Source organism: Sander lucioperca, chromosome 22, assembly GCF_008315115.2.
Source record: "Sander lucioperca isolate FBNREF2018 chromosome 22, SLUC_FBN_1.2, whole genome shotgun sequence".
In the NCBI taxonomy this organism is placed as follows: Eukaryota; Metazoa; Chordata; class Actinopteri; order Perciformes; family Percidae; genus Sander; species Sander lucioperca.
This window is the reverse complement of record NC_050194.1, coordinates 4,453,061-4,597,239: the sequence shown is the minus strand read 5'-3', so window position 1 is coordinate 4,597,239 and position 144,179 is coordinate 4,453,061. Positions and strand designations below refer to the sequence as shown.

General features: G+C 40.2%; 2 protein-coding genes and 1 long non-coding RNA gene across 6 annotated transcripts in view; 2 read left to right on the top strand and 1 right to left on the bottom strand.

Annotated features, from left to right (window-relative positions):
- Window positions 1-1,521: 1,521 nt before the first annotated feature.
- LOC118494299 lies at window positions 1,522-17,817 on the bottom strand. The gene is made up of 3 exons (XR_004896420.1): window positions 17,805-17,817; window positions 14,112-14,116; window positions 1,522-1,880 (listed from the first exon to the last, which is right to left on the bottom strand). It is a non-coding gene; the product is annotated as an uncharacterized LOC118494299 (long non-coding RNA).
- Window positions 17,818-55,499: 37,682 nt separating this feature from the next.
- On the top strand, window positions 55,500-132,781 carry LOC116065057. Its single transcript, XM_031320509.2, has 16 exons — window positions 55,500-55,896; window positions 58,386-58,576; window positions 61,394-61,489; window positions 62,533-62,668; window positions 70,751-70,867; window positions 117,701-117,843; window positions 118,621-118,656; window positions 119,036-119,114; window positions 125,543-125,628; window positions 125,963-126,060; window positions 126,421-126,572; window positions 128,120-128,201; window positions 128,443-128,545; window positions 129,509-129,598; window positions 129,702-129,820; window positions 131,190-132,781. Exons 2-16 carry the CDS (start codon window positions 58,400-58,402, stop codon window positions 131,344-131,346), a joined length of 1,671 nt encoding a protein of 556 aa, XP_031176369.1. The 5' UTR covers window positions 55,500-55,896; window positions 58,386-58,399; the 3' UTR covers window positions 131,347-132,781.
- Window positions 132,782-139,992: 7,211 nt separating this feature from the next.
- jakmip3 (Janus kinase and microtubule interacting protein 3) overlaps window positions 139,993-144,179 on the top strand; it is a 28,092-nt gene continuing 23,905 nt past the window's right edge. For all 4 annotated transcript variants that reach the window (XM_031320508.2, XM_031320507.2, XM_031320506.2 and 1 more), the window contains exons 1-2: window positions 139,993-140,381; window positions 141,597-141,800. In XM_031320508.2, coding sequence (XP_031176368.1) covers window positions 141,666-141,800 — 135 coding nt within the window. In that variant the 5' untranslated portion in view covers window positions 139,993-140,381; window positions 141,597-141,665. The remainder of the gene's footprint in view (window positions 140,382-141,596; window positions 141,801-144,179) is intronic.

The following is a 144,179-nucleotide window of genomic DNA, read 5'->3' as shown; positions in this document are numbered from 1 at the left end:
TTTAACAAAATTGGACAATGAGCACTTTCAAAGTAACTACAAAATAGGCTGGACCAAATCCAACCTCAGTAAATTTGAAAATGAGGCACTCCGTCAGTTGAGTGAAAATAGCAACATTGTGATCAAACCTGCAGACAAGGGGAGCGCTGTGGTCCTAATGGACAGGAAGGATTATCTGTGGGAAGGTCACAGACAGCTCAGTGACCAGAATTACTATACCAAGCTAGATAGACCTATTTATAAAGATACCATACCACTAGTAAATAAAATACTTTTATCATTATATAATAAAAATTTATTAACCATAAGCAAATGTCATACCTCCAGGGAAACAAAGAGCCCAGAATGCGTAGATTTTATCTCCTACCTAAGATCCACAAAAAAAGAGAGTCTTGGAGCCTCCCCTACTGTATCCCCCCAGGGCGCCCAATTGTCTCCGACTGTGAGAGCGAGACCTACCGTACAGCGGAATATATTGATTATTATTTAAATCCTCTATCGATTTTGCACCCGAGCTATCTTAAAGATACTTTTGATTTTGTGGAAAAGGTTAAAAATCTGGATGTACCACCGTCAGCCTTTCTCTTCTCCCTGGACGTCACGGCTCTGTACACCAACATACAGACACCCGAGGGCCTCCTGGCAGTCAAAAATGCCTTACAAAAATATCCCAACAGTAAGAGACCCGACAAAGAAATTCTCCAATTACTCGAAATTAATTTGACAAAGAATGATTTTGAATTCGATGACCAGTATTTTTTACAGACCAGGGGCACAGCGATGGGTAAGAAATTTGCCCCCGCGTATGCTAACCTTTTTATGGCAGACTGGGAAGAAAAGGCTCTAGCAGCATGTCATAAAAACCACTGCATTATTTCCGCTTTTTAGACGATATCTGGGGCGTATGGGAGCACTCGATAGAGGATTTTGACCAGTTCATGGTTACCTTAAATGAACAGAGGGACTCCATTAAACTTACCTCATCCATTAATCAGGACTCCATAGACTTTCTGGACACGACCACTTTCAAGGCCGCAGACTGCCCCGCCACACGCAGACTGCATGTGAAAGTTTTTTTCAAAAAAACAGACACGCATGCGCTGTTGTTTAGGTCCAGCCATCACCCACGGCATACTTTTGCGGGCCTAGTTAAATCCCAATTATTAAGATTCAAGAGAATATGCACCAGAATAGAGGATTTTAAAAGTGCAACAAAAATTCTATTTTCATCATTGGCCACAAGAGGGTACTCTCGCACCATGCTACGCCAAGCCTTGAGGACATTCACCCAGCCTAAACCAATTAATCTGGACCCCCTTCTACCAATTATTGTCACATATTCCACAGAAAATGTTAAATTTGTCAAACAATTAAAAAAGAATTTTATTTCCTCTGGAGGTAATGATATTTTCTTAAAGGACCACAGGCTGATTGCAGCTTTTAGGAAAAACAAGAACTTGAGGGATATTCTGGTCAAAGCCAAACTCAGGCCCCTAAAAACCCAGAGATCCACAGCACAGGGAGATTTTTATAGAAATTATAGGATGGTACAGAATCAGACATCAAAAGAAGTTTTTTTGACCCAAAGGAACACAACTGTACATCAGAAAAACATCATTTATTTAATCAGATGCATACAATGTACCAAACAATATGTGGGAGAGTCAGGAAACTCCCTATTAGTTAGATTCACCCAACACAGGTACAATATAAATAGGCAAAAGAACCTGCACATCCCTCTGGTCCAGCACTTTGTGGACCATGGCTGGACCAACCTCAGGGCCACCATCCTGGAGTCAAATCCAGCCTGGTCTGTCCAACAGCGCAGGAGAGTTGAGAGGTCCTGGATCCAAAAACTGGGCACACATTTGCCCAATGGCCTGAATGAGAAGTAGGATAGGGGGGAATTAGACTGAGGCCCATGGTGAGTGCTTCAATCCTGCTGCCTTCGGCAGCAGGATTTCATTTATTTCATTCCTAACCCTAACCCTAACCCTAACCCTAACCCTAACCCTAACCCTAACCCTAACCCTAACCCTAACCCTAACCCTAACCCTAATCCTAATCAGTGATAGTATACCTTACCAAGTTTTCTGATTCCTAAACCCAACCTCTTATTCTTTTGGCTTTAGCTCATAACAGAGGACAGCAAATGCACCACCAATAAAAACACGACAAAGTTTCCAGTTACTTTGCAAGGTAAGATGTTTGCACACAAAAGACATGCCTTTAGACACTATGATGTATTATAAATTAATTGACAGAACTGTTTTGACTGTTTCAAGTTTCTAAAATATGAAGATTTTTCTGTCTACATTGAATACTTTAAATACTTTAAGTACATTTTCGTGATGATACACACTTTTGCTCAAGTACAAGTAAAACATACTATTGTTACAGAGTGGTATTCATACTTTTACTTAAGTAAAGGATCTGAATACCTCTTCCACCACTGATGTTTGTATATATTTTTCTCTGGTTATTATTCTTTTCAATTGGCTGATGTATACCTATTTTCTTTCATTCAGATCAGATTGGACGCCTTGGTGCTGCTTCTTATTCACTGTTCTTGTGTCACTTTGCACGGAAAGTAACAGCAGAGTAAATAAGCACACACACATACATACACACACACACACACACACACACACACATACAAACATACAGACACAACTTGCAACAAACTGCACCTTTGTAAACCATAAAAAAATGTTTTTTTAAAGCAAGACAATTTGCCAATTGTGGGGTTGCAGTCCATACTTTGATTTAATTATAAACCATGAATATCAATACGAAGCTGGTTTCAATGTATTTTTATTGTTGCATTTCTGCTGATAATTTTACAGGATAAAAACTAATTCATGCGTTCATCTCCACTGCAAGAAATGAATACAGCCATTGTATCTATCTATCTATCTATCTATCTATCACCCCCATGCTGCAAGGTCTTAAGGGTGATTTTGTATTGTCGACCGCAACACATTGTTGTCTGTCATTAAGGTATGATTGAATCCATGCTATTGTGTTTATGTCAAGAGAAAAATCAGATAGCTTGCTGATGAGAAGCTGGTGACTAACTGTGTCGAAGGCATTTCTCAAGTCAAGAAAGACCGCCCCTACCACACCTCCACCATCAAGACTGGATTTGATGTCTTCTAGTAGGTAGCAGCACGCAGACTCTGTGGAGTGTCTTTTCCTGAACCCAAACTGGCAAGGATGTAATGCTTCAATGTGGTCAAGATGCTCCACTAGCTGCTCCACTAGCTGCTCTGCTACCACCTTCTCAAAGATCTTGGAGATGGCTGGTAGAATGCTAATAGGTCGATAGTTTGACACACAGAGCTTGTCTCCTGACTTAAAAATCGGCTTGTCTACTGCTTTTTTCAACGCCAAAGGTAAATTGTTTTCGTTTATAGATTGATTCACAGCTATTGTTAATGCTGGAGTTAGAATAATTTTGTGTTCTTTTAAAAGTGATGTATCAAGTCCAAAGACATCCTTTGCTTTACTATTTTTTAAATTTGCTATTACTTTGGAAATTTTGTTTTCATCTATATTCTGCAACCTACAATAAGACGCTTTACCATCTCCATGATCATCTCGGCAGCAGTTCACTTCAGGAAAAGTCTCAAATTATACTCAATTGTTTTACGGCACACAGGACAAAGCCAACAGCTACTGTTTCCAGACCTACCTGCCGAGCCTGATGACCTCCCGTGATTGTTGCATCTGTGAAAAGGTAATTATATTACTTTGCTTCTTACTTTAAACCATCATGAATGCACTGAATGTTGTTGTGACCAAAATGTTCTCACAGCCACGCTCAAGTCCCAGCTTCCGGCCCATTCTCCTTACTCAGCTGTGTCAAATTGTGACAGTCACAGGGTACAGACCAACATCCCTGCTGCTGTAGCAATGGAGACGGAGGATCCCTGCCCTGCTGTTACTTTCAGGTAATCCAGATACATTTTTTCTTTTTTTTTTTCCATTTGTGAATATTGAAGACATACAGAGACAGGATGAGTTAACAGCTGAAGGGAGGAGATGAAAAGAGGAGAAAATAGAGGGGAAGAGGTTATCTTAAAGATAGAGACCGACACATCAAACCCCCCCACCCGTCCTCCCGTCAAGAGGATTATAGACATTAAGCAGGATGGCTCTGTCTCTCCTGTCTTATTCTGTCTCTCTCTGTCTGTCTCCCTTTCTCTTTCTTTATCTCTCTGTCCGTCTGTCAGTTTTCACAGTTTAATTACAGATGACAAGTCTCACTTAGTCTTCATTAACTCCTGCTAATTAATGTCTATTGTAATTTGAGTTTAAAGGTGATTGGCTGCTTTGTGACAGCTCGTTATTGTGACTAATGAACCCCTTTGCATGTATGTGTTTAAATTCCCACCGGGCACAGATATAAATGTCAAATCACCACAAATTTAATACAATTTAATTTACAAAGTCAGATCATTACAGAAGTTAGAGGGATGGGGCAGTCAGCTGATGTAGAAAGGATGGAAAGCCAGATGGTTCAAAATTCATTAAGTAGTTTATTTCACATATCAAATTAACAATATCAATGAAGTCAAAGATAAAGTTGAGTGTGGTTAACAGAAGATGAGCAGGCAGAGGATCTAGAGCAATGGAAAACAGGTTAAATCAATCATGTTTCCCAGTCCCAACCAATGATTTGGGACGAGACAAATCGGAGTTAGAATCATGTCAAAACCTCACACACACAAAACGTGTTTTACTCACGCCCAACGATTCACAAACAAACTCAGTGTGGTTTGCAAATACAAAACATTCACAAACATTAGTTTGTGAATGATACAATGGTGCATTTTGTTCTGTAAATAAGAAACCTATCAAACAAATACAGTATGTTTTACAAATACAAAGAAACGTTTTTCTTCAGTGACAAAAAATATCCCTCAAGTACAACAAAAAATCCTTCATGTACAAAAAAAAATTCTACAAGTACGAAAAACTGTCACGTGACTTTTGGCAGTAATTTTCCACCTTGCTGATCCACACACTGCCTTCAGATCTACACACAAATGCCTTCAGATACACACACAAATGCCTTCAGATCCACACACAAATGCCAGTAAACTTTCTAACAAATTTCCTGTAATTTGCACTCCACAACAGCAGGTGGCACTGTTAAGTCAATTTAAGCCTGCCAGGACCATAGATATATACACACGGATTTTTTAGAATGTTATTACGGTGCATAACTTACTGGAACAAAGAGCAATGTGTTGTTGCTGGTGACAAAACCACTGATTATTTATTTATTTATATATATATATATATATATATATATATATATATATATATATATATATATATATATAATATATATATATATATATATATATATATACATTGAAGCGATACTGGCGTTAAAGACCCGCTGATCGTTGCCTGATTCTCTGAAATGAATGCCGGCATTGCATTGTGGGAAATCGGCTGTGCATGCGCTCAGCTCTGATCATATCGTGCCAGCTTCCCTGGCTGGAATAGACCGAAATAATAACATTAAAAGAAATACAATTAAACCATAAGATCTGGTGAATAAATGTTGATTAAAACAGCGGTTATTGGGCTAAAAATACCTATAATAGCAAAGCTGTATACAGCTTCCCTGTACAGAAAGAAACGTGCTGTGATCAGGGAATCTGTGTGTAGACCACGGATGATGCCTGTCCTTGACTTACATAGGCATCGCATCCGTGGGCCCGTCACGGAATTTTCGGCGAATCTGTGAAACTGGCATAGATTTTGGGTTAAGGGGCCGTGTTGATTTCATGGAATTCTGCGAGACCGGCAGCCTGTACTACGAATCAAGATCAACATGTCCTGGATTTCTTTGTTACCCGGCTTCACCTAACCTAACAACCGTGGTCCCGCATAACCTGCGTCACCACGGTGGTTATCAACTAGTTCAATCAACCCAGGGTTTCCCAATCCAGCGACGCACGCATTCACATAAAAGAGGCGGTGTTTGCACAGCACTACCAATCGCAAACATCTACCAGAGCTGCATATTTTACATAAGAGCAAACTATAATTCTACATAAACACAGACACGGTTTTACAGGCAAAATGCAGTACAGTCGCTGTCAAGTCCTACTCTTGTTCACCTTCCAAAGGACACAGGAACAACTCAAATTTCCAACTCAATCACTTTCATTTTTAGTTCTTTGTCAGTTGATTGGTCTGTTCTGTAAATTAGGTTGTAAACCTGTAAAGACAGAGAACAAACAGTTACCATTTTAATTAAACATTTTCAATAACTTAAATTAGTTTAAACATTCTAAATAACTTAAATGAGTTAATCACATTAAAGAAACATGGATTAAAGAAAAAGCTAATTTCAAGAATTTCCAAATGTGTTAGTAAAGTTTTAACATTTACCAGAATTTTAACTTTATATCATACTTTTGTATCTTATACGTTTACTTTCTCACACTGAAACATTTCAGCACAAACCCATTTACCACAAAACCAATTAAGTCAATGCTGCAATGTGTTCCTTACCTACACACAGTTAAACGTAACATGAACATATTAAGCAGCATTTCAAACACCATGAAATAAAATAAAACATTTCACTGACCGTTGGCGTCTTTGGACTGAACATATGAGTGAACTTGGTGTGTCTTCTCTCTGAAGTTTGTTTCTCTGAATGAATGAGCACCGCCATGCCTTCACAGGTGCTCCAAATCAGTCAATTACTGATCAGGTGACAAGCAGTCAGCTTGCTGCTGCTGGTGCACTCTAGGAAGTGTAGTTCTTTGAGACTTTCTTTGAGAATTCCTGAGATTCAGCTCAACAGTCGCTGCTTCCTAAAACAGGAAGGAAAGCTGGCAAACAAAATAGCGGACGCTGTAGATGCGTAGGCTAAATCACAACGCTTATCAATATCACTTCCCCATCAGTCAGGCACAAGATCTGAGCATAATTACACTTGTGCTTTCCATAAACTGTAGAGAATAAACTTTAGCCTATTATTTCAGTTGCAACCCTGACAGTGGAAGCGATCGTGAGAGCAAATAAAATATATAAAACCATAATTCAAACCGATGTGCGCATTGGCAACACACGGCTCAAGATGCCGAGAAATAGCCTATATGTAATTCCCTCCCATTACAATCTATATATTTCATAAAAATACCCATCAGGGAAAGTTAACGGGGTTGTCGGTCTCTAAATGTTTTAACTTTTATGAGCGCACCTCTCTCTCTCTCTCTGCGCACTGAGGTCTGCCTGATCTTCTTTGTGATCTTCCCTGATCACAGCACGTTTCTTTCTGTACAGAGAAGCTGTATACAGCTTTGCTATTATAAGTATTTTTAGCCCAATAACCGCTGTTTTAATCAACATTTATTCACCAGATATTGTCATGGTTTAATGGTATTTCTTTTAATGTTATTATTTGGGTCTATTTCGCCCAGGGAAGCTGGCACGATATGATCAGAGCTGAGCGCATGCAAAGCCGATTTCCCACAATGCAATGGCATTCATTTCAGAGAATTTATTTATTTAATTAGTTTATTTGTCAGGGACAATGTACAAAATACATTAATCTTACGAAAAGATGTTTTGTACCAGAGTTAGCTAATGCTAGTTTCCATCTGCATCCAATCAGGCAACGATCAGCGGGTCTTTAACGCCAGTATCGCTTCAATGTACATATATATATAATCAGTGGTTTTGTCACCAGGAACACATTGCTCTGCTTTGTTCCAGTAAGTTATGCACCGTAATAACGTTTAAAAAAATCCGCGTGTATATATCTATGGCCCTGGCAGGCTTAAATTGACTTAACAGCACCACCTGCTGTTGTGGAGTGCGAATTACAGGACATTTGTTAGAAAATTTACTGCCATTTGTGTGTGGATCTGAAGGCATTTGCGTGTGGATCAGCAAGGCGGAAAATTACTGCCAAAAGTCACGTGACAGTTTTTCGTACTTGTAGAATTTTTTTTTGTACTTGAAGGATTTTAGTTTGTACTTGGAGGATATTTTTTGTCACTGAAGAAATACGTTTCTTTGTATTTGTAAAACATACTGTATTTGTTTGATAGGTATTTTTCTTATTTGCAGAACAAAATGCATTAGTTTGTGAATGATGTTTTGTATTTGCAAACCACACCGAGTTTGTTTTTGAATCGTTGGGTGTGAGTAAAACACGTTTTGTGTGTGTGTGAGGTTTTGGCATGATTCTAACTCCATACAAATCCTTTTTAGAACATTGCAGAGAAAGTTTCAGCGGTCTGAAACGGCCCGTCTCAGCTTGACTCAAACAGCTGATGGTGTCGCTGCGACTCAGCTGGTTGCGTCTTCAGAGGCTGGTTTTGGATTGTAAGGGACGTCACCTGTTTCAACAGCCAATAGAGAAGTCAAGTCAGCTACAAACTGTAGAAGTAAAATTATCCATAATTTTATTTCTGATACAAACTGTTAACGGAGGCTCAACATGCACCCGTGAGCACATACGGTGGAGTAAACAAGAGAGTGACTGAAGAGAGGAAGGGCCTAGGACAAAGCTGTAGATCAGAGAAATAAAACATGTTTTTACCGATTCATTACTAGAAATCTAACTGTAGCAAACATCTCACTATCACTAACGTTATCCACATTCATATTTAGACCCAACAAATTATATATCAGCTACAAAAAGCCTGCAAGTCGGAAGTTAGAACTGAAGTACAAAGAGTCGTTGCTATGGAGATGATACACCGTCTCCTCTCGTGTTATTGTTGTGAACTAGAAGGTTTCAGAATGCTGCAGACCGACGCGTTGCAAGTAAATGCAAGTTTCAACTCGTCTCTTCGTGACTCTTTGGTCTGAACTGGGCTGAAGAGAGCTGAAGCAACGGTCTGTTTGATAAACTGCAGCATTGATTAGTGTGATGTGTTGCAGGAGTGCAGCTCGGAGCAGGTGAAACACTTTAACAGCAATCCGGAGACTCAGACATGCACGCACGCACACACACACACTGGTCTGTTCTGACCTGGTTTAAATGTATATAAATTGTATATTATGTATAACCCTATAGAGGGTATAGTGGGTAAGTGAATGAGGTCTGTGGTCTGTTCTGAGCTGTTTAACATCCGTCCTCAGTGATCCAATCACAGGTAGACAGCTCTGAGAACGTGTTCACACCTGGCAGCAGAATGCATCTGCAGGGGGCACTTCCCTAAGATGTCTTCTCTAAATATGTATACCACATGTGTTTGCATTTACAAAAATACATATTTAAATAAAAAATGTTATTGAAAAACAGGATGGGCGTTACTGTCAGGTAATAATAAAGCCAGAGGCAGGCAGACAGAATGTTTTGTATGTATGTTTGTTTACAATTGAAGCTGCCAAATGGATGAAACATATCAAGCTTCACATTTTCTCTCTCTCTGTCTGTTTTCGAGTGATAAGGTAGCGCTGATGTCACTTCCTCCTCTGAGACAAAGCACCAGTGATTGGCTGCAGGGATCCAACAGAAACACACACACACACACACACACACACACACACACACACACACACACACATATATTGGGCTCTCACTCAGATTTCTGTTTTGTGTCGTGGTAGATGCTATATAACCATAACGACGAGGACTTGCCTTCATGATTTTCTGCATCTTTCTCTGTTTTTTAGAATATTACATCACAAAACCCTACCCATAACATTTATTTGAACTAAAATATGATTGGACAGTGGGTCAAAGTAGACACCTGTGAGCAGGATAACCTGAAGACAGAATCATCTAAAACAAGACAACATCGTTGTGGCAGCTGGATTTTAAAATTCACTACCACACTTTTTACCAGTTTTTATTCCCTCATAGGAAGGAAATGCACAAGCATTGTTATTGAACTTGTTAAGAATACACATGTTAGTGCTGTCAGTTATTAACCAAATCAATATAAATAACGATTCTTGGAGTTGTATCTTTTAATCTCCGGAAGAGCAGGCTTTTCCAGTTACTTATCTTGTGTAGCTGCTTTTTGATGACTCGCTGTCCTTAATTGCTTCTAATTTTCAGTTTTTAGTTCTGAATACAAAAGATTAACTTCTCGATTAACATCGACATCACCAACATCAACTGTCCACATGGTATTAAAACATCTTTTACTTTCCTTTGACTCCTGATCTCTTTGTTGCTTGCTTGTTTTAGTAATGTGCTGACACATTTTGTGGCTCAAATCCAAGAATAAATGGAAACAACAGTGGCAAAAAAACAACTAATGAATCACTCACTTCTCATTGGCTACCCGCCAATGTGGCAGCTGGACTGACAGTTTCAAAATTAATCCACATTAGTCGCGTGGTTGGCTGTTAATTTCAGGCCCAGTCTGCTAATGTCGATGTCTCCAGGGCGCATTTTGCAACGCGGACACAAACAGAGGCTCACAAGGTGAAAACTGGCTGCTAATTAACTTGTATCGTCCGAGTCTGAAGTTGAGTTTCTGTTCTGTTGTAGACTCAACTGCACCTCTGTGTAACACCTGAGGCCTGTACTATGAATCAAGAGCAACATGCCCTGGATTTATTTCTGCTTCACTAACCCTAACAACCACGGTCCCGCATAAGCTGTGTCACGACGGTGGTTAACAACTAGTTCAATCAACCCAGGGTTTCCCAATCCGCGCGTTCACATAAAAGAGGCGGTGTTTGCACAGCACGACCAATCGCAAACATCTACCAGAGCTACATATTTTACATAAGAAGAGCAAACTATAATTCTACATAAATATGAAGAACACAGACACGGTTTTACAGGCAAAACGCAATACAGTCGCTGCTTCCTAAAACAGGAAGGAAAGCTGGCAAAATATAGCCGACGCTGTAAATGTGTATCACAACGCTTATTAATATCACCTCCCCATCAGGACCAAGATCTGACCATAATTACACTTGTGTTTCCATAAACTGTCGTTGCTTTAGCCTATTATTTCAGTTGCAACCATGGCAGTGGTAAGCCATCCTGAGAACAAATAAAAAATATAAAAACATAATTCAAACCGATGTGTGGCATTGGCAACCAGTGTTGGGGAAGTTACTTTTAAAAAGCAGTGTTTGCTCGTTACTCGTTACTTCTTAAAAAAGTAATCTGTTATCTTACTTAGTTACCCCCTATGGAAAGTAACTTTTTACGTTACTTTTAAAAGCAGGGGTCTCTGGCAGAGACTGAAGTTAATTATACAAAAACTATCTTTGACCATAAAGCCGATCTCTGGTGTATCAGTGAAGTGTCTGATCTCCACTGCAGACTGGATTCTCTCCTCACAGAGGGACGGCTGATTCATTATGAACGAGTCCAGCGCGGGTTGAATGCACATCAGCAGGTCATCGGCGTTACACAGTGTTAGTGTATACTATGTAATGTCTGTCTCGACTTGTACCGGTCGCGCAGCCACGATGGTCCGTGCATTGTTGTAGACACATGCAGCCTCTTTTCTGGAAATCCTTGCGTGTCCATGCAACCGACACAAGTCCACAGTGGTCCGCTGCGTGTACGTATGAGCCCATCTCCACGGCATCCATCTGTGAGGTTGTCAGCTTTGTGTCTGCCTGGCTCAGAGCGCCGTCCAGCAAAAAGCCACGAAGCTTAAAACGCTCTCAAAAGTTAGCTTTGGCTGCTTCTCGCTTGCCATGATTACTCTGCTACCAGCCTCTGTCACGTCCCGTGTTGAGCTTGTGAGCGCGCAGCTGAGAAGGCAGTGTCGCTGTCAAATCTGTCCCTGGGAAAAGTAACGTTGCGCCGAATTGAAAAAGGAACTACATTTTCAGTAGTAGCGCGTTACACTACTTTTTACCCGAAAAAGTAGTTACGTTACTGTAATGCATTACTTTCTACTTTGTAACACGTTACACCCAACACTGTTGGCAACACACGGCTCAACAAGCCGACAAATAGCCTTTATGTAATTCCCTCCACTGAAAATCTATATCTTTCATAAAGATACCCATCAGGGAAAAGGGGTTGTCGGTCTCTAAATGTTTTAACTTTTCTGAGTGCACCTCTCTCTCTCTCTCTCTCTCTCTCTCTCTCTCTGCGCACCGAGCTCCAGCTGATCTTCTAAGAACGGTGACACCGTTATCAATCAAGTGTTGATTGGTCAGTAGGCGGTGCTTTTACACCGGTTGATCTCTAATCTCCAACATAACCTGCTCCCGACCAGGTTAAGCGTTCAGCATGCGTTACCACGGGGATTGAACCCGGTAACAAGTGATCCACCTTTGTGATACAGAAAACCCTGGGTTACCTCGGTAATGCCAAATCTTGCTTCGTAGTACAGGCCTCTGGAAGGTTCAGTCTGAACCCCCTGACCAATCAGCAACAAGAGCAGATCCCTCCCTGTCTTCCCATCGTGAACACAGTTTATCAAACAGCGAGTGAAACTTGTCAATCAACTTATGTTCAGATGTTTAATTATTTCATCACAGAAAAGTCTGAGGCATGTTCGTGTTTCTGAGAACGTGCATCGTTGCCTAAAATACCGTGATGTCGTCTGTGTGTGAGTGTTGTGATAAGTGTGTCTCAGTTTATTATATTACGGTGATGGATGCATTAGTGTGTGTGTGTGTGTGTGTGTGTGTGTGTGTGTTGCCTGAAAACATGAAATAATAGACAGATTGCAGAGTGTTCCTCATTATAACAGAGCCTGTGGTTACTTCCTGTCTGTCAGAATCATGCTGCAGAACTACTCTGATGTATAAATATGACAGAAGTACGCTATATAAATATGCAAAAATAGGCACTTGGTAGTGTTTTAAAATGGGGAGCACACTTATATGGGTCCTCCCCCGAACAATATTGTAGTTTTACAGTTTTTCTTAATTGCTAAAACACTAAAACCCATTGGCTGAACAAAGTTCATCTCATTTAGCTAATTGTTCAGTCTGTTGACAATACCTTAAACCATTTCACATGGTAAAACACAATTTGCAGATCTCACTTAGACTTCAGCAAAACTCAACACATTCTCATTCTCAAAACACATTCTGCACTCTAATGCACATGTCATAAATACTGGTAAACACAAGTGGCAACAATCAAATACACATAGAGAACACATGGCATTGATTGAACACAACCACTCAAAATTGATTTCACTTGTTTCAAATGATGTGACACAACTAATATAAGCCAGTTCAGAGAGCAAACAGGTCGTTGAAGGTGGGAAGGAGAAAGTCTGAGAATGGATAGATGAAACGATGTCAGAGGACGAGGACGAGTGCGTATGAGAGGTGTCAGGGCTGGATACGGCACACAAGAGGCTTCTTCCCCCGTTGCCTCAGGAGGGACAATATTGCTTGTGATGTCGACGAAGTGCTCTGGCCTGACCCAGCCCAAAGACAAGAGGAAGCACATTGATCACATGTTTACTCCTTTGATTTGTGTCCCTTTTATTATTGTATACTGTAGTACAGTGCATTGTAGGCTGTACACTGTACAATGAACACATTGTATGGCCCTGAACATTGTGCTTTCCATTTTTTACTGTAACAGTACTGACTGCTCAATAGATTTTGACTGGTTGCAGGTTCATATCAACAAAGAACAAGAATGACAGTATCACAGAGACAAAGGACAAGTTTGTGGCAGGGCACGGTACTGTAAAAATAGGGGTACAAGTAGGAGGAAGAACAAAAAAAATTGCAAAGAGCAAAGCAGAGTAGTAATTTCTGATCAATGTTGAGCTACTATGATAGAAGATGTTTTCGTTCATCTAAAGACAGTGACAGAAAAGTATGAAATTTGTTTTGAGATTACAGTAAAAATGTTCTTCTCCCTGAGAACTATATGTTTTGAACAATGTGTTTTGTATTTTGTGGTGTATTCTTTACTGACTTCTTGATAGTGTATATCATTTTGATCATTTTGTTTATGATTTGAGAGCAGTGTTTGATTATGAACACATGTAAAACTGTTTTGAGGTGAAAGTTTCATTTTGCAAGAGGAGTCAGAGGTTTTGTAAATAGTGCTTGAAGATAATGTTTTGTGTTTAATGTTTTCAGAAAATGGAGCAAGGTTTCAGAAATTGTGTTTTAGCAATTGAGAAAAACTGTAAAATAAATGCTATACATTTCTACACCACCTAGCCTCTTGGATTAAGTCAAGAAACAGCGAGCTGCACGAGTTGAGACCAGTTAGATTGAGGGTGCTTAATCAACAGGGCTAATGCGAAATAGTAAACACCTGAATCATAGTGTTAGGGTTAGGGTTAGGGTTAGGGTTAGAGCTGACCCTTTGATTCGGCTACTTCCCAAATGTTCAATCTCCACGGACAAATCCTGTCTGATTAGCGAGCTAACGTTAAATGGACTGGTGAAGTCAACTCACATTGATTTGCAAATCATTTCAAAATTTCGGCAAAAGTACAAGTCTACTTTGAGCATTGTTGTTAAAGGAGCAGTAGGTAAGACTTAAAAACTAACTTTCTGTCATATTTGCTGAAACTGACCCGATGTTTGAGTAGAACTACATGAAGCCAGACTGATTTCATGAATTGCCGTATGTATGACATGTCAATTCGTATGCCATTATTGGCGTGTTATAAAGACGCATACTCACTTTGTAGCGTGTTTATCAACGCCGTTTGGCCTCCATTGTGATTGCGTGTGAATTTACGCTGTAGCGAGTAGTATGAAATGGCGAAAATCCACGTAGGGAGGATGGGTCCAACACAGGACTTTCACCCAGGAGAGCCGGGATCGCGTCCTGCATGTGGCGTTTCCTCGCTCTCTTGTTTGTGCAAAGCCAACCCCGTTGTTCTTTTCCTAAACCCAACCTCATTCTTCGTTTCCTGAACTCAATTGACGCTTTCTTCTTTTACTAAAGCCAACCCCGTTTTTCTTTTCCTAAATCCAACCGGTTCTTCTTTTCCTAAACTCAACCATAGCTTTCTTCTCGCGATAACATTTTCTCGCGATAACATGGCAAGACGGCGATAACATGCCACGTGGCATGTATGTTTACATCCGCTGTACAGTGGGTATAGAAAAGAATCACCCCATTTAAAATAATCACATTTTGTTGCTTTGCAGCCTGAAATGAAAACAGACAAAAACATTTTTTGTTTTATGCAGCTGTATTTACAACTTATAACATCCAAGTGAAAGATATAATACCAACTTGTCAGCAAAAAAAATTACAAATTAAAAAACAGAATCACTGAGTTGGAAAAAGAATCACCCCCCTCCTAAAAATGACTTGTAAACCCAACCAGGTGTAGTTAATCAACTTATCAATAGCACACAAAGCCAATTGACTTTCAACTGTGATCAGCTGTGGTCATTTTGATTAGCTCAGCATGAAACAAGGTTTTCCTGAAGCATTTCAGTCCTTGGTAGTGCAACTGAAGAAAACAATCAACTATGGGTGGCAAGGCATTGTCAAAAGATCTCCGGGATAAAGTTGTGGACAGGCACAAGTCAGGAGATGAATACAAAAAAATTTCAAAGGCTTTATCAGTGCCTAGAAGCACAGTGAAGTCTATTATTAAGAACTGGAAGGTATTCGGTACAACAGAGACCCTCCCTGGGTCAGGACGTCGCTCCAAACTGGATGAAAGAGCCAGGAGGAAACTGGTCAGAGAGGCTACCAAGAGGCCTACAGCAACTCTGAAGCAGTTGCAGGTATTCATGACAAAGAGTGGTCATTGTGTGCATGTGACAACAATATCACAAATTCTCCACAAATGTGGCTTGTATGGGGTTGCAAGAAAAAAGCCACTCCTCAAGAAAGGCCACATGCAGTCATGACTGAGCTTTGCCAAAACGCACCTTGAAGATTCTAAGGCCACGTGGAAAAAGGTGTTATGGTCAGATGAGACTAAAATTGAATTATTTGTCCTGGTCTGGCGAAAATCCAATACAGCTCACCATCCAAATAGCATCATTCCTACAGTAAAGCATGGAGGTGGTAATATCATGTTATGGGGTTGTTTCTCTGCAGCAGGTACTGGAGCACTTGTCAGGATAGAAGGAAAAATGGATGGGGCAAAGTACTGTCAAATTCTTGAGGAAAATCTGCTGTTCTCTGCCAGAAAGTTGTCAATGGGAAGAAGATTTCCCTTCCAACATGACAATGACCCAAAGCACACAGCAAAACTGACCACACAGTGGTTGAAGGAGAAAAAGGTGAATGTCCTTGCATGGCCTAGTCAGAGCCCAGACTTAAACCCCATTGAAAATCTGTGGAATGACTTGAAGACAGCAGTCCACAAACGGTCACCATCAACTTTAACTGAACTTGAGCAGTTCTGCAAAGACAAGTGGTCAAATATTGCAACATCTAGATGTGCAAAGTTAGTAGAGACATATCCCAACAGACTAAAGGCTGTAATTAAAGCAAAAGGTGGTTCAACAAAATACTGAAACAAGGGGGTGATCCTTTTTCCAACTCAGTGATTATGTTTTTTTTTATTTTTTTCTTGGTGTTAAATCTTTCACGTGGATGTTATAAGTTGTACTGAGTAAATACAGCTGAATGAAACAAAAACTGTGTCCTTCATTTCAGGCTGCAAAGCAACATAATGTGATTCTTTTAAAGGGGGGTGATTCTTTTCTATACCCACTGTATACAGCGTAGACATACACGACTACGATTCTCGCCTTATTGCCATGCAGGGTGATTTGACATGATTTCATTCAACGCAATGCAATTCACTGTGATACGATGTAATTTGATGCAATGCAAGAGGATACTGTATGTTGCTATGAAGATCAATATGGTAGACATAGTTTTTTTATTACATTGGTTCTTCTTAAGCAAACTAATTATGTTGGTGAGCAGCCTGAATTGGGCTTTCACACTTTGGCAGAAATACGTTAACTTTCATTAAAGACATAGTAAAAGCATATTTAGTAGAAGAACAAATTAGATTATGATATATTAACAGAAGGATATATACAGCTTTTGTTCTCTGGCTGTCGGGGTTTGAATTATGATTTCATCTTTATGGGGGTCTCTTTTAAAAAAAAAAGTAGTCTATGAGCAGCAAATTTTGAGCATTAAACATTTCATTCCCTGCATTCTGGGGAATTTTTATGCACCTATTTACCTTTTTCTGAATCAATGTACTGCTTTCATGGGAGCTCATCCTCTCTCTATGGGAGCTCAGCTCCCACTGGCTCCACGTAATTCGAATCCTGCTTGCTGTTTATATTGAGTTGGGCAGTAACCTGGTCCCTCCTGAAATCCACCAGCGTTTCTTTGGTTTTTCTGCAATTATGGTCGAGATGGAGTTGTTCTCTTATCGTTTAAGAAAACGCATGCAACATTAAAGGAACAGTTCACTCTAACAGCAGTCTAAAAAGAAATGTGTTCACCACAAACAGAAACTGTCTCTTTCATTCTAAAACAACACAAAGTATCTGCTCTAAGAATCATTATTTCACCTCAGTGGCTGATTTCTTTCTGGTTGGATGGTAAATTATTCTGGAGGGCTGAATTAGTTGATGTTTTTGTGTTCACAGCCAAGAACGTTGTATTGAAGAGTCTAATTCCAGTAGAGTACTCTGCGGCTGTTTGGTTAACGAAGCATCAAGCTCATTAATAACTGAGACTCTGAATCTAAGAACAATCTCTATTTTTACAGAGTCAGAGAGAGCGAGAGAGAGAAGTTTATTCATACTTATTGATCTAAAAGAGAAAGCAGCTACAAAAATGAAAGAACCAACATAAAAACAGTCAGCAACACCTGTTAATAAGACCTGACCTTTTCCTTGTACTGGACCCTCGTTATGATTTTGACTCACAGTTTTGGTCCTTGGACGATACCAAAAACCTGAAGGTTTCCCCGGCAGGCACACTGATGGTCATCACCACAGTTATGCTCCAGGTTGTTCTCACCACACCAGAGGTAACGCTGTTCAACCTCCGGTCTGTATGCAGACTCATCACCATCACAAAGGACACAAATTTTCAGATTTAGCTAACGCTAGTTAGCTGAAACCAACTAATCAATGATAAAAATATATTTCCAACTATTTTTTAATTTTATTTAATCAATTAGTTTCAGCATTATTGCTGAATAATAGCATACACGGTCACTCTCTTCTTACCATTCATCCGTTCCACAGCAGAGAAACGGCTGAATGAATAAGATGAATTCCAGGTCAAACCAAAGAAAAGAAAGAAAAACTTTTTTCACTTAAAAACATAACAAGAAACAAATATCTCAAAAGTTGTCTAAAGTTTTCAGGTGAGTTACTATAAGTCATGAACCTTAAAACCTTTTTTGTAGTTGCTTCACTTCCTGTGGAGTCAATAAGCGGTTAAACGGACAGCACTACTTTGTGGTTCAAGGGGGTATTAGTCTGTCAACAGGATTCAAGCATTCTGCTGTCACCTACTGTCTACAGATTTCAGTGCAGCCCATAGCCCCAAAAAACATTCATTTACATAATTAAACAGTAAAGTGTTTGTGAACCGAGTCGAGAGCTTTTGTTACAGTGATGATGAGAAACATGAATCTGCTGAGGCCGACAGATCAAACACTCAGCGTTTGTTCTCTGACATCATACAAACAAACGTGAGCAGAGAATATCCAAGGCACTCGTCTTTAGTAAAAAGGTAAATGCTTTTACTACACCTGGCTCATTCTCACTAGAAAAAGATTAAAAATATCACTTCAACGCATTTCAGCATCCACCCTTCTTCAGGAAGTCTCAGAAAAGGTGTGAGCTGAAACAATGTAATGTACCAGGTGTGAGCCAACCCAGTCTCACGGCAGTGATTGTTGTCTTTATTGTTGTCCTCAAATAAAACGTTAGACAAAAACATCAATATTACGTATTATGTATTTGTATCTTTCCTATCCACCGAGAGATAATTACTACATCACTTCAGGAGTATTCCGCTGATTTTTTTAAACGTTATTACGGTGCATAACTTACTGGAACAAAGCTGAGCAACGTGTTGTTGCTGGTGACAAAACCACTGATTAAATATGTACATTGAAGCGATACTGTCGTTAAAGACCCGCTGATCGCTGTCAGATTCTCTGATATGAATGGCCCGCTTTGCATTGTGGGTTATGGGCTTAGAATGCGCCCCGCTCAGCCCTTGTTCTGTCTTACAGCATACTGTAATATTTCACCGGTAATAAGACCGAAATAATATTATTAAAATAAAGAAATGGGTACCATGATAACATCTAAATAAATGTTGATAGATGTAGAGTTATAGTTTTAAAAATACCAATAATAGCAAAGCTGTACAGCTTCTCTGCTGCAGCCCGACGATCCAGAGTCTGTTTCCTCTGATCCAGAGTCTGTTTCCTCTGATCCAGAGTCTGTTCCCTCTGATCCAGAGTCTGTTTCCTCTGATCCAGAGTCTCTGATCCAGAGTCTGTTTCCTCTGATCCAGAGTCTTGGTGTGTCTCAAATCGCGCACTTCTGTACTTATACTAGCTATTTGAGTACACTCAAAGTGTCACTCGTCGAAGTGTGGTAAATGCAGTGCACTACGAGTACCCGGATGGTGCACTTAAAACGGTGAAAAAGTGTGTGGATCGATGGACACTTTCCACACTCAACGGTCGCCATCTTGGCTACGTAGCGGAAGGGGCAGAGCTAACAAAAGTTGAAAAAATTTTGATAATGGCGGCCGAGGACGCGATGGCGAGACCCCCGGAGCATTAGAAATGTAAGTTGAACATTAGTCTTTTTGCTATACTTGTATAACATATAAGCCACCTGTTTATGTATATTTGGGTTATTTTGCAGTCGGTGATGATTTTTGTACCGCAAATTATAACGTTTATTTGTACCGTAATTTGACGTGCTATCAAGCTAGCTTTAGCTAACCTTAGCTAGCTAGCAGCGGCACAGTTAAAAGAGTATATTAAGTTACTTCTATACTCTTTGGTTTAACCACTGGCAAATAAGTTATAACCTAGCTAGCTAACGTTACATGTGTTGTGGTATACTGTTGTTTACTGTGTTAAACTATCATCCTCACTGTAGAAGATTTTAGCGTTAGATGTGTGATCTTGTAAGCTGCGAGCGTTAGCAGTAAAGTTACAGTACGTTAATGCATGTAATGTTATAACGTATTAACAGTGCTGTTTCTGTCCTGATCTGACTTATATAATTATTAGGGACAGACGAGGACACAAGGTCCCTCATTCTGTGGAGGACGGTGAATGCCTCCAGCTTTACGGGCAAGCGAAATGCTGCCCTGAATGAATATGAGTAAATAAATCATATCTTCCTATCGTTATATATTGTACTGTGGACCTATATTTTACATTGCTAGCCTCATACAAATTGTATTTTCATTAGGGCGAAAATTAAAAGTCGAGGGCTGCAGGGTAGGGTTACCCCCCTTTTTTTTAAAAAAGAAATGGGAAAACCTGAAGCAGAAATACAAGGTTGGTTACCTGTCAGAATCATTGAGTTAATCAGCCCTAAGGATGTGAACATTTAATTTTAGTTGATTTCTGTTGTCTGCTGTCCTTCCTCCGTAGGATCTGAAGTGCCCTAGAACTGGGGTCAGCACTGAGGGGGGTGAGGCAACCGCTGCGTCCTGGAAGTGGTAGGCCGTCAGTAACGCCGCCTGTCCTCATTGCCTCATCATTCCAGGACGTGGCAATTGTGGAACCCCCCTCGGTGGTGACCCTAGAAAGGGACCTAGCCAGGGCTTCCACGGCATCCACTCCAAAACAGAGGCGAGTGGATGTCGCGGAGGCCCTGAAAGAATTTACCGACAAGGAGCAGTTGTATGAGCAGGAGATGAAGAAGATGGAGGAGTAGGCAAGAGAGAGAGGAAGCAAGAGATGAAAGAGAGGAGAGGCGGCACCGTGAGGCAGTGGATAGAGAGGAACGGCATTTTGCAGAGATGAGGGAGAGGGATGAGAGGAGAGACAATGAGATGAGGGAGAGGGTGGAGAGGAGAGACAGGGAGGTAGCCATGAGGGAGGAGCGCTTCCTGTCATTGTTGGAAAAACTTGTTAATAAATAAATCATAACTATATGATCTGTCTATTATTACTGTACTCTGAAAGTGTGATGGTTACCCTCTGTAATATTGTCCTATATATAAATATATAAATATATATATATATATATATATATATATATATATATATATATATATATCATCTTTATATATCATCTTTATTGTGACTATTATTGCCACCATAGAAGTGGCAATAATAGTCACAATAAAGATAATGGAACAGTGACTAGAAATAGTAGATGTAGTAGTTCAAGGCACTGCATGGCGTTGCAGGATGTATCAGAGCATGGCAGGGTGTAGCAGGACACATCAGGACCACGGCGTCAGCTGCAATCATGATTTAGGTGGCACCCTAAATATGCTGGGCTGAAAAAAAAACATAAGAACTCTGGGGAATAAGCTCCCCAGAGCTAAGGTAGTAACAAGCATTTCTGGGATTGCTTAAATGTTTTTTGAACTGATTATTGAACTGATTATTGAACTGATTAACAAGAACAGCATAAGATTTCACCAAAGAACAAGAACAGCAGAACATTCCACCAAAGAACAGCAGAACAACAATACATTTCTAATATTTAAATTGCATAGTCATGGTCCGGTACAACACACGTGATTGCCATCCTGTGCCTGTCCTCTGCTCCACAGATAGCGCCTTGTGGGGATGGTTGTGGATGGTCTCCTGCTTCTCCCTCCACATCATCTTCAGGCTCCAACAGATCCCCATTGCTCAGGCAGATGTTGTACAACACTGTGCAGCAGGCAATGACCTCCGGGACATAGAGGACATCCACCGCCAGCGCCTTCAAAAATATGGACCTCCATCTGGTCTTCAGGATACCAAAGGCCCTCTCCACAACACACCTCGCTCTTTACAGGTGACCGTTGAAGCGGACCTGGAGTTGATTATGTAGAGGCTGCCTGTAGGGAGTCATGAGGGCGATGGGTTGCCTGAGGCAGGGGTAGCCACCATCCCCAATGATGCAGAAACCGGGAGGAGGGTACCTCTGCTGGTAGTACAGGGGGCTGTGTTTAAAAACCCTCGCATCATGAGCCGACCCAGGGAAGCCAATGAACACGTCAATAAACTTGAAACTGAAATTGAGCAGAAAAAAAGGGGGGCGTCACAGGGACGTGGCATCCATCAATGCTGCCAACAACCCTGTTGAAGGCTGCTGACCCGGCCAAACGTGCAAAACCTGCACCAACATGAGGCAAGTCCTCCTGTGATGGAAGCCGAATGACCTGGGGGAGAAGGGAGAGGACTTTCCTGCTGGTCTTGTGGACAGCACAGTGCACAGTGGCCCTGGGCATACCAAAGGCTCTGGCTACAACGCGGTAAGAGGTACCACTGGCTAGCCAAAAGAGGAAGACAAGGGCCTCGATGACAGGTCCCCAGCCATGGTCACACGCCGTGCCAAGGATGACCATCAGACCGTTGAAGGATGCCCTGCAGAATCTGAAGTGCACCCTCATGTCGCTTTCCCCATCAAAATACAGTGCCAGCAACGGCACCGTGTTGTTGAGCTAGCAGTACTGCCTGGGGTTGGGAGCCTGTGGAACAATTAACACAGGACCATCTTTTAAAATAAAATTGTATTGAATGTATTTAATGTTATGTGTTATCTTTAGCGTTGCACTTTGCATGACTGGAGCAAGCATACACGAAATGAAAAATTAATAGAATCTATTTAAATGTGTATTGGGTTGCCTGTGCTTTCACTCTTGTATTGTCACTGTAATTAGTTAGCTAATAGATTAATCATTAAAATTAAACACTCTTATATAAACATAATATGACTATCTATGTTAACGTTAGCTATATGTCAGTTGGACACAATTTTATTCCTCCACTTTTGCTAAAATAACTTATAATGGTCATTTTTGGGTATTTTTTTTAAAAATTAAGAGAAAAAGTATGAATATCAACATACCGCTATGTTTTCCGCTACTATGAGTTGGATGACACGACGGCGTCGTCGCAATCCTCTCATTCTCGCGTTAAACAGAGGGCAAATACAAGCAACAATAAAAACAATCACATTCATTTTGATGAACTAAGCAGAAATGTAATTTTCGCGGGCGACAATAGGTGGCGGGAATGCTCTGCCTTGGGTACAATTCACAATTTCAAAGAGAAGAAGGAGGAGGACTGAGATGTTTTGATCGTCACTCCCGGTAAGTACGTAAGGCAGTGCGCGATTTGAGACAACACTCCCCCGTCAAATTTTACGCACTATGCAAGTAAGTACGTAGGGTACGAAGTGCACTTCCCTTAGTGCACTAAGAGAAGTGCGCAATTTGAGACACACTATCTGTTTCCTCTGATCCAGAGTCTGTTTCCTCTGACCCAGAGTCTGTTTCCTCTGTTTCCTCTGATCCAGAGTCTGTTTCCTCTGATCCAGAGTCTGTTTCCTCTGTTTCTTGTGATCCAGAGTCTGTTTCCTCTGATCCAGAGGCTGTTTCCTCTGACCCAGAGTCTGTTTCTTCTGTTTCTTCTGATCCAGAGTCTGTTTCCTCTGACCCAGAGTCTGTTTCCTCTGACCCAGTCTGTTTCCTCTGTTTCCTCTGATCCAGAGTCTGTTTCTTCTGATCCAGAGTCTGTTTCCTCTGATCCAGAGTATGTTTCCTCTGACCCAGAGTCTGTTTCCTCTGACCCAGAGTCTGTTTCCTCTGACCTAGAGTCTTTTTCCTCTGACCCAGAGTCTGTTTCTTCTGATCCAGAGTCTGTTCCCTCTGATCCAGAGTATGTTTCCTCTGACCCAGAGTCTGTTTCCTCTGACCCAGAGTCTGTTTCCTTCGACCTAGAGTCTGTTTCCTCTGACCCAGAGTCTGTTTCCTCTGATCCAGAGTCTGTTTCCTCTGTTTCTTCTGACCCAGAGTCTATTTCCTCTGAGACAGAGAATCTGATCCAGAGTCTGTTTCCTCTGAACAAGAGTCAGTTTCCTCTGTTTCCTCTGATCCAGAGTCTGTTTCCTCTGATCGAGAGTCTCTGATCCAGAGTCTGTTTCCTCTGTTTCCTCGGACCCAGAGTCTGTTTCCTCTGTTTCCTCGGACCCAGAGTCTATTTCCTCTGATCCAGAGTCTCTGATCCAGAGTCTGTTTCCTCTGATCGAGAGTCTCTGATCCAGAGTCTGTTTCCTCTGTTTCCTCTGACCCAGAGTCTGTTTCCTCTGATCCAGAGTCTGTTTCCTCTGTTTCCTCTGACCCAGAATCTGTTTCCTCTGATCGAGAGTCTCTGAGCCAGAGTCTGTTTCCTCTGATCCAGAGTCTGTTTCCTCTGTTTCCTCTGACCCAGAATCTGTTTCCTCTGACCCAGAGTCTGTTTCCTCTGTTTCCTCTGACCCAGAATCTGTTTCCTCTGATCCAGAGTCTGTTTCTTCTGATCCAGAGTCTGTTTCCTCTGATCCAGAGTCTCTGATCCAGTCTGTTTCCTCTGATCCAGAGTCTGTTTCTTCTGATCCAGTCTCTGATCCAGAGTCTGTTTCTTCTGTTTCCTCTGACCCAGGGTCTGTTTCCTCTGACCCAGAGTCTGTTTCCTCTGTTTCCTCTGATCCAGAGTCTGTTTCCTCTGATCCAGAGTCTGTTTCCTCTGTTTCCTCTGATCCAGAGTCTGTTTCCTCTGACCCAGAGTCTGTTTCCTCTGACCCAGAGTCTGTTTCCTCTGACCTAGAGTCTGTTTCCTCTGACCCAGAGTCTGTTTCCTCTGATCCAGAGTCCGTTTCCTCTGACCCAGAGTCTGTTTCTTCTGACCCAGAGTCTATTTCCTCTGAGACAGAGTCTCTGATCCAGTGTCTGTTTCCTCTGAACAAGAGTCAGTTTCCTCTGTTTCCTCTGATCCAGAGTCTGTTTCCTCTGATCGAGAGTCTCTGATCCAGATTCTGTTTCCTCTGTTTCCTCTGATCCAAAGTCTGTTTCTTCTGATCCAGAGTCTCTGATCCAGAGTCTGTTTCTTCTGTTTCCTCTGACCCAGGGTCTGTTTCCTCTGACCCAGGGTCTGTTTCCTCTGACCCAGAGTCTGTTTCCTCTGTTTCCTCTGATCCAGAGTCTGTTTCCTCTGATCCAGAGTCTGTTTCCTCTGTTTCCTCTGATCCAGAGTCTGTTTCCTCTGACCCAGAGTCTGTTTCCTCTGACCCAGAGTCTGTTTCCTCTGACCTAGAGTCTGTTTCCTCTGACCCAGAGTCTGTTTCCTCTGATCCAGAGTCCGTTTCCTCTGACCCAGAGTCTGTTTCTTCTGACCCAGAGTCTGTTTCCTCTGATCCAGAGTCAGTTTCCTCTGTTTCTTCTGACCCAGAGTCTATTTCCTCTGAGACAGAGTCTCTGATCCAGTGTCTGTTTCCTCTGAACAAGAGTCAGTTTCCTCTGTTTCCTCTGATCCAGAGTCTGTTTCCTCTGATCGAGAGTCTCTGATCCAGATTCTGTTTCCTCTGTTTCCTCGGACCCAGAGTCTATTTCCTCTGATCCAGAGTCTCTGACCCAGAGTCTGTTTCCTCTGATCCAGAGTCTCTGATCCAGAGTCTGTTTCCTCTGATCCAGAGTCTGTTTCCTCTGTTTCCTCTGACCCAGAATCTGTTTCCTCTGATCCAGAGTCTCTGATCCAGAGTCTGTTTCTTCTGATCCAGAGTCTGTTTCATCTGATCCAGAGTCTCTGATCCAGTCTGTTTCCTCTGATCCAGAGTCTGTTTCTTCTGATCCAGAGTCTCTGACCCAGAGTCTGTTTCCTCTGATCCAGAGTCCGTTTCCTCTGATCCAGAGTCAGTTTCCTCTGTTTCTTCTGACCCAGAGTCTATTTCCTCTGAGACAGAGTCTCTGATCCAGTGTCTGTTTCCTCTGAACAAGAGTCAGTTTCCTCTGTTTCCTCTGATCCAGAGTCTGTTTCCTCTGATCGAGAGTCTCTGATCCAGATTCTGTTTCCTCTGTTTCCTCGGACCCAGAGTCTGTTTCCTCTGATCCAGAGTCTGTTTCCTCTGTTTCCTCTGACCCAGAATCTGTTTCCTCTGACCCAGAGTCTGTTTCCTCTGATCCAGAGTCTCTGATCCAGAGTATGTTTCTTCTGATCCAGAGTCTGTTTCCTCTGATCCAGAGTCTCTGATCCAGAGTCTGTCTCTTCTGTTTCCTCTGACCCAGGGTCTGTTTCCTCTGACCCAGGGTCTGTTTCCTCTGACCCAGGGTCTGTTTCCTCTGATCCAGAGTCTGTTTCTTCTGTTTCCTCTGACCCAGGGTCTGTTTCCTCTGACCCAGGGTCTGTTTCCTCTGACCCAGAGTCTGTTTCCTCTGTTTCCTCTGATCCAGAGTCTGTTTCCTCTGTTTCCTCTGATCCAGAGTCTGTTTCCTCTGTTTCCTCTGATCCAGAGTCTGTTTCCTCTGACCAAGAGTCTGTTTCTTCTTATCCAGAGTCTGTTTCCTCTGATCCAGAGTTTGTTTCCTCTGACCCAGAGTCTGTTTCCTCTGACCCAGAGTCTGTTTCCTCTGATCCAGAGTCTCTGATCCAGAGTCTGTTTCTTCTGATCCAGAGTCTCTGATCCAGAGTCTGTTTCCCCTGACCTAGAGTCTGTTTCCTCTGACCCAGAGTCTGTTTCCTCTGATCCAGAGTCTCTGATCCAGTCTGTTTCCTCTGATCCAGAGTCTGTTTCTTCTGATCCAGTCTCTGATCCAGAGTCTGTTTCTTCTGTTTCCTCTGACCCAGGGTCTGTTTCCTCTGACCCAGGGTCTGTTTCCTCTGACCCAGAGTCTGTTTCCTCTGTTTCCTCTGATCCAGAGTCTGTTTCCTCTGATCCAGAGTCTGTTTCCTCTGTTTCCTCTGATCCAGAGTCTGTTTCCTCTGACCCAGAGTCTGTTTCCTCTGACCCAGAGTCTGTTTCCTCTGACCCAGAGTCTGTTTCCTCTGATCCAGAGTCCGTTTCCTCTGACCCAGAGTCTGTTTCTTCTGACCCAGAGTCTATTTCCTCTGAGACAGAGTCTCTGATCCAGTGTCTGTTTCCTCTGAACAAGAGTCAGTTTCCTCTGTTTCCTCTGATCCAGAGTCTGTTTCCTCTGATCGAGAGTCTCTGATCCAGATTCTGTTTCCTCTGTTTCCTCCGATCCAAAGTCTGTTTCTTCTGATCCAGAGTCTCTGATCCAGAGTCTGTTTCTTCTGTTTCCTCTGACCCAGGGTCTGTTTCCTCTGACCCAGGGTCTGTTTCCTCTGACCCAGAGTCTGTTTCCTCTGTTTCCTCTGATCCAGAGTCTGTTTCCTCTGATCCAGAGTCTGTTTCCTCTGTTTCCTCTGATCCAGAGTCTGTTTCCTCTGACCCAGAGTCTGTTTCCTCTGACCCAGAGTCTGTTTCCTCTGACCTAGAGTCTGTTTCCTCTGACCCAGAGTCTGTTTCCTCTGATCCAGAGTCCGTTTCCTCTGACCCAGAGTCTGTTTCTTCTGACCCAGAGTCTGTTTCCTCTGATCCAGAGTCAGTTTCCTCTGTTTCTTCTGACCCAGAGTCTATTTCCTCTGAGACAGAGTCTCTGATCCAGTGTCTGTTTCCTCTGAACAAGAGTCAGTTTCCTCTGTTTCCTCTGATCCAGAGTCTGTTTCCTCTGATCGAGAGTCTCTGATCCAGATTCTGTTTCCTCTGTTTCCTCGGACCCAGAGTCTATTTCCTCTGATCCAGAGTCTCTGACCCAGACTCTGTTTCCTCTGATCCAGAGTCTCTGATCCAGAGTCTGTTTCCTCTGATCCAGAGTCTGTTTCCTCTGTTTCCTCTGACCCAGACTCTGTTTCCTCTGATCCAGAGTCTCTGATCCAGAGTCTGTTTCCTCTGATCCAGAGTCTGTTTCCTCTGTTTCCTCTGACCCAGAATCTGTTTCCTCTGATCCAGAGTCTCTGATCCAGAGTCTGTTTCTTCTGATCCAGAGTCTGTTTCATCTGATCCAGAGTCTCTGATCCAGTCTGTTTCCTCTGATCCAGAGTCTGTTTCTTCTGATCCAGAGTCTCTGACCCAGAGTCTGTTTCCTCTGATCCAGAGTCCGTTTCCTCTGATCCAGAGTCAGTTTCCTCTGTTTCTTCTGACCCAGAGTCTATTTCCTCTGAGACAGAGTCTCTGATCCAGTGTCTGTTTCCTCTGAACAAGAGTCAGTTTCCTCTGTTTCCTCTGATCCAGAGTCTGTTTCCTCTGATCGAGAGTCTCTGATCCAGATTCTGTTTCCTCTGTTTCCTCGGACCCAGAGTCTATTTCCTCTGATCCAGAGTCTCTGACCCAGAGTCTGTTTCCTCTGATCCAGAGTCTCTGATCCAGAGTCTGTTTCCTCTGATCCAGAGTCTGTTTCCTCTGTTTCCTCTGACCCAGAATCTGTTTCCTCTGACCCAGAGTCTGTTTCCTCTGATCCAGAGTCTCTGATCCAGAGTATGTTTCTTCTGATCCAGAGTCTGTTTCCTCTGATCCAGAGTCTCTGATCCAGAGTCTGTCTCTTCTGTTTCCTCTGACCCAGGGTCTGTTTCCTCTGACCCAGGGTCTGTTTCCTCTGACCCAGGGTCTGTTTCCTCTGATCCAGAGTCTGTTTCTTCTGTTTCCTCTGACCCAGGGTCTGTTTCCTCTGACCCAGGGTCTGTTTCCTCTGACCCAGAGTCTGTTTCCTCTGTTTCCTCTGATCCAGAGTCTGTTTCCTCTGTTTCCTCTGATCCAGAGTCTGTTTCCTCTGACCAAGAGTCTGTTTCTTCTTATCCAGAGTCTGTTTCCTCTGATCCAGAGTTTGTTTCCTCTGACCCAGAGTCTGTTTCCTCTGATCCAGAGTCTCTGATCCAGAGTCTGTTTCTTCTGATCCAGAGTCTCTGATCCAGAGTCTGTTTCCCCTGACCTAGAGTCTGTTTCCTCTGACCCAGAGTCTGTTTCCTCTGATCCAGAGTCCATTTCCACTGACCCAGAGTCTGTTTCTTCTGATCCAGAGTCTGTTTCCTCTGAACAACAGTCAGTTTCCTCTGTTTCCTCTGATCCAGAGTCTGTTTCCTCTGTTTCCTCTGACCCAGAATCTGTTTCCTCTGATCCAGAGTCTGTTTCTTCTGATCCAGAGTCTGTTTCCTCTGATCCAGAGTCTCTGATCCAGTCTGTTTCCTCTGATCCAGAGTCTGTTTCTTCTGATCCAGAGTCTCTGATCCAGAGTCTGTCTCTTCTGTTTCCTCTGACCCAGGGTCTGTTTCCTCTGACCCAGGGCCTGTTTCCTCTAATCCAGAGTCTGTTTCCTCTGATCCAGAGTCTGTTTCCTCTGACCCAGGGTCTGTTTCCTCTGACCCAGGGTCTGTTTCCTCTGATCCAGAGTCTGTTTCTTCTGTTTCCTCTGACCCAGGGTCTGTTTCCTCTGACCCAGGGTCTGTTTCCTCTGACCCAGAGTCTGTTTCCTCTGTTTCCTCTGATCCAGAGTCTGTTTCCTCTGTTTCCTCTGATCCAGAGTCTGTTTCCTCTGACCCAGAGTCTGTTTCTTCTGATCCAGAGTCTGTTTCCTCTGATCCAGAGTTTGTTTCCTCTGACCCAGAGTCTGTTTCCTCTGACCCAGAGTCTGTTTCCTCTGATCCAGAGTCCGTTTCCTCTGACCCAGAGTCTGTTTCCTCTGACCCAGAGTCTGTTTCCTCTGATCCAGAGTCCGTTTCCTCTGACCCAGAGTCTGTTTCTTCTGACCCAGAGTCTATTTCCTCTGAGACAGAGTCTCTGATCCAGAGTCTGTTTCCTCTGAACAAGAGTCAGTTTCCTCTGTTTCCTCTGATCCAGAGTCTGTTTCCTCTGATCGAGAGTCTCTGATCCAGAGTCTGTTTCCTCTGAACAAGAGTCAGTTTCCTCTGTTTCCTCTGATCCAGAGTCTGTTTCCTCTGATCGAGAGTCTCTGATCCAGAGTCTGTTTCCTCTGATCCAGAGTCTCTGATCCAGAGTCTGTTTCCTCTGATCGAGAGTCTCTGATCCAGAGTCTGTTTCCTCTGATCCAGAGTCTGTTTCCTCTGTTTCCTCTGACCCAGAATCTGTTTCCTCTGATCGAGAGTCTCTGAGCCAGAGTCTGTTTCCTCTGTTTCCTCGGACCCAGAGTCTATTTCCTCTGATCCAGAGTCTCTGATCCAGTGTCTGTTTCCTCTGATCCAGAGTCTGTTTCCACTGTTTCCTCTGACCCAGAATCTGTTTCCCCTGACCCAGAGTCTGTTTCCTCTGATCCAGAGTCTCTGATCCAGAGTCTGTTTCTTCTGATCCAGAGTCTGTTTCCTCTGTTTCCTCTAATCCAGAGTCTGTTTCCTCTGACCCAGAATCTGTTTCCTCTGACCCAGAGTCTGTTTCCTCTGATCCAGAGTCTCTGATCCAGAGTATGTTTCTTCTGATCCAGAGTCTGTTTCCTCTGATCCAGAGTCTCTGATCCAGAGTCTGTCTCTTCTGTTTCCTCTGACCCAGGGTCTGTTTCCTCTGACCCAGGGTCTGTTTCCTCTGACCCAGGGTCTGTTTCCTCTGATCCAGAGTCTGTTTCTTCTGTTTCCTCTGACCCAGGGTCTGTTTCCTCTGACCCAGGGTCTGTTTCCTCTGACCCAGAGTCTGTTTCCTCTGTTTCCTCTGATCCAGAGTCTGTTTCCTCTGACCAAGAGTCTGTTTCTTCTTATCCAGAGTCTGTTTCCTCTGATCCAGAGTTTGTTTCCTCTGACCCAGAGTCTGTTTCCTCTGACCCAGAGTCTGTTTCCTCTGATCCAGAGTCTCTGATCCAGAGTCTGTTTCTTCTGATCCAGAGTCTCTGATCCAGAGTCTGTTTCCCCTGACCTAGAGTCTGTTTCCTCTGACCCAGAGTCTGTTTCCTCTGATCCAGAGTCCATTTCCACTGACCCAGAGTCTGTTTCTTCTGATCCAGAGTCTGTTTCCTCTGAACAACAGTCAGTTTCCTCTGTTTCCTCTGATCCAGAGTCTGTTTCCTCTGTTTCCTCTGACCCAGAATCTGTTTCCTCTGATCCAGAGTCTGTTTCTTCTGATCCAGAGTCTGTTTCCTCTGATCCAGAGTCTCTGATCCAGTCTGTTTCCTCTGATCCAGAGTCTGTTTCTTCTGATCCAGAGTCTCTGATCCAGAGTCTGTCTCTTCTGTTTCCTCTGACCCAGGGTCTGTTTCCTCTGACCCAGGGCCTGTTTCCTCTAATCCAGAGTCTGTTTCCTCTGATCCAGAGTCTGTTTCCTCTGACCCAGGGTCTGTTTCCTCTGACCCAGGGTCTGTTTCCTCTGATCCAGAGTCTGTTTCTTCTGTTTCCTCTGACCCAGGGTCTGTTTCCTCTGACCCAGGGTCTGTTTCCTCTGACCCAGAGTCTGTTTCCTCTGTTTCCTCTGATCCAGAGTCTGTTTCCTCTGTTTCCTCTGATCCAGAGTCTGTTTCCTCTGACCCAGAGTCTGTTTCTTCTGATCCAGAGTCTGTTTCCTCTGATCCAGAGTCCGTTTCCTCTGACCCAGAGTCTGTTTCCTCTGACCCAGAGTCTGTTTCCTCTGATCCAGAGTCCGTTTCCTCTGACCCAGAGTCTGTTTCTTCTAATCCAGAGTCTGTTTCCTCTGATCCAGAGTCAGTTTCCTCTGTTTCTTCTGACCCAGAGTCTATTTCCTCTGAGACAGAGTCTCTGATCCAGAGTCTGTTTCCTCTGAACAAGAGTCAGTTTCCTCTGTTTCCTCTGATCCAGAGTCTGTTTCCTCTGATCGAGAGTCTCTGATCCAGAGTCTGTTTCCTCTGAACAAGAGTCAGTTTCCTCTGTTTCCTCTGATCCAGAGTCTGTTTCCTCTGATCGAGAGTCTCTGATCCAGAGTCTGTTTCCTCTGAACAAGAGTCAGTTTCCTCTGTTTCCTCTGATCCAGAGTCTGTTTCCTCTGATCGAGAGTCTCTGATCCAGAGTCTGTTTCCTCTGATCCAGAGTCTCTGATCCAGAGTCTGTTTCCTCTGATCGAGAGTCTCTGATCCAGAGTCTGTTTCCTCTGATCCAGAGTCTGTTTCCTCTGTTTCCTCTGACCCAGAATCTGTTTCCTCTGATCGAGAGTCTCTGAGCCAGAGTCTGTTTCCTCTGTTTCCTCGGACCCAGAGTCTATTTCCTCTGATCCAGAGTCTCTGATCCAGTGTCTGTTTCCTCTGATCCAGAGTCTGTTTCCACTGTTTCCTCTGACCCAGAATCTGTTTCCCCTGACCCAGAGTCTGTTTCCTCTGATCCAGAGTCTGTTTCCACTGTTTCCTCTGACCCAGAATCTGTTTCCCCTGACCCAGAGTCTGTTTCCTCTGATCCAGAGTCTCTGATCCAGAGTCTGTTTCCTCTGATCGAGAGTCTCTGATCCAGAGTCTGTTTCCTCTGAACAAGAGTCAGTTTCCTCTGTTTCCTCTGATCCAGAGTCTGTTTCCTCTGATCGAGAGTCTCTGATCCAGAGTCTGTTTCCTCTGAACAAGAGTCAGTTTCCTCTGTTTCCTCTGATCCAGAGTCTGTTTCCTCTGATCGAGAGTCTCTGATCCAGAGTCTGTTTCCTCTGATCCAGAGTCTCTGATCCAGAGTCTGTTTCCTCTGATCGAGAGTCTCTGATCCAGAGTCTGTTTCCTCTGATCCAGAGTCTGTTTCCTCTGTTTCCTCTGACCCAGAATCTGTTTCCTCTGATCGAGAGTCTCTGAGCCAGAGTCTGTTTCCTCTGTTTCCTCGGACCCAGAGTCTATTTCCTCTGATCCAGAGTCTCTGATCCAGTGTCTGTTTCCTCTGATCCAGAGGCTGTTTCCACTGTTTCCTCTGACCCAGAATCTGTTTCCTCTGACCCAGAGTCTGTTTCCTCTGATCCAGAGTCTCTGATCCAGAGTCTGTTTCCTCTGATCCAGAGTCTTTTTCCTCTGTTTCCTCTGACCCAGAATCTGTTTCCTCTGACCCAGAGTCTGTTTCCTCTGATCCAGAGTCTCTGATCCAGAGTCTGTTTCTTCTGATCCAGATTCTGTTTCCTCTGTTTCCTCTAATCCAGAGTCTGTTTCCTCTGATCCAGAGTCTCTGATCCAGAGTCTGTTTCCTCTAATCCAGAGTCTGTTTCCTCTGATCCAGATTCTGTTTCCTCTGATCCAGAGGCTCTGATCCAGAGTCCGTTTCCTCTGACCCAGAGTCTGTTTCTTCTGATCCAGAGTCTGTTTCCTCTGACCCAGAGTATGTTTCCTCTGATCCAGTGTCTGTTTCCTCTGAACAAGAGTCAGTTTCCTCTGTTTCCTCTGATCCAGAGTCTGTTTCCTCTGATCGAGAGTCTCTGATCCAGATTCTGTTTCCTCTGTTTCCTCGGACCCAGAGTCTGTTTCCTCTGTTTCCTCTGACCCAGAATCTGTTTCCTCTGACCCAGAGTCTGTTTCCTCTGATCCAGAGTCTGTTTCCTCTGTTTCCTCTGACCCATAATCTGTTTCCTCTGACCCAGAGTCTGTTTCCTCTGATCCAGAGTCTCTGATCCAGTCTGTTTCCTCTGATCCAGAGTCTGTTTCTTCTGATCCAGAGTCTCTGATCCAGAGTCTGTCTCTTCTGTTTCCTCTGACCCAGGGTCTGTTTCCTCTGACCCAGGGCCTGTTTCCTCTAATCCAGAGTCTGTTTCCTCTGATCCAGAGTCTGTTTCCTCTGACCCAGAGTCTGTTTCCTCTGATCCAGAGTCTTTTTCCTCTGTTTCCTCTGACCCAGAATCTGTTTCCTCTGACCCAGAGTCTGTTTCCTCTGATCCAGAGTCTCTGATCCAGAGTCTGTTTCTTCTGATCCAGATTCTGTTTCCTCTGTTTCCTCTAATCCAGAGTCTGTTTCCTCTGATCCAGAGTCTCTGATCCAGAGTCTGTTTCCTCTAATCCAGAGTCTGTTTCCTCTGATCCAGATTCTGTTTCCTCTGATCCAGAGGCTCTGATCCAGAGTCCGTTTCCTCTGACCCAGAGTCTGTTTCTTCTGATCCAGAGTCTGTTTCCTCTGACCCAGAGTATGTTTCCTCTGATCCAGTGTCTGTTTCCTCTGAACAAGAGTCAGTTTCCTCTGTTTCCTCTGATCCAGAGTCTGTTTCCTCTGATCGAGAGTCTCTGATCCAGATTCTGTTTCCTCTGTTTCCTCGGACCCAGAGTCTGTTTCCTCTGTTTCCTCTGACCCAGAATCTGTTTCCTCTGACCCAGAGTCTGTTTCCTCTGATCCAGAGTCTGTTTCCTCTGTTTCCTCTGACCCATAATCTGTTTCCTCTGACCCAGAGTCTGTTTCCTCTGATCCAGAGTCTCTGATCCAGTCTGTTTCCTCTGATCCAGAGTCTGTTTCTTCTGATCCAGAGTCTCTGATCCAGAGTCTGTCTCTTCTGTTTCCTCTGACCCAGGGTCTGTTTCCTCTGACCCAGGGCCTGTTTCCTCTAATCCAGAGTCTGTTTCCTCTGATCCAGAGTCTGTTTCCTCTGACCCAGGGTCTGTTTCCTCTGACCCAGGGTCTGTTTCCTCTGATCCAGAGTCTGTTTCTTCTGTTTCCTCTGACCCAGGGTCTGTTTCCTCTGACCCAGGGTCTGTTTCCTCTGACCCAGAGTCTGTTTCCTCTGTTTCCTCTGATCCAGAGTCTGTTTCCTCTGTTTCCTCTGATCCAGAGTCTGTTTCCTCTGACCCAGAGTCTGTTTCTTCTGATCCAGAGTCTGTTTCCTCTGATCCAGAGTCCGTTTCCTCTGACCCAGAGTCTGTTTCCTCTGACCCAGAGTCTGTTTCCTCTGATCCAGAGTCCGTTTCCTCTGACCCAGAGTCTGTTTCTTCTAATCCAGAGTCTGTTTCCTCTGATCCAGAGTCAGTTTCCTCTGTTTCTTCTGACCCAGAGTCTATTTCCTCTGAGACAGAGTCTCTGATCCAGAGTCTGTTTCCTCTGAACAAGAGTCAGTTTCCTCTGTTTCCTCTGATCCAGAGTCTGTTTCCTCTGATCGAGAGTCTCTGATCCAGAGTCTGTTTCCTCTGAACAAGAGTCAGTTTCCTCTGTTTCCTCTGATCCAGAGTCTGTTTCCTCTGATCGAGAGTCTCTGATCCAGAGTCTGTTTCCTCTGAACAAGAGTCAGTTTCCTCTGTTTCCTCTGATCCAGAGTCTGTTTCCTCTGATCGAGAGTCTCTGATCCAGAGTCTGTTTCCTCTGATCCAGAGTCTCTGATCCAGAGTCTGTTTCCTCTGATCGAGAGTCTCTGATCCAGAGTCTGTTTCCTCTGATCCAGAGTCTGTTTCCTCTGTTTCCTCTGACCCAGAATCTGTTTCCTCTGATCGAGAGTCTCTGAGCCAGAGTCTGTTTCCTCTGTTTCCTCGGACCCAGAGTCTATTTCCTCTGATCCAGAGTCTCTGATCCAGTGTCTGTTTCCTTTGATCCAGAGTCTGTTTCCACTGTTTCCTCTGACCCAGAATCTGTTTCCCCTGACCCAGAGTCTGTTTCCTCTGATCCAGAGTCTGTTTCCACTGTTTCCTCTGACCCAGAATCTGTTTCCCCTGACCCAGAGTCTGTTTCCTCTGATCCAGAGTCTCTGATCCAGAGTCTGTTTCCTCTGATCGAGAGTCTCTGATCCAGAGTCTGTTTCCTCTGAACAAGAGTCAGTTTCCTCTGTTTCCTCTGATCCAGAGTCTGTTTCCTCTGATCGAGAGTCTCTGATCCAGAGTCTGTTTCCTCTGAACAAGAGTCAGTTTCCTCTGTTTCCTCTGATCCAGAGTCTGTTTCCTCTGATCGAGAGTCTCTGATCCAGAGTCTGTTTCCTCTGATCCAGAGTCTCTGATCCAGAGTCTGTTTCCTCTGATCGAGAGTCTCTGATCCAGAGTCTGTTTCCTCTGATCCAGAGTCTGTTTCCTCTGTTTCCTCTGACCCAGAATCTGTTTCCTCTGATCGAGAGTCTCTGAGCCAGAGTCTGTTTCCTCTGTTTCCTCGGACCCAGAGTCTATTTCCTCTGATCCAGAGTCTCTGATCCAGTGTCTGTTTCCTCTGATCCAGAGTCTGTTTCCACTGTTTCCTCTGACCCAGAATCTGTTTCCTCTGACCCAGAGTCTGTTTCCTCTGATCCAGAGTCTCTGATCCAGAGTCTGTTTCCTCTGATCCAGAGTCTTTTTCCTCTGTTTCCTCTGACCCAGAATCTGTTTCCTCTGACCCAGAGTCTGTTTCCTCTGATCCAGAGTCTCTGATCCAGAGTCTGTTTCTTCTGATCCAGATTCTGTTTCCTCTGTTTCCTCTAATCCAGAGTCTGTTTCCTCTGATCCAGAGTCTCTGATCCAGAGTCTGTTTCCTCTAATCCAGAGTCTGTTTCCTCTGATCCAGATTCTGTTTCCTCTGATCCAGAGGCTCTGATCCAGAGTCCGTTTCCTCTGACCCAGAGTCTGTTTCTTCTGATCCAGAGTCTGTTTCCTCTGACCCAGAGTATGTTTCCTCTGATCCAGTGTCTGTTTCCTCTGAACAAGAGTCAGTTTCCTCTGTTTCCTCTGATCCAGAGTCTGTTTCCTCTGATCGAGAGTCTCTGATCCAGATTCTGTTTCCTCTGTTTCCTCGGACCCAGAGTCTGTTTCCTCTGTTTCCTCTGACCCAGAATCTGTTTCCTCTGACCCAGAGTCTGTTTCCTCTGATCCAGAGTCTGTTTCCTCTGTTTCCTCTGACCCATAATCTGTTTCCTCTGACCCAGAGTCTGTTTCCTCTGATCCAGAGTCTCTGATCCAGTCTGTTTTCTCTGATCCAGAGTCTGTTTCTTCTGATCCAGAGTCTCTGATCCAGAGTCTGTCTCTTCTGTTTCCTCTTACCCAGGGTCTGTTTCCTCTGACCCAGGGCCTGTTTCCTCTAATCCAGAGTCTGTTTCCTCTGATCCAGAGTCTGGTTCCTCTGATCCAGAGTCTGTTTCCTCTGACCCAGGGTCTGTTTCCTCTGACCCAGGGTCTGTTTCCTCTGATCCAGAGTCTGTTTCTTCTGTTTCCTCTGACCCAGGGTCTGTTTCATCTGACCCAGGGTCTGTTTCCTCTGATCCAGAGTCTGGTTCCTCTGATCCAGAGTCTGTTTCATCTGACCCAGGGTCTGTTTCCTCTGACCCAGGGTCTGTTTCCTCTGATCCAGAGTCTGATTCCTCTGATCCAGTGGCTCTGATCCAGAGTCTGTTTCCTCTGATCCAGAGTCTGTTTCCTCTGATCCAGGGTCTGTTTCTTTTGATCCAGAGGCTGTTTCCTCTAATCCAGAGTATGTTTCCTCTGACCCAGAGTCTGTTTCCTCTGTTTCCTCTGATCCAGAGTCTGTTTCCTCTGTTTCTTCTGATCCAGAGTCTGTTTCCTCTGATCCAGAGGCTGTTTCCTCTGACCCAGAGTCTGTTTCCTCTGATCCAGAGTCTGTTTCCTCTGATCCAGGGTCTGTTTCTTTTGATCCAGAGGCTGTTTCCTCTGACCCAGAGTCTGTTTCTTCTGTTTCTTCTGATCCAGAGTCTGTTTCCTCTGACCCAGAGTCTGTTTCCTCTGGCCCAGTCTGTTTCCTCTGTTTCCTCTGATCCAGAGTCTGTTTCCTCTGTTTCTTCTGATCCAGAGTCTGTTTCCTCTGATCCAGAGTCTGTTTCCTCTGATCCAGAGTCTGTTTCCTCTGTTTCCTCTGATCCAGAGTCTGTTTCCTCTGTTTCTTCTGATCCAGAGTCTGTTTCCTCTGATCCAAAGGCTGTTTCCTCTGACCCAGAGTCTGTTTCTTCTGGTTCTTCTGATCCAGAGTCTGTTTCCTCTGACCCAGAGTCTGTTTCCTCTGACCCAGTCTGTTTTCTCTGTTTCCTCTGATCCAGAGTCTTTTTCTTCTGATCCAGAGTCTGTTTCCTCTGATCCAGAGTCTGTTTCCTCTGACCCAGAGTCTGTTTCCTCTGACCCAGAGTCTGTTTCCTCTGACCTAGAGTCTGTTTCCTCTGACCCAGAGTCTGTTTCTTCTGATCCAGAGTCTGTTCCCTCTGATCCAGAGTATGTTTCCTCTGACCCAGAGTCTGTTTCCTCTGACCCAGAGTCTGTTTCCTCTGACCTAGATTCTGTTTCCTCTGACCCAGAGTCTGTTTCCTCTGATCCAGAGTCTGTTTCCTCTGTTTCTTCTGACCCAGAGTCTGTTTCCTCTGATCCAGAGTCTGTTTCCTCTGTTTCTTCTGACCCAGAGTCTGTTTCCTCTGATCCAGAGTCTGTTTCCTCTGTTTCCTCTGACCCAGAATCTGTTTCCTCTGACCCAGAGTCTGTTTCCTCTGATCCAGAGTCTCTGATCCAGAGTCTGTTTCTTCTGATCCAGAGTCTGTTTCCTCTGATCCAGAGTCTCTGATCCAGTCTGTTTCCTCTGATCCAGAGTCTGTTTCTTCTGATCCAGAGTCTCTGATCCAGAGTCTGTTTCTTCTGTTTCCTCTGACCCAGGGTCTGTTTCCTCTGATCCAGAGTCTGTTTCCTCTGATCCAGGGTCTGTTTCCTCTGACCCAGGGTCTGTTTCCTCTGACCCAGGGTCTGTTTCCTTTGATCCAGAGTCTGTTTCCTCTGACCCAGGGTCTGTTTCCTCTGATCCAGAGTCTGTTTCCTCTGACCCAGAGTCTGTTTCCTCTGATCCAGAGTCTGTTTCCTCTGTTTCCTCTGACCCAGAGTCTGTTTCCTCTGATCCAGAGTCTGTTTCCTCTGACCCAGAGTCTGTTTCCTCTGATCCAGAGTCTGTTTCCTCTGATCCAGAGTCTGTTTCCTCTGATCCAGAGTCTGTTTCCTCTGACCCAGAGTCTGTTTCCTCTGATCCAGAGTCTGTTTCCTCTGACCCAGAGTCTGTTTCCTCTGACCCAGAGTCTGTTTCCTCTGATCCAGAGTCTGTTTCCTCTGTTTCCTCTGACCCAGAGTCTGTTTCCTCTGACCCAGAGTCTGTTTCCTCTGATCCAGAGTCTGTTTCCTCTGATCCAGAGTCTGTTTCCTCTGTTTCCTCTGACCCAGAGTCTGTTTCCTCTGACCCAGAGTCTGTTTCCTCTGATCCAGAGTCTGTTTCCTCTGACCCAGAGTCTGTTTCTCTGATCCAGAGTCTGTTTCCTCTGATCCAGAGTCTGTTTCCTCTGATCCAGAGTCTGTTTCCTCTGACCCAGAGTCTGTTTCTTCTGATCCAGAGTCTGTTTCCTCTGATCCAGAGTCTGTTTCCTCTGATCCAGAGTCTGTTTCCTCTGACCCAGAGTCTGTTTCTTCTGATCCAGAGTCTGTTTCCTCTGATCCAGAGTCTGTTTCCTCTGACCCAGAGTCTGTTTCCTCTGACCAGAGTCTCTGATCCAGAGTCTGTTTCCTCTGAACAGAGTCAGTTTCCTCTGTTTCCTCTGATCCAGAGTCTGTTTCCTCTGATCGAGAGTCTCTGATCCAGAGTCTGTTTCCTCTGACCAGAGTCAGTTTCCTCTGTTTCCTCTGATCCAGAGTCTGTTTCCTCTGATCCCAGAGTCTCTGATCCAGAGTCTGTTTCCTCTGTTTCTCGACCCAGAGTCTGTTTCCTCTGATCCCAGAGTCTCTGATCCAGAGTCCTCTGATCCAGAGTCTGTTTCCTCTGATCCAGAGTCTGTTTCTTCTGATCCAGAGTCTCTGATCCAGAGTCTGTTTCCTCTGATCCAGAGTCCGTTTCCTCTGATCCAGAGTCTGTTTCATCTGATCCAGAGTCTCTGACCCAGAATCTGTTTCCTCTGACCCAGAGTCTGTTTCCTCTGATCCAGGTGTTTCTCTGATCCAGAGTCTGTTTCCTCTGATCCAGAGTCTGTTTCCTCTGTTTCCTCTGACCCAGAGTCTGTTTCCTCTGACCCAGGGTCTGTTTCCTCTGATCCAGAGTCTGTTTCCTCTGATCCAGAGTCTGTTTCCTCTGATCCAGAGTCTGTTTCCTCTGACCCAGGGTCTCTGATCCAGAGTCTGTTTCCTCTGATCCAGAGTCTGTTTCCTCTGTTTCCTCTGATCCAGAGTCTGTTTCCTCTGATCCAGGGTCTGTTTCCTCTGATCCAGAGTCTGTTTCCTCTAATCCAGAGTCTGTTTCCTCTGACCCAGAGTCTGTTTCCTCTGATCCAGAGTCTGTTTCCTCTGTTTCTCTGATCCAGAGTCTGTTTCCTCTGATCCAGAGTCTGTTTCCTCTGTTTCCTCTGATCCAGAGTCTGTTTCCTCTGATCCAGAGTCTGTTTCCTCTGATCCAGAGTCTGTTTCCTCTGATCCAGAGTCTGTTTCCTCTGTTTCCTCTGATCCAGAGTCTGTTTCCTCTGATCCAGAGTCTGTTTCCTCTGATCCAGAGTCTGTTTCCTCTGTTTCCTCTGATCCCAGAGTCTGTTTCCTCTGATCCCAGAGTCTGTTTCCTCTGATCCGAGTGTTTCTCTGATCCAGAGTCTGTTTCCTCTGTTTCCTCTGACCCAGAGTCTGTTTCCTCTGATCCAGAGTCTCTGATCCAGAGTCTGTTTCCTCTGATCCAGAGTCTGTTTCTCTGTTTCTCTGATCCAGAGTCTGTTTCCTCTGACCCAGAGTCTGTTTCCTCTACGAGTCTCTGATCCAGAGTCTGTTTCCTCTGTTTCCTCTGACCCAGAGTCTGTTTCCTCTGATCCAGAGTCTCTGATCCAGAGTCTGTTTCCTCTGATCCAGAGTCTGTTTCCTCTGTTTCCTCTGACCCAGAGTCTGTTTCCTCTGACCCAGAGTCTGTTTCCTCTGATCCAGAGTCTCTGATCCAGAGTCTGTTTCCTCTGATCCAGAGTCTGTTTCCTCTGATCCAGAGTCTCTGATCCAGAGTCTGTTTCCTCTGATCCAGAGTCTGTTTCCTCTGATCCAGAGTCTGTTTCCTCTGATCCAGAGTCTCTGACCCAGAGTCTGTTTCCTCTGATCCAGAGTCTGTTTCCTCTGATCCAGAGTCTGTTTCCTCTGACCCAGAGTCTGTTTCCTCTGACCCAGAGTCTGTTTCTTCTGATCCAGAGTCTGTTTCCTCTGATCCAGAGTCTGTTTCCTCTGATCCAGAGTCTGTTTCCTCTGACCCAGAGTCTGTTTCCTCTGATCCAGAGTCTGTTTCCTCTGTTTCCTCTGATCCAGAGTCTGTTTCCTCTGATCCAGAGTCTGTTTCTCTGTTTCCTCTGACCCAGGTCTGTTTCCTCTGATCCAGAGTCTGTTTCCTCTGATCCAGAGTCTGTTTCCTCTGATCCAGAGTCTGTTTCCTCTGACCCAGAGTCTGTTTCCTCTGATCCAGAGTCTGTTTCCTCTGATCCAGAGTCTGTTTCTTCTGTTTCCTCTGACCCAGGGTCTGTTTCCTCTGACCCAGAGTCTGTTTCCTCTGATCCAGAGTCTCTGATCCAGAGTCTGTTTCCTCTGTTTCCTCTGACCCAGAGTCTGTTTCCTCTGATCCAGAGTCTGTTTCCTCTGATCCAGAGTCTGTTTCCTCTGACCCAGAGTCTGTTTCTTCTGATCCAGAGTCTGTTTCCTCTGATCCAGAGTATGTTTCCTCTGACCCAGAGTCTGTTTCCTCTGACCCAGAGTCTGTTTCCTCTGACCTAGAGTCTGTTTCCTCTGACCCAGAGTCTGTTTCCTCTGATCCAGAGTCCGTTTCCTCTGACCCAGAGTCTGTTTCTTCTGATCCAGAGTCTGTTTCCTCTGATCCAGAGTCAGTTTCCTCTGTTTCTTCTGACCCAGAGTCTATTTCCTCTGAGACAGAGTCTCTGATCCAGAGTCTGTTTCCTCTGAACAAGAGTCAGTTTCCTCTGTTTCCTCTGATCCAGAGTCTGTTTCCTCTGATCGAGAGTCTCTGATCCAGAGTCTGTTTCCTCTGATCCAGAGTCAGTTTCCTCTGTTTCCTCTGATCCAGAGTCTGTTTCCTCTGATCGAGGGTCTCTGATCCAGAGTCTGTTTCCTCTGTTTCCTCGGACCCAGAGTCTGTTTCCTCTGATCCAGAGTCTCTGATCCAGAGTCTGTTTCCTCTGTTTCCTCTGATCCAGAGTCTGTTTCCTCTGATCCAGAGTCTGTTTCCTCTGATCGAGAGTCTCTGACCCAGCATCTGTTTCCTCTGACCCAGAGTCTGTTTCCTCTGTTTCCTCTGATCCAGAGTCTGTTTCCTCTGATCCAGAGTCTCTGATCCAGAGTCTGTTTCCTCTGATCCAGAGTCTGTTTCCTCTGATCCAGAGGCTCTGATCCAGAGTCTGTTTCCTCTGATCCAGAGTCTGTTTCCTCTGTTTCCTCTGATCCAGAGTCTGTTTCCTCTAATCCAGAGTCTGTTTCCTCTGATCCAGAGTTTCTGATCCAGAGTCTGTTTCCTCTAATCCAGAGTCTGTTTCCTCTGATCCAGTGGCTCTGATCCAGAGTCTGTTTCCTCTGATCCAGAGTATGGTTCCTCTGTTTCCTCTGACCCAGAGTCTGTTTCTTCTGATCCAGAGTCTGTTTCCTCTGATCCAGAGTATGTTTCCTCTGACCCAGAGTCTGTTTCCTCTGACCCAGAGTCTGTTTCCTCTGACCTAGAGTCTGTTTCCTCTGACCCAGAGTCTGTTTCCTCTGATCCAGAGTCCGTTTCCTCTGACCCAGAGTCTGTTTCTTCTGATCCAGAGTCTGTTTCCTCTGATCCAGAGTCAGTTTCCTCTGTTTCCTCTGATCCAGAGTCTGTTTCCTCTGATCCAGGGTCTGTTTCTTCTGACCCAGAGTCTGTTTCCTCTGATCCAGAGTCTGTTTCCTCTGACCCAGAGTCTGTTTCCTCTGATCCAGAGTCTGTTTCCTCTGACCCAGAGTCTGTTTCCTCTGATCCAGAGTCTGTTTCCTCTGTTTCCTCTGATCCAGAGTCTGTTTCCTCTGATCCAGAGTCTGTTTCCTCTGTTTCCTCTGACCCAGAGTCTGTTTCCTCTGATCCAGAGTCTGTTTCCTCTGATCCAGAGTCTGTTCCCTCTGACTCAGAGTCTGTTTCCTCTGATCCAGAGTCTTTTTCCTCTGATCCAGAGTCTGTTTCCTCTGATCCAGAGTCTGTTTCTCTGTTTCCTCTGACCCAGGGTCTGTTTCCTCTGACCCAGGGTCTGTTTCCTCTGATCGAGAGTCTCTGATCCAGAGTCTGTTTCCTCTGTTTCCTCTGACCCAGAGTCTGTTTCCTCTGATCCAGAGTCTCTGATCCAGAGTCTGTTTCCTCTGATCCAGAGTCTGTTTCCTCTGTTTCCTCTGATCCAGAGTCTGTTTCCTCTGACCCAGGGTCTGTTTCCTCTTATCGAGAGTCTCTGATCCAGAGTCTGTTTCCTCTGTTTCCTCTGACCCAGAGTCTGTTTCCTCTGATCCAGAGTCTCTGATCCAGAGTCTGTTTCCTCTGATCCAGAGTCTTTTTCCTCTGTTTCCTCTGACCCAGAGTCTGTTTCCTCTGACCCAGAGTCTGTTTCCTCTGATCCAGAGTCTCTGATCCAGAGTCTGTTTCCTCTGATCCAGAGTCTGTTTCCTCTGATCCAGAGTCTCTGATCCAGAGTCTGTTTCCTCTGATCCAGAGTCTGTTTCCTCTGATCCAGAGTCTGTTTCCTCTGATCCAGGGCTCTGATCCCAGAGTCTGTTTCCTCTGATCCAGAGTCTGTTTCCTCTGTTTCCTCTGATCCAGAGTCTCTGACCCAGCATCTGTTTCCTCTGACCCAGAGTCTGTTCCCTCTGATCCAGAGTCTGTTTCCTCTGATCCAGAGTCTGTTTCCTCTGATCCAGAGTCTGTTTCCTCTGACCCAGAGTCTGTTTCCTCTAATCCAGAGTCATTTTTCCTCTGTTTCCTCTGATCCAGAGTCTGTTTCCTCTGATCCAGAGTCTGTTTCTTCTGTTTCCTCTGACCCAGGGTCTGTTTCCTCTAATCCAGAGTCTGTTTCCTCTGATCCAGAGTCTGTTTCCTCTGATCCAGAGTCTGTTCCCTCTGACTCAGAGTCTGTTTCCTCTGATCCAGAGTCTTTTTCCTCTGATCCAGAGTCTGTTTCTTCTGTTTCCTCTGACCCAGGGTCTGTTTCCTCTGACCCAGGGTCTGTTTCCTCTGATCGAGAGTCTCTGATCCAGAGTCTGTTTCCTCTGTTTCCTCTGACCCAGAGTCTGTTTCCTCTGATCCAGAGTCTGTTTCCTCTGATCCAGAGTATGGTTCCTCTGTTTCCTCTGACCCAGAGTCTGTTTCTTCTCATCCAGAGTCTGTTTCCTCTGATCCAGAGTATGTTTCCTCTGACCCAGAGTCTGTTTCCTCTGACCCAGAGTCTGTTTCCTCTGACCTAGAGTCTGTTTCCTCTGACCCAGAGTCTGTTTCCTCTGATCCAGAGTCCGTTTCCTCTGACCCAGAGTCTGTTTCTTCTGATCCAGAGTCTGTTTCCTCTGATCCAGAGTCAGTTTCCTCTGTTTCTTCTGACCCAGAGTGTATTTCCTCTGAGACAGAGTCTCTGATCCAGAGTCTGTTTCCTCTGAACAAGAGTCAGTTTCCTCTGTTTCCTCTGATCCAGAGTCTGTTTCCTCTGATCGAGAGTCTCTGATCCAGAGTCTGTTTCCTCTGAACAAGAGTCAGTTTCCTCTGTTTCCTCTGATCCAGAGTCTGTTTCCTCTGATCGAGGGTCTCTGATCCAGAGTCTGTTTCCTCTGTTTCCTCGGACCCAGAGTCTATTTCCTCTGATCCAGAGTCTCTGATCCAGAGTCTGTTTCCTCTGTTTCCTCTAATCCAGAGTCTGTTTCCTCTGATCCAGAGTCTGTTTCCTCTGATCCAGAGGCTCTGATCCAGAGTCTGTTTCCTCTGACCCAGAGTCTGTTTCCTCTGTTTCCTCTGATCCAGAGTCTGTTTCCTATGATCCAGAGTTTCTGATCCAGAGTCTGTTTCCTCTAATCCAGAGTCTGTTTCCTCTGATCCAGTGGCTCTGATCCAGAGTCTGTTTCCTCTGATCCAGAGTCTGTTTCCTCTGTTTCCTCTGATCCAGAGTCTGTTTCCTCTGATCCAGGGTCTGTTTCCTATGATCCAGAGTTTCTGATCCAGAGTCTGTTTCCTCTAATCCAGAGTCTGTTTCCTCTGATCCAGTGGCTCTGATCCAGAGTCTGTTTCCTCTGATCCAGAGTATGGTTCCTCTGTTTCCTCTGACCCAGAGTCTGTTTCTTCTCATCCAGAGTCTGTTTCCTCTGATCCAGAGTATGTTTCCTCTGACCCAGAGTCTGTTTCCTCTGACCCAGAGTCTGTTTCCTCTGACCTAGAGTCTGTTTCCTCTGACCCAGAGTCTGTTTCCTCTGATCCAGAGTCCGTTTCCTCTGACCCAGAGTCTGTTTCTTCTGATCCAGAGTCTGTTTCCTCTGATCCAGAGTCAGTTTCCTCTGTTTCTTCTGACCCAGAGTGTATTTCCTCTGAGACAGAGTCTCTGATCCAGAGTCTGTTTCCTCTGAACAAGAGTCAGTTTCCTCTGTTTCCTCTGATCCAGAGTCTGTTTCCTCTGATCGAGAGTCTCTGATCCAGAGTCTGTTTCCTCTGAACAAGAGTCAGTTTCCTCTGTTTCCTCTGATCCAGAGTCTGTTTCCTCTGATCGAGGGTCTCTGATCCAGAGTCTGTTTCCTCTGTTTCCTCGGACCCAGAGTCTATTTCCTCTGATCCAGAGTCTCTGATCCAGAGTCTGTTTCCTCTGTTTCCTCTGATCCAGAGTCTGTTTCCTCTGATCCAGAGTCTGTTTCCTCTGATCCAGAGGCTCTGATCCAGAGTCTGTTTCCTCTGACCCAGAGTCTGTTTCCTCTGTTTCCTCTGATCCAGAGTCTGTTTCCTCTGATCCAGAGTTTCTGATCCAGAGTCTGTTTCCTCTAATCCAGAGTCTGTTTCCTCTGATCCAGTGGCTCTGATCCAGAGTCTGTTTCCTCTGATCCAGAGTCTGTTTCCTCTGTTTCCTCTGATCCAGAGTCTGTTTCCTCTGATCCAGGGTCTGTTTCCTCTGATCCAGAGTCTCTGATCCAGAGTCTGTTTCCTCTGATCCAGAGTCTGTTTCCTCTGATCCAGTGGCTCTGATCCAGAGTCTGTTTCCTCTGATCCAGAGTCTGTTTCCTCTGTTTCCTCTGATCCAGAGTCTGTTTCCTCTGATCCAGGGTCTGTTTCCTCTGACCCAGAGTCTGTTTCCTCTGATCCAGAGTCTGTTTCCTCTGACCCAGAGTCTGTTTCCTCTGATCCAGAGTCTGTTTCCTCTGACCCAGAGTCTGTTTCCTCTGATCCAGAGTCTGTTTCCTCTGTTTCCTCTGATCCAGAGTCTGTTTCCTCTGATCCAGAGTCTGTTTCCTCTGTTTCCTCTGACCCAGAGTCTGTTTCCTCTGATCCAGAGTCTGTTTCCTCTGATCCAGTGGCTCTGATCCAGAGTCTGTTTCCTCTGATCCAGAGTCTGTTTCCTCTGTTTCCTCTGATCCAGAGTCTGTTTCCTCTGATCCAGGGTCTGTTTCCTATGATCCAGAGTTTCTGATCCAGAGTCTGTTTCCTCTAATCCAGAGTCTGTTTCCTCTGATCCAGTGGCTCTGATCCAGAGTCTGTTTCCTCTGATCCAGAGTATGGTTCCTCTGTTTCCTCTGACCCAGAGTCTGTTTCTTCTCATCCAGAGTCTGTTTCCTCTGATCCAGAGTATGTTTCCTCTGACCCAGAGTCTGTTTCCTCTGACCCAGAGTCTGTTTCCTCTGACCTAGAGTCTGTTTCCTCTGACCCAGAGTCTGTTTCCTCTGATCCAGAGTCCGTTTCCTCTGACCCAGAGTCTGTTTCTTCTGATCCAGAGTCTGTTTCCTCTGATCCAGAGTCAGTTTCCTCTGTTTCTTCTGACCCAGAGTGTATTTCCTCTGAGACAGAGTCTCTGATCCAGAGTCTGTTTCCTCTGAACAAGAGTCAGTTTCCTCTGTTTCCTCTGATCCAGAGTCTGTTTCCTCTGATCGAGAGTCTCTGATCCAGAGTCTGTTTCCTCTGAACAAGAGTCAGTTTCCTCTGTTTCCTCTGATCCAGAGTCTGTTTCCTCTGATCGAGGGTCTCTGATCCAGAGTCTGTTTCCTCGGACCCAGAGTCTATTTCCTCTGATCCAGAGTCTCTGATCCAGAGTCTGTTTCCTCTGTTTCCTCTAATCCAGAGTCTGTTTCCTCTGATCCAGAGTCTGTTTCCTCTGATCCAGAGGCTCTGATCCAGAGTCTGTTTCCTCTGACCCAGAGTCTGTTTCCTCTGTTTCCTCTGATCCAGAGTCTGTTTCCTATGATCCAGAGTTTCTGATCCAGAGTCTGTTTCCTCTAATCCAGAGTCTGTTTCCTCTGATCCAGTGGCTCTGATCCAGAGTCTGTTTCCTCTGATCCAGAGTCTGTTTCCTCTGTTTCCTCTGATCCAGAGTCTGTTTCCTCTGATCCAGGGTCTGTTTCCTATGATCCAGAGTTTCTGATCCAGAGTCTGTTTCCTCTAATCCAGAGTCTGTTTCCTCTGATCCAGTGGCTCTGATCCAGAGTCTGTTTCCTCTGATCCAGAGTCTGTTTCCTCTGTTTCCTCTGATCCAGAGTCTGTTTCCTCTGATCCAGGGTCTGTTTCCTCTGACCCAGAGTCTGTTTCCTCTAATCCAGAGTCTGTTTCCTCTGACCCAGAGTCTGTTTCCTCTGATCCAGAGTCTGTTTCCTCTGACCCAGAGTCTGTTTCCTCTAATCCAGAGTCTGTTTCCTCTGTTTCCTCTGATCCAGAGTCTGTTTCCTCTGATCCAGAGTCTGTTTCCTCTGTTTCCTCTGACCCAGAGTCTGTTTCCTCTGATCCAGAGTCTGTTTCCTCTGATCCAGAGTCTGTTCCCTCTGACTCAGAGTCTGTTTCCTCTGTTTCTTCTGATCCAGAGTCTGTTTCCTCTGATCCAGAGTCTTTTTCCTCTGATCCAGAGTCTGTTTCTTCTGTTTCCTCTGACCCAGGGTCTGTTTCCTCTGACCCAGGGTCTGTTTCCTCTGATCGAGAGTCTCTGATCCAGAGTCTGTTTCCTCTGTTTCCTCTGACCCAGAGTCTGTTTCCTCTGATCCAGAGTCTCTGATCCAGAGTCTTTTTCCTCTGATCCAGAGTCTGTTTCTTCTGTTTCCTCTGACCCAGGGTCTGTTTCCTCTGACCCAGGGTCTGTTTCCTCTTATCGAGAGTCTCTGATCCAGAGTCTGTTTCCTCTGTTTCCTCTGACCCAGAGTCTGTTTCCTCTGATCCAGAGTCTCTGATCCAGAGTCTGTTTCCTCTGATCCAGAGTCTTTTTCCTCTGTTTCCTCTGACCCAGAATCTGTTTCCTCTGACCCAGAGTCTGTTTCCTCTGATCCAGAGTCTCTGATCCAGAGTCTGTTTCTTCTGATCCAGAGTCTGTTTCCTCTGATCCAGAGTCTCTGATCCAGAGTCTGTTTCCTCTAATCCAGAGTCTGTTTCCTCTGATCCAGAGTCTGTTTCCTCTGATCCAGTGGCTCTGATCCAGAGTCTGTTTCCTCTGATCCAGAGTCTGTTTCCTCTGTTTCCTCTGATCCAGAGTCTCTGACCCAGCATCTGTTTCCTCTGACCCAGAGTCTGTTCCCTCTGATCCAGAGTCTGTTTCCTCTAATCCAGAGTCTGTTTCCTCTGATCCAGAGTCTGTTTCCTCTGATCCAGGGTCTGTTTCCTCTGATCCAGGGTCTGTTTCCTCTGACCCAGAGTCTGTTTCCTCTAATCCAGAGTCTGTTTCCTCTGTTTCCTCTGACCCAGAGTCTGTTTCCTCTGATCCAGAGTCTGTTTCCTCTGACCCAGAGTCTGTTTCCTCTAATCCAGAGTCATTTTTCCTCTGTTTCCTCTGATCCAGAGTCTGTTTCCTCTGATCCAGAGTCTGTTTCTTCTGTTTCCTCTGACCCAGGGTCTGTTTCCTCTAATCCAGAGTCTGTTTCCTCTGATCCAGAGTCTGTTTCCTCTGATCCAGAGTCTGTTCCCTCTGACTCAGAGTCTGTTTCCTCTGATCCAGAGTCTTTTTCCTCTGATCCAGAGTCTGTTTCTTCTGTTTCCTCTGACCCAGGGTCTGTTTCCTCTGACCCAGGGTCTGTTTCCTCTGATCGAGAGTCTCTGATCCAGAGTCTGTTTCCTCTGTTTCCTCTGACCCAGAGTCTGTTTCCTCTGATCCAGAGTCTGTTTCCTCTGATCCAGAGTATGGTTCCTCTGTTTCCTCTGACCCAGAGTCTGTTTCTTCTCATCCAGAGTCTGTTTCCTCTGATCCAGAGTATGTTTCCTCTGACCCAGAGTCTGTTTCCTCTGACCCAGAGTCTGTTTCCTCTGACCTAGAGTCTGTTTCCTCTGACCCAGAGTCTGTTTCCTCTGATCCAGAGTCCGTTTCCTCTGACCCAGAGTCTGTTTCTTCTGATCCAGAGTCTGTTTCCTCTGATCCAGAGTCAGTTTCCTCTGTTTCTTCTGACCCAGAGTGTATTTCCTCTGAGACAGAGTCTCTGATCCAGAGTCTGTTTCCTCTGAACAAGAGTCAGTTTCCTCTGTTTCCTCTGATCCAGAGTCTGTTTCCTCTGATCGAGAGTCTCTGATCCAGAGTCTGTTTCCTCTGAACAAGAGTCAGTTTCCTCTGTTTCCTCTGATCCAGAGTCTGTTTCCTCTGATCGAGGGTCTCTGATCCAGAGTCTGTTTCCTCTGTTTCCTCGGACCCAGAGTCTCTTTCCTCTGATCCAGAGTCTCTGACCCAGAGTCTGTTTCCTCTGTTTCCTCTGATCCAGAGTCTGTTTCCTCTGATCCAGAGTCTGTTTCCTCTGATCCAGAGGCTCTGATCCAGAGTCTGTTTCCTCTGACCCAGAGTCTGTTTCCTCTGTTTCCTCTGATCCGAGTCTGTTTCTATGATCCAGAGTTTCTGATCCAGAGTCTGTTTCCTCTAATCCAGAGTCTGTTTCCTGATCAGTGGCTCTGATCCAGAGTCTGTTTCCTCTGATCCAGAGTCTGTTTCCTCTGTTTCCTCTGATCCAGAGTCTGTTTCCTCTGATCCAGGGTCTGTTTCCTATGATCCAGAGTTTCTGATCCAGAGTCTGTTTCCTCTAATCCAGAGTCTGTTTCCTCTGATCCAGTGGCTCTGATCCAGAGTCTGTTTCCTCTGATCCAGAGTCTGTTTCCTCTGTTTCCTCTGATCCAGAGTCTGTTTCCTCTGATCCAGGGTCTGTTTCCTCTGACCCAGAGTCTGTTTCCTCTAATCCAGAGTCTGTTTCCTCTGACCCAGAGTCTGTTTCCTCTGATCCAGAGTCTGTTTCCTCTGACCCAGAGTCTGTTTCCTCTAATCCAGAGTCTGTTTCCTCTGTTTCCTCTGATCCAGAGTCTGTTTCCTCTGATCCAGAGTCTGTTTCCTCTGTTTCCTCTGACCCAGAGTCTGTTTCCTCTGATCCAGAGTCTGTTTCCTCTGATCCAGAGTCTGTTCCCTCTGACTCAGAGTCTGTTTCCTCTGTTTCTTCTGATCCAGAGTCTGTTTCCTCTGATCCAGAGTCTTTTTCCTCTGATCCAGAGTCTGTTTCTTCTGTTTCCTCTGACCCAGGGTCTGTTTCCTCTGACCCAGGGTCTGTTTCCTCTGATCGAGAGTCTCTGATCCAGAGTCTGTTTCCTCTGTTTCCTCTGACCCAGAGTCTGTTTCCTCTGATCCAGAGTCTCTGATCCAGAGTCTTTTTCCTCTGATCCAGAGTCTGTTTCTTCTGTTTCCTCTGACCCAGGGTCTGTTTCCTCTGACCCAGGGTCTGTTTCCTCTTATCGAGAGTCTCTGATCCAGAGTCTGTTTCCTCTGTTTCCTCTGACCCAGAGTCTGTTTCCTCTGATCCAGAGTCTCTGATCCAGAGTCTGTTTCCTCTGATCCAGAGTCTTTTTCCTCTGTTCCTCTGACCCAGAATCTGTTTCCTCTGACCCAGAGTCTGTTTCCTCTGATCCAGAGTCTCTGATCCAGAGTCTGTTTCTTCTGATCCAGAGTCTGTTTCCTCTGATCCAGAGTCTCTGATCCAGAGTCTGTTTCCTCTAATCCAGAGTCTGTTTCCTCTGATCCAGAGTCTGTTTCCTCTGATCCAGTGGCTCTGATCCAGAGTCTGTTTCCTCTGATCCAGAGTCTGTTTCCTCTGTTTCCTCTGATCCAGAGTCTCTGACCCAGCATCTGTTTCCTCTGACCCAGAGTCTGTTCCCTCTGATCCAGAGTCTGTTTCCTCTAATCCAGAGTCTGTTTCCTCTGATCCAGAGTCTGTTTCCTCTGTTTCCTCTGATCCAGAGTCTGTTTCCTCTGATCCAGAGTCTGTTTCCTCTGATCCAGAGTCTGTTTCCTCTGTTTCCTCTGACCCAGAGTCTGTTTCCTCTGATCCAGAGTCTGTTTCCTCTGACCCAGAGTCTGTTTCCTCTGATCCAGAGTCTGTTTCCTCTGTTTCCTCTGATCCAGAGTCTGTTTCCTCTGATCCAGAGTCTGTTTCCTCTGTTTCCTCTGACCCAGAGTCTGTTTCCTCTGATCCAGAGTCTGTTTCCTCTGATCCAGAGTCTGTTTCTTCTGTTTCCTCTGACCTAGGGTCTGTTTCCTCTGACCCAGGGTCTGTTTCCTCTAATCCAGAGTCTGTTTCCTCTGATCCAGAGTCTGTTCCTTCTGACTCAGTCTGTTTCCTCTGTTTCTTCTGATCCAGAGTCTGTTTCCTCTGATCCAGAGTCTGTTTCCTCTGATCCAGAGTCTGTTTCTTCTGTTTCCTCTGACCTAGGGTCTGTTTCCTCTGACCCAGGGTCTGTTTCCTCTAATCCAGAGTCTGTTTCCTCTGATCCAGAGTCTGTTCCTTCTGACTCAGTCTGTTTCCTCTGATCCAGAGTCTGTTTCCTCTGACCCAGGGTCTGTTTCCTCTGATCCAGAGTCTGTTTCTTCTGTTTCCTCTGACCCAGGGTCTGTTTCCTCTGATCCAGAGTCTTTTTCCGCTGACCCAGGGTCTGTTTCCTCTGACCCAGGGTCTGTTTCCTCTGACCCAGAGTCTGTTTCCTCTGATCCAGAGTCTGTTTCTTCTGTTTCCTTTGACCCAGGGTCTGTTTCCTCTGTTTCATCTGACCCTGATACAGAGTTAGGGTGTCCTGGTCTAACAGCAGTCCTATCTGCCAGGATGATCAGAGATATTTTGGCGACACATCACCATGGTAACCACAGGTGATACTACAGCCTGCTGGAGACAGTTGTGTTTCCATGGTGACACTAAAGGAGAGAAGGAGGAGGCTAATTATGTTTTAGGAAACACTTTAACCAATCACAGCTGGCTGACAGGTTGAGAGGGGATTGGGAGGGGTTGGAGGATAATAGAAGAAAATAGGAGGTTAGAAAATGTTTCATGTAATTGCTTAGCCTCTCTCGGCCTCTCTCTCTCTCTCTCTCTCTCTCTCTCTCTCTCTATTATACTTTACTCTCCGTCTCCAGACTGAAACAATTCAATTTCACCCCTCACTAACACCAACCGTGTGTGTGTGTGTGTGTGTGTTTGTGTGACCAGCAGTCATTTCAAACAATGAAAAACTGACAGAGAGAGAAGAAAGTAAATGCTAAAAGATTCCTACAGATTTTAGTTTTTTTTTTGAGTCTTAAATTCTTTAAAGAAACATTCTGTTTGAACATGTTGATGAAAAACCTTCCAGTCATGTTGAGCTAACTTTAACTGTTTATGTCTGAGACAGACAGCTGTCAGACATTAATACGAACTGGTCAGTATTTTACATTTAATAAAGAAAATCTGCACAGGAACTTTAAGATCATCTCCTGAACAGTCTTCCTGCCACTGCCGGTCACCAACTGTCTTCCATGTGTTTGTGCTGAGTATCTTTACGTTTTCTTACCTGCCTTCCTGTCTGCGACTCATGTCTGCTCTTCATCTTTACGCTCCTGATCCCTCCTTATGGATAGGCTGCCTGGGACTGACTTCTGCTCTGAATAAAAAATGCAATTTAACTTTATCTGTCCACTCGTCTGGGTTCAGGGATTTTACCGTATGATCTGGCCTGAATGGAATCTGCAACTCAAAGCCCAATCCAACGTCATGCACGGACATGAAAAACACTTCACTTCCTGCTGGATGCCTCCGGGAGACCTCTGCCCACCATTAATGATCCTGGTGTCCATATAACAGCCGTTTGTAACTGATCTGCTCATTATTCTGTCCGGCATCCTTCACAATATTTCTCTGGAGAATCAGGTTCATGTCTTCTTTCATGCTCATGCTTTCTTCATTATTTCCGTCTGAGTGTTCCTGCATTGTTTTTTATCTTGCAGCTGACCAGGAGAACCTGGTCTGGGCCACAGCAGACTGTAAATCAATATCTATTCATCTGTGAATCTTCTCTTCTCAGGGAAATTAGGTTTTTGACAACTCCACATGAAAGATAACCAACCTTAGGCATCCTCAGTCTTCAACAGTTGAGTAAAATAGGTGTTAGCATACCTGCAAACTAGTCGCTTTTCGGCGAAAATCGCCGTTTTGAATGGGAAAATGTCATCCACGTGAATCGTGTAGATCCGAAGAGTTGTTTTTTTTTGGGGGGGGGGTGTACAATTGTCAGGTAACTAAGAGGACATTTAAGTTTTCACTTTCCTGTAATTTGGGTATATCCATGGCTTGTTAAAAGTATTCTGGGGCGGAGTGAGTTCTCTGATTCAGTTTGTTTGAAGTGTGTTGGGTCTCCTGCTCCTGCTGACACTTCTTAGTCCCTAGACGTCTCTCATGCTCCATAAGGATATGTGGACATACAAGAGGTGTCCAATAACACCTGTGTGTGTGTGTGTGTGTGTGTGTGTGTGGGGGGGGGGGGGGGTATTAGGGGGAGCTTGTATGTGAGTGAATGCATATGTCTTGTCTTTTGTATTGTCCAGTCCTACCAAGGATCCTCTCGAAAATGAGATGCCACATCTCAAGAGGTATTCCTCTTACAATAAATAAATAAATAAAAAAAATACCTCCTCTCTGAGTCTATACCTCCTAATGGACACCTGTGCTCCCCCTCTGATCGATCCAGATCTCATACAACTATCCTCTAATATCCTCTTTTTCTTCATTAAAAAGCTTCAGCAGACAGAGTACTGTGATTAAATGAGATTCCCCCTTCGTCTCATAATAATAATAATAATAATTTAGATTCATATAGCACTTTTCATGAAATCCAAGAGCACTTTACAGAATTCACTGAACATTCATCACAGGTCTGGTTTTCATCACAGGTCTGGTCTTTATCACAGGTCTAGTTTTCATCACAGGTCTGGTCTTCATCACAGGTCTAGTTTTCATCACAGGTCTGGTCTTCATCACAGGTCTAGTTTTCATCACAGGTCTGGTCTTCATCACAGGTCTGGTTTTTGATAACAGGTCTAGTTTTGACTTGTCTCTGTTCAGGATAAGCTGGCTCAGTTATTTTAATTCTAGCTTCAAAACCAGTGCTCTTATTTGGAAAGGTTCTGATAGTATAATAAGAAACAGCCAATAACAGCGCTCCTGTGCAGGAACTTTATTTATCCCCTGTCCTACTTCTTAAAAATATTTGTTCAGTGAACATTGAGTTTGTTTCACTTCGTCATGTGTTGAATTTATTTCAGTAGAGTCTGGATGTTAGCTGTAGTGGATTTGTTATGAATGCAAAATCCTTGCATTCGCATTTACACCTCCAACGGGGATTAGCAGTTATACATAAAACATGTGTTAAATGTTCTCTGATATCCGCTGGTGATTTGAATTAATTAAATCAGAAGCAAAGCTTCACTCAGCTGCCAACTGGGGCAAATTATTATTCATCTTCTGAAGGCCTTCCAGTCATTAGTTTTGATTTACAGTTGATGTACTGCAACCACCTTTCTGCTGAATCTGTATGTTTCCCTTTTTATCTACACACTCCGAATCACAGAGGGACTGAGATCAATGTAAAATGGAATCAATACAAACAAAATAATTCATATTTTATTTAAATAACCATGTGTTCAGATCTCAGACTGGATTTATTTGACCCAAAGGGAGCAGTCAGAGAAAAATCTCTCTTCAATGTCCTACATGTTGTCTTCACTCTCAAAGATCTGCATCCAGGATTTCTATTCATCTTTAGAAACCTGCAGGAGAGGAAAGGGGTGGCGCTTCTTTTCTCGTTACAGCTCTGCTGTCCAATCACAGCTGAAGTTTGGATTATAAAGTAGAAGAGGCTAGTCTCCTGTGTTCGTCTAAAAGGTCGACGAGTCACACAATCCATCGTGTCAATATTAGATCAGTGTGTGTTTGCACAGATTATAGACTAGCTTCACAACTCTGAAACAATTACTGTTGTCTGGTAATACACACACACACACACACACACACACACACACACACACGCCCCTTTCTCATCACGACAACAGACAGAGGAGGCAACATGGCTGATAAACCGTGTGTGTTTTTATTGATGACTCACGACAAGCACACACAAACACAAACAGAATATATAGTTGTTATTATCTCACTAATGTGATCAAACACACACACACACACACACACACACACACACACAAACAAACACACAGACACACACACAGACACACACACACACACACACACACACACACACACACACACTTAATGGGGAGGCGGCTCTTTTATCTGAGAGCAGCTCCATTTGCTGCGAGACAGAGACAGAAACAGAGAGAGAGAGAGAGAGAGAGACAGAGAGAGAGAGAGAGAGAGAGAGAAACAGAAACAGAGAAACAGAGATACAGAAACAGAGAGAGAGAGAGAGAGAGAGAGAGAAACAGAGAGACAGAGATGAACTCAGCTCTGCTGAAAGCGGACTCCGGTATTTTTCTACCTACAGGCGTCGCAGCCGCTGCTGTGACTCCATCTGTCTGTTAGAACCGGGAGACTCCCCGTCTGTCTTTCTGTCTCTCTGTCTCTCTGTCTCTCTGTCTGTCTGTATGTTGGCATGTTAATGCCTCTGTTACTCCTTGATGCTTCCAGTGTGTTTCTACTTTCACCTTTCCCAGATGGGAGGGTGATCTGCGGACCTTGGTGAAGACAGCTGCAGCTGAAGGAGTGAGCCGACGTTCAGGACGTGACTGGACCGCAGAGGAGGAGCAGTTCACTGGGACAGAAGCTGGGAGACTACGCAGGTCCGTAGGTGACACATGTACCTTAATTTAACCCGTCACTTAACCTGTGATTTGTTTACTGAGCTACAGACAGCAGCACTGACACTGACAGCAAAAGTACAAGTACAAGAAGTAATGTGGTATTAGTTATTATTTTATCCTGTATGTTCGTATTTCTTCATCTGTATCAAACATATATAACCCTCTGACAGCAGTGGATCAGTCTATTTATTCATTTGATGGTTGATTGATTAAATGATTGATTGATGTAAAAGAAAAGAAAAAAAACTGACAGGACATAGACGTCTTGACCACCAGGACATCCTGACATGTGTATAATAGTTCACAAGTTTGTAGGTTAAAATACAAAAGAACGTTTAAAACTCAATTCCTGAAACACTGATTTAAAAAAAATAGTGTTGATATTAATTACTTTTCAAGTCTTTGGTGGTTTGGCTTGGTAGCCTGGTCCTACCAGACTCTGGTACAAGAGCCTGGTCCTACCAGACTCTGGTACACTAGCCTGGTCCTACCAGACGCTGGTACAAGAGTCTGGTCCTACCAGACTCTGGTACACTAGCCTGGTCCTACCAGACTCTGGTACACTAGCCTGGTCCTACCAGACTCTGGTATAAGAGCCTGGTCTGAAAATTGAGCGGAAGTACGTAGGAGGGCGGAGCCAGGCAATTGGCTAGGGTCACCAGTAACCCTAACCCTATTCTCATGAACGGGTTCATATGATATCTCACGAAACTATGCTCACCGGTCATGTCACAAAGTTTTTGACAGTTGTTACAGATAAATTTAACCGACAAAAGGTGAGCATTATGTGAAGACAGTTTAGACACCAAAATGACTACTTAGGATTAGAAAGAATATGATGGTTTGAATTAAAACTCTCACGGGACATGAACACCTGTGTTGTAAACACACACACAAAATAAGAGGACCCCGAAAAATCTACCAAGAGATAATTTGTCATCGTGGTTGACACACGTCCGGTTAAACATTTGATTACTTATCACAAGTGACAAGTGAGATCATCAGCCTAAACTTAAGTTTAATATCTTCTTCAGCAGCCTGATACATATTCAGTACTGTGGACTGAATATTGATGTTAGTAGTGATGTAGTTTTTAATGTGTTTATTTTGCGTTAAGGAAACACAAAATAACTTCAGACGGACAGCAGATTATTTTCTTCATGTGGTTGTGTTGAACTTTATCCATTTTTTTTTCTGTAAGATTTTTTTCATGACTTGATGAGTCAGCTCTGCTCTGGATAAAACTGTATTTTTAATAGAATTTATTTTTGATTTCCAAATATCTGCTGGCTTTTTATCTCTGCACTTCATTCCTCCTTGAATTTAATTTTTGATCAGCTCTTCATGTTACTTTCATCATTGTACATTCTGCTGAGCTTTAATATTAAAATAAGTTTAGACAGATGTTTTACTGATGTTTTACGGCTGTTATCTCCATCACAGCAGAAGGTTGTAAGGGTTGTAGAGATCAACAGTGACCACCCACTTCTTTAATGGCGCTGTTTACAGGAGTGATTTTTCCCCTTTGACTGTCTCCGTTGACGTTTCATGAAATGCTCATATAAAGGGTTTTAAACTTGGAACCATGCCAACCAACTACGAGAGAAACCGTGTCCAGAAAACATTTGATTCAGCGGAAAAAAAAACATTTTAAAAACAGCAAAAAAGGCAAAGATAAGACTGTGTATAGAATCAGAGACTTCACTGGTACTAGCTCGCTGTAGCCATTCTCGGGTTTGTTAAACATTTCCATGCTAACAGAGAGCTCCATCACTCAGAGATGTTGCTGTTATGCTTAGGCTTGTGGGTAGTGTAATATTTCTCCTTAAGATCTAATAAAACCTGCTGCAGTTGGATCCAGCTTAATTTCATAAAGACTTGTGTCTTCTATAAAAGCAAAAACCTTCGTTAGCTCGGGGTTAGTCTACCTCGGATGGTTTAGACTTCATGGCTGATAATCTAAATCCTAATGGAGAAAATCAGTGGGGTTTCACTTCCAGAACCATCTCTGGTCTAAATACCCTCCCATCCTCCGTCACAGCAAGAGGCAGTCTCTGGCTGATCTGTGCAGTGCATACTGGATAATTCATCTGAAACTAACTGGAAACAGTTTCACTGAACCTCATCACCCTTATCTGATAGCTCCTTGACTCCTCGGTCCTCGGCAGAACCGGAAGTTGTTCTGTCCTTCCTCAGTGAAGGCCGTCTCAAAGCTCTTATTTCTGCCTCGAGGACCGAGCATCGAGGAGGGATCATCGAGGAGCTATAGGCGAGGAAACACAAGAGCAGCCTTCCTGGAAGCTGTGCAGCTGAAAGAGTTGCTAACTCCGCCCTCCTCTGATGCGGGCCTCGTGGGAGGGATTAAGACGTGAGGAAGGGGAGGCAAGTGGAGGACTCGAGGAGGCAATTTAAGCGACACGAGAAGCAGCGCTGGTGTTTTTAACCTGATCCATTATTCTCTCTGACAGGAATTGATGTCATCATGATGCTGCCGATCTCCAGGTTCAAAGGTCAGCCGGTTGGCATGGTAACCACCACCACAGCCCCCTTCCTGTCCTTCAGCTGTGACCCCGCCCCCCAATGGCTCTGGTTGGCCACGCCCCCTCTGCTGTTCTACCAACCAGCTGTTTTCATACCTGAACACACACACCTAATACAGGTAACACACACACACCTGATACAGGTAACATTAACACACACACCTGATACATGGTAACACACACCTGATGTAGGTAACACACACACACCTGATACATGGTAACACACACCTGATGTAGGTAACACACACACACACACCTGATACAGGTAACACACACACCTAACCACCATTGCTGATTAAAATGTATCTGTTAGGGACTGTTCGTTATTTATTTCAGGGGCCACCAGAGGAGTTTTTGGACCTTTAGTCAAAATAGACCTGACCCTCACTTCACCAGCAATACATTTTGGATGACCCTCCAAAATGACATGGAAAAAAGGGATGACCCTCCCCAACAATTTATTGATGTCTTCTGTACTGGTTTGTGCTTGGCAAAGACAAACAGATAGCTATTGTTTTTTTTTTTACAGCCATTACATACATGACTAAACCTCTGCATTCTCATCTTATACATCACACTCCTCTGTTATGGTGTGGGGGCCATTTCAGTAGATTTACTCACTAACATTGTTATGGTGTGGGGGCCATTTCAGGAGATTAACTCACTAACATTGTTATGGTGTGGGGGCCATTTCAGTAGATTTACTCACTAACATTCTTATGGTGTGGGGGCCATTTCAGTAGATTTACTCACTAACATTGTTATGGAAACACAATAAGCATGGAAACTAAATGCACACTTCCTGCATTACTTCAAATACTCACAATACACAAGTTACTCCTCTAGTAAACTAGTATTCACATGAAATAAAACAATAAAACATTGAGACCATTCAGCAAAACACACTGGGTAATTCAACACTGGTTGCTATGGACTGGTCACTAGGCTTCCTCACTCATTGTATATTTTAGCATAAAGGTAAAGTTGCCAAAGCTGAACATTATCCAAAACTCCATTTCTCAGACAAGCGTCAATTTGGGAGCCTCCATGCTATCACTCCTTCCTTCTCAAATGTCTTGAAAAGGCTGTTGTTTTTATATATATATAGATATCATGCCCTCCCAGCTGGTGCAATCCGCAAGCTTTGACTTTTCAAAATAAAAGCTTGCGTCTGGCCCGTTATGTTTTTGTACGGTGTTTTGGATGTTTTTTAACTAAACTCTAAAGCTACAGTTCAGCTGACTAAATAGGGAGGGACCCATCTGCTAGTGATAGGGGCTGAGACTGAGAGAGCTACATGGAGCTCCATGGATAAATATGCACCAAACAAGCCACTTTGAAATGTTGCTGTTCTCAAGAATACAAAAGTTGGGTGACCCTCCCCCTTAGACAAAAAAAATTGGACGACCCTCCCCTCAACAAAGAATAAAAAGACATGACCCGCCCCTATTTTCCTCCGGTGGTCCATTCCATAACTACCGAACGGTCCCTTAATGGAAGGGTTAATCTGTTAAAGTTAGCAGGAATCAACTGTCCACTGAAACCTGTGGCTTAAATTGGTCCATCTGGTTTGCGAGGAATCTCGCGTTGGTGAGAAGGATACTAGGAAGCGGCTGTTTGTTTGCCTCTTTAGCCTTACCTGCACGCCGGCCCTGCAGCCTCTCTTTAGCCTCCTGTCCCTGCACCACCAGCGTCTCCTGCCTGTGGGTATGGTAATCCATGGAGAGCCCGGGAGCCTGGCCATTTCTGTCGGATGTCGTTAGAGCCGAGAAACTTGTCTGTAACCGCACACTCACATGCGTTACCTAATTTTTAGTAGACCAAGCTGGCTGGAGATGCAGTTCGTCGAGCAGAATGTAATCAGGACAGAGTAACAAACAGCCAAATCAAACACCGAAAAGATGAGGACTGAACCGCTGCGTCCATGTGGGCCGCCATGTTGCCTCTGTAGTCTCTGGCTGCGGCCTAACTGTGGCTCTCATCCTGACTGAAGTCTCTTAGTGTGGGGAGTAAGGGGGACAGACCAAAGTGCTGTAGTTGTTAACTTAGCAGTAGATTGATTTGCTACACATACAGCTAATGTTCATGGCAAATTTAATTGTGGGTTAGCCCAGCGCTGTCAATCATACTGAACATAACTTCATGATGTTGAACGGTGCTGTGACATTATAAAGTTACGGTTTAGCCACCGAGCAGTAGCGTTAGACACTTGTAGCACATCATTTGGAGCTGCTCTCAGTCTTCCTCTGCACATTGCACATCATTAAATCATGGGGAACCTTTGGCCGTTCTGAAGAATCTCAAGACTCATGTAATGTTTCATCTTGTCTCTTCATGATACAATCTCTTAAACTGTCTAAACGGTTTGAATGGAAGCTGGTAGTTTAGAGTTAAAGCCGTCAATATATCAGTGTTACTGCATCAGTCTGTTTCTGTGATAAAATCTGTGAATGATTTCAAGTTCACCAGTTAAAACAGCGATTATTTCAGTCGTCTAATGTGAAGTGGCTCCTCTGCAGTCTGGAGATAAGATGAAACTTTAATGATCCCTGAGGGCAAAGAGAATAATTGTCTGTTAATTATTGGTGGCGTGGTAATTATCTCATGCAGCTCTTCTTCAGTGGCAGAGTTTAACATCTTATAAGCAGACTTTATGATTTGATTTATCCTCTAAGTTTGTGTGGACTGAACAAAGAAAACTGATAAACTCTGACAGCTTTAAAGAAGGTACACACTGAGCTGAAACCTTGACGACAGATTCTTCTGTTTGTTTTTAAATGTGTGAACATTTAGAACACGTCCTACTGATTATCTATGTCCCATCAGTTCCTTATATTCTGTTCTTTACATGACTGGAAAGTTCCTGTGGTTCTCAGGTTCTGAGCAGGTGACTCACAGAGGAGATAAAAAAGTAAAAAATGTTCTTGTCGTTTCAGTGGGAACGTCCGGCTGTTGAAGTGGTTCCTCTCGTTCCTTCATTCTATCGCTCTTCACATCTTCATCCTCCTCATCTTCTTCATCCTCTCCCCACGGTAAATATGGGATTATGTTTGTGCCTTTAATTCCAAGCAAAACTTCTCAGGTATCAAACAAAATCACTAACTCAAGCAACACAGTCGTCCTTTTCTTTGCAGTTCCCTCTGCTTCTTTCTCAATGATCAGTCTCAATTTACATTGTACAACTTAACCAATACCATAGCATTGTGTATTATCAGACTAATAGCAACCACAACAATTTGTAGTTAGCTGGATAATAATTTGTCATAATAGACCATATAGCTACGTTACTGACCTAATAACATTACCTGGGACAGCATCGTTTACTTGTTCTACAGAGAGAAGACAATAATTAATACAGCTCCATTGAGTAAGGCCTCACTAAGCCTAGATGATTCCCATGGCAAATTAGCTCAGTAACATAGCTACAGTAAGCCAACGTTACTTGGCATTTCTTTTAGATAACGTTAGCAGTTAGCTAACATTAAAAGCTAACTTACACAGCTTTACTAGCTAGCTAGTAACTTAACAAAACGAAACAACAAACGTCTAGTAACCATGCTTGCAACGTAGATCACAGACAAGATATGTGATTAATACTTATACTTTACTAATCTTAGGAATCTGCTGTGGAGTTGCTTGTGTGTCCTCCAAAGTCTCTAACATTAGCTGCACTGAAACGTCAAGGCAGGCAGGCATTGAGCTGTCACTCAAACGTACTCCAAAAACTCATCAGCCAATGGGGACGCATACTTGTAACACCCACCCACAAGAGAGGTTTGTGCCAGAATTGCAAACAAAGAGTTTGGAAGCGCACACGCGAAAGCTGGGAGCAGAACTGCAAACATGATGGAGAGAGCAAAAGACTGATCATGGAGAAAGAAGCAGAGGGAACTGGAAACAAAAGGACACAATATCAGACAAATAAAAGATCAAGAGTTTACAACTACACAAATGTTTTGTTTGCAAGTTTTAAGTTTTACCTTTGAGGTGACAATTTTTTTGCTTGAGTTAGTGATTTTTGTTTGATAGTACAAACAGACATTAGTATGATGCTAACATGCTAACATGTGTGCAGCTAGCTGAAGGCTGGACCTCTCCAGAGGAAGTGTTCCAGAGGAGAGACAAGCCCCTCCTCCTGACCAATCACATCATCCAGAGGCCAGAGAGACACACCCCCAGGACTCGCTCGCTGCTGAGATCACCTGACACAGGTGGGTGGAGCCAGATCCAGCCCTTTGATTGGCTGGGCGACTGAAATTGTCCGTCCAATCAGGAACATGGCTCCTCTGTTAGCCCTGCCTCCTTGTTAAAACATGTTTGGATTTGTTCATGCAGCCGGGGGCGGAGACAGAAACACTCACTTCCTGTTAGAGCTGATTCATTTAAATGTTATGACCTATAACTTTGTTAAAAATCTCTGCAGGCGATCTATTGCTGATGTTTTAATCCCACAGACTGAAGATGATCTGTTAACCTCTCTGGTCACAGAATATACCTTCAAATCAGAAAAATATCAATCACAATCTCTCAGATTCAACAACAATGAAGAGTTGATATAAAACATCCTGTTGAGTCGATTCTGAACCAATCAGCTCTTAGATCAGTTGAGAGTCAGGCGTTTCCCATCATGCTCTGGGTCTTCCAGCCAGTGGAGAGCTAGGGAGCGTTCAGCCCCAACAAAACCCTCCTGTCTTTTTATAACCACAAGTTTACAGACACGTCTCTGGTGATTGGCTAACATCTCTGACATGCCCACCAAACCAGAGAAAACAAACTTCAACACTCGCTGCACAACGTTCAGAGGAAACATGTCGTTCAACCCTGAATCTGCAGCAGAAAGGTGCACGCTGTTAGAGATTAAATGTTCTTCAACTGCGCCTGGCTCTAGAACTTTCACCCTCCTCGATCTCATGACGTCATGGTTCCCACGTGTGCATGACATCAGAGGAAGTTGGGATCAAGTCGGTCATGAATCTAATGTCAGAAGATTTAGGGGGACTTTCCTGCCGCCAGGACACCCGGGGTGCGTTCAGACAAAACGTAACAAATGATTTCCTGCCCAGCAAAGAAAATATTTATTTACATAACCCACATTTACAAAACTGTGGCCGCCTTGATCTCATGACATCATGGTTCCCACATGTGCCTTACGTCAGAGCGACTCTGGATCAAGTCGTTGCATCTGCCAGAACACTTGGGGCGGTTTCAGAGGGTTACTTAACAAACGTTTTCCTGTCAAGCAAAGAAAATTCTTATTTACATTTATTGTGAAAAGCATCAATTCCTGTTGGCAGCTGGGATCAAACCAGCGACTTTTGCAGACCAGATGTGTTTTTTCAGTACTGCATTAACGTTTGCCATGTTTCCATGACAACAGTGCTCATTGCTGGGAGGTGATTGGCTGTGTGGCTTGCCGTTCAGAGACAATGTGTGTGTGTGTGTGTGTGTGTGTGTGTGTGTGTTTTCTGACACACACATACACACACACACACACACACACACACACACACACACGAGCTGTCAAATGTAATATGAAGATGATTGGTCAATTTAAAATCACCCAGTGAAGCATGATGGGAATATTCTGCTGCGGCAGACCTGAGACAGCAGAAATGTTTCTGTCTTTATGTGTTTTATTAAATGACTCGAGACAACGACAGGATCGGAGCTAAAGAAATACGCGGTTCAAATCTTTATAAATATGTTTTTAATCTTAAACTCTGATTCTTATTTGAAGAAATCAATGATCTGTTTAGAGTTTGTTGTGTAGAAACAGTAATGAGGTTGTTTTTTAACAGAAAAGTTTCACATTAGAGTTTAATCTCTAGAGGATGTCAGAGAAACTGTAGCTCCACTTTAAATGTCAGCCTTATAATTGTGAAACTGTCAGTGTTTGCTTACGCAAGTGAGATTGAGCTGTTTGGGTTCTGACTGACACAAATTTGACTGGACTGGATTATATTTGACTGGACTAGATATAACTGGACTGGTTTTCAGTCTCATCTCTTCATGTTGTTCATGTGTGATTCCCTCATTAACACAGAGATTCTGTTTCTAATTAAAACAGAAACTGAATTCCTCGGTTGGTTTGCACTCGGATGTATTTATGTTGTATGTTTTTCCCCAGAAGCCTCTCTGTCAATTTGTTTGAGAGACGTTCACAGGCTGTCAGGGGCTTGTGGAAGCAAACAAATGCAGATTAAATTTGCTTTTATTTCTGTGAACGTGGGTGTGTGTTCGTGTTGTAGAGGTTTTCTGGCTAAAGCTCAGTTTCTGTTCAGTTTACACTGTCAGGATTGATTTGTCTCAGGTTTTCAACACATGGTAACAGATAGAAACTGTCTGCATGTGAAATTTAATTCTGCTAAACTCAGACTGGAAATCACACAACAGCACATTGAATAAAATCGTGATGTCTCCAACAACGAGCCTGTGCAACGATAAAAGATGAATAAGGCCTGAATGCTGTGTTACATAACCGGACGAAGGAAGTGAATACAGCAACAAGGAAACGCTCTAAAAGCTGAATTCTGTAAATTCAACAGGAAAAGTAGGATCAGAGACGTCAAATGTCAGATGTCAGTGTTGAGGAACAACAACAGATTGTCACATAGAGATGATAAAAGACCTCCAGATGTCCACGACAATCAATTTCAGGTGGTCTTGTACAGACGATACTTACGTCAAACCAAGTCGTTATTTTATATTTGAATGTATAACTGTGGATTCTGACATAGAGTTTCTGTCAAACAAATGGAGGTGATTTGGAGTGTGTGTGTGTGTGTGTGTGTGTGTGAGTGAGTCTGTGTGTGTGTGTGTGTGTGTGTGTGTGTGTGTGTGTGTGTGTGTGTGTGTGTGTGTGTGTGTGTGTGTGTGTGTGTGTGTGTGTGTGTGTGTGTGTGTGTTGCAGCTGTAGTGATGTTCTTGGCAGCAAGCAGGGACTCACATTAACTTGTGTGTGGGCGTTAGGCAGCTGAGCGCTCTGACTGGCAGCCTGCTTTCATTAAACTGCTTGTGTGTTCACTGTGTGTGTGTGTGTGTGTGTGTGTGTGTGTGTGTATGTGTGTGTGTGTTCGCTGTGTCTGTGTGCTTGTGTTTGGCTGTTTAAGTCCACAGCGTTTGAGCTGCTGTAGAGTTATTCATTCCCTCTGAATGTGACATCATTAAAAATGAAAAGAAATGACCCCATAAACATAGTCTGTAGTCCTTCCTGCACTGCACATCGTCTAGTCTCTCAATCTTTAGCTCTACTAATAAAGGCAATAAAAGCACAAAAATAACCCTAATGAATAAATAATAACAGTCTGCATGACGCTGTCATCCTTCACACTGCCCTAACCCAGCTGGACCAGAGGAACACGTGACAATGTTGTTCATAGACTTTACTTCAGAATTCAACACCATTCTGTCCTTCAAGCTCAGAGACCTGAGACCTGGGACTGACCTGGTACTCTGCAGAGACCTGGGACTGACCTGGTACTCTGCAGAGACCTGGTACTCTGCAGAGACCTGGGACTGACCTGGTACTCTGCAGAGACCTGTGACTATGCAGAGACCTGGGACTATGCAGAGACCTGGAACTGACCTGGTACTCTGCAGAGACCTGGGACTGACCTGAAGACCCAAATAAAGAACCTTTAACCTAGAAGCAATCCTGTCTGGACGTCTGAAGGCAGAATGAATCAACCACAGATGACAGTTACACCAATATCTACTTGTCCTTTGTGATTGCCGACCCCGCCCTGATAAGTTTCACCTGTCCCTCATTATCTTCCTCCTCAGAGTATTTATTCTGTTTCCTGTTCTCTGTGCCAGTTCATCTCAGTTCCCCTGTGTCTAACATTGCAGCATTATCTCTCGTGTATACTTCTTGTGGATTAAGATCAGCTTCTGTTTTTGCATACATCTTAGCGCACTGTTTTTTGGATACCTCTGCTTGTTCTTGGACTGCTTTCCTCTGATCTAAACCCTGACTGACAGCTAAATCCTTTTTGACTGTTATATTTTAGAGTTTGCTCTTCGTTTGAGTCCTCCATCTGTTGCAGTAGTGTCACGAGCACAGCATTAACCCCTTTGACACCAGTGGTGGAATGTAATTAAGTATGTTTACTCCATTACTGTACTTAAGTCCAAATGTTGAGGTACTTGTACTTAACTTGAGTGTTTTCTTTTTATGCCACTTTCTACTTCTACTCCACTACGTTTCAGAACGAAATATTGTACTTTTTACCCCACTACATTAATCTGACGGCTTTAGTTACTACTAGTACTTTACACATTAAGATTTCTGCTAAAAAATCTGATGTTTTATTCTAAATGAAAGTAGCCAACAATATAACGGCCTACAAGTCCAGCTCAAATGATTAGACCATTAAACACACAATTGTTTGGATCATTTCCAGTTTCTAAAATGGGAGGATTTTACTTTTTAATACTTTAACTACCTTTTCTTGATGATACTTACAGACTTTTACTGAAGTAACATTTTCAATGCTGGACTTTTACTGTAACAGAGTATTTAACAGTGCGGTATTCATACTTTTAATGAAGTAAACAACCTTAATACTTCATCCACCACTTTTTGTTGCACATATGTTTTATTGTCACTACAATACTGCTGCTGTCAACAAATTTAGGTCAGTGTTTCCTGAAAGGAGTACCAACGTGTGGAGGCAGACTAATCTGCCAGCACATGTGAATGTGAAAATGTGTTAAAACGTGAAATGAGACCAGAAGCGTGTCGACCTGTGATGATCGGCTGTCTCAAACTGATTTATCTATCACATACAAACAGAACATCTGATTTGTGCGTCCTTTTCTATATGACTACATTTCATTTTTCATTAGCTCATTTTTTTCAGATAACTTTCCTGAAAGTCCGGGAACATTAGCAGTAGTTTTGGATGGATTTTCAGGATCACAGAAGAGACTGCAGATTTAGTTACAGCCCCAATATGAAAGCAGAATAATTACATTACATTACATTAAATGTCATTTAGCTGACGCTTTTATCCAAAGCAACTTCCAATTAAATGCTTTCAATCTTGAAGGTGCAAACTCCAGACAACAAGTAAGTGTAAGTACATTAGCTTTAAATAAGCAAAACTACAAAGAGCCATATGAAAGTGAAGCTTTTTTTATCTGAGGTGCAGTCGGAAGAGATGTGTTTTTAGCCTTCGGCGGAAGATGCGTAGGCTTTTGGCCGGAGTGGGCGGGTTGGGGTATACGGTTTGACCATGTCCTGGATGTAAGCTGGGGCTGATCCATTCGTGGCCCTGTATGCAAGTACTAGTGTCTTGAAGCGGATGCAGGCAACCGGTAACCAGTGAAGGGAGCGGAGGAGCGGTGTAGTGTGAGAGAACTTGGGGAGGTTAAAGACAAGTCGAGCTGCTGCATTCTGAATGAGCTGCAGGAGCTGGGTGGCACATGCAGGCAGACCAGCCAGGAGGGAGTTGCAGCAGTCTAGACGTGAGATAACTAGAGCCTGAACCAGAACCTGAGCCGCCTTCTGCATTAGAAGTGATGTTTTGCAGCATGTATCTACACGATCAGGTAGTTGCAGCGATGTTGGCAGTGAAGGAGAGTTTGTCGTTAAGTGTCACACCCAGGTTTCTAGCAGTCTGGGTGGGGACTACCTCAGAGTTTTCAATTGTTATAGTCAGGTCCTGGGTAGGAGAGCCCTTCCCTGGAAGGAAAAGGACCTCAGTCTCTTCAAGGTTGAGTTCCAGATGGTGTGGAGACATTCAAGAAGAGATATCAGTCAGACAGGCCGAGATACGTGCTGCTACTTCCGTTTCAGACTCAGGAAAGGAGAGAATTAGTTGGGTGTCATCTGCATAGCTGTGATAAGAAAAGTTGTGCAAGTGTGTGACAGACCAGAGAGAGTTGGTGTACAGAGAGAAGAGGAGGGGACCCAGGACTGATCCCTGAGGAACCCCAGTTTTGAGTGGGCAAGGTTCTGAGCTAGATCCTCTCCAAGTTACCCGGTAGGTTCGGTCTGTCAGGTAAGATTTGAGCAAAGAGAACACAGAGCCTGAGATACCCAGATCCTTGAGTGTCGAAATGAGGATCTGGTGGTTCACTGTGTCAAAGGCAGCAGCAAGGTCCAGAAGGATGATGAGGTAGTTATTTACTTCAGACTAGTCGAGTGTTGGATTTTTGAGTAGTGGGGTCACTCTTGCCTCTTTGAGAGCATCGGGGAAACAGCCAGTTGACAACGAGATGTTAATGAGATGAGTGAGAAAAGGAAGGAGGTCCGGAGCAATGGACTGGAGAAGGTGAGAAGGGATAGGATGAAGGGGGCAGGTGGTTGGGGTAATCAAAGTAAGAATTTGATTTGGAGATAGAGGGGTGAAAGAGGAAAGAGTACTGGAAGTGATGGATGGAAAGATGATTTCAGGAAGTGTGGTGGAGAATGAAGAGCCCATGTCAGCCATTCTTTTACAAAGTAGTTGACAAAGTGGGTTGGTAGGAGGGAGGAGGTGGACTGGGGGAATCTAGGAGGTTAGAGAAGATGGAGAAACGTTTTTTGGGGATGGAGAAAGAGGATTCAATTTTAGTTTTATAGAAAGAGCTTTTTGCTGCAGAAATAGAGGCAGCAAAGGAGGAACGAAGATACTGATTTCCACCATTTCCTTTCCGCTGCCCGTATAGCATGCTCTGAGTCAGACAACCACAGAGCTGGGGAGGACTTGCGAGCCTGCTGTAAAGTAAGTCACATTAAGTAAGACCACTAGCCTGGATGCCAGCCGAACTTAGCCCCGCCCAGAACATTCGAGGTCGGGAAGTTCGGTCTGGACTTGATCCGTTGCGGAGCAATTATGCTCGAACAAGATCTGTTCGGACCAATCAAATTGTGAGGGCGGGCTTTATACGATGATGGACAGATACAGTAACAAACAGTAACGTCTCTCTCACATACATACACACACACACACACACACACACACACACACACACACACACAGCTGATGGTGTCGCTGCGACTTAGCTGTTCAAGTCACAGAGGCTGGTTTTAGAACGTAAGAGACTTCACCTGTTTCAATGGCTAATAGAGAAATCAGCTGGTAAAGTCATCTAAAAACTATAGAAATTAAATTATCAATAATCCATTTTATTTCTACGTTACAAACAGCTTTACGAAATGGCAGAGTTTTAGACGGAGCGGAGCCTCAACAACCTGAAAGCACGGTAGTGTTATATGGTGGGCGTAACGTTATCCACATTCATATTTACATGAAACAAATGATATATCCAGCTTCAAAAAAGTCTAAAAGTCGGGAGTTAGAACCGAAGTGCATTGTGCAAAGAGTGGTTGCTATGGAGACGAAACACTGTCTCGTCTGTTGACAGTTGAGTTGAGTTCCATTGCTCTGATTGGTTGTATGTCTATCCAATGAGTGCATAGGAATTTTCTTTCCCTGTTCGGTTGAAACACGCCCCATAATCACAGCCCAATGGAGCGGTTTCAGACTCACATTCTGACTAGAATCTGAGTATGACCATGTCAGGCTACAAGACCACAACATTTTGACCAAAAAACACAGCACATTCAGCCAAACACACAGCAGAAGTAAAAGAAGAGGCAGAACCCACATTAAAAGCAGCAAAGACAAGTAGCAACAGCAAAAGACAGCAGAATGAGCAACATAACCAGAACAAACACAATCAATTTAACCTTAAGGCAGCAGATCCAATGACAGTGGGCAGAGAAGTCTAATAAAGTAAGTACTTATCTTAATATCTAGCTGTCTGACAGTAAGTCTCCTCAGAAGTCAAATGCACTCTGTAATAATATCACGGTGATTTATCTTCTCGTAGAGTCTCACAGTCCTGGAGCTCAACGTATGAACTTTGGTGCTGGACGAAAGGTCAAGAGATCGTTCAAATCTTCAGGCTTCATGACTAAAAGCTGTTTCATGCTTCTTGTGTTCAGCACGGCCGGTGCAGACGGCGATATGACACAAACGCGGCCTGGGCGACTGTTAGTTGAGGCTCTGATCGCAAAGCCGCGCACCTCCAAGACGTTCATATAGACCACGTTGCAATGATTGGATACAGAAGAGAAGAAGTTGTTTCTTCGAGCCGCTCTGACCACAATAAGTATGAAAGACCAGACGGTTCGTGACGACCATAAGTGCCGTCCGCAGTGCCCCGACCGCTCTGAACGCAAGAATCATGAAACCCGTTTGAGTCAGCTGAATCTTTTGGTTAGTTCTAAGTTTATGAAGGTGCTGAAGTGTCACTGAGCAAGGCAATGATGGAGAACCAGACCAACATGTTTCTGTGCGCAGGTCGAGTTAGAAGAGACGCCACAAAGACCAGGGACACCGAGCCACACACCTCCTCCTCCCTGCAGCTCCTCGCTGCGTCTCCTCTTCAGCTGCCTCTCCTCGCTGCTCCTCCAACAGGTCAGTCTGTTTCCTCATCAGCTGGTTTCTGTTTTGGATCAGTAACAGGTTCTGGATCAGGAACAGGTTATGGATCACACAGGGTTAGGGGGAACACTTCCTGTTGACACGTCGCTGTCAGCTGCTTTGTTCTTTAGTTTATTATTTTATTTCATCTGACAGAGATTAAAATACTGGTAATGAGTGATAACCTGCTCTGGGTTGCACCATCTGTGCGTAAGTTCAAATGTAGACTATTTTGAACAAAAGTTCTCACTTAGGGGACTGTATTATTATAATAATAATAATAATAATAATAATAATAAACACTCCATCAAGAATAGTGCTTTTCACTGATTGGCCACGAAAGTGAAAATGTCATTTTCTGCAACACTATTCTGTTAAGTTTGGACTTTACACCAGAGCAAGCTGAGATTAACCTTACGTCTCCAACAAACAAAAAAAACAACTTTAGTATCAAACTAAATAGTTTCAGCGTATCGATCCTCGATCTTTCCACCCAAACTTAGAATTATGCACAGATGCTGCAACATGCTGCTTTTATTAGTTTCTGGATCAGTAACAGCTTCTGGTTCTGTTGTGGTTCAAATGAAGGAAGCAAATCATGTTCCTGCACCTTTACAGAGAAATATGCTCAGTTATTGTGGATCAATAACAGGTTCTGGTTCTCTTTCTGTTCTGGTTCTAGATGGAAGGGTTAACGGTGCTGCTGCAGCTTTAAACAGAACTGTGCTGAATAATTGTAGATCACACAGACATGACATCTTTATAACTAAAACATGAAGAAGAAAAGTCTGACGTCTAAATCTGTTTTTATTATTTCATATTAGACTCTGCAGCATGGTCAAAGCTGGTTGAAGCTAGTTAAAGATGGTTAAAGCTGGGTAAACCTAGTTAAAGATGGTTCTAGATGGTTTAAGATGGTTAAAACATTCAGAGCTATTGTTGTTTCATAGTTTGAATATTTTACTTCTTAAACCAAGGATTCCTCTCTGCAGTCTGCACTGAGCACGCTCAGAAAATACAAAAACATCTGAGTTCTCATATAAACATTCATTGTTTGGCCAGTTTCTAAAACGTCAAACTGAACCAGAGTGATTCTTACCTGAGGTCACGTGCTGCTGAATTATGGGAATGGTGGTCTTGTTGCAGCCATAGACTGTAAAAATAACGCACGCAGCAGTCTCCCGTTGGTTTGTGGACTGCTGTTTAGAAGCTTTGAGTTTGGAGATACGGGCGTCACCATCTTTGTTTTTTGCAACCGGATGTGACGATTTGTGAGAGTGTGGAAGTAGGAAGGATGACACGGCTAAAGCCAGTGTTGTTTATGGTTTCATGATGTTGTGCTAAGCTAAACGCTAAAGAGGGAAAGTTTTTGATTTTCAACCCTTCTGAAGCGAGTCATCCAACGGAGATTTACCGGCAGATGAACTGGAGACATTCGTCTGCATGTACGGCAGAACAGGAAACCTGCACACTTTCCCTCAAGTTAGCAGCTAATGCTCGGTGCTACAGAACACTGAACAAGACATTTCTAGGTGACCAAAATGTTCCAGTGAATTTGCTGAAGTGAAAACACAGTGAGAGGGTCAAAGATAAAAACACGGACAACAGCCAAAAACAAGTTGAGGTCTATTTTGATGTGCCCAGTGTTAGCATGGTTAGCAATGCTAACTCTCTGTCCTGACTGACAGGTCCTAAAGCATCCTGTGCTTTATCGTCTATTTTAGAATAAATGGAACCATCATTTACTAACTGAACATCGTGCTGTGTTGAAGAAGACTTGAAACTAGAGATTGAGACCATGAACTCATTATGAAAATGTTTACTGAGGTAATAAATCAAGAGAGAAGTAGGCTCATTTTCTCATAGACTTCTATAAAAACAGACTTCTTTTTGGAGCCAGTGGAGTCTCCCCCTGCTGGAAGTTAGAGAGAATGCAACTTTAAGGAGCTTCAGCTTTGGCTTCACTTTTCAGAACCCAGAAGTTTTGTACGTTATTTTAATTTTTACAGTCTGTGTTTGCAGATGAATTATAGAGACAGAGCGCATTGCTTGAAAATCTGAAAGCTACGCCCACAGGGGGAAAACAACTCTCTGCTTCTATTGACATGTGTTGTGTGAAGGTGCCTCGTCGTCAATTCTGTCTGCTAGCAAACAACAGAAACATGCCTAAAAGCTGCTGTGTGGTGATATTTACTACCAACAATGTGTATAATCCATAACTTAAGTTTTTATAAAATGCATACCCGCAAAGCTGAGTTTTTATGGGGACGAAAGTGGAAACAGACATCAGGAATCAGCAGAGCGAATGGGGAGATGCTAAGCTAACGATATGTCCAATGTTACGTTTGCAGCAAGCATTTTGTTACCAAGTCAAACATCTAATTATCAGTTTCGGGCTAACTATATTTCTGTAAATTAAGATTAAGCCTTTTGCTACAAAGGCAAATATGCAAATGTTAGTCTATATCCACGACATTCCACTTCCGAGATTGTTCCGGTGCTGCCGGAAATTCTGCTGGATCACGCTCTTTTACTATCTGTCTAATCTGAGTTTTCTGTTGCACGACTAAAACTACTTTTGAACGTACACATGTTCCATCAAAACAAGTTCCTTCCTGAGACTATTTAGCAGAGGCACCGTTTCTCCGTCCAGAGCTTAGCACCGCCCACGATGATTGTGATTGGTTTAAAGAAATGTCAATAAACCAGAGCATGTTATACTCCCTGCCTTTGCACCACTGTGGAGGAAGGTCTGGCAAATTGAGACTAGTTTTAGGCTAACTATATTTCAAATATAAGCTAGTGATGCTAGCTTAGTGTCTCCCCATTCTCTCTGCTGATTCCAGTTTCTTGACCCTGTTGGTAGTGAATATCACCACACAGCAGCTTTTAGGCATGTTTCTGTTGTTTGCTAGCAGACAGAATAAAGAGGAGGAAACCATTATGCATTGTGGGACTTGTGGTTTCTCTAACGGTTGTTTCCGCAGCGTATCGTTGCAGACTCTCACTGGTTCTTTATTGTATGATAATTAGGATTCAGCTGTTGTTGATTTCATGTTGTTGTGGATCTGAAGCCCCAGCATCTGCTTTGTTTCCTGCAGCAGCGAGACAAATCTGCAGCTCAGCATGTCATTTTAGAAAATTATCTGACTAACAGCAACACAAAGCAAATAAAAAACAGCAGTGGGGAGAAGAACAAACAGTTCAGACCAAAATCAGAGGCATTGTGTAAATGTCTCTCAGATATTCATTCACTGATTTGTTGATCTATTGATCTGCAACTGCCAATCAGCAGCTTCAGCCACATTTCTATGTATTAAAATAAGTATTCTAGCAAGTTTTGTCAATAAATTTTTGTCAATAAAAATTTGTCAATAAAAAGATGATTAACTAATTAAAAATAAAATGAATTAACTCAGTTTACACAAAGTCTAAAAATAAGTTTTTAGTTTAGTTAGTGTGTTGTGCTGCTTCATCAATAATAAATGATTCATCAGCTTTTAAAAAACAGCTCGTTACAGCTCTGTGTCTGCTTTGTTTGATTATCCTGAAACTGTGTGTGTGTGTGTGTGTGTCTGTGTGATTTCTCAAAGGCATTGTTTAATCTCCTTCCCACACTCCCCTGCTCCTCTGATCGTAACTTGTGTGTGTGTTTTAATGAGGTAATGAGTTCTGAGTTCTGAATAAAGCCGATAAGGGCACACGCACGCACACACGCACACACACACACACACACACACACACACACAGACACACACACACACACACACACACACACACACACACACACACACAGAAACACACAGCTGAATATTCGGGTGAGTAGATTATCTACATTGATCGGGTTAATGTTTAGGGTTGGGCTTCGTTTTGATTTTAACATTTCCGATTCTTACCCACGATTCCATTTCTTTGAGGACTGGAGTTGAAACAGGGCACATGATTATTTGTTATTTGAGCGCCACTTACTGTGCTCCACAGCTGCTACACAACAAACACCTGCTGGAAGTGCGGCCGTCGCTACTGAAACCAAAACTTGCGCGTGTTAAATCTGGAACCGATTATCGGATTCCAAACCAAATTTCACAATCAAATTCAATAACAATTCGATTGGTTGGAACAGGTTCTCCATGCCGAATCCTACAATGAAATCCATGCAACAATCTGTCCTAATGATATATCTGATCTGTTCAGTCCTGTTGCTCTGGACTTTAATCTCTGTAATCTGCACCTGGTCCTCACCTGGAGCCCCTCCCCCCCTCAGACAACTATAACATGTTCTTCATAGATGCGAAAGCCCATACCACAATAAAGCTCACTTTCTGAACGGCTCTGGTTCCAGAGTGATTTTTCCCGTTCAGAATCTCTGTTGACTTTCATTAGATGCTGATATAACAAGTTTTAAGCCTGGAACCAACCAGCAACGAGAGGAATTAGGACCATAAAACATTGACTCGTCTGTCATGATCAGCTTGTGATCTCCTATATCTATTGTAGAAGGGCACGGCCGCCGCCTAGGAGGGTTGTGATTGGTTCATCCCCTAATCAATAACAGATAAGCAGTGTAGCTAGGCTCCCATCGATGTTTCATCTGGTGTTTCTGTCACACTCCCACTCCTTCCTCATGTTTTTACTTTTATTTCACATTTATCTTCTTACTTTGCTCACTTCCTGTTTTATTTTGATACTCGTTTCCTCTGCAGGTAATTTTTTATCTGCCTTCCCACCTTGTGTGATAACCTGCCAGCCCTAATGTCCTGCACCTGTCTCTGTCTCCCTCATGTGTTCATATTCACTCCTTTCTCTTTTTTCTCTGCCAGTTCATCTTCTACCCTCGTGTCGAGAGTTACAGCCATTTCCCCTGTGTGCTTAGGAACTGTTTATTACGACCGTTCTGCTCTGTGTTTGTGGAAACCCTTTTGTGACTTTAACTGCATGTCTGAGTCCCCTGTTTGCCACCAGCCTGACAGTTTCAGAGCTGGGACAGCAGATGTGGGGATCAGGTTGGATGTCCTAACCAAATCCAGGAGATTCACAGTGGAGGTCTGATGGTTTTGTGCACCTATTATAGTAGCAACACACGCTCGATTGTTGAGACTCATCACTTCTTCAGTTTAAGAGGAAAACGTAGTTGTCTTCTCGTGGTTATCCTGGAAGGTTGCTCAACAAGACAAGAATGCACCTTTCCATCTCTGCTCACATAAACATCTGTAATTCTCCCCATTTTCCAAAGATGTTAGGGCAGTTTCTCCTCATTGATTAATACCACATATCTTAAGACCGTTCACAGAAGAAGATTTCACATCCATTAGATGTTCCTTTTTACACTGAGTCAAATGTTTTTATAATCCACAGTTTGCTCAACTGTTCTTGATTTGGTTTAGGTACTATTGTTGCGTTGCCAGTTGAGGGAAGTGTTGTTGTTGCGTTGCCCGTTGAGGGAAGTGTTGTTGTTGTTGTTGCGTTGCCCGTTGAGGGAAGTGTTGTTGTTGTTGTTGTGTTGCCCGTTGAGGGAAGTGTTGTTGTTGTTGCGTTGCCCGTTGAGGGAAGTGTTGTTGTTGTTGTTGTTGCGTTGCCCGTTGAGGGAAGTGTTTTAAGATGCTAACCTATCAAAGTGTGAGGGAGTTACTGGAACAGATTCCTCACTGTTTGTAACACGACGGAAGATAACAATGCTTCCATTTCTGTCAGAATCGTCTCGATTTCTTCGTAGATGCTTTTCCGATCACTTTTCAGGTGGAGGTGTGATGGTTTTATCCACCTTAATGGGCGCAACACCCTGAGAATTTACAGTTAAAAACAAAGAAAAAAGTGTAAAAACACTGCACTGCAAAGTGCTGTTTGATTTCAAAGTAACTCACAGCCTCTGTGTCAGTAAAAAGCTCCTGATCTCTGTTGTGTTCAGGAGCAGTTTGATAAAGTGACTCTATAAACTGAGACCAGAGCTTTATTGAACACTCTAACACACACACACACACACACACACACACACACACACACACTATTCTGCAGGATGTAATTGGGTGTTTTTCAGGAAGACAGCTCATAGCTCATCTTTACAGCTTTTATACTGCAGACACACACACACACACGGGCTGCTGTGGCTCAGATGGTAGAGCGACTATCAGTTGGAAGGGCACTGGTTTGATCCCTGGCCCTGCAGTCTGCATATAATAGTGTCTATGGGCATGGGCGCCCTGGTAGCTCACCTGGTAGAGTTTGCGCCCAGTGTACTGAAGCTCAGTCCTTTCCGCAGCGGCCAGAGTTCGAATTCGACCTGTGGCCCTTTGCTGCATTTCTTCCCCGTCTCTCTCCCCCCTTTACAGTCTACAACTGGCCTATCAATTAAATGCCAAAATGTCCCCAAAAAATAATCTTAAAAAAGTGTCTTTGGGCATGACACTGAACGTCTGCTGTGCGACTGGTGTGTGAATGCATGAATCTGATGAGCAGATCTATAGTCACGGTTACGGGTTAGGGAAACAGGAAGTGATGCAGCAGTAACGATGTGCATGGCTCACAGAAACAGAAACGGAGAAAGAAAAGGGTCTTTGAATGTCAGGTTAAGGTTCAAAGCCAGTCCAGATAGTTCTCTCTACCAGACTAAATGCTTTTTAATTTGGGATTAATCACGAGTTATCTACGGACAATCATGAGATTAATCATGACTACATTTTAAAAATGATTTATTTGATTTAGTTTCATCATGTTTGCTTCCCCCTTCTCTAACCAAGACTTTACATTCAAAGTTTTACATTTTCAAATCTCTTTTTTAACTCTCCAAGGATTAAATGTTCATAACACAGAGTAAAAACTGATCTTGTTTTCAGTCGGAGCGTCCTGTCAACAGTTTGTTGTTGGATGGATGTTAGATTAGATTAAAGAGAACAAAAAGGAGACACAGTTGTAAAATTTGTTTCCATCTTGTGACAGAAAGACATAAATATCAAAATAAACGGATAAGAGAGATGTTCATGGCTGCTGACAAACTCAGAAACAAATCATCTTTATTTATTAAATGTTTCTTCTCATCTGCGTCTCTTTTCAGCTGATGAATTAATGAAACTCAAACGTGAATAAAACATGAAATAAAAAGCTGAAACTGCTGTAGTTTTAAAATTTTAAATAATAAAAGAGTCATGAAGTTCATATTCATCATGTGTCTAATGTTACATGCTAAATACGGACGATAAAAACCGTTTAATCACAGCGCCACCTGCAGGACAAACATTCATCTTCCGTTCTCTCGTCTCCTCTTCAGTTCACGTCAGGACCAATGTTTTTCTGACCGACTTTCTGTTTTTCAGAATAAAATTAGCAATCACCATCTCAACATACATACACAGACATACATACACACACACACACACACGGAACACACACGCACACACACACACACACACACACACACAGAGTTTATTTTAGTTTATTAATAATTAAAGAGATGAAGTTTGAGAAAAAAGAGCTGATTTATGTAACTTTTCTCCGTTGTCCTGTTCTTCTTTCTGCTCGTTGCTTCATCAGCTGTTTCCTCTTGTGTGTGTGTGTGTGTGTGTGTGTGTGTGTGTGTGTGTGTGTGTGTGTGTGTGTGTGTGTTTGTGAGTGAGTGTGTGTGATCCATCACAGCCTCCAGCAGTAGTGAACTAATTGGAGGTTTACCCTCGAGACGCTGATGTACCAACTTTGTGTGTGTGTGTGTGTGTGTGTGTGTGTGTGTCTATGTGTGTGTGTGTGTGTGTTTGTGTGTGTGTGTGTGTGTGTGTGTGTGTGTGTGTGTGTGTTTGTGTGTGTGTGTGCATCACATTGTAAGGACCTAATTGTTAACCAACGCTGTGGGGACCAAGCTGACGGCCCTCACACGTTGATAAGGGATTAAAGCTGGGTTTATGGTCGGCATGGTGTTCCTGGCCTGAAGTCTACAAGCAATAAAATGAGTCCTCCACATCTGTCGTTGCCAGGACGATGGCTCCATGAATGTTTGGCTGCATCGTCGTGCAGCTCTGAAGCATTTTGCTAGAGGAAAAACATGACAGATCTCTTTGTCAAAGCTGAAAAAAATAGCTTCATGGAAACAGTGTTCTTACCATCGAGCGGATGGCGGTCGTTTAGAATCACGATAATATTTAGAGTAGATAAATGTAATGTTCGGCAGTACGACGGAGTTTATCATGCATGTGTTTACTACTGTTGCCAGGCAGCCTGCTTTCATTTATTCACAGATTATTGTGTTTGTACGCCCTCTGGTGTTTCGGAGAATACTGCAATGAACGATGCATTGAGCATCAACATCTCCGTGCATGCACGTAGCGCTCACGCCAATGTGTCACACACAGGTAAAAACAGAGCTTCAAAGGTTAAGATTAGATTTCCATTTGGAGACACTTTCCTTTGCATTGTTACTGTGGTGGGTGTGGGGGGGGGGGGTTTCTATGTTAGGAACTCATGCTGTGTCAGTTGAGACAGGTATCCAGGTGTCATTCAGGTCAGGTCCAACATGACCTCATAACCTTTCCAGTACTTCAACTCTGTGTCTCCATGGAGACGGGACACAGTTGTTCTGCTACTGAGTTTTTCCGTAACAGTTACATTGTTTTAATGTTTGTTCGTCTTCGTGTTCGACAGTTTTCAGTAAATATATTTTTTAGCTTTCTGACGATGTGATCATCCTTAGCCCCGCCCCCCTGTGTGTGAGCATCGTCATGGTTATTGGTTGGTGCTGACTGTGTTTCCATGGCAACCCCGGACCTGCTTCTCCAAGCTGTGATTGGTCTTTCAGTCTCTCACATTTTATACCAAATCGGAAGTTAATGGAAACCAGAGGGGAGGAAGGGGGGGGGGGCGGGGATAATAGAGAAAAGGTAGAGAAATAAAGAAATAAAAGGATTATAAAGGACGGATGAAGAGAGGAAGTCAAAAAATGAGATTGAGACACTTCAAACGAATTTGAGCTACGTACACACACACACACACACACACACACACACACACACACAGACACAGACACAGACACACACACACACACACACACACACACACAGACACACACACACACACACAGACACAGACACACACACACACACACAGAAACAGACACACACACACACACACACACTCCCATTCTGATGCAGATGAATCGTGTTTTCATACCCTGACTGAAAACGAGTGAGAGATATTAAAAAAGAGAGAGGATGAAAGGCTTCTTTTCCCATGATGCCGTTTAATCGACTCAGCGCCACCACACCTGTCAATCACCTGCAGCCAGCTGCTCTGTGTTTATAGATATCCATAACATTAATGATATAATGTCAGGGCACATTCTGCTCCATATGTTCTTTATTTTAGGGTTCAGACCAGAAACAGTGATCCAGTGATTCTCTGCAGCGTCGTGCGCCAATGGGAGTGTCACTTCCTGTTCTTAAACTCCCCAACGTAGCTCAAGTAGACTTCATATTTCACAGTTCCTCGGCAGTTCAGAGCTTGTGTTTGGTGTTTTACAACTTCCTTATGGCAGAGATAGAGGCAGTGATGTTTCCTGTTTCCTGTACGGGACTCTCACACCGCCTCAAAACACCCCCACAAGTCTGATCTCTGTTACATGACTGGCCCCCGCAGCCTCAAAACACCCCCACAAGCCTGATCTCTGTTACATGACTGGCCCCCGCAGCCTCAAAACAACCCCACAAGCCTGATCTCTGTTACATGACTGGCCCCCGCAGCCTCAAAACACCCCCACAAGTCTGATCTCTGTTACATGACTGGCCCCCGCAGCCCCAAAACACCCCCACAATCCTGATCTCTGTTACATGACTGGCCCCCGCAGCCTCAAAACACCCCCACAAGTCTGATCTCTGCTACATGACTGGCCCCCGCAGCCTCAAAACACCCCCACAAGTCTGATCTCTGCTACATGACTGGCCCCCCGCAGCCTCAAAACAACCCCACAGGTCTGATCTCTGTTACATGACTGGCCCCCGCAGCCTCAAAACACCCCCACAAGTCTGATCTCTGCTACATGACTGGCCCCCACAGCCTCAAAACACCCCCACAGGTCTGATCTCTGTTACATGACTGGCCCCTGCAGCGGGACACAGGGGGGAGTTTCTACAGAAGCTTGTGTAAACGCTGCTTTAAACCACCTCAAAAGACCAGAGTGGCTTTTATTGTTTAGTAGCGAAGGAGAATAAAAGGTTAAGCAGTTCAGGCATAGGAAGAAAAAATCATTAAAATTGTAGTCTGTATTGACGACGTTTCATTTCTGGGATTGCTCCGCTGCCGCTGGAAATTACTCCGGATGTCCCTCATTTCCTCTGGATGTCCGTCCCCTTCCTGTCTCTGTGTTGGCGTTCTAACCTCCGGTGGATTTGTGAGGACTATGGTTAACTGCTCCTCAGATCTCTGCAGGGTAAATCCAGACAGCTAGCTAGACTATCTGTCCAATCTGAGTTTTCTGTTGCACGACTAAAACTACTTTTGAACGTCCACATGTTCCACTAAAACCAGTTCCTTCCTGAGACTATTTAGCAGAGGCACCGTGGCTCCGTCCGGAGCATAGCACCGCCCCGATGATTGTGATTGGTTAAACCCTGTCCGCCCGAGCTTGTCGTATATAACAAAAAACATCGATAAACGGCATCTCCAATTCATTTTTTAATAATTTTACAACCATAAGAGCTAGAGACTTACCATCTTTTCCAGCTAAAAGCTAACACTCTGGCCATCACGGGGTGTCTTTGGTGTCTTTGTAGCCCCTACAGGAGGTTTTCTATTCATTAGTTTGGGCCTTTTTTGAAGAAATGTAAATAGATTGTCCTTTATAGGAGTTATAATGTTCTTTATGTTTATTTTTGCACTGAATGACTCCAAACATATAGGAGAACTGTTTTAGACAAAACAAATGCTTGTGTAGCATTGATGTGTGTGTGATATTATTGAATATGACATTATTATTTTGATTATTGGCATAAGTGAATGTCATGAGGACAAAGCGTCTGGACATTTTTGAAATATTTTAGATATTTTGTCAACTGTATAAGTTATGTTTATTTCTTCACAGTTTTTCTCCCAAGACATCTGAGAAGTGTTTGAGACAGGAGATTGGCTCAGCTTTTATTGCTATGTGTCATATCAATATATATCTGTGAGATTCATGTTCGTTTTATTTATTTTTTTGTCCTTATGGTCATACAACCTTTTCTTACTTCTCAAGTGACCTCACTGCAGCACAGATATTCTAATAGCCCAGTTTGTCCTGAAAAAACTGATGTTTATAGATTGAATGTAGACAACAGGGTTGATGTTTTACAAGCTTTTATAGAAAATAAAACCAGACGGACCAGAGGTTGTCAAAAACACCTGATGGAGCAGAGAGTTAACAGTTATATTATTAACCTGATGGAGAGTTAACAGTTATATTTTTAACCTGATGGAGAGTTAACAGTTATATTATTAACCTGATGGAGAGTTAACAGTTATATTATTAACCTGATAATATAGAGAGTTAACAGTTATATTATTAACCTGATTATATAGAGAGTTAACAGTTATATTATTAACCTGATGATATAGAGAGTTAACAGTTATATTATTAACCTGATTATATAGAGAGTTAACAGTTATATTATTAACCTGATTATATAGAGAGTTAACAGTTATATTATTAACCTGATTATATAGAGAGTTAACAGTTATATTATTAACGTGATGGAGCAGAGAGTTAACAGTTAGATTATTAACCTGATGGTATAGAGAGTTAACAGTTATATTATTAACCTGATGGAGAGTTAACAGTTATATTATTAACCTGATGAAGAGTTAACAGTTATATTATTAACCTCATGGAGCAGAGAGTTAACAGTTATATTATTAACCTGATGGAGAGTTAACAGTTATATTATTAACCTGATGGAGAGTTAACAGTTATATTATTAACCTGACAGAGCGTTAACAGTTATATTATTAACGTGATGGAGAGTTAACAGTTATATTTTTAACCTGATGGAGAGTTAACAGTTATATTATTAACCTGATGGAGAGTTAACAGTTATATTATTAACCTGATAATATAGAGAGTTAACAGTTATATTATTAACCTGATAATATAGAGAGTTAACAGTTATATTATTAACCTGATGATATAGAGAGTTAACAGTTATATTATTAACCTGATTATATAGAGAGTTAACAGTTATATTATTAACCTGATTATATAGAGAGTTAACAGTTATATTATTAACGTGATGGAGCAGAGAATTAACAGTTAGATTATTAACCTGATGGTATAGAGAGTTAACAGTTATATTATTAACCTGATGGAGAGTTAACAGTTATATTATTAACCTGATGAAGAGTTAACAGTTATATTATTAACCTCATGGAGCAGAGAGTTAAGTTATATTATTAACCTGATGGAGAGTTAACAGTTATATTATTAACCTGATGGAGAGTTAACAGTTATATTATTAACCTGACAGAGCGTTAACAGTTATATTATTAACGTGATGGAGAGTTAACAGTTATATTATTAACCTGATTATATAGAGAGTTAACAGTTATATTATTAACGTGATGGAGCAGAGAATTAACAGTTAGATTATTAACCTGATGGTATAGAGAGTTAACAGTTATATTATTAACCTGATGGAGAGTTAACAGTTATATTATTAACCTGATGAAGAGTTAACAGTTATATTATTAACCTCATGGAGCAGAGAGTTAAGTTATATTATTAACCTGATGGAGAGTTAACAGTTATATTATTAACCTGATGGAGAGTTAACAGTTATATTATTAACCTGACAGAGCGTTAACAGTTATATTATTAACGTGATGGAGAGTTAACAGTTATATTATTAACCTGATGGAGAGTTAACAGTTATATTATTAACCTGATGGAGAGTTAACAGTTATATTATTAACGTGATGGAGAGTTAACAGTTATATTATTAACCTGATGGAGAGTTAACAGTTATATTATTAACCTGATGGAGAGTTAACAGTTATATTATTAACCTGATGGAGAGTTAACAGTTATATTATTAACCTCATGGAGCAGAGAGTTAACAGTTATATTATTTAAACTCATGATATAGAGAGTTAACAGTTATATTATTAACCTGATGGAGCAGATAGTTAACAGTTGTATTATTAACCTGATAATATAGAGTTAACAGTTATATTATTAACCTGATGGAGCAGAGAGTTAACAGTTATATTATTAACCTGATGGAGAGTTAACAGTTATATTACTAACCTGATGGTATAGAGAGTTAACAGTTATATTATTAACCTGATGGAGAGTTAACAGTTATATTATTAACCTGATGGAGAGTTAACAGTTATATTATTAACCTGATGATATAGAGAGTTAACAGTTATATTATTAACCTGATGGAGCAGAGAGTTAACAGTTATATTATTAACCTGATGGTATAGAGAGTTAACAGTTATATTATTTAAACTCATGATATAGAGAGTTAACAGTTATATTATTAACCTGATGGAGCAGATAGTTAACAGTTGTATTATTAACCTGATAATATAGAGTTAACAGTTATATTATTAACCTGATGGAGCAGAGAGTTAACAGTTATATTATTAACCTGATGGAGAGTTAACAGTTATTTTAATAACCTGATGGAGAGTTAACAGTTATTTTATTAACCTGATGGAGAATAACAGTTATTTTATTAACTTGATGGTATAGAGAGTTAACAGTTATATTATTAGCCTGATGATATAGAGAGTTAACAGTTTTATTATTAACCTGATGATATAGAGAGTTAACAGTTATATTATTAACCTGATGATATAGAGAGTTAACAGTTATATTATTTAACCTGATGATATAGAGTTAACAGTTATATTATTAACCTGATGGAGCAGAGAGTTAACAGTTATATTATTAACCTGATAATATAGAGAGTTAACAGTTATATTATTAACCTGATGATATAGAGAGTTAACAGTTATATTATTAACCTGATGATATAGAGAGTTAACAGTTATATTATTAACCTGATGGAGCAGAGAGTTAACAGTTATATTATTAAACTGATGGAGCAGAGAGTTAACAGTTATATTATTAACCTGATGGTATAGAGTTAACAGTTATATTATTAACCTGGTGGAGCAGAGAGTTAACAGTTATAATATTAACCTGATGGAGCAGAGAGCTAACAGTTATATTATTAACCTGATAATATAGAGTTAACAGTTATATTATTAACCTGATGGAGCAGAGAGCTAACAGTTATATTATTAACCTGATAATATAGAGTTAACAGTTATATTATTAACCTGATAATATAGAGAGTTAACAGTTATATTATTAAACTGATGATATAGAGAGTTAACAGTTATATTATTAACCTGATGATATAGAGAGTTAACAGTTATATTATTAACCTGATGGAGCAGAGAGCTAACAGTTATATTATTAACCTGATAATATAGAGAGTTAACAGTTAAATTATTAACCTGATGATATAGAGAGTTAACAGTTATATTATTTAACCTGATGATATAGAGAGTTAACAGTTATATTATTAACCTGATGGAGCAGAGTTAACAGTTATATTATTAACCTGATGATATCGAGAGTTAACAGTTATATTATTAACCTGATGATATAGAGAGTTAACAGTTATATTATTAACCTGATGGAGCAGAGAGTTAACAGTTATATTATTAACCTGATGGAGCAGAGAGTTAACAGTTATATTATTAACCTAATGATATAGAGAGTTAACAGTTATATTATTAACCTGATGATATCGAGAGTTAACAGTTATATTATTTAACCTGATGATATAGAGAGTTAACTGTTATATTATTACCCTGATGGAGCAGAGAGTTAACAGTTATATTATTAACCTGATGGAGCAGAGAGTTAACAGTTATATTATTAACCTGATGATATCGAGAGTTAACAGTTATATTATTTAACCTGATGATATAGAGAGTTAACTGTTATATTATTACCCTGATGGAGCAGAGAGTTAACAGTTATATTATTAACCTGATGGAGCAGAGAGTTAACAGTTATATTATTAACCTGATGGAGAGATAACAGTTATTTTATTAACCTGATGGAGAGTTAACAGTTATTTTATCAACCTGATGGAGAGTTAACAGTTATATTATTAACCTGATGGTATAGAGAGTTAACAGTTATATGATTAACCTGATGTAGCAGAGAGTTAACAGTTATATTATTAACCTGATGGAGCAGAGAGCTAACAGTTATATTATTAACCTGATAATATAGAGTTAACAGTTATATTATTAACCTGATAATATAGAGAGTTAACAGTTATATTATTAAACTGATGATATAGAGAGTTAACAGTTATATTATTAACCTGATAATATAGAGAGTTAACAGTTATATTATTAAACTGATGATATAGAGAGTTAACAGTTATATTATTAACCTGATGATATAGAGAGTTAACAGTTATATTATTAACCTGATGATATAGAGAGTTAACAGTTATATTATTAACCTGATGGAGCAGAGAGTTAACAGTTATATTATTAACCTGATGGAGCAGAGAGTTAACAGTTATATTATTAACCTAATGATATAGAGAGTTAACAGTTATATTATTAACCTGATGATATCGAGAGTTAACAGTTATATTATTTAACCTGATGATATAGAGAGTTAACTGTTATATTATTACCCTGATGGAGCAGAGAGTTAACAGTTATATTATTATCCTGATGATATAGAGAGTTAACAGTTATATTATTTAACCTGATGATATAGAGAGTTAACAGTTATATTATTAACCTGATGGAGCAGAGTTAACAGTTATATTATTAACCTGATGATATCGAGAGTTAACAGTTATATTATTAACCTGATGATATAGAGAGTTAACAGTTATATTATTAACCTGATGGAGCAGAGAGTTAACAGTTATATTATTAACCTGATGGAGCAGAGAGTTAACAGTTATATTATTAACCTAATGATATAGAGAGTTAACAGTTATATTATTAACCTGATGATATCGAGAGTTAACAGTTATATTATTTAACCTGATGATATAGAGAGTTAACAGTTATATTATTAACCTGATGGAGCAGAGAGTTAACAGTTATATTATTAACCTGATGGTATAGAGAGTTAACAGTTATATTATTAACCTGATGATATAGAGAGTTAACAGTTATATTATTAACCTGATGGAGCAGAGTTAACAGTTATATTATTAACCTGATGATATCGAGAGTTAACAGTTATATTATTAACCTGATGATATAGAGAGTTAACAGTTATATTATTAACCTGATGGAGCAGAGAGTTAACAGTTATATTATTAACCTGATGGAGCAGAGAGTTAACAGTTATATTATTAACCTAATGATATAGAGAGTTAACAGTTATATTATTAACCTGATGATATCGAGAGTTAACAGTTATATTATTTAACCTGATGATATAGAGAGTTAACTGTTATATTATTACCCTGATGGAGCAGAGAGTTAACAGTTATATTATTATCCTGATGATATAGAGAGTTAACAGTTATATTATTTAACCTGATGATATAGAGAGTTAACAGTTATATTATTAACCTGATGGAGCAGAGTTAACAGTTATATTATTAACCTGATGATATCGAGAGTTAACAGTTATGTTATTAACCTGATGATATAGAGAGTTAACAGTTATATTATTAACCTGATGATATAGAGAGTTAACAGTTATATTATTAACCTGATGGAGCAGAGAGCTAACAGTTATATTATTAACCTGATAATATAGAGAGTTAACAGTTATATTATTAACCTGATGATATAGAGAGTTAACAGTTATATTATTTAACCTGATGATATAGAGAGTTAACAGTTATAATATTAACCTGATGGAGCAGAGTTAACAGTTATATTATTAACCTGATGATATCGAGAGTTAACAGTTATATTATTAACCTGATGATATAGAGAGTTAACAGTTATATTATTAACCTGATGGAGCAGAGAGTTAACAGTTATATTATTAACCTGATGTAGCAGAGAGTTAACAGTTATATTATTAACCTAATGATATAGAGAGTTAACAGTTATATTATTAACCTGATGATATCGAGAGTTAACAGTTATATTATTTAACCTGATGATATAGAGAGTTAACTGTTATATTATTACCCTGATGGAGCAGAGAGTTAACAGTTATATTATTAACCTGATGGAGCAGAGAGTTAACAGTTATATTATTAACCTGATGATATCGAGAGTTAACAGTTATATTATTTAACCTGATGATATAGAGAGTTAACTGTTATATTATTACCCTGATGGAGCAGAGAGTTAACAGTTATATTATTAACCTGATGGAGCAGAGAGTTAACAGTTATATTATTAACCTGATGGAGAGATAACAGTTATTTTATTAACCTGATGGAGAGTTAACAGTTATTTTATCAACCTGATGGAGAGTTAACAGTTATATTATTAACCTGATGGTATAGAGAGTTAACAGTTATATGATTAACCTGATGTAGCAGAGAGTTAACAGTTATATTATTAACCTGATGGAGCAGAGAGCTAACAGTTATATTATTAACCTGATAATATAGAGTTAACAGTTATATTATTAACCTGATAATATAGAGAGTTAACAGTTATATTATTAAACTGATGATATAGAGAGTTAACAGTTATATTATTAACCTGATATATAGAGAGTTAACAGTTATATTATTAAACTGATGATATAGAGAGTTAACAGTTATATTATTAACCTGATGATATAGAGAGTTAACAGTTATATTATTAACCTGATGATATAGAGAGTTAACAGTTATATTATTAACCTGATGGAGCAGAGAGTTAACAGTTATATTATTAACCTGATGGAGTAGAGAGTTAACAGTTATATTATTAACCTGATGATATAGAGAGTTAACAGTTATATTATTAACCTGATGATATAGAGAGTTAACAGTTATATTATTAACCTGATGATATAGAGAGTTAACAGTTATATTATTAACCTGATGGAGCAGAGAGTTAACAGTTATATTATTATCCTGATGATATAGAGAGTTAACAGTTATATTATTTAACCTGATGATATAGAGAGTTAACAGTTATATTATTAACCTGATGGAGCAGAGTTAACAGTTATATTATTAACCTGATGATATGGAGAGTTAACAGTTATATTATTAACCTGATGATATAGAGAGTTAACAGTTATATTATTAACCTGATGGAGCAGAGAGTTAACAGTTATATTATTAACCTGATGGAGCAGAGAGTTAACAGTTATATTATTAACCTAATGATATAGAGAGTTAACAGTTATATTATTAACCTGATGATATCGAGAGTTAACAGTTATATTATTTAACCTGATGATATAGAGAGTTAACTGTTATATTATTACCCTGATGGAGCAGAGAGTTAACAGTTATATTATTATCCTGATGATATAGAGAGTTAACAGTTATATTATTTAACCTGATGATATAGAGAGTTAACAGTTATATTATTAACCTGATGGAGCAGAGTTAACAGTTATATTATTAACCTGATGATATCGAGAGTTAACAGTTATATTATTAACCTGATGATATAGAGAGTTAACAGTTATATTATTAACCTGATGGAGCAGAGAGTTAACAGTTATATTATTAACCTGATGGAGCAGAGAGTTAACAGTTATATTATTAACCTAATGATATAGAGAGTTAACAGTTATATTATTAACCTGATGATATCGAGAGTTAACAGTTATATTATTTAACCTGATGATATAGAGAGTTAACTGTTATATTATTACCCTGATGGAGCAGAGAGTTAACAGTTATATTATTATCCTGATGATATAGAGAGTTAACAGTTATATTATTTAACCTGATGATATAGAGAGTTAACAGTTATATTATTAACCTGATGGAGCAGAGTTAACAGTTATATTATTAACCTGATGATATCGAGAGTTAACAGTTATATTATTAACCTGATGATATAGAGAGTTAACAGTTATATTATTAACCTGATGGAGCAGAGAGTTAACAGTTATATTATTAACCTGATGGAGCAGAGAGTTAACAGTTATATTATTAACCTAATGATATAGAGAGTTAACAGTTATATTATTAACCTGATGATATCGAGAGTTAACAGTTATATTATTTAACCTGATGATATAGAGAGTTAACTGTTATATTATTACCCTGATGGAGCAGAGAGTTAACAGTTATATTATTAACCTGATGGAGCAGAGAGTTAACAGTTATATTATTAACCTGATGATATCGAGAGTTAACAGTTATACTATTTAACCTGATGATATAGAGAGTTAACAGTTATATTATTAACCTGATGGAGAGATAACAGTTATTTTATTAACCTGATGGAGAGTTAACAGTTATTTTATCAACCTGATGGAGAGTTAACAGTTATATTATTAACCTGATGGTATAGAGAGTTAACAGTTATATGATTAACCTGATGTAGCAGAGAGTTAACAGTTATATTATTAACCTGATGGAGTAGAGAGTTAACAGTTATATTATTTACCTGATGATATAGAGAGTTAACAGTTATATTATTAACCTGATTATATAGAGAGTTAACAGTTATATTATTAACGTGATGGAGCAGAGAGTTAACAGTTAGATTATTAACCTGATGGTATAGAGAGTTAACAGTTATATTATTAACCTGATGGAGAGTTAACAGTTATATTATTAACCTGATGGAGAGTTAACAGTTATATTATTAACCTGACAGAGCGTTAACAGTTATATTATTAACGTGATGGAGAGTTAACAGTTATATTATTAACCTGATGGAGAGTTAACAGTTATATTATTAACCTGATGGAGAGTTAACAGTTATATTATTAACGTGATGGAGCAGAGAGTTAACAGTTATATTATTAAACTGATGGAGAGTTAACAGTTATATTATTAACCTGATGGTATAGAGAGTTAACAGTTATATTATTAACCTGATGGAGAGTTAACAGTTATATTATTAACCTGATGGAGAGTTAACAGTTATATTATTAACCTGATGGAGAGTTAACAGTTATATTATTTAAACTGATGATATAGAGAGTTAACAGTTATATTATTAACCTGATGGAGCAGATAGTTAACAGTTGTATTATTAACCTGATAATATAGAGTTAACAGTTATATTATTAACCTGATGGAGCAGAGAGTTAACAGTTATATTATTAACCTGATGGAGAGTTAACAGTTATTTTAATAACCTGATGGAGAGTTAACAGTTATTTTATTAACCTGATGGAGAATAACAGTTATTTTATTAAGTTGATGGTATAGAGAGTTAACAGTTATATTATTAACCTGATGATATAGAGAGTTAACAGTTATATTATTAACCTGATGATATAGAGAGTTAACAGTTATATTATTAACCTGATGATATAGAGTTAACAGTTATATTATTAACCTGATGGAGCAGAGAGTTAACAGTTATATTATTAACCTGATGGTATAGAGTTAACAGTTATATTATTAACCTGGTGGAGAGTTAACAGTTATATTTTTAACCTGATGGAGAAGAGAGTTAACATTTATATTATTCACCTGATGATATAGAGAGTTAACAGTTATATTATTAACCTGATGGAGCAGAGAGTTAACAGTTATATTTTTAACCTGATGATATAGAGAGTTAACAGTTATATTATTTAACCTGATGATATAGAGTTAACAGTTATATTATTAACCTGATGGAGCAGAGAGTTAACAGTTATATTATTAACCTGATGGAGCAGAGAGCTAACAGTTATATTATTAACCTGATAATATAGAGTTAACAGTTATATTATTAACCTGATGGAGCAGAGAGCTAACAGTTATATTATTAACTTGATAATATAGAGTTAACAGTTATATTATTAACCTGATAATATAGAGAGTTAACAGTTATATTATTAAACTGATGATATAGAGAGTTAACAGTTATATTATTAACCTGATGATATAGAGAGTTAACAGTTATATTATTAACCTGATGATATAGAGAGTTAACAGTTATATTATTAACCTGATGGAGCAGAGAGTTAACAGTTATATTATTAACCTGATGGAGCAGAGAGTTAACAGTTATATTATTAACCTAATGATATAGAGCGTTAACAGTTATATTATTAACCTGATGATATAGAGAGTTAACAGTTATATTATTAACCTGATGGAGCAGAGAGTTAACAGTTATATTATTAACTTGATAATATAGAGAGTTAACAGTTATATTATTTAACCTGATGATATAGAGAGTTAACAGTTATATTATTAACCTGATGATATAGAGAGTTAACTGTTATATTATTACCCTGATGGAGCAGAGAGTTAACAGTTATATTATTAACCTGATGGAGCAGAGAGTTAACAGTTATATTATTAACCTGATGGAGTAGAGAGTTAACAGTTATATTATTTACCTGATGATATAGAGAGTTAAGAGTTATATTATTAACCTGATGGACCAGAGAGTTAACAGTTATATTATTAACCTGATGGAGCAGAGAGTTAACATTTATATTATTCACCTGATGATATAGAGAGTTAACAGTTATATTATTAACCTGATGGAGCACAGAGTTAACAGTTATATTATTAACCTGATGGAGAGTTAACAGTTATTTTATTAACCTGATGGAGAGTTAACAGTTATATTATTAACCTGATGGTATAAAGAGTTAACAGTGATATTATTAACCTGATGGAGAGTTAACAGTTATATTATTAACCTGATGGTATAGAGAGTTAACAGTTATATGATTAACCTGATGTAGCAGAGAGTTAACTATTGTATTATTAACCTGATGGAGTAGAGAGATAACAGTTATATTATTAACCTGATGGAGCAGAGAGTTAACAGTTATATTATTATCCTGATGATATAGAGAGTTAACAGTTATATTATTTAACCTGATGATATAGAGAGTTAACAGTTATATTATTAACCTGATGGTATAGAGTTAACAGTTATATTATTAACCTGGCGGAGAGTTAACAGTTATATTTTTAACCTGATGGAGAAGAGAGTTAACATTTATATTATTCAACTGATGATATAGAAAGTTAACAGTTATATTTTTAACCTGATGGAGAAGAGAGTTAACATTTATATTATTCAACTGATGATATCGAGAGTTAACAGTTATATTATTTAACCTGATGATATAGAGAGTTAACTGTTATATTATTAACCTGATAATATAGAGAGTTAACAGTTATAATATTTAACCTGATGATATAAAGAGTTAAAAGTTATATTATTAACCTGATGGAGCAGAGAGCTAACAGTTATATTATTAACCTGATAATATAGAGAGTTAACAGTTATATTATTAACCTGATGGAGCAGAGAGTTAACAGTTATATTATTAACCTGGTAATATAGAGTTAACAGTTATATTATTAACCTGATGGAGCAGAGAGTTAACAGTTATATTATTAACCTGATGGAGAGTTAACAGTTATTTTATTAACCTGATGGAGAATAACAGTTATTTTATTAAGTGATGATATAGAGAGTTAACAGTTATATTATTAACCTGATGATATAGAGAGTTAACAGTTATATTATTAACCTGATGATATAGAGAGTTAACAGTTATATTATTTAACCTGATGATATAGAGTTAACAGTTATATTATTAACCTGATGGAGCAGAGAGTTAAGAGATATATTATTAACCTGATGGTATAGAGTTAACAGTTATATTATTAACCTGGTGGAGAGTTAACAGTTATATTTTAACCTGATGGAGAAGAGAGTTAACATTTATATTATTCACCTGATGATATAGAGAGTTAACAGTTATATTATTAAACTGATGGAGCAGAGAGTTAACAGTTATATTATTAACCTGATGATACAGAGAGTTAACAGTTATATTATTAACCTGATGATATAGAGAGTTAACAGTTATATTATTAACCTGATGATATAGAGTTAACAGTTATATTATTAACCTGATGGAGCAGAGAGTTAACAGTTATATTATTAACCTGATGGAGCAGAGAGCTAACAGTTATATTATTAACCTGATAATATAGAGTTAACAGTTATATTATTAACCTGATGGAGCAGAGAGCTAACAGTTATATTATTAACCTGATAATATAGAGTTAACAGTTATATTATTAACCTGATAATATAGAGAGTTAACAGTTATATTATTAAACTGATGATATAGAGAGTTAACAGTTATATTATTAACCTGATGATATAGAGAGTTAACAGTTATATTATTAACCTGATGATATAGAGAGTTAACAGTTATATTATTAACCTGATGGAGCAGAGAGTTAACAGTTATATTATTAACCTGATGGAGCAGAGAGTTAACAGTTATATTATTAACCTAATGATATAGAGCGTTAACAGTTATATTATTAACCTGATGATATAGAGAGTTAACAGTTATATTATTAACCTGATGGAGCAGAGAGTTAACAGTTATATTATTAACTTGATAATATAGAGAGTTAACAGTTATATTATTAACCTGATGATATAGAGAGTTAACAGTTATATTATTAACCTGATGATATAGAGAGTTAACAGTTATATTATTAACCTGATGGAGCAGAGAGTTAAGAGTTATATTATTAACCTGATGATATCGAGAGTTAACAGTTATATTATTTAACCTGATGATATAGAGAGTTAACTGTTATATTATTACCCTGATGGAGCAGAGAGTTAACAGTTATATTATTAACCTGATGGAGCAGAGAGTTAACAGTTATATTTTTAACCTGATGGAGAGATAACAGTTATTTTATTAACCTGATGGAGAGATAACAATTATTTTATCAACCTGATGGAGAGTTAACAGTTATATTATTAACCTGATGGTATAGAGTTAACAGTTATATTATTAACCTGATGGAGAGTTAACAGCTATATTATTAACCTGATGGTATAGAGAGTTAACAGTTATATTATTAACCTGATGATATAGAGAGTTAACAGTTATATTATTAACCTGATGATATAGAGAGTTAACAGTTATATTATTTAACCTGATGATATAGAGTTAACAGTTATATTATTAACCTGATGGAGCAGAGAGTTAAGAGATATATTATTAACCTGATGGTATAGAGTTAACAGTTATATTATTAACCTGGTGGAGAGTTAACAGTTATATTTTTAACCTGATGGAGAAGAGAGTTAACATTTATATTATTCACCTGATGATATAGAGAGTTAACAGTTATATTATTAATCTGATGGAGCAGAGAGTTAACAGTTATATTTTTAACCTGATGATATAGAGAGTTAACAGTTATATTATTAACCTGATGATATAGAGAGTTAACAGTTATATTATTTAACCTGATGATATAGAGTTAACAGTTATATTATTAACCTGATGGAGCAGAGAGTTAACAGTTATATTATTAACCTGATGGAGCAGAGAGCTAACAGTTATATTATTAACCTGATAATATAGAGTTAACAGTTATATTATTAACCTGATGGAGCAGAGAGCTAACAGTTATATTATTAACCTGATAATATAGAGTTAACAGTTATATTATTAACCTGATAATATAGAGAGTTAACAGTTATATTATTAAACTGATGATATAGAGAGTTAACAGTTATATTATTAACCTGATGATATAGAGAGTTAACAGTTATATTATTAACCTGATGATATAGAGAGTTAACAGTTATATTATTAACCTGATGGAGCAGAGAGTTAACAGTTATATTATTAACCTGATGGAGCAGAGAGTTAACAGTTATATTATTAACCTAATGATATAGAGCGTTAACAGTTATATTATTAACCTGATGATATAGAGAGTTAACAGTTATATTATTAACCTGATGGAGCAGAGAGTTAACAGTTATATTATTAACTTGATAATATAGAGAGTTAACAGTTATATTATTTAACCTGATGATATAGAGAGTTAACAGTTATATTATTAACCTGATGATATAGAGAGTTAACAGTTATATTGTTAACCTGATGGAGCAGAGAGTTAACAGTTATATTATTAACCTGATGATATCGAGAGTTAACAGTTATATTATTTAACCTGATGATATAGAGAGTTAACTGTTATATTATTACCCTGATGGAGCAGAGAGTTAACAGTTATATTATTAACCTGATGGAGCAGAGAGTTAACAGTTATATTATTAACCTGATGGAGAGATAACAGTTATTTTATTAACCTGATGGAGAGATAACAATTATTTTATCAACCTGATGGAGAGTTAACAGTTATATTATTAACCTGATGGTATAGAGAGTTAACAGTTATATTATTAACCTGATGGAGAGTTAACAGCTATATTATTAACCTGATGGTATAGAGAGTTAACAGTTATATGATTAACCTGATGTAGCAGAGAGTTAACAGTTATATTATTAACCTGATGGAGTAGAGAGTTAACAGTTATATTATTAACCTGATGGAGCACAGAGTTAACAGTTATATTATTAACCTGATGGAGAGTTAACAGTTATTTTATTAACCTGATGGAGAGTTAACAGTTATATTATTAACCTGATGGTATAAAGAGTTAACAGTGATATTATTAACCTGATGGAGAGTTAACAGTTATATTATTAACCTGATGGTATAGAGAGTTAACAGTTATATGATTAACCTGATGTAGCAGAGAGTTAACTATTGTATTATTAACCTGATGGAGTAGAGAGATAACAGTTATATTATTAACCTGATGGAGCAGAGAGTTAACAGTTATATTATTATCCTGATGATATAGAGAGTTAACAGTTATATTATTTAACCTGATGATATAGAGAGTTAACAGTTATATTATTAACCTGATGGTATAGAGTTAACAGTTATATTATTAACCTGGCGGAGAGTTAACAGTTATATTTTTAACCTGATGGAGAAGAGAGTTAACATTTATATTATTCAACTGATGATATAGAAAGTTAACAGTTATATTTTTAACCTGATGGAGAAGAGAGTTAACATTTATATTATTCAACTGATGATATAGAAAGTTAACAGTTATATTATTTAACCTGATGATATAGAGAGTTAACTGTTATATTATTAACCTGATAATATAGAGAGTTAACAGTTATAATATTTAACCTGATGATATAAAGAGTTAAAAGTTATATTATTAACCTGATGGAGCAGAGAGCTAACAGTTATATTATTAACCTGATAATATAGAGAGTTAACAGTTATATTATTAACCTGATGGAGCAGAGAGTTAACAGTTATATTATTAACCTGGTAATATAGAGTTAACAGTTATATTATTAACCTGATGGAGCAGAGAGTTAACAGTTATATTATTAACCTGATGGAGAGTTAACAGTTATTTTATTAACCTGATGGAGAGTTAACAGTTATATTATTAACCTGATGGTATAGAGAGTTAACAATGATATTATTAACCTGATGGAGAGTTAACAGTTATATGATTAACCTGATGGAGCAGAGACTTAACAGTTATATTATTAACCTGATGGAGCAGAGAGTTAACAGTTATATTATTAACCTGATTATATAGAGAGAGTTAACAGTTATATTATTAACCTGATGGAGCAGAGAGTTAACAGTTATATTATTAACCTGATAATATAGAGTTAACTTTTATATTATTAACCTGATGGAGCAGAGAGTTAACAGTTATATTATTAACCTGATGATACAGAGAGTTAACAGTTATATTATTAACCTGATGGAGCAGCGAGTTAACAGTTATATTATTTAACCTGATGATATAGAGAGTTAACAGTTATATTATTAACCTGATGGTATAGAGTTAACAGTTATATTATTAACCTGGCGGAGAGTTAACAGTTATATTTTTAACCTGATGGAGAAGAGAGTTAACATTTATATTATTCAACTGATGATATAGAAAGTTAACAGTTATATTTTTAACCTGATGGAGAAGAGAGTTAACATTTATATTATTCAACTGATGATATCGAGAGTTAACAGTTATATTATTTAACCTGATGATATAGAGAGTTAACTGTTATATTATTAACCTGATAATATAGAGAGTTAACAGTTATAATATTTAACCTGATGATATAAAGAGTTAAAAGTTATATTATTAACCTGATGGAGCAGAGAGCTAACAGTTATATTATTAACCTGATAATATAGAGAGTTAACAGTTATATTATTAACCTGATGGAGCAGAGAGTTAACAGTTATATTATTAACCTGGTAATATAGAGTTAACAGTTATATTATTAACCTGATGGAGCAGAGAGTTAACAGTTATATTATTAACCTGATGGAGAGTTAACAGTTATTTTATTAACCTGATGGAGAATAACAGTTATTTTATTAAGTTGATGGTATAGAGAGTTAACAGTTATATTATTAACCTGATGATATAGAGAGTTAACAGTTATATTATTAACCTGATGATATAGAGAGTTAACAGTTATATTATTTAACCTGATGATATAGAGTTAACAGTTATATTATTAACCTGATGGAGCAGAGAGTTAAGAGATATATTATTAACCTGATGGTATAGAGTTAACAGTTATATTATTAACCTGGTGGAGAGTTAACAGTTATATTTTTAACCTGATGGAGAAGAGAGTTAACATTTATATTATTCACCTGATGATATAGAGAGTTAACAGTTATATTATTAATCTGATGGAGCAGAGAGTTAACAGTTATATTTTTAACCTGATGATATAGAGAGTTAACAGTTATATTATTAACCTGATGATATAGAGAGTTAACAGTTATATTATTTAACCTGATGATATAGAGTTAACAGTTATATTATTAACCTGATGGAGCAGAGAGTTAACAGTTATATTATTAACCTGATGGAGCAGAGAGCTAACAGTTATATTATTAACCTGATAATATAGAGTTAACAGTTATATTATTAACCTGATGGAGCAGAGAGCTAACAGTTATATTATTAACCTGATAATATAGAGTTAACAGTTATATTATTAACCTGATAATATAGAGAGTTAACAGTTATATTATTAAACTGATGATATAGAGAGTTAACAGTTATATTATTAACCTGATGATATAGAGAGTTAACAGTTATATTATTAACCTGATGATATAGAGAGTTAACAGTTATATTATTAACCTGATGGAGCAGAGAGTTAACAGTTATATTATTAACCTGATGGAGCAGAGAGTTAACAGTTATATTATTAACCTAATGATATAGAGCGTTAACAGTTATATTATTAACCTGATGATATAGAGAGTTAACAGTTATATTATTAACCTGATGGAGCAGAGAGTTAACAGTTATATTATTAACTTGATAATATAGAGAGTTAACAGTTATATTATTTAACCTGATGATATAGAGAGTTAACAGTTATATTATTAACCTGATGATATAGAGAGTTAACAGTTATATTATTAACCTGATGGAGCAGAGAGTTAACAGTTATATTATTAACCTGATGATATCGAGAGTTAACAGTTATATTATTTAACCTGATGATATAGAGAGTTAACTGTTATATTATTACCCTGATGGAGCAGAGAGTTAACAGTTATATTATTAACCTGATGGAGCAGAGAGTTAACAGTTATATTTTTAACCTGATGGAGAGATAACAGTTATTTTATTAACCTGATGGAGAGATAACAATTATTTTATCAACCTGATGGAGAGTTAACAGTTATATTATTAACCTGATGGTATAGAGAGTTAACAGTTATATTATTAACCTGATGGAGAGTTAACAGCTATATTATTAACCTGATGGTATAGAGAGTTAACAGTTATATGATTAACCTGATGTAGCAGAGAGTTAACAGTTATATTATTAACCTGATGGAGTAGAGAGTTAACAGTTATATTATTAACCTGATGGAGCACAGAGTTAACAGTTATATTATTAACCTGATGGAGAGTTAACAGTTATTTTATTAACCTGATGGAGAGTTAACAGTTATATTATTAACCTGATGGTATAAAGAGTTAACAGTGATATTATTAACCTGATGGAGAGTTAACAGTTATATTATTAACCTGATGGTATAGAGAGTTAACAGTTATATGATTAACCTGATGTAGCAGAGAGTTAACTATTGTATTATTAACCTGATGGAGTAGAGAGATAACAGTTATATTATTAACCTGATGGAGCAGAGAGTTAACAGTTATATTATTATCCTGATGATATAGAGAGTTAACAGTTATATTATTTAACCTGATGATATAGAGAGTTAACAGTTATATTATTAACCTGATGGTATAGAGTTAACAGTTATATTATTAACCTGGCGGAGAGTTAACAGTTATATTTTTAACCTGATGGAGAAGAGAGTTAACATTTATATTATTCAACTGATGATATAGAAAGTTAACAGTTATATTTTTAACCTGATGGAGAAGAGAGTTAACATTTATATTATTCAACTGATGATATAGAAAGTTAACAGTTATATTATTAACCTGATGATATAGAGAGTTAACTGTTATATTATTAACCTGATAATATAGAGAGTTAACAGTTATAATATTTAACCTGATGATATAAAGAGTTAAAAGTTATATTATTAACCTGATGGAGCAGAGAGCTAACAGTTATATTATTAACCTGATAATATAGAGAGTTAACAGTTATATTATTAACCTGATGGAGCAGAGAGTTAACAGTTATATTATTAACCTGGTAATATAGAGTTAACAGTTATATTATTAACCTGATGGAGCAGAGAGTTAACAGTTATATTATTAACCTGATGGAGAGTTAACAGTTATTTTATTAACCTGATGGAGAGTTAACAGTTATATTATTAACCTGATGGTATAGAGAGTTAACAATGATATTATTAACCTGATGGAGAGTTAACAGTTATATGATTAACCTGATGGAGCAGAGACTTAACAGTTATATTATTAACCTGATGGAGCAGAGAGTTAACAGTTATATTATTAACCTGATTATAGAGAGAGTTAACAGTTATATTATTAACCTGATGGAGCAGAGAGTTAACAGTTATATTATTAACCTGATAATATAGAGTTAACTTTTATATTATTAACCTGATGGAGCAGAGAGTTAACAGTTATATTATTAACCTGATGATACAGAGAGTTAACAGTTATATTATTAACCTGATGGAGCAGCGAGTTAACAGTTATATTATTAACCTGATGGTATAGAGAGTTAACAGTGATATTATTAACCTGATGGAGGGTTAACAGTTATATTATTAACCTCATGATATAGAGAGTTAACAGTTATATTATTAACCTGATGGAGCAGAGAGTTAACAGTTATATTATTAACCTGATGATATCGAGAGTTAACAGTTATATTATTTAAGCTGATGATATAGAGAGTTAACTGTTATATTATTACCCTGATGGAGCAGAGAGTTAACAGTTATATTATTAACCTGATGGAGCAGAGAGTTAACAGTTATATTATTAACCTGATGGAGAGTTAACAGTTATTTTATCAACCTGATGGAGAGTTAACAGTTATATTATTAACCTGATGATATAGAGAGTTAACAGTTATATTATTAACCTGATGGAGCAGAGAGCTAACAGTTATATTATTAACCTGATAATATAGAGAGTTAACAGTTATATTATTAACCTGATGGAGCAGAGAGTTAACAGTTATATTATTAACCTGGTAATATAGAGTTAACAGTTATATTATTAACCTGATGGAGCAGAGAGTTAACAGTTATATTATTAACCTGATGATATCGAGAGTTAACAGTTATATTATTTAACCTGATGATATAGAGAGTTAACTGTTATATTATTACCCTGATGGAGCAGAGAGTTAACAGTTATATTATTAACCTGATGGAGCAGAGAGTTAACAGTTATATTATTAACCTGATGGAGAGATAACAGTTATTTTATTAACCTGATTGAGAGTTAACAGTTATTTTATCAACCTGATGGAGAGTTAACAGTTATATTATTAACCTGATGGAGAGTTAACAGTTATTTTATCAACCTGATGGAGAGTTAACAGTTATATTATTAATCTGATGGAGAGTTAACAGTTATATTATTAACCTGATGATATAGAGAGTTAACAGTTATATTATTTAACCTGATGATATAGAGAGTTAAAAGTTATATTATTAACCTGATGGAGCAGAGAGCTAACAGTTATATTATTAACCTGATAATATAGAGAGTTAACAGTTATATTATTAACCTGATGGAGCAGAGAGTTAACAGTTATATTATTAACCTGGTAATATAGAGTTAACAGTTATATTATTAACCTGATGGAGAGTTAACAGTTATTTTATTAACCTGATGGAGAGTTAACAGTTATATTATTAACCTGATGATATAGAGAGAGTTAACAGTTATATTATTAACCTGATGATATAGAGAGAGTTAACAGTTATATTATTAACCTGATGGAGAGTTAACAGTTATATTTTTAACCTGATGGAGCAGAGAGTTAACAGTTATATTATTAACCTGATAAAATAGAGAGTTAACAGTTATATTATTAACCTGATGGAGCAGAGAGTTAACAGTTATATTATTAACCTGATAATATAGAGTTAACAGTTATATTATTAACCTGATGGAGCAGAGAGTTAACAGTTATATTATTAACCTGATGGAGCAGAGAGTTAACAGTTATATTATTATCCTGATGATATAGAGTTAACAGTTATATTATTTAACCTGATGATATAGAGAGTTAACAGTTATATTATTTACCTGATGATATAGAGAGTTAAGAGTTATATTATTAACCTGATGGTATAGAGTTAACAGTTATATTATTAACCTGGTGGAGAGTTAACAGTTATATTTTAACCTGATGGAGAAGAGAGTTAACATTTATATTATTCAACTGATGATATAGAGAGTTAACAGTTATATTATTAACCTGATAATATAGAGAGTTAACAGTTATAATATTTAACATGATGATATAAAGAGTTAAAAGTTATATTATTAACCTGATGGAGCAGAGAGCTAACAGTTATATTATTAACCTGATAATATAGAGAGTTAACAGTTATATTATTAACCTGATGATATAGAGAGTTAACAGTTATATTATTAACCTGATGGAGCAGAGAGTTAACATTTATATTATTCAACTGATGATATAGAGAGTTAACAGTTATATTATTAACCTGATGATATAGAGAGTTAACAGTTATATTATTAACCTGATAATATAGAGAGTTAACAGTTATAATATTTAACCTGATGATATAGAGAGTTAAAAGTTATATTATTAACCTGATGGAGCAGAGAGTTAACAGTTATATTATTAACCTGATGGAGCAGAGAGTTAACAGTTATATTATTAACCTGATAATATAGAGAGTTAACAGTTATATTATTAACCTGATGATATAGAGAGTTAACAGTTATATTATTAACCTGATGGAGCAGAGAGTTAACATTTATTTTATTCAACTGATGATATAGAGAGTTAACAGTTATATTATTAACCTGATGATATAGAGAGTTAACAGTTATATTATTAACCTGATAATATAGAGAGTTAACAGTTATAATATTTAACCTGATGATATAGAGAGTTAAAAGTTATATTATTAACCTGATGGAGCAGAGAGTTAACAGTTATATTATTAACCTGATGGAGCAGAGAGTTAACAGTTATATTATTAACCTGATGATATAGAGAGTTAACAGTTATATTATTAACCTGATGATATAGAGTTAACAGTTATATTATTAACCTGATGGAGCAGAGAGTTAACAGTTATATTATTAACTTGATAATATAGAGAGTTAACAGTTATATTATTTAACCTGATGATATAGAGAGTTAACAGTTATATTATTAACCTGATGGAGCAGAGAGTTAACAGTTATATTATTAACCTGATAATATAGAGTTAACAGTTATATTATTAACCTGATGGAGCAGAGAGTTAACAGTTATATTATTAACCTGATGGAGCAGCGAGTTAACAGTTATATTATTAACCTGATGGTATAGAGAGTTAACAGTGATATTATTAACCTGATGGAGGGTTAACAGTTATATTATTAACCTGATGGAGAGTTAACAGTTATATTATTAACCTGATGATATAGAGAGTTAACAGTTATATTATTAACCTGATGGAGCAGAGAGTTAACAGTTATATTATTATCCTGATGATATAGAGAGTTAACAGTTATATTATTTAACCTGATGATATAGAGAGTTAACAGCTATATTATTAACCTGATGGAGCAGAGTTAACAGTTATATTATTAACCTGATGATATCGAGAGTTAACAGTTATATTATTAACCTGATGATATAGAGAGTTAACAGTTATATTATTAACCTGATGGAGCAGAGAGTTAACAGTTATATTATTAACCTAATGATATAGAGCGTTAACAGTTATATTATTAACCTGATGATATAGAGAGTTAACAGTTATATTATTAACCTGATGGAGCAGAGAGTTAACAGTTATATTATTAACTTGATAATATAGAGAGTTAACAGTTATATTATTTAACCTGATGATATAGAGAGTTAACAGTTATATTATTAACCTGATGATATAGAGAGTTAACAGTTATATTATTAACCTGATGGAGCAGAGAGTTAACAGTTATATTATTAACCTGATGATATCGAGAGTTAACAGTTATATTATTTAACCTGATGATATAGAGAGTTAACTGTTATATTATTACCCTGATGGAGCAGAGAGTTAACAGTTATATTATTAACCTGATGGAGCAGAGAGTTAACAGTTATATTATTAACCTGATGGAGAGATAACAGTTATTTTATTAACCTGATGGAGAGTTAACAGTTATTTTATCAACCTGATGGAGAGTTAACAGTTATATTATTAACCTGATGGTATAGAGAGTTAACAGTTATATGATTAACCTGATGTAGCAGAGAGTTAACAGTTATATTATTAACCTGATGGAGTAGAGAGTTAACAGTTATATTATTTACCTGATGATATAGAGAGTTAACAGTTATATTATTAACCTGATGGACCAGAGAGTTAACAGTTATATTATTAACCTGATGGAGCACAGAGTTAACAGTTATATTATTAACCTGATGGAGAGTTAACAGTTATTTTATTAACCTGATGGAGAGTAAACAGTTATATTATTAACCTGATGGTATAAAGAGTTAACAGTGATATTATTAACCTGATGGAGAGTTAACAGTTATATTATTAACCTGATGGTATAGAGAGTTAACAGTTATATGATTAACCTGATGTAGCAGAGAGTTAACTATTGTATTATTAACCTGATGGAGTAGAGAGAACAGTTATATTATTAACCTGATGGAGCAGAGAGTTAACAGTTATATTATTATCCTGATGATATAGAGAGTTAACAGTTATATTATTTAACCTGATGATATAGAGAGTTAACAGTTATATTATTAACCTGATGGTATAGAGTTAACAGTTATATTATTAACCTGGCGGAGAGTTAACAGTTATATTTTTAACCTGATGGAGAAGAGAGTTAACATTTATATTATTCAACTGATGATATAGAAAGTTAACAGTTATATTTTTAACATGATGGAGAAGAGAGTTAACATTTATATTATTCAACTGATGATATAGAAAGTTAACAGTTATATTATTAACCTGATGGAGCAGAGAGTTAACAGTTATATTATTAACCTGATGATATCAAGAGTTAACAGTTATATTATTTAACCTGATGATATAGAGAGTTAACTGTTATATTATTAACCTGATAATATAGAGAGTTAACAGTTATAATATTTAACCTGATGATATAAAGAGTTAAAAGTTATATTATTAACCTGATGGAGCAGAGAGCTAACAGTTATATTATTAACCTGATAATATAGAGAGTTAACAGTTATATTATTAACCTGATGGAGCAGAGAGTTAACAGTTATATTATTAACCTGGTAATATAGAGTTAACAGTTATATTATTAACCTGATGGAGCAGAGAGTTAACAGTTATATTATTAACCTGATGGAGAGTTAACAGTTATTTTATTAACCTGATGGAGAGTTAACAGTTATATGATTAACCTGATGGAGCAGAGACTTAACAGTTATATTATTAACCTGATGGAGCAGAGAGTTAACAGTTATATTATTAACCTGATTATATAGAGAGAGTTAACAGTTATATTATTAACCTGATGGAGCAGAGAGTTAACAGTTATATTATTAACCTGATAATATAGAGTTAACTTTTATATTATTAACCTGATGGAGCAGAGAGTTAACAGTTATATTATTAACCTGATGATACAGAGAGTTAACAGTTATATTATTAACCTGATGGAGCAGCGAGTTAACAGTTATATTATTAACCTGATGGTATAGAGAGTTAACTGTTATATTATTAACCTGATAATATAGAGAGTTAACAGTTATAATATTTAACCTGATGATATAAGAGTTAAAAGTTATATTATTAACCTGATGGAGCAGAGAGCTAACAGTTATATTATTAACCTGATAATATAGAGAGTTAACAGTTATATTATTAACCTGATGGAGCAGAGAGTTAACAGTTATATTATTAACCTGGTAATATAGAGTTAACAGTTATATTATTAACCTGATGGAGCAGAGAGTTAACAGTTATATTATTAACCTGATGGAGAGTTAACAGTTATTTTATTAACCTGATGGAGAGTTAACAGTTATATGATTAACCTGATGGAGCAGAGACTTAACAGTTATATTATTAACCTGATGGAGCAGAGAGTTAACAGTTATATTATTAACCTGATTATATAGAGAGAGTTAACAGTTATATTATTAACCTGATGGAGCAGAGAGTTAACAGTTATATTATTAACCTGATAATATAGAGTTAACTTTTATATTATTAACCTGATGGAGCAGAGAGTTAACAGTTATATTATTAACCTGATGATACAGAGAGTTAACAGTTATATTATTAACCTGATGGAGCAGCGAGTTAACAGTTATATTATTAACCTGATGGTATAGAGAGTTAACAGTGATATTATTAACCTGATGGAGGGTTAACAGTTATATTATTAACCTGATGGAGAGTTAACAGTTATATTATTAACCTCATGATATAGAGAGTTAACAGTTATATTATTAACCTGATGGAGCAGAGAGTTAACAGTTATATTATTAACCTGATGATATCGAGAGTTAACAGTTATATTATTTAAGCTGATGATATAGAGAGTTAACTGTTATATTATTACCCTGATGTAGCAGAGTTAACAGTTATATTATTAACCTGATGGAGCAGAGAGTTAACAGTTATATTATTAACCTGATGGAGAGATAACAGTTATTTTATTAACCTGATGGAGAGTTAACAGTTATTTTATCAACCTGATGGAGAGTTAACAGTTATATTATTAACCTGATGGAGAGTTAACAGTTATATTATTAACCTGATGATATAGAGAGTTAACAGTTATATTATTAACCTGATGGTATAGAGAGTTAACAGTGATATTATTAACCTGATGGAGGGTTAACAGTTATATTATTAACCTCATGATATAGAGAGTTAACAGTTATATTATTAACCTGATGGAGCAGAGAGTTAACAGTTATATTATTAACCTGATGATATCGAGAGTTAACAGTTATATTATTTAAGCTGATGATATAGAGAGTTAACTGTTATATTATTACCCTGATGGAGCAGAGAGTTAACAGTTATATTATTAACCTGATGGAGCAGAGAGTTAACAGTTATATTATTAACCTGATGGAGAGTTAACAGTTATTTTATCAACCTGATGGAGAGTTAACAGTTATATTATTAACCTGATGATATAGAGAGTTAACAGTTATATTATTAACCTGATGGAGCAGAGAGCTAACAGTTATATTATTAACCTGATAATATAGAGAGTTAACAGTTATATTATTAACCTGATGGAGCAGAGAGTTAACAGTTATATTATTAACCTGGTAATATAGAGTTAACAGTTATATTATTAACCTGATGGAGCAGAGAGTTAACAGTTATATTATTAACCTGATGATATCGAGAGTTAACAGTTATATTATTTAACCTGATGATATAGAGAGTTAACTGTTATATTATTACCCTGATGGAGCAGAGAGTTAACAGTTATATTATTAACCTGATGGAGCAGAGAGTTAACAGTTATATTATTAACCTGATGGAGAGATAACAGTTATTTATTAACCTGATTGAGAGTTAACAGTTATTTTATCAACCTGATGGAGAGTTAACAGTTATATTATTAACCTGATGGAGAGTTAACAGTTATTTATCAACCTGATGGAGAGTTAACAGTTATATTATTAATCTGATGGAGAGTTAACAGTTATATTATTAACCTGATGATATAGAGAGTTAACAGTTATATTATTAACCTGATGATATAGAGAGTTAAAAGTTATATTATTAACCTGATGGAGCAGAGAGCTAACAGTTATATTATTAACCTGATAATATAGAGAGTTAACAGTTATATTATTAACCTGATGGAGCAGAGAGTTAACAGTTATATTATTAACCTGGTAATATAGAGTTAACAGTTATATTATTAACCTGATGGAGAGTTAACAGTTATTTTATTAACCTGATGGAGAGTTAACAGTTATATTATTAACCTGATGATATAGAGAGAGTTAACAGTTATATTATTAACCTGATGATATAGAGAGAGTTAACAGTTATATTATTAACCTGATGGAGAGTTAACAGTTATATTTTTAACCTGATGGAGCAGAGAGTTAACAGTTATATTATTAACCTGATAAAATAGAGAGTTAACAGTTATATTATTAACCTGATGGAGCAGAGAGTTAACAGTTATATTATTAACCTGATAATATAGAGTTAACAGTTATATTATTAACCTGATGGAGCAGAGAGTTAACAGTTATATTATTAACCTGATGGAGCAGAGAGTTAACAGTTATATTATTATCCTGATGATATAGAGTTAACAGTTATATTATTTAACCTGATGATATAGAGAGTTAACAGTTATATTATTTACCTGATGATATAGAGAGTTAAGAGTTATATTATTAACCTGATGGTATAGAGTTAACAGTTATATTATTAACCTGGTGGAGAGTTAACAGTTATATTTTTAACCTGATGGAGAAGAGAGTTAACATTTATATTATTCAACTGATGATATAGAGAGTTAACAGTTATATTATTAACCTGATAATATAGAGAGTTAACAGTTATAATATTTAACATGATGATATAAAGAGTTAAAAGTTATATTATTAACCTGATGGAGCAGAGAGCTAACAGTTATATTATTAACCTGATAATATAGAGAGTTAACAGTTATATTATTAACCTGATGATATAGAGAGTTAACAGTTATATTATTAACCTGATGGAGCAGAGAGTTAACATTTATATTATTCAACTGATGATATAGAGAGTTAACAGTTATATTATTAACCTGATGATATAGAGAGTTAACAGTTATATTATTAACCTGATAATATAGAGAGTTAACAGTTATAATATTTAACCTGATGATATAGAGAGTTAAAAGTTATATTATTAACCTGATGGAGCAGAGAGTTAACAGTTATATTATTAACCTGATGGAGCAGAGAGTTAACAGTTATATTATTAACCTGATAATATAGAGAGTTAACAGTTATATTATTAACCTGATGATATAGAGAGTTAACAGTTATATTATTAACCTGATGGAGCAGAGAGTTAACATTTATTTTATTCAACTGATGATATAGAGAGTTAACAGTTATATTATTAACCTGATGATATAGAGAGTTAACAGTTATATTATTAACCTGATAATATAGAGAGTTAACAGTTATAATATTTAACCTGATGATATAGAGAGTTAAAAGTTATATTATTAACCTGATGGAGCAGAGAGTTAACAGTTATATTATTAACCTGATGGAGCAGAGAGTTAACAGTTATATTATTAACCTGATGATATAGAGAGTTAACAGTTATATTATTAACCTGATGATATAGAGTTAACAGTTATATTATTAACCTGATGGAGCAGAGAGTTAACAGTTATATTATTAACTTGATAATATAGAGAGTTAACAGTTATATTATTTAACCTGATGATATAGAGAGTTAACAGTTATATTATTAACCTGATGGAGCAGAGAGTTAACAGTTATATTATTAACCTGATAATATAGAGTTAACAGTTATATTATTAACCTGATGGAGCAGAGAGTTAACAGTTATATTATTAACCTGATGGAGCAGCGAGTTAACAGTTATATTATTAACCTGATGGTATAGAGAGTTAACAGTGATATTATTAACCTGATGGAGGGTTAACAGTTATATTATTAACCTGATGGAGAGTTAACAGTTATATTATTAACCTGATGATATAGAGAGTTAACAGTTATATTATTAACCTGATGGAGCAGAGAGTTAACAGTTATATTATTATCCTGATGATATAGAGAGTTAACAGTTATATTATTTAACCTGATGATATAGAGAGTTAACAGCTATATTATTAACCTGATGTAGCAGAGTTAACAGTTATATTATTAACCTGATGATATCGAGAGTTAACAGTTATATTATTAACCTGATGATATAGAGAGTTAACAGTTATATTATTAACCTGATGGAGCAGAGAGTTAACAGTTATATTATTAACCTAATGATATAGAGCGTTAACAGTTATATTATTAACCTGATGATATAGAGAGTTAACAGTTATATTATTAACCTGATGGAGCAGAGAGTTAACAGTTATATTATTAACTTGATAATATAGAGAGTTAACAGTTATATTATTTAACCTGATGATATAGAGAGTTAACAGTTATATTATTAACCTGATGATATAGAGAGTTAACAGTTATATTATTAACCTGATGGAGCAGAGAGTTAACAGTTATATTATTAACCTGATGATATCGAGAGTTAACAGTTATATTATTTAACCTGATGATATAGAGAGTTAACTGTTATATTATTACCCTGATGGAGCAGAGAGTTAACAGTTATATTATTAACCTGATGGAGCAGAGAGTTAACAGTTATATTATTAACCTGATGGAGAGATAACAGTTATTTTATTAACCTGATGGAGAGTTAACAGTTATTTTATCAACCTGATGGAGAGTTAACAGTTATATTATTAACCTGATGGTATAGAGAGTTAACAGTTATATGATTAACCTGATGTAGCAGAGAGTTAACAGTTATATTATTAACCTGATGGAGTAGAGAGTTAACAGTTATATTATTTACCTGATGATATAGAGAGTTAACAGTTATATTATTAACCTGATGGACCAGAGAGTTAACAGTTATATTATTAACCTGATGGAGCACAGAGTTAACAGTTATATTATTAACCTGATGGAGAGTTAACAGTTATTTTATTAACCTGATGGAGAGTAAACAGTTATATTATTAACCTGATGGTATAAAGAGTTAACAGTGATATTATTAACCTGATGGAGAGTTAACAGTTATATTATTAACCTGATGGTATAGAGAGTTAACAGTTATATGATTAACCTGATGTAGCAGAGAGTTAACTATTGTATTATTAACCTGATGGAGTAGAGAGATAACAGTTATATTATTAACCTGATGGAGCAGAGAGTTAACAGTTATATTATTATCCTGATGATATAGAGAGTTAACAGTTATATTATTTAACCTGATGATATAGAGAGTTAACAGTTATATTATTAACCTGATGGTATAGAGTTAACAGTTATATTATTAACCTGGCGGAGAGTTAACAGTTATATTTTTAACCTGATGGAGAAGAGAGTTAACATTTATATTATTCAACTGATGATATAGAAAGTTAACAGTTATATTTTTAACCTGATGGAGAAGAGAGTTAACATTTATATTATTCAACTGATGATATAGAAAGTTAACAGTTATATTATTAACCTGATGGAGCAGAGAGTTAACAGTTATATTATTAACCTGATGATATCAAGAGTTAACAGTTATATTATTAACCTGATGATATAGAGAGTTAACTGTTATATTATTAACCTGATAATATAGAGAGTTAACAGTTATAATATTTAACCTGATGATATAAAGAGTTAAAAGTTATATTATTAACCTGATGGAGCAGAGAGCTAACAGTTATATTATTAACCTGATAATATAGAGAGTTAACAGTTATATTATTAACCTGATGGAGCAGAGAGTTAACAGTTATATTATTAACGTGGTAATATAGAGTTAACAGTTATATTATTAACCTGATGGAGCAGAGAGTTAACAGTTATATTATTAACCTGATGGAGAGTTAACAGTTATTTTATTAACCTGATGGAGAGTTAACAGTTATATGATTAACCTGATGGAGCAGAGACTTAACAGTTATATTATTAACCTGATGGAGCAGAGAGTTAACAGTTATATTATTAACCTGATTATATAGAGAGAGTTAACAGTTATATTATTAACCTGATGGAGCAGAGAGTTAACAGTTATATTATTAACCTGATAATATAGAGTTAACTTTTATATTATTAACCTGATGGAGCAGAGAGTTAACAGTTATATTATTAACCTGATGATACAGAGAGTTAACAGTTAAATTATTAACCTGATGGAGCAGCGAGTTAACAGTTATATTATTAACCTGATGGTATAGAGAGTTAACTGTTATATTATTAACCTGATAATATAGAGAGTTAACAGTTATAATATTTAACCTGATGATATAAAGAGTTAAAAGTTATATTATTAACCTGATGGAGCAGAGAGCTAACAGTTATATTATTAACCTGATAATATAGAGAGTTAACAGTTATATTATTAACCTGATGGAGCAGAGAGTTAACAGTTATATTATTAACCTGGTAATATAGAGTTAACAGTTATATTATTAACCTGATGGAGCAGAGAGTTAACAGTTATATTATTAACCTGATGGAGAGTTAACAGTTATTTTATTAACCTGATGGAGAGTTAACAGTTATATGATTAACCTGATGGAGCAGAGACTTAACAGTTATATTATTAACCTGATGGAGCAGAGAGTTAACAGTTATATTATTAACCTGATTATATAGAGAGAGTTAACAGTTATATTATTAACCTGATGGAGCAGAGAGTTAACAGTTATATTATTAACCTGATAATATAGAGTTAACTTTTATATTATTAACCTGATGGAGCAGAGAGTTAACAGTTATATTATTAACCTGATGATACAGAGAGTTAACAGTTATATTATTAACCTGATGGAGCAGCGAGTTAACAGTTATATTATTAACCTGATGGTATAGAGAGTTAACAGTGATATTATTAACCTGATGGAGGGTTAACAGTTATATTATTAACCTGATGGAGAGTTAACAGTTATATTATTAACCTCATGATATAGAGAGTTAACAGTTATATTATTAACCTGATGGAGCAGAGAGTTAACAGTTATATTATTAACCTGATGATATCGAGAGTTAACAGTTATATTATTTAAGCTGATGATATAGAGAGTTAACTGTTATATTATTACCCTGATGTAGCAGAGAGTTAACAGTTATATTATTAACCTGATGGAGCAGAGAGTTAACAGTTATATTATTAACCTGATGGAGAGATAACAGTTATTTTATTAACCTGATGGAGAGTTAACAGTTATTTTATCAACCTGATGGAGAGTTAACAGTTATATTATTAACCTGATGGAGAGTTAACAGTTATATTATTAACCTGATGATATAGAGAGTTAACAGTTATATTATTAACCTGATGGAGCAGAGAGCTAACAGTTATATTATTAACCTGATAACATAGAGAGTTAACAGTTATATTATTAACCTGATGGAGCAGAGAGTTAACAGTTATATTATTAACCTGGTAATATAGAGTTAACAGTTATATTATTAACCTGATGGAGCACAGAGTTAACAGTTATATTATTAACCTGATGATATCGAGAGTTAACAGTTATATTATTTAACCTGATGATATAGAGAGTTAACTGTTATATTATTACCCTGATGGAGCAGAGAGTTAACAGTTATATTATTAACCTGATGGAGCAGAGAGTTAACAGTTATATTATTAACCTGATGGAGAGATAACAGTTATTTTATTAACCTGATTGAGAGTTAACAGTTATTTTATCAACCTGATGGAGAGTTAACAGTTATATTATTAACCTGATGGAGAGTTAACAGTTATATTATTAACCTGATGATATAGAGAGTTAACAGTTATATTATTTAACCTGATGATATAGAGAGTTAAAAGTTATATTATTAACCTGATGGAGCAGAGAGCTAACAGTTATATTATTAACCTGATAATATAGAGAGTTAACAGTTATATTATTAACCTGGCGGAGAGTTAACAGTTATATTTTTAACCTGATGGAGAAGAGAGTTAACATTTATATTATTCAACTGATGATATAGAAAGTTAACAGTTATATTTTTAACCTGATGGAGAAGAGAGTTAACATTTATATTATTCAACTGATGATATAGAAAGTTAACAGTTATATTATTAACCTGATGGAGCAGAGAGTTAACAGTTATATTATTAACCTGATGATATCGAGAGTTAACAGTTATATTATTTAACCTGATGATATAGAGAGTTAACTGTTATATTATTAACCTGATAATATAGAGAGTTAACAGTTATAATATTTAACCTGATGATATAAAGAGTTAAAAGTTATATTATTAACCTGATGGACCAGAGAGCTAACAGTTATATTATTAACCTGATAATATAGAGAGTTAACAGTTATATTATTAACCTGATGGAGCAGAGAGTTAACAGTTATATTATTAACCTGGTAATATAGAGTTAACAGTTATATTATTAACCTGATGGAGCAGAGAGTTAACAGTTATATTATTAACCTGATGGAGAGTTAACAGTTATTTTATTAACCTGATGGAGAGTTAACAGTTATATTATTAACCTGATGGTATAGAGAGTTAACAATGATATTATTAACCTGATGGAGAGTTAACAGTTATATGATTAACCTGATGGAGCAGAGACTTAACAGTTATATTATTAACCTGATGGAGCAGAGAGTTAACAGTTATATTATTAACCTGATTATATAGAGAGAGTTAACAGTTATATTATTAACCTGATGGAGCAGAGAGTTAACAGTTATATTATTAACCTGATAATATAGAGTTAACTTTTATATTATTAACCTGATGGAGCAGAGAGTTAACAGTTATATTATTAACCTGATGATACAGAGAGTTAACAGTTATATTATTAACCTGATGGAGCAGCGAGTTAACAGTTATATTATTAACCTGATGGTATAGAGAGTTAACAGTGATATTATTAACCTGATGGAGGGTTAACAGTTATATTATTAACCTGATGGAGAGTTAACAGTTATATTATTAACCTCATGATATAGAGAGTTAACAGTTATATTATTAACCTGATGGAGCAGAGAGCTAACAGTTATATTATTAACCTGATAATATAGAGAGTTAACAGTTATATTATTAACCTGATGGAGCAGAGAGTTAACAGTTATATTATTAACCTGGTAATATAGAGTTAACAGTTATATTATTAACCTGATGGAGCAGAGAGTTAACAGTTATATTATTAACCTGATGATATCGAGAGTTAACAGTTATATTATTTAACCTGATGATATAGAGAGTTAACTGTTATATTATTACCCTGATGGAGCAGAGAGTTAACAGTTATATTATTAACCTGATGGAGCAGAGAGTTAACAGTTATATTATTAACCTGATGGAGAGATAACAGTTATTTTATTAACCTGATTGAGAGTTAACAGTTATATTATTAACCTGATGATATAGAGAGTTAACAGTTATATTATTTAACCTGATGATATAGAGAGTTAAAAGTTATATTATTAACCTGATGGAGCAGAGAGCTAACAGTTATATTATTAACCTGATAATATAGAGAGTTAACAGTTATATTATTAACCTGATGGAGCAGAGAGTTAACAGTTATATTATTAACCTGGTAATATAGAGTTAACAGTTATATTATTAACCTGATGGAGCAGAGAGCTAACAGTTATATTATTAACCTGATAATATAGAGAGTTAACAGTTATATTATTAACCTGATGGAGCAGAGAGTTAACAGTTATATTATTAACCTGGTAATATAGAGTTAACAGTTATATTATTAACCTGATGGAGCAGAGAGTTAACAGTTATATTATTAACCTGATGGAGCAGAGAGTTAACAGTTATATTATTATCCTGATGATATAGAGTTAACAGTTATATTATTTAACCTGACGATATAGAGAGTTAACAGTTATATTATTTACCTGATGATATAGAGAGTTAAGAGTTATATTATTAACCTGATGGTATAGAGTTAACAGTTATATTATTAACCTGGTGGAGAGTTAACAGTTATATTTTTAACCTGATGGAGAAGAGAGTTAACATTTATATTATTCAACTGATGATATAGAGAGTTAACAGTTATATTATTAACCTGATAATATAGAGAGTTAACAGTTATAATATTTAACATGATGATATAAAGAGTTAAAAGTTATATTATTAACCTGATGGAGCAGAGAGCTAACAGTTATATTATTAACCTGATAATATAGAGAGTTAACAGTTATATTATTAACCTGATGATATAGAGAGTTAACAGTTATATTATTAACCTGATGGAGCAGAGAGTTAACATTTATATTATTCAACTGATGATATAGAGAGTTAACAGTTATATTATTAACCTGATGGAGCAGAGAGTTAACAGTTATATTATTAACTTGATAATATAGAGAGTTAACAGTTATATTATTTAACCTGATGATATAGAGAGTTAACAGTTATATTATTAACCTGATGGAGCAGAGAGTTAACAGTTATATTATTAACCTGATAATATAGAGTTAACAGTTATATTATTAACCTGATGGAGCAGAGAGTTAACAGTTATATTATTAACCTGATGGAGCAGCGAGTTAACAGTTATATTATTAACCTGATGGTATAGAGAGTTAACAGTGATATTATTAACCTGATGGAGGGTTAACAGTTATATTATTAACCTGATGGAGAGTTAACAGTTATATTATTAACCTGATGATATAGAGAGTTAACAGTTATATTATTATCCTGATGATATAGAGAGTTAACAGTTATATTATTTAACCTGATGATATAGAGAGTTAACAGCTATATTATTAACCTGATGGAGCAGAGTTAACAGTTATATTATTAACCTGATGATATCGAGAGTTAACAGTTATATTATTTAACCTGATGATATAGAGAGTTAACTGTTATATTATTACCCTGATGGAGCAGAGAGTTAACAGTTATATTATTAACCTGATGGAGCAGAGAGTTAACAGTTATATTATTAACCTGATGGAGAGATAACAGTTATTTTATTAACCTGATGGAGAGTTAACAGTTATTTTATCAACCTGTTGGAGAGTTAACAGTTATATTATTAACCTGATGGAGAGTTAACAGTTATATTATTAACCTGATGATATAGAGAGTTAACAGTTATATTATTTAACCTGATGATATAGAGAGTTAACAGTTATATTATTTAACCTGATGATATAGAGAGTTAACAGTTATATTATTTAACCTGATGATATAGAGAGTTAATAGTTATATTATTAACCTGATGATATAGAGATTTAACAGTTATATTATTAACCTGATAATATAGAGCGTTAACAGTTATATTATTTAACCCTGAGGGTGCAGAGGGTCAAAGAAATGCCAATAAACCAGAGCATGTTTTTCTCCCATCCAGCAACGCTGTGTGGACTGACAGACAGACCTTGCTCCACAGCGCTGTGGAGGAGGCTCTGGACATGCGAGACTACTAAAATGATGATGTAATCCTGTAGGTGGTGCTTACATGAAGTGGGCTGAGTTCCATATTCAGCGGGACAACAAGGCGTGGCCTATAATTCTGACCAATCACTGGCATAGAGGGGCGTGGTCACAGCCGATCGTCTGCCGGGAGAGAAGTCTGTCTCCGCCTACACAGGTACCTTACAGTACTTCACACAGGTACACTACAGTACATTACACAGGTACATTACAGTATGTTAAACAGGTACATTACAGCACTTCACATAGATACACTTTAGTATATTAAACAGGTACATTACAGTACGTTACACAGGTACGTTACAGTATGTTAAACAGGTTCATTACAGTACTTCACATAGGTACACTACAGTCCATTAAACAGGTACGTTACAGTATGTTAAACAGGTACATTACAGTACTTCACATAGGTACACTACAGTACATTACACAGGTACATTACAGTATGTTAAACAGGTACATTACAGTATGTTACACAGGTACGTTACAGTACGTCACATGCACACAACAGGTATACATTATATATACAGTATATACAGTATTTATAATGTATATGTACAGTATATATAAGCAAAGCCGCCTACATGATATGCAGATAAAGTGCTCTGCACCGGCTGTCAAATAGTTTTCCTGTGAGGATAGCGTTAGGGTGGAGACACAAGGAGGAAGAGCTATACTTGTCGTCATGCAAGTTCATGTTCACATAATTTCATTTTTGACCTTGTTGCCGCTGACCTTTCAAGGCGAAACCAAAACCAGAAGCAGTGATGATGTTGAGCTGGGCTGATCTTTGATTGGATCAGCAGTGATGATGTTGAGCTGGGCTGATCTTTGATTGGATCAGCAGTGATGATGTTGAGCTGGGCTGATCTTTGATTGGATCATGTGTAGGCAGTTAAAGGGTAAGGCATGAAAACATGTGTCTCTCTTACAGCTCTGCAGAGAGAGGTGGCCAGTCTTACCTGTCCAGGTATGTCTGTCTCTCTGTCTGTCTGTCTGTCTTTCTGTCTGTCTCTCTCTGTCTGTCTCTCTCTCTCTCTGTCTCTCTGTCTGTCTGTCTGTCTGTCTGTCTGTCTGTCTGTCTGCCTGTCTCTATCGGTCTCTCTGTCTGTCTGTCTCTCTCTCTCTCTCTCTCTCTCTCTCTCTCTCTGTCTCTCTGTCTGTCTGTCTGTCTCTGTCTCTGTGTCTGTGTCTGTGTCTGTCTGTGTCTGTCTGTCTGTCTGTCTCTCTGTCTGTCTGTCTCTGTCTCTCTGTCTGTCTGTCTGTCTGTCTGTCTGTCTGTCTGTCTGTCTGTCTCTCTCTCTGTCTGTCTGTCTGTCTGTTTAAAACTGTTTCCTCTTTTTCTTCAGGTGATGAAGGAAATTCATCCCTCCTTCTTCTCTTCACGGTTTTCTTCCAGATTCACTCTGCTGACAAATTACAGACACAGTAAGACATGTCCGTCTAACCGTCCGTCTCTTTATCTGTCCGTCCGTCTCTTCATCTGTCTGTCCGTCTCTTCATCTGTCCGTCCGTCTCTTTATCTGTCCGTCCGTCTCTTCATCTGTCTGTCTGTCCGTCTCTTCATCTGTCTGTCCGTCTCTTCATCTGTCCGTCCATCTCTTCATCTGTCTGTCCGTTTCTTCATCTGTCTGTCCGTCTCTTCATCTGTCTGTCCATCTTTTCTTCATCTATCCTCTGATAAAGGAGTCCCGGGAGTCTCCAGGGGCCTCATGTATAAAAGACAGTTTTCATACCAGAAAATGGCGTATGGCCAAAACTTTAAAAGTACCTACGCACAGAAATATTCACATGTATAAAACCGGGCCTACGCCAGGTCCTGCACCTTTCCTTTATACATCACAATCCACGTGAAAGTGAGCGCATGTGAACGAGCCACCGACCCCACCTTGCCTCCTCCCGTAAATTAATATGGAAATTACTTTAAATGCACCCCCAACGTCATTCTTTGTCCAATCACAACGGGTTATCGCGCTGCAGATGGAAAAAAAAACTTCACTAACTGAGGTTTATGTGCTGATCACGGAGGTAGAGGCGAGAACAAAAACGTTCTGTTTGGAGGTTTGTCATCTTGGATAAGCAATAAAAGAAAATGCCCAGAGTGGAAAATGGTGACCGGGCAGTGAATGCACCGAACCATGGCAGACATTTTAAAAAACAATGTCTAATGTCGAAGTGGAAATCAAGAGAATAGTGTCAGCGTCACACCAGTTACAGAACAACATGCATCTCAGTGTCAGTCCACATTACCACAATAAGCAGTTTGAACTCACTGATGTAATGCCATTTATTTTCTAAGTGTTAGTACGCTCAGTGAAACTGAGTCCAGTGTGAGGGAGACCCGACTCAGAGGAGGAGAGGTTAGTGAGGCCAGCGTCTCCATGGCAGCTGATCCGCTGCACCACGCATGGATGAAATAATGAAATAGTAAATAGGACTACAGCAACAGAAATATGTGCAGAATTAAGACAGTCAAGACAGCCCAGTGTTTGGTGGACCGGGTACACCTTGTTCACTTAATAGTCTACAAATCATCCACGGGATCAATTACGCATCACATGAGTTAGCCCCCCCGACACAGCGTTTGTTCCTGGGGAGATGGATCCGTGCGTCCCACCTCCTGTACACCATGAATGTCTGAGCCTCAGCAACTACAGAATCACAGACACTATTACATTTTTCCGTGCCGATCTTTTTGTTGCACAGTGAATAAGATATTTCATCTCTGGGAAATACAGAGGATGACTGAAAGTATTTTCTAAGTTTTCTTTCTAACAGAGGTTAAGTAGCCTGTGAAGTAAACAGTTAATAGTGTGAAAGATATGAAACATTATCCACATAAATGACCAAACTTTTATGGAGTATCAGCGCATATAATTATGTTTTTTCATAGACAACCTTACAGACGTGTGCCAGTAAGTGAAGTAGAAACTTGATTTTGTAATGTTTAGTGATTTTTGGCACTTTTCAGTTAGAATTCGCCACGTTACAGAGCCAGAAAAGACTTTGCGTGACGGCCCGTACATTCTTACGTGAAGTTAATTTTTTACACATCACAAAGTGTCTGTGAAAACCAGCGTACGCAAGCTTTTCGTGCATACGCAACGTTTATACATGAGGCCCCTGGTGTTTCCAGGTTTTTCCAGGTGTTGGGGATGTTTTTTAAGTATAAAGCCTTTAGTTTCTCAGAGGTTAGTGTGTGAAGTCTTATAAATGCCCCCTACTGAGGTCACTTGAGTCTGTGACGGTTGAAGACTACAGCTGTGTTTCTTCACACATGTCTCTTTCTTCCCTTTCAGCCCTAAAATGTCATGAATCAACCTTTTTACAGATCGTCAGAAACACCTGCAGACTCTTTTTACTGAGGTGAAAGATTCTGATTCTGATTTAGACATATTTATGATAATATGTATGATATATGTATATATATATATATATATATATATATATATATATATATATATATATATACATATATATATATATATGTATATGTATATATAACTATTGTTTCTACCACTTTATGATATCTGCAGTCTGCTGATGAAGAGAAGTGAGACACAGTCACTGAGTCTGTGTTTAACGTCATGTTGACTCAGCGTTATGTTAGTCTGAGTTCAATCGTCAGCTGTGACTTCATGTTTCTGCCACAGATGGTTTCTGACATCACGGTCACATGACCATGTGTCTGCTGTCACAACGTTTCATCCTTTCTCCTTGGATCAAAGTTAGCCATGGGAACTCTCTTATTCCCTGTCACATTTTATCGCTGTCTTTTATCTTTCTTTTCTGCTCTTATATCGACCTAGACCATTCATTATTTGTTGTGACACCTTAAAGTCTGTATGAAAAGGAAAGAAACCTGTGACTCTGATTCATGTTTTAGCGTGTCGACCTTTCCAAAGAACAAGAAGGGAACAAAACTGTTTGGAAGTTGCTCCTTTAACCTGGAAACCCATCATCTCTGGTGCACACACTGTTTCTATTATCAGATGGAAATCTAACGTCCTTTCTGAGAGGTGGCAGTATGTCTAACCCATACAACAGAAACACTGCCATCAGTTATTTTCAGCGGACTCTGTGATTAGACTTGATGTAAACTATTCAGAGCTGTCTGTCCTACACTTTAACTTTGAATTCAAACCACTGACCAACAGCAAACTGACAGATGAGGCCCTGCAGCAGACAGAGAGTCTAACATTATGAGGCCCTGCAACAGACAGAGAGTCTCACATTATGAGGCCCTGCAGCAGACAGAGAGTCTAACATTATGAGGCCCTGCAGCGGACAGAGAGTCTAACATTAGCTAGCTAGCTAGCTAGATAGATAGATAGATAGATTTGTATTGATCCCAAGAAATGGGAAATAACAGTGTTGCAGCAACAAAATATCAGACACACAGTACACATACAGAGTATACATCAAATAATAGGAAACAATATACATGAAATAATAATAGAATACTACACAAGCAATATTTAAAATATATACAATTTGGAAATAAAATGTAAAACTGTTTCAATAGATATATATAAACTTAATGTGCAAGTTGCAACTGTTTGACTAGTAATGATAGGATGTAGATAAACCTATTGTGCAAGGTTGGTCAAGGTGCATTCAGTGTAGTTGTGATGTATATGAGTCTTATCTCACACTCAGTGATGAAGTGTTAAAAGGTTTTATTGCCTGTGGTAGGAATGATTTCCTGTAGCGGTCCGTGTGACATCGAAGCTGTCGGAGCCTCTTAGGGAAGGTGCTCCTCTGTTGGACCAGTGTGGGGTGGAGAGGGTGGTCGGGGTTATCCATGATAGATAACAGTTTGTTCAGTGACCTCCTCTCCACCACAGCTTCAAATGTCTCCTGTTTGCAGCCAATAACGGAGCCAGCCTTCCTGATCAGTTTGTTCAGTCTGTTTGTGTCACTGGCTCTGATGCTGCTGCCCCAGCAGATGGCGGAGGAGAACAGAGCGCTGGCGACAACAGACTGGTAGAACATCTCCACCATTCAGCTGGTAACAACAGACTGGTAGAACATCTCCACCATTCAGCTGGTAACAACAGACTGGTAGAACATCTCCACCATTCAGCTGATAACAACAGACTGGTAGAACATCTCCAGCATTCAGCTGGTAACAACAGACTGGTAGAACATCTCCAGCATTCAGCTGGTAACAACAGACTGGTAGAACATCTCCAGCATTCAGCTGGTAACAACAGACTGGTAGAACATCTCCACCATTCTGCTGCACACGTTGAAGGATCTCAGCTTCCTCAGGAAATAGAGTCTGCTCCTCCCCTTCTTGTAAACAGCAGTGCTGTTGTCTTTCCAGTTCAGCCTGTTGTCGATGTTGACACCCAGGTATCTCCTCAACCATGTCCACATCTCCACCCAGAATGCAAAGGGGCTGCGGATCCGTTCCCTTCCTCCTGAAGTCAAACACCATCTCTCTGGTCTTATCCACGTTCAGCAGCAGGTGATTCTTACCAGACCACTCCACAAAGTTGTCCACCAGCGCTCTGTACTCTCCCTCCTGTCCATCCCTTATACACCCAACAACTGCAGTGTCATCAGAGAACTTCTGTAGGTGACATGACTCTGAGTTGTACTGGAAGTCTGTGGTGTATAAGGTGAACAGAAAAGGAGACAGCACAGTCCCCTGTGGAGCCCCCGTACCACTCACCACCACATCAGACAGAACACGGTCCAGACGGACAAACTGTGGTCTGTCTGTCAGGTAGTCAGTGATCCAGGAGACTGTGGACGCATGGACACCCATCATCTGTAGCTTCTCACCTAGTAGCAGTGGCTGGATGGTGTTGAATGCACTGGAGAAATCGAAAAATGTGACTCTCACAGTGCTGCCACCGCCATCCAGGCGCAAATGAGCTTGCTGCAGAAGATAGATGACAGCATCGTCCACTCCCAGACGAGGCTGGTAGGCAAACTGTAGAGGGTCCAGAGAAGATCTCACCTGCGGCCTCAGGAAGGCCAAAACCAGCCTCTCCAGCACCTTCATCACATGGGATGTGAGAGCCACTGGGCGGTAGTCTTTGAGGCCAGATGGAGTTGACTTCTTGGGGACTGGGACAAGGCAGGACGTCTTCCACAGCAGCTGCACCCTCTGCATGCTCAGGCTCAGGTTGAAGAGATGCTGGAGAACACCAGACAGTTCCAAAGTAAGAACAGAACCAGAAGAGAAGAGAAAAATTCCGAAGTTGGCAGAAGCCATCTCTACACAGATGTTCTTAGTGACTATAAAAAAAGAACTGAACTTAAAGACCAAAAAAACTAACTTAAAACACACAAAATACACACACACATCAGGAGCTGCTGCAACAGGCTACCGCATGAGGCCCTGCAGCGGACAGAGAGTCTAACATTATGAGGCCCTGCAGCGGACAGAGAGTCTAACATTATGAGGCCCTGCAGCGGACAGAGAGTCTAACATTATGAGGCCCTGCAGCAGACAGAGAGTCTAACATTATGAGGCCCTGCAGCAGACAGAGAGTCTAACATTATGAGGCCCTGCAGCGGACAGAGAGTCTAACATTATGAGGCCCTGCAGCGGACAGAGAGTCTAACATTATGAGGCCCTGCAGCGGACAGAGAGTCTAACATTATGAGGCCCTGCAGCAGACAGAGAGTCTAACATTAGCTGCGTTTCTCCAGTTTTCTATAACTCTGCTGGAAGAGAAACCGTCTAGAGTCAGTGGTCTAATCTGAGTTGTTGCAGCAAACTGTCATTTAACTTCCTGTTGTTAGCAGCTGAGCTAACAGGCCTGCTAACGGCTGCTGTCGGGGGAAGAATGATCTATGTTTTCTGTTTGTCTTTTAGTGTTTCATGGAGAGAAGAAGCAGCACTTCCTGTTTGTGTTGTGTTGTGTTTGAGTTTCAGATCAGGAAACTGAGGTGGACAGAACTTGTCTTGATCTCCGATTGTTGGCGTAATAATAAGTTGATTTTATTTATTAATTCATGAAACAAGACAATTTTTAGTTAATTTAGTTTTCTATTTAATTTGAGGTTAAAAAATGTAGACTTTGGACTTTAAATTTGGAGAAATAACTAAAAGTAGAAGACGTAACCTCTCAGGTGTAATGAGGCGACATCTGTTCTTTTGTTTGGGACTGAAACTGTTTAGTGATCAGTATTAGAAAACCTTAGTTTAAGTTTCTGTAGAAAAGTCAACCACAGAGAATTTATTTTATTTTTGACGTAACCTATAAATCTTGCATTGACAAAAACGTCAAGATCATTGTGGATCTCCACAATCCTCCTCCAAAAGGCCTTTTCACACCTGACAGTCCAAACTATAGTTCTTGTTTTGGTTTCACTTTAACATTTTATCCGGTTACTTTTGGTTTCACACTGTAGTTATGCAAGAGCACTAAAGATCTCTACGTGACATAACTACGTCCTGTTGTCATCAGGTAAGGGAGCCACCTCTACCAATACGTCTAACTGATCAGTTTGTAGACGGGATTCTCCAAGCTACGCTTCTGTCATAACGCAACAATGCCAGCCAGCACTTCCTGTAGTTGGTCTGGAAGTCCAAACATTCAAAAAAGTCTTCCGGACCGTGGTACAGGGGAGGGTTCGCACCTGGGATTCGTTGTGGATAAAACTGCCAGGGTTCAGCCGGACTGAAGTGGAAAGTCTGAAAGTCTGGACCAAACGAACCCCCTTTAACTCTTTTCTATCAAACTGTTGCAGATCAAACTTGGCTGGTGTCTGTGTTGGAACAGCTTTGTCTTCCAGATTTATTGATTGGTTTAATATTCTAAGTTCTTCATTTAGGGTGTATATATCCACTTTATATCCAGTATAAATAAAGTTGTATTCTGTGTGTCCATCAGAGAAGCGACGGATGAGTGGACATAAAGGTTCTTATAGAGGAGCATTTCTGCTGAGAACGGAGAGAACAATAGAAGACAACAAACAGGTAAAAGAAATCTCCAATCATGTTCCTGTTCCAGCTGCTGGAGGCCGGGCTACTTTTAACCATAGTTAACATATTTATATATATATATATATATATATATATATATATATATATATATATATATATATAAACAGTTGGATAGTTTAACAGTTAGTTAGTTCAGTCCAGGGGGTTCCAAACTGAGGCTCGGGGCCCTCAGGGTCAGCAGATAAATCTGAGGGGTTGTGAGATGATTAATGAGGGATAATAGGTACTGTGTGCGTGTGTGTGTGTGTGTGTGTGTATGTGTGTGTGTGTGTGTGTGTGTGTGTGTGTGTGTGTGTGTGTGTTGCAGTGTATTTCTGTAGATGGAGAAGGAGAGGAGGAGGGAAGTGAAGGAGGAAGAAAAGACAGACGTCCTGTCGCTTCCACACCTGTGCCGGGGTCACCATGGTAACTGCTGCTCCGACACACTTAAACACAAACACACACACACACACACACACACACTGTACAGTGTGTTGTTGTCGATGGTTATTGATGTTTCCCCTCTGAACGTTTCTGTTTCTCCTGCGACTTTAATGTTCAGCAGGAAGGCTGTTGCCATGACTACGTGAACAGATGGTTGGTTGTTGTATTTGTGTGTAAGCATGTTTGGCCATAAACAGAAACTCTCTCTGTCTGTCTGTGTTCAGAGGAAATACGAGGATCCGTCAATCTCTCGCTGCTCTTTAAGAGTCTAAATGCCACGCCCATGTTGTGTGTGTGTGTGTGTGTGTGTGTGTGTGTGTGTGTGTGTGCGTGTGTTTTCAGGTGTGTGGTGTGGACTGGAGATGACCGGGTCTTCTTCTTCAATCCCACAATGCACCTGTCTGTCTGGGAGAGACCGGGGGAGCTGATTGGTCGAGACATTAGCCGGATCATCATGGACCCGCCCCACAAGAGAAAGAAGAAAACGTCTGCCTGTCTGTCAATCAAACTGTTAACTTATAGACCCAATCATAGAGTTTGACTGATGTATACAGAATAATAATAACTTCCTGATATAATACAGAATAATAGACCCTGTTGCATCTTACTATTGAGGTTTCTTTATCTGTCTCCTTCGGAAGAAATTTGTGTTGGACAGGAAGTTGGCACATGGACAAGACAAAAAAATAGACAAAACATCAAACAAAAACATGCCGGATGATAAAACCACAGGAAAAAACATCAAAACATAGACAATCTGCAAAACATGAACACAGAGAACGCAGCTGCTTACAATACTGTACATACTAATTGGTACTAAAGCACATACACGCTGCTAACGTATCGGCCATATTCAAATGCATGTACAGATATGCTACTCAAATATAGGAGCATGTATATTCAATTCAATTCAATTTTATTTATAGTATCAAATCATAAGAAGAGTTATCTCAGGACACTTTACAGATAGAGTAGGTCTAGACCACACTATAATTTACAAAGACCCAACAATTCCAGTAATTCAATAAATAATATTAAATAATAATATAAAAGCAATATATATATACATTGCTTTTATATTATTATTATTATATATATATATATTGCTTTTATATTATTATTATATATATATATGTAGCAGTATATATGTAGCAGTAAAGATCGTGGCAGTAAAGATCGTAGCAGTAAAGATCGTGGCAGTAGAGATCGTGGCAGTAAACATCGTGGCAGTAAAGATCGTGGCAGTAGAGATCGTGGCAGTGAACATCGTGGCAGTAGAGATCGTGGCAGTAAACATCGTGGCAGTAATTGTTTCAATGATGTCTACAGACCTCATGTGGCAGGAGTGTGTTGTAGAGCTTCAGGTGACGGTGAAAGTTGTAACAAACGAAGAAGAGACGATAGTTTGTTTACGCAGAAAGATGTAAAACAATGTTATGTAGTATGTTTGTTTATGTACAGTAAACAAACTTTAAATAAAGACAGTCATTTTACAGTGAAATCCCAGCTGACCCAATTCCAATATTTTGTTTCCAACAACTTCCAGATAGAAAGCTTCTGCTTCCGTACAGACAGTTTAACGTCTCTGAGGAACAGCTGGATCTGTTCTCATCTCCTTCCTCTAAAATGCATGTTTGATGCCTATCTCAACACTTTGACTAATGTTAGCTTAGAGAGGTAGTTGGGCCACAGACTAAAGAAAATGACAGCACCCAAACTATCAGTCAGACTGACCGGCGGGGACATGTTGCTGTTCCTAACGCTATATTTGGTTTATCAGAAACTTACCAAAGCTACCCAGGACAGGAAATAACAAAGCCGAGACCATAGATAGGTCAGACCTCCGTTTTTAACTATAAATCTTTAAATGTTAAAGTTTCGGCTGAAAATGACTAGTTTGATGATTTCACATATCTCCACAGTTCAAATCAACGGCCAGTTGTTCACATGAAGTGATTGTTGTGATTCGGTCTATAAAATATTCTTTAAAAAATTCAGTAATTAGAAAAATGAACAAACTGATGAACTCTGTTTCTGACAGACATCAGCTCCAGCTGTCAATTACCTGGTCTCCATGGTAACGACGAAGATGAAGATGATGAACACATCTCCAAAAGGAACAGGTGAGTCTAAGCAAGCCAATCAGAGTGGTGAGCAGAGACGAGGTCAAAGATCTTGTTTCAGTGTGAAGGATTCTCAAGAAAATAACCTCTCCTGTCTGCCTGCCTGTCTGTCCGTCTACCTGTCCGTCTGTCTCTTGGTCTGTCTGTCTGTCTCTCTGTCTGTCTGTCTCTCGGTCTGTCTGTCTTTCTCTTTCCCTGTCTGTCTGTCTGTCTGTCTGTCTGTCTGTCTGTCTGTCTTTAGAACAGAGGAGCCTTTGTCTCTCGTCCCCCGTCCAGGAGAAGTTAAGCTTCTCCCCCTGGAGCTTCGTATCGATCATTTTAGGGAAATGATGCTCGAGAGAGGGGTAATACACAAAAACACACACATATAATCCTTTCAATTTAAAAATACTTTACAAAATACTTACTGGACTTCAGCAATCTCTGAGTGACGAGAGATGAACAGAAGAAACTGAACCTTTTCATCTGTCTTTTAAGTCGCAGGGAACTTTAGATAAGATGATGGGTGATACAGTTTTTTACAAAGTCCTCCCCTCAGAAAACGCTGACATAAGTTGTTTGATCACGCAGCCAAGGCACCAAAGTACTAAAACTGGTTGTTGGGATGCATTAAAGATGGAAGACATTATCAAATAATAGATGATCATTAAACAGTAGCATTCATGAGACGGACAGAAACCAAAGGCCCAGTGAAACTAGTGATGGTTACAACACTGAAACATTTGGCCAACACGTGTATTTATTTTGGAGATGTTCTGATACCGATACCAGTATCAGAAAAGCCTCCGGTATTGCCTAAAATTCTGGTATGGGTATCGGCGAAAAATGGAGTTTATGTTTTATTTAGCCCTGAAGAAAATCCACTTTAAAGTAGTATATTCATGTTCTTTTTTCCGTTATGACTTGTTGTTAAACTGGATGATAATAGAAAGTTCTCTGGCGTCCGTTGTTTGTATTTGTTCATGTTTCACAAAGAGTTTAACAACAAAGATAGAAATCATATCTCATCCATACAGGGATAGTAGTATACATCATATTATCATACAGGGATAGTAGTATACAGCTTTTAAACATCATATTATCATACAGGGATAGTTGTATACAGCTGTTGCGTAATAAAATATGTATGTATTCCTTAACATGCTGGTATCAGATCGGTACTATCGGCCGATACATAAGTTTAGGTATCGGAATCGGCATTGGGAAAGAAAAAATGGTATTGGAACATCTCCAGTTCATAGTACAATAAAGTATAAAAGATTGGAAGTTATAAAAGTGAGTAAATATATTGATGTGTTTGTCCGGAGGTGTCGGCGTTCTCCACCTGGGAGAAGGAGCTCCATAAGATGGTGTTCGACCCTCGATACCTTCTGCTGACCTCCGATCAGAGGAAACAGGTCGGTGTCAACAGATCACATTCATTTGCTTCTGTGATGTCACTGTGACATCAGTGTTTCCTGTGTGATGTCACTGTGACATCAGTGTTTCCTGTGAATGCAGGTGTTTGATCAGTTTGTGAAGAGCAGGGTGAAGGACGAGTACAAAGAGAAGAAGAGTAAACTCCAGAAAGCCCGAGAAGAGTTCAAACAGCTGCTGGAAGAAGCCAAGATCACCAGCAGGTAACACTCGTTCATTATTCACCACTTCACTCGTTCATTATTCACCACTTAGTCTAAGTTTCATTTCCGGGATTGTCCCTGTGCAGCCGGAGATTCATTTTCGGCAAGATGTCCCTCATGTGGGCCGGATGTGCATCCCCTTCCTCTGTCTCTGTGTTGGCGTTATAACCTCTGGTGGATTTGTGAGGACTATGGTTAACTGCTCCTCAGATCTCTGCAGTGTAAATCCAGACAGCTAGCTAGACTATCTGTCCAATCTGAGTTTTCTGTTGCACGGCTAAAACTACTTTTGAACGTACACATGTTCCACCAAAACAAGTTCCTTCCTGAGACTATTTAGCAGAGGCACCATGGCTCCGTCCGGAGCTTAACATCGCCCACCATGATTCTGATTGGTTTAAAGAAATGCCAATAAACCAGAGCATGTTTTTTTACCCATCCAGGAATGCTGTGTGGACTAGAAAGACCTTCCTTTGCAGCTCTGTGGAGGAAGGTCTGGACATGAGAGACAATTCACCACCTCACTCTTCATTTTTCAGGTGTAAAATCTGACCTCAGTCCACTTGCAGCTGTTTGTCTCACTGTCAGATCTCTGAGGCTCAGATGTTTTGTTCTCTGCAGACAGGGGGAAACCAGATCTGTTGTTACATGAGTGAAGCTTCAGTTCAGACATGATTAAGAGTCTACATTACAATATCAGGACTCTGATTACCAAACAATGACAAAACTGCAACCAAAGGTTTCCTCCAAAGCCCTGCATCTTTGATGGTTTTAAAACAACTTCAATAAACTTAAATAAATAAATAAAAAGTCTGACCGTCCCTAATATTTAAACTGTCTGGCCCGCCCCTAATGGTCACATTTTCTGGCTCCACCCCTAATGTTTACACCGTCTGGCTCCACCCCTAATGTTTACAATGACTGGCTCTGCCCCTAATGTTTACACCGTCTGGCTCCACCCCTAATGTTTACACTGACCGGCTCCGCCCCTAATGTTTACACTAACCGGCTCCGCCCCTAATGTTTACACTGACCGGCTCCGCCCCTAATGTTTACACTGACCAGCTCCGCCCCTAATGTTTACACTGACCGGCTCTACCCCTAATATTTACACTGACTGGCTCTACCCCTAATGTTTACACTGACTGGCTCTACCCCTAATGTTTACACTGACCGGCTCTACCCCTAATGTTTACACTGACCGGCTCTACCCCTAATGTTTAAACTGACTGGCTCTACCCCTAATGTTTACACTGACTGGCTCCACCCCTAATGTTTACACTGACTGGCTCCGCCCATACTCTCCGGCGTCTCCACGTCATCAACCTAGAGGAAAAAACGTTAATCATTATGTTTCTTTTCTCTGCAGGTCGACCTTTAAGGAGTTCTCTACTCATTACCGTGGTGACCAGCGGTTCGAATCCCTTAACAGGAAGAAGGAACAGGAAGTACTCTTTCACCATTACATCACATCCTTAAAGAAACGAGAAAAGGAGAACAGAGCCAGGTTGAGGAAGATGAGATGAGACCGCTGTTCTTAAAACTGTCTCAGAACCCGACAGAACCATCTAGAAGCTTTTAAAACCTTTTAGAACTCATTCAGAACCTTCCAGGACCTTGAGGGACCTTCCAGGACCTTAAGGGACCTTCTGTTCCCACGCTGAGCAGCTCGTTGATTACAGGTTTCAAACTCTCCTGGTTCTTTTGGAGGAACTGGACACCGAGACGGGATCGGGACCAGAGGATCTGACTGGTTCTGACCGTTTGTGGTTATAGAGAAGTTCCCAGACCAGCAGCGGCAGACTGGTTCCTGTGTTCTGGACTGATGTCATCTGGACCTTTGACATATGAGCCAAGCTGAACTGATCAAACAAAAACAATTAAAGCACAAAAGAAAATGTCTGTCATCTGTTTGACTGTTTATCCCTCTGGCCTGACTGGACCAACCAATCTATCTATCAACCAACGATCAATCAACCAACCAATCAACCAATCATCTAATCAACCAACCAATCAACCAAGCAATCATCCAACCAATTAATCAACCAACCAGTTAATCATCCAACCAATTAATCATCCAACCAACCAATCAAACTCTATGTTTCACTCTTTTCACACATTCTGTGCTTCCCTGACCTACTGAGAATCAAACAGAAGAAACTGTTGAACTATTGGAGGATAATGCACACAAGAAATAAAAACTAAAATGTATTTATTAAACAGTAAAATAGATACAAATTGATTTACAGAATGGTAAAGTAAATTAAAGACGATAAAACATTAATACAAACTTCTGAAACCAAATGTACAGACATCTTCTGATGATCTGTTTATAATAAAAACACAAAAGAGATTCAGGTGCAGATAAAAACTGAGCAAGAAATCTTCATAATGGAGAAACTGCAACCAGTTAAAAACAACAGAAGATGATGAAATGCACCTTGGGAGTTGTAGTTGACTTCTCCATTATTCACGTCCACAGACTTCTTGTAGCTTTGACCAAATAAATCATAACTCATCTTTTGTTTCATTAAGCAGACTGTTACTAAGGAACCTGAAATGAATCGCTGCAATGCTGATCCTTAGAGGAGATTTGATTGATTGGCCCAGCCAGCCACCCCCCCGCGTGCACACACACACACACACACATACATCACGTCTCCTGTAAACCAACTGATCTGAATAGATTCAGCTCCTTTCTGTCTAATGTGTGTTTGTATGTTTGTTATCAGGATGTTGCTGTAGACAACATATTTTTGACGTGATGTAAGCCCCGCCCCCTCACCTGTCAGCACCACGGTAAACTGTGATTAGACAGAGTTTGTGTCCAGATGTTTTGATTGGATGTCTTTTGGTGTCCTTACTTTTCATTGGATGTGTCAGTGTTGAAATGATATTTGTGTTCTGACATTTCATTGGCTGTTGTTCATAGTGGGTTTTGATTAAACTGTTCCTCAGAAACACCTGTGGTGTTGTTTTTGTTGTTTACAGGTTTACAGGATCTTCCTTTCTTATGATGGCTCTCCAAGGAACCACTATGACCTACATTGAGGGTCAAATGACAGACAGGTGTAGACGAAGCTGTCAGCATGTTTGCACACACTGAGGAAATCAACTCCAAATGCATGACTCACAGCCAAAGTAAAAGGTTGAGAAGTTTATTTAAACAATACTCACAAGCAAAGGTGTCAAAATAAAAAGGCACAGCTCAAAATCAGGGGTATAGCAAAAGGTCTAAAGTAACACTGGGAAACATTAAGAAACAGGCTGGAACACTGGCACGAAGGACAAGATGATCTGGCGACTGACAGAGGACAAAGGGTGAGCATGTCTACACTGTGACAGGGGAGACAATTAGACACATGAGGGCGAGGAAAGATCGGAAGTAAAGAGGTAAGACCCTTAGTAACATAACCAAACAGGAAGTGACAAAAAGACGAGAATCAAAAACATGACCTTAAGTACAGGAGCTAGACACGACAGCTGCACTGCGTGGATGGTTTCCATTTCAGCCCAGTTAATAGCAGCGGTGCAACATTGCTGAAGGTATTTTCTCTGGAGTCCTTCAGCATCATCTGGAGTGTTATTGTAGAGCACTTGTACTCCTCTGTAAGACTAGTAGAGAGGTACTTCAAGGATGTCTTTGCTGCAGAGGCAGATCTTGCTGTGACATTGTGGAAGACCAAACCATTTTTTAATGTATGAAGTGATGGTTCGCTCCATCTTCTGCATGCTTGTTATTTGGACCTTATAGACAGCGAGTGGCGGTGAGATTTTCAGGAAGGAGTCCAAACTGTAAGCACCTCAGGCCGTATTACAGAAACATCCTTTTTTAAGTCTTAAGTTTTAAGTTGAGACTGAGGGAGTCTACGATAGGATTTTCACCAATGTGTTATTACAGAAGCAAATCCTAATTCTAAGAATTCTATCTATCTATCCCCAGTTGGGAAATCCTAAATACTCAATCCAATCGGTTATCAACTTTTATGTCTGTTACAGAGCAACTGATGCTACTTTTCTTATCTCCCTGAGCTAAAAACCATTGTAACTGTTGTTTTTTTTAATTTAAACGCACACTGAAACCATGCCAATTTAGATTTTTATTTTGTCCGATAGCTGACCCTTGTTAACCAATAATTAACTGATAAACGACAAGCAGCTAACAAAGTCCCCTAACTAGGACTCCCTTAGCTGCTTGTTGATCCCAGACTAGGAAATACTCTGTGCGTTCAGCGTCTGTGGACATCTGAGGACTTGTAACTGATCATACAGCCACGATTTTGCGTGCATTGTCATGGAAAGATGCAGCCACTTTCCTGGAATCACTTGCACTTCCACACAAGTGGTACCAATATGCAGCTGTCCACAGATACTGCACATATGTCCAAGCCCTTCTCAACAGTTTCCACCAAAGGTTTTCAACTGTCCTCCATCCCATGGGCCCGCCACCTGTGGGAGGAACCGCTGGGGTCGGGTGCGCTGCCACATGGGTGGCAGTGAAGGTCAGGGGCCTTGACGGACCAGACCCGGGCAGCAGACTCTGACTCTGGGGACGTGAAATGTCACCTCTCTGTGGGGGAAGGAGCCGGAACTGGTGCGGGAGGTGGAGCGCTACGGGTTAGATCTGGTGGGGCTTACCTCTACGCACAGTCTCGGTTCTGGAACCATACTCCTGGATAGGGGTTGGACTCTTTTCTTCTCCGGAGTTGCCCAGGGTGTGAGGCGCCGGGCAGGTGTGGGGATACTCACAAGCCACTGGCTGAGCGCCGCTACGTTGGAGTTTACCCCGATGGACGAGAGGGTCGCCTCCCTACGCCTGCGGGTTGTGGGGGGGAAAACTCTGACTGTTGTTTGTGCATATGCACCAAACAAGAGCTCAGAGTATTCGGCCTTCTTGGAGACCTTGAGTGGAGTCCTGTATGGGGCTCCAGTGGGGAACTCCATAGTTCTGCTGGGGGACTTCAACGCGCACGTGGGCAATGATGGAGACACATGGAGAGGCGTGATTGGGAGGAACGGCCTTCCTGATCTAAACCAGAGTGGTTGTTTGTTGTTGGACTTTTGTGCTAGTCATGGATTGTCTATTACGAACACCATGTTCGAACATAGGGATGCTCATACGTGTACTTGGTACCAGAGCACCCTAGGCCAAAGGTCAATGATCGATTTTATAATCGTTTCATCTGATCTGAGGCCGTATGTTTTGGACACTCGGGTGAAGAGAGGGGCAGAGCTGTCAACCGATCACCATCTGGTGGTGAGTTGGGTCAGGGGGTGGGGGAAGACTCTGGACAGACCTGGTAAGCCCAAACAGGTAGTGCGGGTAAATTGGGAACGTCTGGAGGAAGCCCCTGTCCGACAGACTTTCAACTCACACCTCCGGTGGAGCTTTTCGTGCATCCCTGTGGAGGCTGGGGGCATTGAACCCGAGTGGACAATGTTCAAAGTTTCCATTGCTGAAGCTGCGGCGAGGAGCTGTGGTCTTAGGGTCTTAGGTGCCTCAAGGGGCGGTAACCCACGAACACCGTGGTGGACACCGGTGGTCAGGGAAGCCGTCCGACTGAAGAAGGAGTCTTTCCGGGATATGTTATCCCGGAGGACTCCGGAGGCAGTGGCAAGGTACCGAAGGGCCCGAAGGGCTGCAGCCTCTGCCATGAAAGAGGCAAAGCAGCGGGTGTGGGAGAAGTTCGGAGAAGACATGGAGAAGGACTTTCGGTCGGCACCAAGGTGCTTCTGGAAAACCGTTCGCCACCTCAGGAGGGGGAAGCGGGAAACCATCCAAGCTGTGTACAGTAAGGATGGGACGCTGTTGACCTCAACTGAGGAGGTAATAGGGCGGTGGAAGGAGCACTTTGAGGAACTCCTAAATCCGACTAATACGCCCTCTATGGTAGAGGCAGAGCTGGAGGATGATGGGGGATTGTCGTCAATTTCCCTGGTGGAAGTTGCTGAGGTAGTTAAACAACTCCACAGTGGCAAAGCCCCAGGGATTGTTGAGATCCGTCCAGAAATGCTTAAAGCTCTGGGTGTGGAGGGGTTGTCTTGGTTGACACGCCTCTTCAACATTGCATGGAAGTCTGGGACGGTGCCTAAGGAGTGGCAGACCGGGGTGGTGGTTCCCCTTTTCAAAAAGGGGGACCAGAGGGTGTGTGCCAATTACAGGGGTATCACACTTCTCAGCCTCCCTGGTAAAGTCTACTCCAAGGTGCTGGAAAGGAGGGTTCGGTCGATAGTCGAACCTCAGGTTGAAGAGGAACAATGCGGATTCCGTCCTGGTCGTGGAACAACGGACCAGATCTTTACTCTCGCAAGGATCCTGGAGGGAGCCTGGGAGTATGCCCAACCGGTCTACATGTGCTTTGTGGATCTGGAGAAGGCGTATGACCGGGTCCCCCGGGAGATACTGTGGGAGGTGATGCGGGAGTATGGGGTGAGGGGGTCCCTTCTCAGGGCCATCCAATCTCTGTACGACCAAAGCGAGAGCTGTGTGGGTTCTCGGCAGTAAGTCGGACTCGTTTCAGGTGAGGGTTGGTCTCCGCCAGGGCTGCGCTTTTTCACCAATCCTGTTTGTAGTATTTATGGACAGGATATCGAGGCGTAGTCGGGGTGGAGAGGGGTTGCAGTTCGGTGGGCTGGGGATCTCATCGCTGCTTTTTGCAGATGATGTGGTCCTGATGGCATCATCAGCCTGTGACCTTCAACACTCACTGGATCGGTTCGCAGCCGAGTGTGAAGCGGCTGGGATGAGGATCAGCACCTCTAAATCGGAGGCCATGGTTCTCAGCAGGAAACCGATGGAGTGCCTTCTACAGGTAGGGAATGAGTCCTTACCCCAAGTGAAGGAGTTCAAGTACCTTGGAGTCTTGTTCGCGAGTGAGGGGACAATGGAGCGGGAGATTGGTCGGAGAATCGGCGCAGCGGGTGCAGTATTACATTCAATTTATCGCACCATTGTGACGAAAAGAGAGCTGAGCCAGAAGGCAAAGCTCTCAATCTACCGGTCAGTTTTCGTTCCTACCCTCACCTATGGTCATGAAGGCTGGGTCATGACCGAAAGAACGAGATCCAGGGTACAAGCGGCCGAAATGGGTTTCCTCAGGAGGGTGGCTGGCGTCTCCCTTAGAGATAGGGTGAGAAGCTCAGTCATCCGTGAGGAGCTCGGAGTAGAGCCGCTGCTCCTTCGCGTCGAAAGGAGCCAGTTGAAGTGGTTCGGGCATCTGGTAAGGATGCCCCCTGGGCGCCTCCCTAGGGAGGTGTTCCAGGCACGTCCAGCTGGGAGGAGGCCTCGGGGAAGACCCAGGACTAGGTGGAGGGATTATATCTCCAACCTGGCCTGGGAACGCCTCGGGATCCCCCAGTCGGAGCTGGTTAATATGGCTTGGGAAAGGGAAGTTTGGGGTTCCCTGCTGGAGCTGCTACCCCCGCGACCCGAGACCGGCTAAGCGGACGAAGATGGATGGATGGTTTTCAACTGTGTTTCTGCCTGGCATAATGTTACTCTGTGTAGGCCGGCCGGTTTAACCCGCCAGTCCTCATCTATCTCGAGGAATGTGTCACGTAGCTCTGCCCAGTGAGTTCACAGTCGTTAGCTCAGTGGTTATCTTAAAAGAAGTAGCTTGTGTGATACACTTTTCCTATCTTAAGTTAGGAAAGGAACATGGATTTAGGAAATATAAATCTGTACAGTTTTTTTCCTAATCAGGTTACCGAACAGTTAAGATAGGATTGATAGGATCTGTAAGTGAACATGTTTCTGTAATACGTCACCAGACCTTTAGTTTCCTTGGCAGCCGGTCTTATTGTACTGTACTTGAGGCTTGTAGCATCTTTGATTGCTGCTCGGACACTGTTGGTGTTTGGTTGTCACGAAGCAGAACTTTGTGTCTCTAAACAACCCTTAACTGTGGAGATGCTTCCACATTTGTTTAGCTTTATTTAACGATGTGACCAGTTTGTTTGTGATAAAAATATCACATATCAGATTGTCTGTTTCCTCACTGAAGCGTGTTTGATGGTTTTTATGCAAATAACAAAATAACGGGTTTTTGACTGTTTCTCTGCAGTGTGTCTGCGCTATCATAAACTGTGAAACAATGTGATTGGAAGAGGCTGATTTCACACAGCTGAGATTTTAATTTACATTTAGACTATATTTATGTTAAGCCACGTCAGCCATCCAAAATCGTGAGGGGAATAAGTTAGAAACTGTCTGTGAGTCATTACAGCTGCATCTTCTTATTCCCGTAGTTTAACTTTTAATTAGACTTCAGATGTTCACCTTTAACACATACATGTACTTTAGTCAAAACAATATTTTCATGAACGTCATTAAGAGTTCCTTTATCATCTCTCACAGATTCTCTCTTTGTGACACAGCAGCTTCAACATTTAACATCAAACTGTGATGGGAATCAAACCGTGTTATTAGGACTTAATTGATTCAATCTACTTTGATTCAACACTAAATTTGACCCATGACATTCTTCTTTTCTCGTATAAAAAAACTAAATCTGTCTGAAATGCTTAAAAAAACATGGAACAGCAGACTGCCTTCAGAAATCTTGAAACCTGTCAAGTTTTCAGAGCAGTTGTACCACAGAAATTCTTCTACTGAGGCTAATGGAACATGTAAACGTTGATGAACTATGGACTTCAGATCAATTATCTTCACAGATGGACTTGAGTTCAGTCAGTTTGTTCCTTCAGCTGATTATAACTGTCTGTTTATTAGCTGCTCTGTACTCTCCAAGTGCCCTTCTACTTCATGTTGCAATGTTTATCGAGCATTCATTCAAAGACTTCATTGTCCCAGATGTCCACTGACCCTTTAACAGTTTTGGACAGTTATTTTTTACTCTGAGAAATATAATAATATCTAAACTAAGCAAACTATTTCCCCGGAAAAAAAATATAGATGTGTAGCTAATTAACAGACAGAGAAGTGATGATGGTGAGTGAATAAAAACTTGTTCTTTTTGTTCATGCTAATAAAGCAAACTGAATTGAATTAAACTGATCGTCCAGCAGAGAGAGAGACGGAGATGGGTTAGGGTTAGTGTTTGTTTTTGTGACAGATTTGGTGCCTTTTTCAAAGTTTTTGGAGATTTTTTGATGTTTCACATTGGAATTGCTGCAGTGTCAGAAGATGTGGTTATTAAACAAAGTGTCATTCATTAAGTGCTGAATGTCTGATTCAGACGGTGAGATGAGATGATGGTGAGTGTCCAGTAGAGACAGAGATGTGATGATGGTGAGTGTCCAGCAGAGACAGACGTGATGATGGTGAGTGTCCAGCAGAGACAGACGTGGTGATGGTGAGGGTCCAGTAGAGACAGAGATGTGATGATGGTGAGTGTCCAGTAGAGACAGAGATGTGATGATGGTGAGGGTCCAACAGAGACAGAGATGTGGTGATGGTGAGGGTCCAGTAGAGACAGAGATGTGATGATGGTGAGTGTCCAGCAGAGGGAGACAGAGATGTGATGATGGTGAGGGTCCAGCAGAGACAGACGTGGTGATGGTGAGGGTCCAGTAGAGACAGAGATGTGATGATGGTGAGGGTCCAGTAGAGACAGAGATGTGATGATGGTGAGTGTCCAGTAGAGACAGAGATGTGATGATGGTGAGGGTCCAGTAGAGACAGAGATGTGATGATGGTGAGTGTCCAGCAGAGGGAGACAGAGATGTGATGATGGTGAGGGTCCAGCAGAGACAGACGTGGTGATGGTGAGGGTCCAGTAGAGACAGAGATGTGATGATGGTGAGTGTCCAGTAGAGACAGAGATGTGATGATGGTGAGGGTCCAGTAGAGACAGAGATGTGATGATGGTGAGTGTCCAGTAGAGACAGAGATGTGATGATGGTGAGTGTCCAGCAGAGGGAGACAGAGATGTGATGATGGTGAGTGTCCAGCAGAGGGAGACAGAGATGTGATGATGGTGAGTGTCCAGCAGAGACAGACGTGATGATGGTGAGTGTCCAGTAGAGACAGAGATGTGATGATGGTGAGGATCCAAAAGAGACAGAGATGTGATGATGGTGAGTGTCCAGCAGAGGGAGACAGAGATGTGATGATGGTGAGTGTCCAGCAGAGACAGAGATGTGGTGATGGTGAGTGTCCAGCAGAGGGAGGCAGAGAAGACAGACTGGTTCAGCTCTGAGTCACACTGAAGGATGCTGGGAGGAGGAGGAGGAGAAGGACGCCAGCAGAGGCTGCAGAGATGCTAACAGCACCGACACACCAACACACACACTGACAGCAGCTAGCTGCAGCTAACTGCAGCTAACTGCTAACACAGACAGAGAGACAGACAGGGAGCCAGACAGACAGAGAGAAAGACAGACAGACAGACAGACAGACAGACAGATAGAGAGACAGACAGAAAGACCGGTGGAGGGAAGCTGATGCTGGCAGCAAACACTCAGTGAGCTGCAGTGAAGCTAGCTGCTGAGCATGTTAAACTACTGACACACACACACACACACACACACACACACACACACACACACACACACACACACACACACACACTCAGCAATGTCCGAGGCTTCCTATTGGACGGTGAGTGATTTATGTCTTTTCATGTGTTCAGTTAGGCCTACACTGTCAGTGTTAGTGTGTGTGTGTGTGTGTGTGTGTGTGTGTGTGTGTGTGTGTGTGTGTGTGTGTGTGTGTGTGTGTGTGTGTGTGTGTGTGTGTGTGTGTGTGTGTGTGTGTGTGTGTGTGTGTTGACGTGGCAGCATTGCTTCACACAGGATTAGTTTCAGTTTAATCAGGTGTGTGTGTGCTGCAGAAGAACCACAAACTACTTGTGCAGGTACTTCTGATACAGAAACTACTACTGATACTGTAACCTGCAGGGCTTTAGGGTTATTTCTTTAGGTACCAGAGTGCACCCACAAGGGTTAAGTTGTGGCTCGAAGGTAACTACTCCTACGGTGGCAAGTTTACATACTTTAGTCAACTTTAACTATGAATGAAAGAGTGTTTTGCTGCTTTGATGCAAAGTGAAAATAAGCAAACCAAAGATTGGGTATAAACCGGTCTAGACCCCAGATGGCTTTAGATAAAAGCAGAAGCTGTAATGTTCATCCTGACTGAGTGGAGCTCAACAATTCACAAATCAACCTTCTCACAGCAGGTACAAAGCTTTGTTCTTCAAATACAATGATTACAAACTTTTAAAAGCATATTTAGATGGCAGTCGGGTTAATAAAGATCCAATCAACTCAACAGCAGAGATGACGGTTTGCACACCTCCCCACTGCTGTTACATAAACATTATAACCACTTTAACTATAAAATGAAAAAAATGTTTTACTGCCTTGTCATCTTTACTATTGCTATATATGTCAGAGGTCGCACGCCTCTGGAGCAACCAGGGGTTAAGTGTCTTGCTCTGGGACACATTGGTTGATGTATCGCAGTGGGAATCTAACCCCAGTCACCCACACCGAAGGCATGTGTCATATCCACTGCACCATCACCACCCCTGGTGGTAATAGATTACCATTGTTTTTTAACTGGTTAATGAAGCAAATCTACTAGCCAATTGGATATTTTGCCAGCATTTGACTGGTAAATGGTGCTAATTTTGAACCCTGATTGTATGTATACTCAGATTAGCCGTGCATTGTGGGTATATAATAGTAGACTATGTAGTGAATGAAATTAACCGCTGATAATTGAACACCAATACAAAATGGCGAACACACTGTATAGGGAACTACTTCTGTGACAGGGAATGGTTTCTACACTGCTTCTGTGTGTCAACAGGTCCAGATGTAGTCCAAATTCAGGTTGACAGGCATCTTATTGGGGGGGCGGAGCCTGCAGCTGGTGGTGATGTCAAAGAGAGGAGCAGCAGGGAGAGGCAAGGGGGAGCGACCTGACGCCATGGCAACGCTTCAAGCAGCCAATGAAGAGCTGAGAGCCAAACTGACTGACATCCAGATAGAACTACAACATGAGAAGAACAAGGTAAGGACTAAAGACCCCAGAGACCTGCTGGGATCTCTTTTAGGGCGATTTCACACCTGTAGTTCTGTAGACTTGTGAGATTAGGGTTAAAGTTGCAGCATTGCTGCATTTTTCATTTGGTTGTGTTAGAGTTCACAATGCACTTTGTGCAACAGCAAACATTGTGAACAAATGTCACACGGCTGAAATGGTCGCTGGTGTGTTAGAAAGAATATCTGAGTGAAACTGGCCGACACTTCTGCTCTCAGAAATAACGTCTCGTTTGTAATGTTTTGGTTCACTTCCTGTACTTGGGTCAGATCGTTCTCATCTAAAAAGTCAACTGAACTCTAGAGCTCCGTGAAGACCCCTGTTTTCAGTCTGATCACAGTTCTTTAGTTTGTTCCACACCAGAGTTCAATGAGCTTTCACCCAAACCAACCAGACTATCAGACCAGACCAACCAGACTATCAGACCAAACCCTCCAGACTATCAGACCAGACCAACCAGACTATCAGACCAAACCCTCCAGACTATCAGACCAGACCAACCAGACTATCAGACCAAACCCTCCAGACTATCAGACCAGACCAACCAGACTATCAGACCAAACCCTCCAGACTATCAGACCAGACCAACCAGACTATCAGACCAAACCCTCCAGACTATCAGACCAGACCAACCAGACTATCAGACCAAACCCTCCAGACTATCAGACCAGACCAACCAGACTATCAGACCAAACCCTCCAGACTATCAGACCAGACCAACCAGACTATCAGACCAGACCAACCAGACTATCAGACCAAACCCTCCAGACTATCAGACCAGACCAACCAGACTATCAGACCAGACCAACCAGACTATCAGACCAAACCAACCAGACTATCAGACCAAACCCTCCATACTATCAGACCAGACCAACCAGACTATCAGACCAAACCAACCAGACTATCAGACCAGACCAACCAGACTATCAGACCAAACCCTCCAGACTATCAGACCAGACCAACCAGACTATCAGACCAGACCAACCAGACTATCAGACCAAACCCTCCAGACTATCAGACCAGACCAACCAGACTATCAGACCAGACCCTCCAGACTATCAGACCAAACCCTCCAGACTATCAGACCAGACCAACCAGACTATCAGACCAAACCCTCCAGACTATCAGACCAGACCAACCAGACTATCAGACCAAACCCTCCAGACTATCAGACCAGACCAACCAGACTATCAGACCAAACCCTCCAGACTATCAGACCAGACCAACCAGACTATCAGACCAAACCCTCCAGACTATCAGACCAGACCAACCAGACTATCAGACCAAACCCTCCAGACTATCAGACCAGACCAACCAGACTATCAGACCAGACCAACCAGACTATCAGACCAAACCCTCCAGACTATCAGACCAGACCAACCAGACTATCAGACCAGACCAACCAGACTATCAGACCAAACCAACCAGACTATCAGACCAAACCCTCCATACTATCAGACCAGACCAACCAGACTATCAGACCAAACCAACCAGACTATCAGACCAGACCAACCAGACTATCAGACCAAACCCTCCAGACTATCAGACCAGACCAACCAGACTATCAGACCAGACCAACCAGACTATCAGACCAAACCCTCCAGACTATCAGACCAGACCAACCAGACTATCAGACCAGACCCTCCAGACTATCAGACCAAACCCTCCAGACTATCAGACCAGACCAACCAGACTATCAGACCAAACCCTCCAGACTATCAGACCAGACCAACCAGACTATCAGACCAGACCCTCCAGACTATCAGACCAAACCCTCCAGACTATCAGACCAGACCAACCAGACTATCAGACCAAACCCTCCAGACTATCAGACCAGACCAACCAGACCATCAGACCAGACCAACCAGACTATCAGACCAGACCAACCAGACTATCAGACCAAACCCTCCAGACTATCAGACCAGACCAACCAGACTATCAGACCAAACCCTCCAGACTATCAGACCAGACCAACCAGACTATCAGACCAAACCCTCCAGACTATCAGACCAGACCAACCAGACTATCAGACCAGACCAACCAGACTATCAGACCAAACCCTCCAGACTATCAGACCAGACCAACCAGACTATCAGACCAGACCAACCAGACTATCAGACCAAACCAACCAGACTATCAGACCAAACCCTCCATACTATCAGACCAGACCAACCAGACTATCAGACCAGACCAACCAGACTATCAGACCAGACCAACCAGACTATCAGACCAGACCAACCAGACTATCAGACCAGACCCTCCAGACTATCAGACCAGACCAACCAGACTATCAGACCAGACCAACCAGACTATCAGACCAGACCAACCAGACTATCAGACCAGACCAAC

What these genes read in the sequence shown, in the direction of transcription:
- LOC116065057 (XM_031320509.2), top strand. Translation starts at nt 58,400, where the DNA reads ATGATGCTGCCGATCTCCAGGTTCAAAGGTCAGCCGGTTGGCATGGTA. An exon ending in AACACACACACCTAATACAG is followed by an intron (nt 58,577 to 61,393) that starts GTAACACACACA and finishes TTGTCGTTTCAG; the next exon opens with TGGGAACGTCCGGCTGTTGA. An exon ending in GCTGACAAATTACAGACACA is followed by an intron (nt 119,115 to 125,542) that starts GTAAGACATGTC and finishes TGTGTCCATCAG; the next exon opens with AGAAGCGACGGATGAGTGGA.